We start from the raw sequence: 144,179 nt of genomic DNA on the forward strand, positions 1-144,179 counted from the left end.
TAGAGGAGATGATATTACATTATAGAGGAGGTGATATTACATTATAGAGGGGGTGATATTACATTATAGAGGGGGTGATATTACATTATAGAGGAGGTGATATTACATTATAGAGGAGGAGATATTACATTATAGAGGAGGTGATATTACATTATAGAGGAGGTGATATTACATTATAGAGGAGGTGATATTACATTATAGAGGAGGTGATATTACATTATAGAGGAGGTGATATTACATTATAGAGGAGGTGATATTACATTATAGAGGAGGTGATATTACATTATAGAGGAGGTGATATTACATTATAGAGGAGGTGATATTACATTATAGAGGAGGTGATATTACATTATAGAGGAGGTGATATTACATTATAGAGGAGGTGATATTACATTATAGAGGGGGTGATATTACATTATAGAGGAGGTGATATTACATTATAGAGGAGGTGATATTACATTATAGAGGAGGTGATGTTACATTATAGAGGAGGTGATATTACATTATAGAGGAGGCGATATTACATTATAGAGGAGGTGATATTACATTATAGAGGAGGCGATATTACATTATAGAGGTGGTGATATTACATTATAGAGGAGGTGATATTACATTATAGAGGAGGTGATGTTACATTATAGAGGGGGTGATATTACATTATAGAGGAGGTGATATTACATTATAGAGGAGGTGATATTACATTATAGAGGAGGTGATATTACATTATAGAGGAGGTGATATTACATTATAGAGGAGGTGATATTACATTATAGAGGGGGTGATATTACATTATAGAGGAGGTGATATTACATTATAGAGGAGGTGATATTACATTATAGAGGAGGTGATATTACATTATAGAGGAGGTGATATTACATTATAGAGGAGGTGATATTACATTATAGAGGAGGTGATATTACATTATAGAGGAGGTGATATTACATTATAGAGGAGGTGATATTACATTATAGAGGGGGTGATATTACATTATAGAGGGGGTGATATTACATTATAGAGGAGGTGATATTACATTATAGAGGGGGTGATATTACATTATAGAGGAGGTGATATTACATTATAGAGGAGGCGATATTACATTATAGAGGAGGCGATATTACATTATAGAGGAGGCGATATTACATTATAGAGGAGGCGATATTACATTATAGAGGAGGCGATATTACATTATAGAGGGGGCGATATTACATTATAGAGGAGGTGATATTACATTATAGAGGAGGTGATATTACATTATAGAGGGGGTGATATTACATTATAGAGGAGGTGATATTACATTATAGAGGAGGCGATATTACATTATAGAGGAGGCGATATTACATTATAGAGGAGGTGATATTACATTATAGAGGAGGTGATATTACATTATAGAGGGGGTGATATTACATTATAGAGGAGGTGATATTACATTATAGAGGAGGTGATATTACATTATAGAGGAGGTGATATTACATTATAGAGGAGGTGATATTACATTATAGAGGAGGTGATATTACATTATAGAGGGGGTGATGTTACATTATAGAGGGGGTGATGTTACATTATAGAGGGGGTGATGTTACATTATAGAGGAGGTGATATTACATTATAGAGGAGGTGATATTACATTATAGAGGAGGAGATATTACATTATAGAGGAGGAGATATTACATTATAGAGGAGGTGATGTTACATTATAGAGGGGGTGATATTACATTATAGAGGAGGTGATATTACATTATAGAGGGGGTGATATTACATTATAGAGGAGGTGATATTACATTATAGAGGAGGTGATATTACATTATAGAGGAGGTGATATTACATTATAGAGGGGGTGATGTTACATTATAGAGGTGGTGATGTTACATTATAGAGGTGGTGATGTTACATTATAGAGGGGGTGATGTTACATTATAGAGGGGGTGATGTTACATTATAGAGGGGGTGATGTTACATTATAGAGGAGGTGATATTATAGAGGAGGTGATATTACATTATAGAGGAGGTGATATTACATTATAGAGGAGGTGATATTACATTATAGAGGAGGTGATATTACATTATAGAGGAGGTGATATTACATTATAGAGGAGGTGATATTACATTATAGAGGGGGTGATGTTACATTATAGAGGGGGTGATGTTACATTATAGAGGAGGTGATATTATAGAGGAGGTGATATTACATTATAGAGGAGGTGATATTACATTATAGAGGGGGTGATATTACATTATAGAGGGGGTGATGTTACATTATAGAGGTGGTGATGTTACATTATAGAGGAGGTGACATTATAGAGGAGGTGATGTTACATTATAGAGGAGGTGATGTTACATTATAGAGGAGGTGATATTACATTATAGAGGAGGTGATATTACATTATAGAGGAGGAGATATTACATTATAGAGGAGGTGATATTACATTATAGAGGAGGAGATATTACATTATAGAGGAGGTGATATTACATTATAGAGGAGTTGATATTACATTATAGAGGGGGTGATATTACATTATAGAGGAGGAGATATTACATTATAGAGGAGGTGATATTACATTATAGAGGAGGAGATATTACATTATAGAGGAGGAGATATTACATTATAGAGGAGGAGATATTACATTATAGAGGAGGTGATATTACATTATAGAGGAGGAGATATTACATTATAGAGGAGGTGATATTACATTATAGAGGAGGTGATATTACATTATAGAGGGGGTGATGTTACATTATAGAGGAGATGATATTACATTATAGAGGAGGTGATATTACATTATAGAGGAGGTGATATTACATTATAGAGGAGGTGATATTACATTATAGAGGGGGTGATATTACATTATAGAGGGGGTGATATTACATTATAGAGGAGGAGATATTACATTATAGAGGAGGTGATATTACATTATAGAGGAGGTGATATTACATTATAGAGGAGGAGATATTACATTATAGAGGGGGTGATATTACATTATAGAGGAGGTGATATTACATTATAGAGGAGGAGATATTACATTATAGAGGAGGTGATATTACATTATAGAGGAGTTGATATTACATTATAGAGGGGGTGATATTACATTATAGAGGAGGAGATATTACATTATAGAGGAGGTGATATTACATTATAGAGGAGGAGATATTACATTATAGAGGAGGAGATATTACATTATAGAGGAGGTGATATTACATTATAGAGGAGGAGATATTACATTATAGAGGAGGTGATATTACATTATAGAGGAGGTGATATTACATTATAGAGGGGGTGATGTTACATTATAGAGGAGATGATATTACATTATAGAGGAGGTGATATTACATTATAGAGGAGGTGATATTACATTATAGAGGAGGTGATATTACATTATAGAGGGGGTGATATTACATTATAGAGGAGGAGATATTACATTATAGAGGAGGAGATATTACATTATAGAGGGGGTGATATTACATTATAGAGGAGGAGATATTACATTATAGAGGAGGAGATATTACATTATAGAGGAGGTGATATTACATTATAGAGGAGGAGATATTACATTATAGAGGGGGTGATATTACATTATAGAGGGGGTGATATTACATTATAGAGGAGGTGATATTACATTATAGAGGGGGTGATATTACATTATAGAGGAGGTGATATTACATTATAGAGGAGGTGATATTACATTATAGAGGGGGTGATATTACATTATAGAGGAGGTGATATTACATTATAGAGGAGGTGATATTACATTATAGAGGAGGTGATATTACATTATAGAGGAGGTGATATTACATTATAGAGGGGGTGATATTACATTATAGAGGAGGTGATATTACATTATAGAGGGGGTGATATTACATTATAGAGGAGGTGATATTACATTATAGAGGAGGTGATATTACATTATAGAGGGGGTGATATTACATTATAGAGGGGGTGATGTTACATTATAGAGGAGGTGATATTACATTATAGAGGAGGTGATATTACATTATAGAGGAGGTGATATTACATTATAGAGGAGGTGATATTACATTATAGAGGAGGTGATGTTACATTATAGAGGAGGTGATATTATAAAGGAGGTGATATTACATTATAGAGGAGGTGATATTACATTATAGAGGAGGTGATATTACATTATAGAGGAGGTGATATTACATTATAGAGGGGGTGATATTACATTATAGAGGGGGTGATATTACATTATAGAGGGGGTGATATTACATTATAGAGGAGGTGATATTACATTATAGAGGAGGTGATATTATAAAGGAGGTGATATTACATTATAGAGGAGGTGATATTACATTATAGAGGAGGTGATGTTACATTATAGAGGAGGTGATATTACATTATAGAGGAGGTGATATTACATTATAGAGGAGGTGATATTACATTATAGAGGAGGTGATATTACATTATAGAGGAGGCGATATTACATTATAGAGGAGGCGATATTACATTATAGAGGAGGCGATATTACATTATAGAGGAGGTGATGTTACATTATAGAGGAGGTGATATTACATTATAGAGGAGGGGATATTACATTATAGAGGGGGTGATATTACATTATAGAGGAGGTGATATTACATTATAGAGGAGGTGATATTACATTATAGAGGAGGTGATATTACATTATAGAGGAGGTGATATTACATTATAGAGGAGGTGATATTACATTATAGAGGAGGTGATATTACATTATAGAGGAGGTGATATTACATTATAGAGGAGGTGATATTACATTATAGAGGAGGTGATATTACATTATAGAGGAGGTGATATTACATTATAGAGGAGGTGATATTACATTATAGAGGGGGTGATATTACATTATAGAGGAGGTGATATTACATTATAGAGGAGGTGATATTACATTATAGAGGAGGTGATATTACATTATAGAGGAGGTGATATTACATTATAGAGGAGGTGATATTACATTATAGAGGAGGTGATATTACATTATAGAGGGGGTGATATTACATTATAGAGGAGGTGATATTACATTATAGAGGAGGTGATATTACATTATAGAGGAGGTGATATTACATTATAGAGGAGGTGATATTACATTATAGGGGAGGTGATATTACATTATAGAGGAGGTGATATTACATTATAGGGGAGGTGATATTACATTATAGAGGAGGTGATATTACATTATAGAGGAGGTGATATTACATTATAGAGGAGGTGATATTACATTATAGAGGAGGTGATATTACATTATAGAGGGGGTGATATTACATTATAGGGGAGGTGATATTACATTATAGAGGAGGTGATATTACATTATAGAGGAGGTGATATTACATTATAGAGGGGGTGATATTACATTATAGAGGAGGTGATATTACATTATAGAGGAGGTGATATTACATTATAGAGGAGGTGATATTACATTATAGAGGAGGTGATATTACATTATAGAGGAGGTGATATTACATTATAGAGGAGGTGATATTACATTATAGAGGAGGTGATGTTACATTATAGAGGAGGTGATATTACATTATAGAGGAGGTGATATTACATTATAGAGGGGGTGATATTACATTATAGAGGAGGTGATATTACATTATAGAGGAGGTGATATTACATTATAGAGGAGGTGATGTTACATTATAGAGGAGGTGATATTACATTATAGAGGAGGGGATATTACATTATAGAGGAGGTGATATTACATTATAGAGGAGGTGATATTACATTATAGAGGAGGTGACATTACATTATAGAGGGGGTGATATTACATTATAGAGGAGGTGATATTACATTATAGAGGAGGTGATATTACATTATAGAGGAGGGGATATTACATTATAGAGGAGGTGATATTACATTATAGAGGAGGTGATATTACATTATAGAGGAGGTGACATTACATTATAGAGGGGGTGACATTACATTATAGAGAAGGTGATATTACATTATAGAGGAGGTGATGTTACATTATAGAGGGGTGATATTACATTATAGAGGAGGTGATATTACATTATAGAGGAGGTGATATTACATTATAGAGGGGGTGATATTACATTATAGAGGAGGTGATATTACATTATAGAGGAGGTGATATTACATTATAGAGGAGGTGATATTACATTATAGAGGGGGTGACATTACATTATAGAGAAGGTGATATTACATTATAGAGGAGGTGATATTACATTATAGAGGAGGTGATATTACATTATAGAGGAGGTGATGTTACATTATAGAGGAGGTGATATTACATTATAGAGGAGGTGATATTACATTATAGAGGGGGTGATATTATAGAGGAGGTGATATTACATTATAGAGGAGGTGATATTACATTATAGAGGAGGTGATATTACATTATAGAGGAGGTGATATTACATTATAGAGGAGGGGATATTACATTATAGAGGAGGTGATATTACATTATAGAGGAGGGGATATTACATTATAGAGGAGGTGATATTACATTATAGAGGAGGTGATATTACATTATAGAGGAGGTGATATTACATTATAGAGGAGGTGATGTTACATTATAGAGGAGGAGATATTACATTATAGAGGAGGAGATATTACATTATAGAGGGGGTGATATTACATTATAGAGGAGGTGATGTTACATTATAGAGGAGGTGATATTACATTATAGAGGAGGTGATATTACATTATAGAGGAGGTGATATTACATTATAGAGGGGGTGATATTACATTATAGGGGAGGTGATATTACATTATAGAGGAGGTGATATTACATTATAGAGGGGGTGATATTACATTATAGAGGAGGTGATATTACATTATAGAGGAGGTGATGTTACATTATAGAGGAGGTGATATTACATTATAGAGGAGGTGATATTACATTATAGAGGGGGTGATATTACATTATAGAGGAGGTGATGTTACATTATAGAGGAGGTGATATTACATTATAGAGGAGGTGATATTACATTATAGAGGGGGTGATATTACATTATAGAGGAGGTGATATTACATTATAGAGGAGGTGATATTACATTATAGAGGAGGTGATATTACATTATAGAGGAGGTGATATTACATTATAGAGGAGGTGATATTACATTATAGAGGAGGAGATGTTACATTATAGAGGAGGTGATATTACATTATAGAGGAGGTGATATTACATTATAGAGGGGGTGATATTACATTATAGAGGAAGTGATATTATAGAGGAGGTGATATTACATTATAGAGGAGGTGATATTACATTATAGAGGAGGTGATATTACATTATAGAGGAGGCGATATTACATTATAGAGGAGGTGATATTACATTATAGAGGAGGTGATATTACATTATAGAGGGGGTGATATTACATTATAGAGGAGGTGATATTACATTATAGAGGAGGTGATATTACATTATAGAGGGGGTGATATTACATTATAGAGGGGGTGATATTACATTATAGAGGAGGTGATATTACATTATAGAGGAGGAGATATTACATTATAGAGGAGGCGATATTACATTATAATCACATGTTTAGATCTTTTTCTACACCCTAAAATCCCACTTGCTGTTGCAGCTGCTGCTTGACATTGAATGTGTCGTTAGGACTTCTGGATTTCAGTGAGGGGGGGGGGGGTATTTGTTCCCTGAGCCAGAGCTGCTGAGGCCCTGTTCACATCACGTTACTTTCCTTGCATTGGAGGTATACGTTACCTGGTGCTGAGCCTGGGGAAGTCCGTGATGTGACTAGATGTATATGGACTGTGATGGTCAGGGAATTTCAACTAGAGTCCCCAGCTACTTTAGGGACTTAAATACAGGAATCCCTGGCTAGAGGATCGGCGACACTCGTCCGGGGATTCCGCTCCTAGAGGGAGCCCCTGACGTCACGGTCTATATATGGACGCAGGTTAAAGCCTCTGACATTCATGTACTTCTCAGCCAGAGCATCGACAGCCCTCTGGCCAGGGACTGGAGGAGCCCCTGATGTCGCTGTTATACAAGGATAGTGATGTAGGGTGCTTCTCCAGACCCAGAGTCCCCGGCCAGAGTTATACCGCATCTCTGGCCGGGGACTCAATAGTTAAAAGCCCCGACATCTCTGTCCATACATGGACAGTGACATCACGACTTGTGCTTCCTGGTGTTTTCCCGGGGGTTCCAGCCTTAGGAAAGCTCCCCAAAGTGTACATTAAAGGTATATCTGTGATGGCTACAATCCAGCGTCCTCTGCCACACACAGGCGGCCGCGCAGGATCATCCAGGAGGGACTGGTGTAGTCCGTTACTCCGTCCTCTAGAAAAAGGTCAACTAGCCCCATGGAGGTGTGTGTGTGTGTGTGTGTGTGTGTGTGTGTGTGTGTGTGTGTGTGTGTGTGTGTGTGTGTGTGTGTGTGTGTGTGTGTGTGTGTGTGTGTGTGTGTGTGTGTGTGTGTGTGTGTGTGTGTGTGTGTGTGTGTGTGTGTGTGTGTGTGTGTGTGTGTGTGTGTGTGTGTGTGTGTGTGTGTGTGTGTTCGTTCTATATCTTTCCCAAAGTGCTCGCTAAACGTAGGGCCAGAATGACTGTCCTGCGGATGTCCATATGAGTGTTACTGTTCCTGGTGCTGCCGCTCACCGGCGCTCAGTCCTGTCCTGCGCTGTACCCGGCACAGTCGTGATGACGTCGCTGCATAACGCAGTAAAGGAGCCGCTGCAGTGGAAAGCATGGGGGACACCAGCAGCAGATTGGGCAAAAAAAAATGATGTGAAAGATTGAGTTTGTTTTTTTTTCCCCAGAGAGAAGTGGAGATCTTGATGTTCCTCAGCGCCATAGTCATGATGAAGAACAGGCGGAGCAGTAAGTCTGACCTATGAACTGTGACTCACGAGCGCCCCCTCTATTCTACTGTTACAAATATTAGAATCCCCCATAATAAGGGCACTGCGTTCCCCGGAGGCGGCTCTCCCCAGTGTGACGGTCTTAACCCTTTCTTGTCTTTCAGTCACCATTGAACAACACGTGGGGAACATCTTCATGTTTAGTAAAGTGGCGAACACCATTCTGTTTTTTCCGCTTGGACATTCGCATGGGGCTTCTGTACGTCACCCTGTGTCTAGGTGAGTCCTGTAGTGATATACCCGGGTGTGCACCGCCATCATCAATCCTAACATCTTTCTTCTCCTCCCCAGTCTTCCTCATGACGTGTAAGCCTCCTCTGTACCTGGGCCCTGAACATATCAAGTATTTCAATGACAAAACAATCGAGGTAAATTTTCTGGGGTTATTCACTGGGGTCTTTAATCCCTTGCTGCACCATATTGACCCTGTACGTTCTGGTGCGGGGGTTAGGTGGGCTCCATGTAATACAGCCGACCCCTCATACTAACGGCCAGCAAGAGAGAACTCTGATCCCAATAGGGACCGCGGCATCTAAGCTGGGGACGGCCCCCTCTGAAACTCCTCCCACAACACGATCGCTGGGCGCTGATGGCTGTCATGGGGGCCGAGTATAGACCCCCCCCCCCCCCAGGTCTACCGTCTTTCTGATCCTGTATAAATGACCATACACTGCGATGTGTTCGTGTCTGATCGCTGAGGACCAGTTACTTATTCTTCATTAGTGAACAAAAGAGAAAATAAACAGCCCCAAGTAATGTAGAAAATAAACAGCCCCAAGTAATGTAGAAAATAAACAGCCCCAAGTAATGTAGAAAATAAACAGCCCCAAGTAATGTAGAAAATAAACAGCCCCAAGTAATGTAGAAAATAAACAGCCCCAAGTAATGTAGAAAATAAACAGCCCCAAGTAATGTAGAAAATAAACAGCCCCAAGTAATGTAGAAAATAAACAGCCCCAAGTAATGTAGAAAATAAACAGCCCCAAGTAATGTAGAAAATAAACAGCCCCAAGTAATGTAGAAAATAAACAGCCCCAAGTAATGTAGAAAATAAACAGCCCCAAGTAATGTAGAAAATAAACAGCCCCAAGTAATGTAGAAAATAAACAGCCCCAAGTAATGTAGAAAATAAACAGCCCCAAGTAATGTAGAAAATAAACAGCCCCAAGTAATGTAGAAAATAAACAGCCCCAAGTAATGTAGAAGATAAACAGCCCCAAGTAATGTAGAAAATAAACAGCCCCAAGTAATGTAGAAAATAAACAGCCCCAAGTAATGTAGAAAATAAACAGCCCCAAGTAATGTAGAAGATAAACAGCCCCAAGTAATGTAGAAGATAAACAGCCCCAAGTAATGTAGAAAATAAACAGCCCCAAGTAATGTAGAAAATAAACAGCCCCAAGTAATGTAGAAAATAAACAGCCCCAAGTAATGTAGAAAATAAACAGCCCCAAGTAATGTAGAAGATAAACAGCCCCAAGTAATGTAGAAGATAAACAGCCCCAAGTAATGTAGAAAATAAACAGCCCCAAGTAATGTAGAAGATAAACAGCCCCAAGTAATGTAGAAGATAAACAGCCCCAAGTAATGTAGAAGATAAACAGCCCCAAGTAATGTAGAAGATAAACAGCCCCAAGTAATGTAGAAAATAAACAGCCCCAAGTAATGTAGAAAATAAACAGCCCCAAGTAATGTAGAAAATAAACAGCCCCAAGTAATGTAGAAAATAAACAGCCCCAAGTAATGTAGAAAATAAACAGCCCCAAGTAATGTAGAAAATAAACAGCCCCAAGTAATGTAGAAAATAAACAGCCCCAAGTAATGTAGAAAATAAACAGCCCCAAGTAATGTAGAAAATAAACAGACATAATTGGTGTCGCCGGGTCCGTAAAAGTCTGAACTATTACAATGTGACATTCCCCCACGTGGTAAACGCCATGAAAAAAACCTACGTTTAAAAAGCCAGAATCGCTCGTCTTTGTCACTTCAGTTCTTAAAAAAATAAATAAACTTTGCGACATCAACGGAAAAATCAGAAAAGTTCTGGCTCTCGGGATTTGGCGAAACGAAACCGTTTTTCTTTAAAACCATTATTTTTTTTTCTTTGTAAAATGTATAAAGTCTATAAATTTGGTATCGCTGTAATCGTATTGACTCGCGGAATAAAGTTACCGCACGGTGAGCAGCGTCAAAATAAAACCCAAGAAACAATGGAGGAATCTGAGAAACAACAACCCGTCCCCCAGTACGTTATATGGGGCCGTGATGAACCACCGCTCATCCCGCAAAGTATAACAACCCGTCACACTGCCCCAGTGGCGGAAATATAATAAAGTGCCGAGTGGTGGAGGAACGAGGGCTCTGTCTCGTGTAGCGCACGCTCATATCCCACTGAGTGTCCGTGAGGTCAGCAGATGAGCGTCTTCCTGTCCCTAATAATGTCCATCCAATAATACAGAATTAACCAGATCCCACTAACGCCTGTTCTTAAAGGGGTTCTCCACTACCAGACAACTGATGACCTGTCCCCCCGATAGGCCATCAGTACATGATCTGTGGGGGTCAGACATCTGGACCCCACACTGATCAGCCGCTCTGGCTGTCTCCGAATGCCGCTATGTAATGTACGGAGACATCTGCTTCCGGCTCTGTACATTACATCCGGTGTACGCAGATAATCGGTGCAGGGTCCGGTGTCTGATCACCTATCCGGTAGATAGGCCATCGGTATGTCCGGTAGATAGGCCATCGGTATGTCCGGTAGATAGGCCATCGGTATGTCCGGTAGATAGGCCATCGGTATGGCCGGTAGATGCGCCATCGGTATGGCCGGTAGATGCGCCATCGGTATGGCCGGTAGATGCGCCATCGGTATGGCCGGTAGATGCGCCATCGGTATGGCCGGTAGATGCGCCATCGGTATGGCCGGTAGATGCGCCATCGGTATGGCCGGTAGATGCGCCATCGGTATGGCCGGTAGATGCGCCATCGGTATGGCCGGTAGATGGGCCATCGGTATGGCCGGTAGATGGGCCATCGGTATGGCCGGTAGATGCGCCATCGGTATGGCCGGTAGATGGGCCATCGGTATGTCCGGTAGTAAAAGACTAGCCGCTCTGCTGCCCCACAGGTACAGGGGGAGACTATATGGCAGTAATACAGGCACGGATTGAGGGAAGAACAAGGACCAGTCTGTACCTTTATGTGCAGGTGACTTTCTCACAGGGCTCTGTAGAGTAAATGGTGGGAATATCCTGTGTCTCCTGTCAGTTACAGTAGGAAGAGCAGCTCCGGAGCACAAACTGCTGCTCCAACCTGTGACATATTGTGCACGTTTATAACCCGGAGATGAATTTCTTCCACTTCTGTGATTTCCTGTTCGATCCTTCTCTTTGTAGGAGGAGATGCAGTCTGATCGTCGCGTTACGTGGATTGTAGAATATTTCGCCAATTGGTCGTCGGAATGTCAGTCGTTTGCCCCCATTTATGCAGAGCTGTCTCTGAAGTGAGTCCCCCCCCCGGCACGCTATGACGAACAGCTTTCATCTATAACTTCTCCCTATCCTGATGTATCTCTCATCCCTATGTGTAGATATAACACTGCCGGACTGAAATTTGGTAAAGTGGATATAGGCCGATACCCGGACGTCAGTACTAGGTAAGAATGGCTGTAGCCGTAAGGGCTCATTCACCTGAATAGGTGTCACATCGGCCGATTTCGCAGATCCCGCATAGACTTGAGTCTGTATGGGGAAACGGGAGAAAATAGGACGTGTGAACAGCGCCTTAGAAATACATTGCCGTTAAAATTAAAAAACCGTTTGTCACACGGCCAGTTATCCTGCTCATGTGAATAAGCCTTCACTGTCTTAGTCCCGGTCTCCCACCGTCAGTGGGTGGGGGGTCTGTTGCTGCCGTTCATGAGTGGAGCTTCACTCTGAAGGTCATTGTGTTACCTGCCCAAAATGTCCTCCGACTGACTAACAATGAATCGTCTTCTGTTCCAGGTACAACGTCAGCCCCTCTCCTCTGTCCAAACAGCTGCCCACGCTCATCTTGTTTGAAGCCGGCAAGGAGGTGCTACGGCGACCGCAGGTGGATAAAAAGGGGCGCGCTGTATCTTGGAGCTTCACTCAGGTAACGTCCGTCTCTATGGTTGCGCCTATGTAGTCTCCACAGTATACAGTATACGGTCTCCTCCGTCTGCCTTGTGTTACCGCCGCAGGTCGGTCAGTCCCATGAACCGGTCCCATTCGTTCCCTAGTTCGGGTGATGAGCGGTGTTCATGGTTTTCACACACATGGAGCTGATTATTTCAGTTCCCGGTCACATGACAGGATCGAGCTGTCAGTAAATTTACCTGGACGAGGTTAGAGCGACACTTCCATCTAAATGACGTTCTACCTCTTCTGTATCTTAGTGATATCGGTTCCTTCCTGAGGCCGCTCCGGTTGTCGTGCAGCTTTTCTCACACTGCGGGGATGTAGTGACGGGTCACGTGTGTACCCCATGGCAGTGCTAATGGCGCCATATTGGTTTCTCCCAGTTTTCATGAAGAGGCTAAATAGAAGTTTGACTACATAAAAGCGGGAACTCCATTGTAAATATGAATGTCATAGAGGGGGGAACCATCCTGAGAGAGTGGGGAGACTGCAAACCGCACCGGTCCCTGCTCTGGAGGACTCGGCCTGACCACGTATAGCAGCGGTCCCTGCTCTGGAGGACTCTGCCTGACCACGTATAGCAGCGGTCCCTGCTCTGGAGGACACTGCCTGACCACGTATAGCAGCGGTCCCTGCTCTGCAGGACTCGGCCTGACCACGTATAGCAGCGGTCCCTGCTCTGCAGGACTCGGCCTGACCACGTATAGCAGCGGTCCCTGCTCTGGAGGACTCGGCCTGACCACGTATAGCAGCGGTCCCCAACTTTTTTTTTTTTTTTAACCAAGGACCAGTTTCATGCAAGACCATTTTTCCATGGGGGGGGGGAGATTAGTTTCAGGGTGATGCGTTCACGTGATGCGTAAATACTGCAGATTTTTCACAACTAAGTGGATGAGCTGGAACAAATCTCCTCCACACGCTGCGGAAATAGTGAGCGGGAAAAAACGACCTGCGGTGCGGAGTCTCAGTCCTCAGCATGTCCCGTGTATTTGTGAAGATGCTGCTTATTTGTTGGTTTTTTTTTCCATTGAATTCACAATTCCAAATTGCAGCAAAAAACGCAACTCCGAAAGAAAAGAACGATCTTATAATTACCCAGAAGTCTGTTTTCTTCCTCCTACGATGGCGTTTCATCCCATGTGACCGCTGCAGCCTCTAGGATAAGATGTCACCCCAGGACGCCGGCCGGCTGAACGCTCAGCGGTTTTCCACATTGAATATTCTGGGCAAAAACTGCACCAAAACTTGGTGTTTTTTCACCTGGAATTCCATGTGGCCACCGGATACCGTGGCCTGGTACCGGATGAACCATGGCCTGGTATTGGCCCGCGAGCCGGTGCTTGGGGATCACTGATGTACAGCAGTCATTGAATGGCAGCCATGTAATACCATGCTTGTCCTGTAGTGGCTGCTGCAGGAGAACAGTGCAGCTTCTCCCAGTGATAACCGCTGTTAGAGAATTGGGGGTCCACATGGGACGACTCCATTAATGATCTTCTTTGTCTAATACAAAGAACTAAAAAAAAAAAATACTTTCTCCCTCGTATATTAGGAAAATGTTATCCGAGAATTCAACCTGAATGAGCTGTACCAGAAAGCAAAGAAGATCTATAAGAGCCAAGATGAAGCCGAGGCGGAGGAAAATGTCCCCATCGAGAGCAAGAAGGAGCAGTAACCCCCGGGGGCCCGTGGCCCCGCTCCCTCCATGTAAATAGAACTAGCGCTCCATCAGTGCGTCTCATTCATCCTCCATCCAGGTGGTTTTTGTTTTTTGAAATGAATGTATAATATAAGACCCTCGTCGGGCACTAGTCCTCCCCCTGCCGGCCTACTCTATTACACTGGCCGCCTCCTCATTTTCCTAGGTCTCCCCAACTTCTCCAGGTCTGAACTGTTACTTGTAAGACTCTTCTGTGGACACATCACACGTCATGGACATTGCTGAATATTACACGGCGGAGCCGACAATAAATGGTTCCACCTTCACTACTTGGAGGTCTCGTCCTCTTCTGGGCAGGTGCAGTGTTTGTAATTGTGACGTCTAGTTGTGTGTATCTCCCTGCACACCACTGATGGGCTATCTGAGATTTAGTGTGTGGGTGGGTGTGTAGAGTGTGTGGGTGGGTGTGTAGAGTGTGTGGGTGGGTGTGTAGAGTGTGTGTGGGTGGGTGTGTAGAGTGTGTGTGGGTGGGTGTGTAGAGTGTGTGTGGGTGGGTGTGTAGAGTGTGTGTGGGTGGGTGTGTAGAGTGTGTGTGGGTGGGTGTGTAGAGTGTGTGTGGGTGGGTGTGTAGAGTGTGTGTGGGTGGGTGTGTAGAGTGTGTGTGGGTGGGTGTGTAGAGTGTGTGTGGGTGGGTGTGTAGAGTGTGTGTGGGTGGGTGTGTAGAGTGTGTGTGGGTGGGTGTGTAGAGTGTGTGTGGGTGGGTGTGTAGAGTGTGTGTGGGTGGGTGTGTAGAGTGTGTGTGGGTGGGTGTGTAGAGTGTGTGTGGGTGGGTGTGTAGAGTGTGTGTGGGTGGGTGTGTAGAGTGTGTGTGGGTAGAGTGTGTAGAGTGTGTGTGTGGGTAGAGTGTGTGTGTGGGTAGAGTGTGTGGGTGGGTAGAGTGTGTGGGTGGGTAGAGTGTGTGGGTGGGTAGAGTGTGTGGGTGGGTAGAGTGTGTGGGTGGGTAGAGTGTGTGGGTGGGTAGAGTGTGTGGGTGGGTAGAGTGTGTGGGTGGGTAGAGTGTGTGGGTGGGTAGAGTGTGTGGGTGGGTAGAGTGTGTGGGTGGGTAGAGTGTGTGGGTGGGTAGAGTGTGTGGGTGGGTAGAGTGTGTGGGTGGGTAGAGTGTGTGGGTGGGTAGAGTGTGTGGGTGGGTAGAGTGTGTGGGTGGGTAGAGTGTGTGGGTGGGTAGAGTGTGTGGGTGGGTAGAGTGTGTGGGTGGGTAGAGTGTGTGGGTGGGTAGAGTGTGTGTGGGTGCGTCCACTTTTATTTGCCTGGAAATCCTCCGTTCACCGCCACTTCACAGGACGACCATTTCTCCAGTTTGTGTCGTTACAGACGGTGAATAATAATGAATATTCGGCTGTTCACGGCCGCGCCGGCGAGTTTCTTTATAATCTCCAATGTATAAACAAACGATTTGATTTCATTTTACTGAAGTAATATCTGGCGGCATCGCGGTTGTTTCTGAGAACTCTTGACCTCTGTGTTACATGGAGTCGACCACTTCTGGCCCCTCTGAGCAGGTATCCAGGCCAGGAAGATTGGACGACGTTCTGCCACATAAACCGAATTTTTTATGTCACCCCACAAGTTCTCTATGGGATTGAGGTCGGGGGATGGGGCTGCCCCTTCATTACCTCGATCCTGTAACAGAGATGTTATTCGCTTACTGAGGTGTTTTGGGCCATTGTCATGTTAACACCAATTTCAAGGTCTTTTCTTCTCTGGCATAGGGCAACATGATCTAAAGCAGGGGTCTCAAGCATGCGGGCCGCGGGACACAGTGCCGCTCGACTTTGGAATTCCCTGACATCGCTGTCCACATATGAACAGCGATGTCTGGGGCTTCCCCAGAGCCGGAGTCCCGTGCAGAGCGCTAGTACAGGCTCTGCTCCGGGACTCTGGAATTCCCTAGAGCAGGAGTCCCAGTGATGTCAAGACCACAGCTGGAGTCCTAAGAAGAGCCTACTAGTGCTCTGCCCGGGACTCCAGCTCTGGGGTTGCCCCTGACATCTCTGTCCATATATGGACAGTGATGGCAGGAGCAGAGCTGGAATCCCAGGCAGAGTGCTATAAGCGGCTCTGCTCCGGCACTCCAGCTCTGGGCAAGCCCCTGACATCACTGTGGCAGCATCCGGTGAGGGCACTGTGGCAGCATCCACTGAGGGCACTGTGGTACTATCTAAAAAGGGGCTGCCCAATCTTGACGTGTGTCTGCCAAACGCTGCAAACTGAGCCGCCGGACTGCATTTAGCGACTGGAAAACTGGATTGTTGAAATAAGCACGTGGTGAAATATCTCAAATTTTAAACCTAGCAGTATTATTCTAGTAATATAGTGTTATAGTAGTTCAAATAACTAATTTATTAACAATAATTTTGTGTTGTATCAAATTTGAAAGTAATGCGGCCCGTCAACTTCCCATTTTTTCTATATGTGGCCCACTTACCCGGCCGAGTTTGAGACCCCTGATCTAAAGTCTTTTGATATATTTAAACTGATCCATGATCCCTCGTATGCGATACATAGGCCCAGCACCGTCGTACAAGACACATCCCTAGATGGTGATTTTTGCAGCGCCTCGCTCTACTGCTTTCACACTGGCTGAATTCCGTGCTCGGGGGTCGTGTGACTTACTGTCTGCGCCCACTAGACCCAGAAAAGAACCGTTTTGCTTTCATCCCTCCACACACAACGTTGTGCCGTTTCTCTTTGGGCCAGACAGTGTTTTCTTCGGTAAGTTTTCACCTATTCAGGACACGTCTTTTCTTGCTGGTAACTTGGCTTCACCTAATCGTCTTGTGATTGGAGGAGATCACTGGTAACTTCTCATCTTTCTGGAGGTGATCATTGGCTGAGCCTTTGCCATTTTGGCTACTCGTCGATCCGTTAGATCAGTCGTTCCCCGTTTCCTTCCGCGTCTTCCAGGTTTTGGTTTCAAGGCATTTGAGATGATTTTAGCTGAGCGGCCGATAATTTGCTGCATTTCTCTACATGTTTTTCCCTCTCCAATCAACTTTTTAATTGGTCTGTTTTTCATCAGAACAATGTCTGAAACGCCCCGTTTTCACCGATATTTCAGAAGGAAATGCTCTATAACCAACGTGTGACATTTACCTTGACCCCTGTTATTCCACAGAAGGAATGACTTCACCAATGTAACTCTGCACTGCTCGTATTGTGAACATTTAATGATTCAATTACTCAGAATGAGCGGCATACATGTCCTAATCCGGGCTGGACTGAGACTAAGAAGCAGCCCCGGCACCCCATATATTATACACTGGATAAATAGCGGCATACATGTCCTAATCAGGGCCGGACTGAGACTAAGAAGCAGCCCCGGCACCCCACATATTATACACTGGATAAATAGCGGCATACATGTCCTAATCAGGGCCGGACTGAGACTAAGAAGCAGCCCCGACACCCCATATATTATACACTGGATAAATAGCGGCATACATGTCCTAATCAGGGCCGGACTGAGACTAAGAAGCAGCCCCGGCACCCCACATATTATACACTGGATAAATAGCGGCATACATGTCCTAATCAGGGCCGGACTGAGACTAAGAAGCAGCCCCGGCACCCCACATATTATACACTGGATAAATAGCGGCATACATGTCCTAATCAGGACCGGACTGTGACTAAGAAGCAGCCCCGGCACCCCATATATTATACACTGGATAAATAGCGGCATACATATCCTAATCAGGACCGGACTGAGACTAAGAAGCAGCCCCGGCACCCCACATATTATACACTGGATAAATAGCGGCATACATGTCCTAATCAGGGCCGGACTGAGACTAAGAAGCAGCCCCGGCACCCCACATATTATACACTGGATAAATAGCGGCATACATGTCCTAATCAGGACCGGACTGTGACTAAGAAGCAGCCCCGGCACCCCATATATTATACACTGGATAAATAGCGGCATACATGTCCTAATCAGGGCCGGACTGAGACTAAGAAGCAGCCCCGGCACCCCATATATTATACACTGGATAAATAGCGGCATACATGTCCTAATCAGGGCCGGACTGAGACTAAGAAGCAGCCCCGGCACCCCATATATTATACACTGGATAAATAGCGGCATACATGTCCTAATCAGTGCCGGACTGAGACTAAGAAGCAGCCCCGGCACCCCACATATTATACACTGGATAAATAGCGGCATACATGTCCTAATCAGGGCCGGACTGAGACTAAGAAGCAGCCCCGGCACCCCACATATTATACACTGGATAAATAGCGGCATACATGTCCTAATCAGGGCCGGACTGAGACTAAGAAGCAGCCCCGGCACCCCATATATTATACACTGGATAAATAGCGGCATACATGTCCTAATCAGGGCCGGACTGTGACTAAGAAGCAGCCCCGGCACCCCACATATTATACACTGGATAAATAGCGGCATACATGTCCTAATCAGGGCCGGACTGAGACTAAGAAGCAGCCCCGGCACCCCACATATTATACACTGGATAAATAGCGGCATACATGTCCTAATCAGGGCCGGACTGAGACTAAGAAGCAGCCCCGGCACCCCACATATTATACACTGGATAAATAGCGGCATACATGTCCTAATCCGGGCCGGACTGAGACTAAGAAGCAGCCCCGGCACCCCACATGTTACACACTGGATAAATAGCGGCATACATGTCCTAATCAGTGCCGGACTGAGACTAAGAAGCAGCCCCGGCACCCCACATATTATACACTGGATAAATAGCGGCATACATGTCCTAATCAGGGCCGGACTGAGACTAAGAAGCAGCCCCGGCACCCCACATATTATACACTGGATAAATAGCGGCATACATGTCCTAATCAGGGCCGGACTGAGACTAAGAAGCAGCCCCGGCACCCCACATATTATACACTGGATAAATAGCGGCATACATGTCCTAATCAGGGCCGGACTGAGACTAAGAAGCAGCCCCGGCACCCCACATATTATACACTGGATAAATAGCGGCATACATGTCCTAATCCGGGCCGGACTGAGACTAAGAAGCAGCCCCGGCACCCCACATGTTACACACTGGATAAATAGCGGCATACATGTCCTAATCAGTGCCGGACTGAGACTAAGAAGCAGCCCCGGCACCCCACATATTATACACTGGATAAATAGCGGCATACATGTCCTAATCAGGGCCGGACTGAGACTAAGAAGCAGCCCCGGCACCCCATATATTATACACTGGATAAATAGCGGCATACATGTCCTAATCAGGGCCGGACTGAGACTAAGAAGCAGCCCCGGCACCCCACATATTATACACTGGATAAATAGCGGCATACATGTCCTAATCAGGGCCGGACTGAGACTAAGAAGCAGCCCCGGCACCCCATATATTATACACTGGATAAATAGCGGCATACATGTCCTAATCAGTGCCGGACTGAGACTAAGAAGCAGCCCCGGCACCCTATATATTATACACTGGATAAATAGCGGCATACATGTCCTAATCAGGGCCGGACTGAGACTAAGAAGCAGCCCCGGCACCCCATATATTATACACTGGATAAATAGCGGCATACATGTCCTAATCCGGGCCGGACTGAGACTAAGAAGCAGCCCGGCACCCCACATATTATACACTGGATAAATAGCGGCATACATGTCCTAATCAGGGCCGGACTGAGACTAAGAAGCAGCCCCGGCACCCCACATATTATACACTGGATAAATAGCGGCATACATGTCCTAATCCGGGCCGGACTGAGACTAAGAAGCAGCCCCGGCACCCCACATATTATACACTGGATAAATAGCGGCATACATGTCCTAATCAGGGCCGGACTGAGACTAAGAAGCAGCCCCGGCACCCCATATATTATACACTGGATAAATAGCGGCATACATGTCCTAATCAGGGCCGGACTGAGACTAAGAAGCAGCCCCGGCACCCCACATATTATACACTGGATAAATAGCGGCATACATGTCCTAATCAGGGCCGGACTGAGACTAAGAAGCAGCCCGGCACCCCACATATTATACACTGGATAAATAGCGGCATACATGTCCTAATCAGGGCCGGACTGAGACTAAGAAGCAGCCCCGGCACCCCACATATTATACACTGGATAAATAGCGGCATACATGTCCTAATCAGGGCCGGACTGAGACTAAGAAGCAGCCCCGGCACCCCACATATTATACACTGGATAAATAGCGGCATACATGTCCTAATCAGGGCCGGACTGAGACTAAGAAGCAGCCCCGGCACCCCACATATTATACACTGGATAAATAGCGGCATACATGTCCTAATCAGGGCCGGACTGAGACTAAGAAGCAGCCCCGGCACCCCATATATTATACACTGGATAAATAGCGGCATACATGTCCTAATCAGGGCCGGACTGAGACTAAGAAGCAGCCCCGGCACCCCACATATTATACACTGGATAAATAGCGGCATACATGTCCTAATCAGGGCCGGACTGAGACTAAGAAGCAGCCCCGGCACCCCACATATTATACACTGGATAAATAGCGGCATACATGTCCTAATCAGGGCCGGACTGAGACTAAGAAGCAGCCCCGGCACCCCACATATTATACACTGGATAAATAGCGGCATACATGTCCTAATCAGGGCCGGACTGAGACTAAGAAGCAGCCCCGGCACCCCATATATTATACACTGGATAAATAGCGGCATACATGTCCTAATCAGGGCCGGACTGAGACTAAGAAGCAGCCCCGGCACCCCACATATTATACACTGGATAAATAGCGGCATACATGTCCTAATCAGGGCCGGACTGAGACTAAGAAGCAGCCCCGGCACCCCACATATTATACACTGGATAAATAGCGGCATACATGTCCTAATCAGGGCCGGACTGAGACTAAGAAGCAGCCCCGGCACCCCACATATTATACACTGGATAAATAGCGGCATACATGTCCTAATCAGGGCCGGACTGAGACTAAGAAGCAGCCCCGGCACCCCACATATTATACACTGGATAAATAGCGGCATACATGTCCTAATCCGGGCCGGACTGAGACTAAGAAGCAGCCCCGGCACCCCACATGTTACACACTGGATAAATAGCGGCATACATGTCCTAATCAGTGCCGGACTGAGACTAAGAAGCAGCCCCGGCACCCCACATATTATACACTGGATAAATAGCGGCATACATGTCCTAATCAGGGCCGGACTGAGACTAAGAAGCAGCCCCGGCACCCCACATATTATACACTGGATAAATAGCGGCATACATGTCCTAATCAGGGCCGGACTGAGACTAAGAAGCAGCCCCGGCACCCCACATATTATACACTGGATAAATAGCGGCATACATGTCCTAATCCGGGCCGGACTGAGACTAAGAAGCAGCCCCGGCACCCCACATGTTACACACTGGATAAATAGCGGCATACATGTCCTAATCAGTGCCGGACTGAGACTAAGAAGCAGCCCCGGCACCCCACATATTATACACTGGATAAATAGCGGCATACATGTCCTAATCAGGGCCGGACTGAGACTAAGAAGCAGCCCCGGCACCCCACATATTATACACTGGATAAATAGCGGCATACATGTCCTAATCAGGGCCGGACTGAGACTAAGAAGCAGCCCCGGCACCCCATATATTATACACTGGATAAATAGCGGCATACATGTCCTAATCAGGGCCGGACTGAGACTAAGAAGCAGCCCCGGCACCCCACATATTATACACTGGATAAATAGCGGCATACATGTCCTAATCAGGGCCGGACTGAGACTAAGAAGCAGCCCCGGCACCCCATATATTATACACTGGATAAATAGCGGCATACATGTCCTAATCAGTGCCGGACTGAGACTAAGAAGCAGCCCCGGCACCCTATATATTATACACTGGATAAATAGCGGCATACATGTCCTAATCAGGGCCGGACTGAGACTAAGAAGCAGCCCCGGCACCCCATATATTATACACTGGATAAATAGCGGCATACATGTCCTAATCCGGGCCGGACTGAGACTAAGAAGCAGCCCGGCACCCCACATATTATACACTGGATAAATAGCGGCATACATGTCCTAATCAGGGCCGGACTGAGACTAAGAAGCAGCCCCGGCACCCCACATATTATACACTGGATAAATAGCGGCATACATGTCCTAATCCGGGCCGGACTGAGACTAAGAAGCAGCCCCGGCACCCCACATATTATACACTGGATAAATAGCGGCATACATGTCCTAATCAGGGCCGGACTGAGACTAAGAAGCAGCCCCGGCACCCCATATATTATACACTGGATAAATAGCGGCATACATGTCCTAATCAGGGCCGGACTGAGACTAAGAAGCAGCCCCGGCACCCCACATATTATACACTGGATAAATAGCGGCATACATGTCCTAATCAGGGCCGGACTGAGACTAAGAAGCAGCCCGGCACCCCACATATTATACACTGGATAAATAGCGGCATACATGTCCTAATCAGGGCCGGACTGAGACTAAGAAGCAGCCCCGGCACCCCACATATTATACACTGGATAAATAGCGGCATACATGTCCTAATCAGGGCCGGACTGAGACTAAGAAGCAGCCCCGGCACCCCACATATTATACACTGGATAAATAGCGGCATACATGTCCTAATCAGGGCCGGACTGAGACTAAGAAGCAGCCCCGGCACCCCACATATTATACACTGGATAAATAGCGGCATACATGTCCTAATCAGGGCCGGACTGAGACTAAGAAGCAGCCCCGGCACCCCATATATTATACACTGGATAAATAGCGGCATACATGTCCTAATCAGGGCCGGACTGAGACTAAGAAGCAGCCCCGGCACCCCACATATTATACACTGGATAAATAGCGGCATACATGTCCTAATCAGGGCCGGACTGAGACTAAGAAGCAGCCCCGGCACCCCACATATTATACACTGGATAAATAGCGGCATACATGTCCTAATCAGGGCCGGACTGAGACTAAGAAGCAGCCCCGGCACCCCACATATTATACACTGGATAAATAGCGGCATACATGTCCTAATCAGGGCCGGACTGAGACTAAGAAGCAGCCCCGGCACCCCATATATTATACACTGGATAAATAGCGGCATACATGTCCTAATCAGGGCCGGACTGAGACTAAGAAGCAGCCCCGGCACCCCACATATTATACACTGGATAAATAGCGGCATACATGTCCTAATCAGGGCCGGACTGAGACTAAGAAGCAGCCCCGGCACCCCACATATTATACACTGGATAAATAGCGGCATACATGTCCTAATCAGGGCCGGACTGAGACTAAGAAGCTGCCCCGGCACCCCATATATTATACACTGGATAAATAGCGGCATACATGTCCTAATCAGGGCCGGACTGAGACTAAGAAGCAGCCCCGGCACCCCACATATTATACACTGGATAAATAGCGGCATACATGTCCTAATCAGGGCCAGACTGAGACTAAGAAGCAGCCCCGGCACCCCACATATTATACACTGGATAAATAGCGGCATACATGTCCTAATCAGGGCCGGACTGAGACTAAGAAGCAGCCCCGGCACCCCATATATTATACACTGGATAAATAGCGGCATACATGTCCTAATCAGGGCCGGACTGAGACTAAGAAGCAGCCCCGGCACCCCATATATTATACACTGGATAAATAGCGGCATACATGTCCTAATCAGGGCCGGACTGAGACTAAGAAGCAGCCCCGGCACCCCACATATTATACACTGGATAAATAGCGGCATACATGTCCTAATCAGGGCCGGACTGAGACTAAGAAGCTGCCCCGGCACCCCATATATTATACACTGGATAAATAGCGGCATACATGTCCTAATCAGGGCCGGACTGAGACTAAGAAGCAGCCCCGGCACCCCACATATTATACACTGGATAAATAGCGGCATACATGTCCTAATCAGGGCCGGACTGAGACTAAGAAGCAGCCCCGGCACCCCACATATTATACACTGGATAAATAGCGGCATACATGTCCTAATCAGGGCCGGACTGAGACTAAGAAGCAGCCCCGGCACCCCACATATTATACACTGGATAAATAGCGGCATACATGTCCTAATCAGGGCCGGACTGAGACTAAGAAGCAGCCCCGGCACCCCACATATTATACACTGGATAAATAGCGGCATACATGTCCTAATCAGGGCCGGACTGAGACTAAGAAGCAGCCCCGGCACCCCACATATTATACACTGGATAAATAGCGGCATACATGTCCTAATCAGGGCCGGACTGAGACTAAGAAGCAGCCCCGGCACCCCACATATTATACACTGGATAAATAGCGGCATACATGTCCTAATCAGGGCCGGACTGAGACTAAGAAGCAGCCCCGGCACCCCATATATTATACACTGGATAAATAGCGGCATACATGTCCTAATCAGGGCCGGACTGAGACTAAGAAGCAGCCCCGGCACCCCACATATTATACACTGGATAAATAGCGGCATACATGTCCTAATCAGGGCCGGACTGAGACTAAGAAGCAGCCCCGGCACCCCACATATTATACACTGGATAAATAGCGGCATACATGTCCTAATCAGGGCCGGACTGAGACTAAGAAGCAGCCCCGGCACCCCACATATTATACACTGGATAAATAGCGGCATACATGTCCTAATCCGGGCCGGACTGAGACTAAGAAGCAGCCCCGGCACCCCACATATTATACACTGGATAAATAGCGGCATACATGTCCTAATCAGGGCCGGACTGAGACTAAGAAGCAGCCCCGGCACCCCACATATTATACACTGGATAAATAGCGGCATACATGTCCTAATCAGGGCCGGACTGAGACTAAGAAGCAGCCCCGGCACCCCACATATTATACACTGGATAAATAGCGGCATACATGTCCTAATCAGGGCCGGACTGAGACTAAGAAGCAGCCCCGGCACCCCACATATTATACACTGGATAAATAGCGGCATACATGTCCTAATCAGGGCCGGACTGAGACTAAGAAGCAGCCCCGGCACCCCACATATTATACACTGGATAAATAGCGGCATACATGTCCTAATCAGGGCCGGACTGAGACTAAGAAGCAGCCCCGGCACCCCATATATTATACACTGGATAAATAGCGGCATACATGTCCTAATCAGGGCCGGACTGAGACTAAGAAGCAGCCCCGGCACCCCATATATTATACACTGGATAAATAGCGGCATACATGTCCTAAACAGGGCCGGACTGAGACTAAGAAGCAGCCCCGGCACCCCACATATTATACACTGGATAAATAGCGGCATACATGTCCTAATCAGGGCCGGACTGAGACTAAGAAGCAGCCCCGGCACCCCACATATTATACACTGGATAAATAGCGGCATACATGTCCTAATCAGGGCCGGACTGAGACTAAGAAGCAGCCCCGGCACCCCACATATTATACACTGGATAAATAGCGGCATACATGTCCTAATCAGGGCCGGACTGAGACTAAGAAGCAGCCCCGGCACCCCATATATTATACACTGGATAAATAGCGGCATACATGTCCTAATCAGGGCCGGACTGAGACTAAGAAGCAGCCCCGGCACCCCACATATTATACACTGGATAAATAGCGGCATACATGTCCTAATCAGGGCCGGACTGAGACTAAGAAGCAGCCCCGGCACCCCACATATTATACACTGGATAAATAGCGGCATACATGTCCTAATCAGGGCCGGACTGAGACTAAGAAGCAGCCCCGGCACCCCATATATTATACACTGGATAAATAGCGGCATACATGTCCTAATCAGGGCCGGACTGAGACTAAGAAGCAGCCCCGGCACCCCACATATTATACACTGGATAAATAGCGGCATACATGTCCTAATCAGGGCCGGACTGAGACTAAGAAGCAGCCCCGGCACCCCACATATTATACACTGGATAAATAGCGGCATACATGTCCTAATCAGGGCCGGACTGAGACTAAGAAGCAGCCCCGGCACCCCACATATTATACACTGGATAAATAGCGGCATACATGTCCTAATCAGGGCCGGACTGAGACTAAGAAGCAGCCCCGGCACCCCACATATTATACACTGGATAAATAGCGGCATACATGTCCTAATCAGGGCCGGACTGAGACTAAGAAGCAGCCCCGGCACCCCACATATTATACACTGGATAAATAGCGGCATACATGTCCTAATCAGGGCCGGACTGAGACTAAGAAGCAGCCCCGGCACCCCACATATTATACACTGGATAAATAGCGGCATACATGTCCTAATCAGGGCCGGACTGAGACTAAGAAGCAGCCCCGGCACCCCACATATTATACACTGGATAAATAGCGGCATACATGTCCTAATCAGGGCCGGACTGAGACTAAGAAGCAGCCCCGGCACCCCATATATTATACACTGGATAAATAGCGGCATACATGTCCTAATCAGGGCCGGACTGAGACTAAGAAGCAGCCCCGGCACCCCACATATTATACACTGGATAAATAGCGGCATACATGTCCTAATCAGGGCCGGACTGAGACTAAGAAGCAGCCCCGGCACCCCACATATTATACACTGGATAAATAGCGGCATACATGTCCTAATCAGGGCCGGACTGAGACTAAGAAGCAGCCCCGGCACCCCACATATTATACACTGGATAAATAGCGGCATACATGTCCTTATCAGGGCCGGACTGAGACTAAGAAGCAGCCCCGGCACCCCACATATTATACACTGGATAAATAGCGGCATACATGTCCTAATCAGGGCCGGACTGAGACTAAGAAGCAGCCCCGGCACCCCACATATTATACACTGGATAAATAGCGGCATACATGTCCTAATCAGGGCCGGACTGAGACTAAGAAGCAGCCCCGGCACCCCACATATTATACACTGGATAAATAGCGGCATACATGTCCTAATCAGGGCCGGACTGAGACTAAGAAGCAGCCCCGGCACCCCACATATTATACACTGGATAAATAGCGGCATACATGTCCTAATCAGGGCCGGACTGAGACTAAGAAGCAGCCCCGGCACCCCATATATTATACACTGGATAAATAGCGGCATACATGTCCTAATCAGGGCCGGACTGAGACTAAGAAGCAGCCCCGGCACCCCACATATTATACACTGGATAAATAGCGGCATACATGTCCTAATCAGGGCCGGACTGAGACTAAGAAGCAGCCCCGGCACCCCATATATTATACACTGGATAAATAGCGGCATACATGTCCTAATCAGGGCCGGACTGAGACTAAGAAGCAGCCCCGGCACCCCACATATTATACACTGGATAAATAGCGGCATACATGTCCTAATCAGGGCCGGACTGAGACTAAGAAGCAGCCCCGGCACCCCACATATTATACACTGGATAAATAGCGGCATACATGTCCTAATCAGGGCCGGACTGAGACTAAGAAGCAGCCCCGGCACCCCATATATTATACACTGGATAAATAGCGGCATACATGTCCTAATCAGTGCCGGACTGAGACTAAGAAGCAGCCCCGGCACCCCACATATTATACACTGGATAAATAGCGGCATACATGTCCTAATCAGGGCCGGACTGAGACTAAGAAGCAGCCCCGGCACCCCACATATTATACACTGGATAAATAGCGGCATACATGTCCTAATCAGGGCCGGACTGAGACTAAGAAGCAGCCCCGGCACCCCACATATTATACACTGGATAAATAGCGGCATACATGTCCTAATCAGGGCCGGACTGAGACTAAGAAGCAGCCCCGGCACCCCACATATTATACACTGGATAAATAGCGGCATACATGTCCTAATCAGGGCCGGACTGAGACTAAGAAGCAGCCCCGGCACCCCATATATTATACACTGGATAAATAGCGGCATACATGTCCTAATCAGGGCCGGACTGAGACTAAGAAGCAGCCCCGGCACCCCACATATTATACACTGGATAAATAGCGGCATACATGTCCTAATCAGGGCCGGACTGAGACTAAGAAGCAGCCCCGGCACCCCACATATTATACACTGGATAAATAGCGGCATACATGTCCTAATCAGGGCCGGACTGAGACTAAGAAGCAGCCCCGGCACCCCACATATTATACACTGGATAAATAGCGGCATACATGTCCTAATCAGGGCCGGACTGAGACTAAGAAGCAGCCCCGGCACCCCACATATTATACACTGGATAAATAGCGGCATACATGTCCTAATCAGGGCCGGACTGAGACTAAGAAGCAGCCCCGGCACCCCACATATTATACACTGGATAAATAGCGGCATACATGTCCTAATCAGGGCCGGACTGAGACTAAGAAGCAGCCCCGGCACCCCACATATTATACACTGGATAAATAGCGGCATACATGTCCTAATCAGGGCCGGACTGAGACTAAGAAGCAGCCCCGGCACCCCACATATTATACACTGGATAAATAGCGGCATACATGTCCTAATCAGGGCCGGACTGAGACTAAGAAGCAGCCCCGGCACCCCACATATTATACACTGGATAAATAGCGGCATACATGTCCTAATCAGGGCCGGACTGAGACTAAGAAGCAGCCCCGGCACCCCACATATTATACACTGGATAAATAGCGGCATACATGTCCTAATCAGGGCCGGACTGAGACTAAGAAGCAGCCCCGGCACCCCACATATTATACACTGGATAAATAGCGGCATACATGTCCTAATCAGGGCCGGACTGAGACTAAGAAGCAGCCCCGGCACCCCACATATTATACACTGGATAAATAGCGGCATACATGTCCTAATCAGGGCCGGACTGAGACTAAGAAGCAGCCCCGGCACCCCATATATTATACACTGGATAAATAGCGGCATACATGTCCTAATCAGGGCCGGACTGAGACTAAGAAGCAGCCCCGGCACCCCACATATTATACACTGGATAAATAGCGGCATACATGTCCTAATCGGGGCCGGACTGAGACTAAGAAGCAGCCCCGGCACCCCACATATTATACACTGGATAAATAGCGGCATACATGTCCTAATCGGGGCCGAACTGAGACTAAGAAGCAGCCCCGGCACCCCACATATTATACACTGGATAAATAGCGGCATACATGTCCTAATCAGGGCCGGACTGAGACTAAGAAGCAGCCCCGGCACCCCACATATTATACACTGGATAAATAGCGGCATACATGTCCTAATCAGGGCCGGACTGAGACTAAGAAGCAGCCCCGGCACCCCACATATTATACACTGGATAAATAGCGGCATACATGTCCTAATCAGGGCCGGACTGAGACTAAGAAGCAGCCCCGGCACCCCATATATTATACACTGGATAAATAGCGGCATACATGTCCTAATCAGGGCCGGACTGAGACTAAGAAGCAGCCCCGGCACCCCACATATTATACACTGGATAAATAGCGGCATACATGTCCTAATCAGGGCCGGACTGAGACTAAGAAGCAGCCCCGGCACCCCACATATTATACACTGGATAAATAGCGGCATATATGTCCTAATCAGGGCCGGACTGAGACTAAGAAGCAGCCCCGGCACCCCATATATTATACACTGGATAAATAGCGGCATACATGTCCTAATCAGGGCCGGACTGAGACTAAGAAGCAGCCCCGGCACCCCACATATTATACACTGCATAAATAGCGGCATACATGTCCTAATCAGGGCCGGACTGAGACTAAGAAGCAGCCCCGGCACCCCATATATTATACACTGGATAAATAGCGGCATACATGTCCTAATCAGGGCCGGACTGAGACTAAGAAGCAGCCCCGGCACCCCACATATTATACACTGGATAAATAGCGGCATACATGTCCTAATCAGGGCCGGACTGAGACTAAGAAGCAGCCCCGGCACCCCACATATTATACACTGGATAAATAGCGGCATACATGTCCTAATCCGGGCCGGACTGAGACTAAGAAGCAGCCCCGGCACCCCATATATTATACACTGGATAAATAGCGGCATACATGTCCTAATCAGGGCCGGACTGAGACTAAGAAGCAGCCCCGGCACCCCACATATTATACACTGGATAAATAGCGGCATACATGTCCTAATCAGGGCCGGACTGAGACTAAGAAGCAGCCCCGGCACCCCACATATTATACACTGGATAAATAGCGGCATACATGTCCTAATCAGGGCCGGACTGAGACTAAGAAGCAGCCCCGGCACCCCACATATTATACACTGGATAAATAGCGGCATACATGTCCTAATCAGGGCCGGACTGAGACTAAGAAGCAGCCCCGGCACCCCACATATTATACACTGGATAAATAGCGGCATACATGTCCTAATCAGGGCCGGACTGAGACTAAGAAGCAGCCCCGGCACCCCATATATTATACACTGGATAAATAGCGGCATACATGTCCTAATCAGGGCCGGACTGAGACTAAGAAGCAGCCCCGGCACCCCACATATTATACACTGGATAAATAGCGGCATACATGTCCTAATCAGGGCCGGACTGAGACTAAGAAGCAGCCCCGGCACCCCATATATTATACACTAGATAAATAGCGGCATACATGTCCTAATCAGGGCCGGACTGAGACTAAGAAGCAGCCCCGGCACCCCACATATTATACACTGGATAAATAGCGGCATACATGTCCTAATCAGGGCCGGACTGAGACTAAGAAGCAGCCCCGGCACCCCACATATTATACACTGGATAAATAGCGGCATACATGTCCTAATCAGGGCCGGACTGAGACTAAGAAGCAGCCCCGGCACCCCACATATTATACACTGGATAAATAGCGGCATACATGTCCTAATCAGGGCCGGACTGAGACTAAGAAGCAGCCCCGGCACCCCACATATTATACACTGGATAAATAGCGGCATACATGTCCTAATCAGGGCCGGACTGAGACTAAGAAGCAGCCCCGGCACCCCACATATTATACACTGGATAAATAGCGGCATACATGTCCTAATCAGGGCCGGACTGAGACTAAGAAGCAGCCCCGGCACCCCACATATTATACACTGGATAAATAGCGGCATACATGTCCTAATCAGGGCCGGACTGAGACTAAGAAGCAGCCCCGGCACCCCACATATTATACACTGGATAAATAGCGGCATACATGTCCTAATCAGGGCCGGACTGAGACTAAGAAGCAGCCCCGGCACCCCACATATTATACACTGGATAAATAGCGGCATACATGTCCTAATCAGGGCCGGACTGAGACTAAGAAGCAGCCCCGGCACCCCACATATTATACACTGGATAAATAGCGGCATACATGTCCTAATCAGGGCCGGACTGAGACTAAGAAGCAGATTATACACTGGATAAATAGCGGCACGTTGCATATAGCTTTCCTTTTCTTTGCCAAGCCCCTTAAACCTAATCATATGATGAAGGACCGGCATCGCTTTATCAGTCAGGGACATCAGCATACGACCACTTTACAAGCCCCAATAATATACAATGACCATATAGCGCCCACTTAGCAGGTCTACGCAGGTGGTCGGCAGAGTTATATCACGCTATAGACCAGACAAGAGATTGCAATACCGATCAGACTCGTCACAAGAAGAATATATAATTATAGAGGATCTATCGGCTCTCTGGACCTGTATAAGAAAATCTGTGTATTCCCTGTGAAGTAACAATTCTGGAGCGTCTTTTCTTAGAAATCTGCGTTGTCTGTACTCCTCTGTTATTCCTCCTGGAAGTGTATGAACACATTGACAGCTGTTACTCTTCTCCATGTCCCTATACACTGTGTATCTGTGTACACTTTTGTAGCGCTACTGATAGTTAAAATCAATCAAATGACCGCTGCAGGCCACAAGATTTCATGCAACTAAATATATTGCTTTGTCCTGCCGCTGTAGCTCTATAGTTAAAATCAGTTAGTTGTGTTACAAAAAGTCTCCATGTAGGCCAGGTCTTATTTATAGATTTCCAGGAGAAATAACAGGAACGGCACAGCGAAGAGTTTTAAGATGCTCCAGAATTATCACCTCGTGTGGAATACAATAATTTACTGTAACAGACGTGTCAGGAGAGGTGACCGATCCTCTATAAATCCAGTGACTCACAGGTGATGTCTTTTCTTCTCTCTCCAGACCAACATGACTGCGGGAGACGTCTATGGTTTTAAGCTTCTGTATCCATTTCCGCCTAGTAATAGAAATAAATTCAAACCTCGAGACTAGATCCCAAAATAAGTTTATATAAAATAATAGTGCACCAGACCGTAAAAGTGTCATATTTTGTACCCTACTAGGTAATAGCGCCACATTTAGGCCACAATAGTAATGGTTCTTCTCTTAGTGTTCCCACTGTTTGTGCTCCCACACAGCAATAATGACCCCTATTTGGTAATAATGCCCACTGTTGCATCCCCAATAATGTAATAATGCCCTCTAGAAAGTAATAATGCCCCCTTCACAGTAAAAAGCCCCTTTCTGCCCCGCAAAGCTCATGATCAGACCCTACAGTAGTCAAACATTCCTACAAAGGTCATATCAGTGGCTGATATAACCTTTATAAGTGCCTATGGCCTCTGTCGGTGCTGATATGACTTCTGTAGCGGCTGATTATATCAGATTCTACAGAAGTCATGACAGCCCTGGTTATAGCCAACCCTTTCTGTACGGTAGTAAATGACTTGTATTACGGTATATTAGACCCTAGTGGGGCCCCCTACATCAGTATTCAAACCTAGTGGGATAATCTTGGCTTACTCGACAGTGCCTGCAGTAGCAGACGCTGGGCTCTGAGATAGTAGAGAGGAGAGCAAATGTTGGACACCGTCCATGTGGCAGCCTTCGGGAGTCGGCTACTTGCAGAAGAGAGGCAAGAGTAAGACAAACACCCACACACTCTCTGTCTGTGACTGAAGGGGGCAAAGAATGGCACAGGAAAGAGGGTGTTCGAACTAACCGCAGAGTTCACAACGCCGGACACCCTTCGCTCTACACAGCACTCCCTGCCAGTTTCAGGACTCTGTGTGTGCCACGGCTGTCGCACACAATGTGAACGTCCTGCTGCTGGTTGTTCCAGGCCTGGCTTTCTGAGGGCAGATTTGGGGCTAGCTGCTTCTTTGTGGGGAGTTTCAGCAATATAAGGGTCCATGAGGCTAAGCTAACAGCAGTGTCCAATAAACAAATCTATGTCTCATCTCGTATGTATATTATGTTCCACTTCACTGCACACATCAAAGCAAGTAAGACATCGTTGTTCCAATTCACAACTCACAGAATACATTTTTCAAACCAAGCTCAGTACATATATACAGCACCAAAAACAAAGCTCAGTACATATATACAGCACCAGAACAAAGCTCAGTACATATATACAGCACCAGAACAAAGCTCCAGAAATCCACTTACCCGCAGCCGTGACCGCAGGACCGCATCTTTATGTCGGCGTGTCCCTCCTCAGAGATGTCGACACACACGGCTGCAGAGCTCTCCTGTGCCCTGTCTAAAGTTTCCCAATCAACCCAGTAACACCCTGGGCCCTGGCATGGGCTAATCCTATCTGGGAACGTGAGGGTCCAGAGATTTCCAAAGCATTATCTGGATTCAGCAGGATATAGTAGATAGTCTCCAATTGCCCACGGTTCCTCTAGAAAGACCCTTGGCAGTCACCTCTGTGAATGGACAACTTCTGCCCGATCCTATATTGTTCATGACAAAACTGCTAAGATTTCAAGTCGGCATCCCCCATGTGGAACAGATTGTCTTCTTTGTCCTAAAAGAACAACCTACAAAACCTCTGACCAAAACAATGGCATAGAAAGGGGTCCCTTGATACAAGTAGACAACCTAAAGCAAACAAAAAAGGGGCATGGCCCTAAAAATAATAATAAACTATGTAATATACAAAAGTACAAAATCTTTATTAGAAATAATACAACAGATAACACGGAATATAAAAACGAATGAACCACATATGGAGATAAAGACAGTGCGGTCAGATGTAAAAGACCATAAACATAGATTCAGCCAACCAAGGGAAGCCGGGAACCGCTCATGTAACCCACAGGGAAAGAATCGTGCATATAGAATGACTATGCCCAGATGTATAGGGAAGTACTGCCTATCTACACATGCAATATGTATGAACAGGCTAGGGAAAGTCCCAACAAAATACCTGGGCAAAAATAGTCAGGCAAAGTAAGACTGTAGTGATAGATAGAAAAACAGTAAATGTGTCATACAGAAACCCAATGCCAGCACGTACCCTGAGACATAATGGAGAGCGGAACCAACGACCCAGAACGGAAGGATGAATAGCGCCTCGACGCGCGTTTCGCCAAGCAGTCCGGCTTCGTCTTGGTTGGCTGACTCTGTATGTTTATGGTCTTTTACATCTGACCGCACTGTCTTTATCTCCATATGTGGTTCATTCGTTTTTATATTCCGTGTTATCTGTTGTATTATTTCTAATAAAGATTTTGTATATTACATAGTTTATTATTATTTTTAGGGCCATGTCCCTTTTTTGTTCGCTTTAGGTTGTCTATTTGTCTTCTTTGTCCTGCCTAAACCTGTCAATCTTATTTTGCTGGGCCTGCCTTGGATTCGTTTACATGCTCTTGTTCTTGACTGGCACTCCGGAGAGGTCCTCCAATGGGGCCCCAAGTGTCCCCACCGCTGCCTACCACATGTTCGTCCAATCCAGTCTCCTCTGCCTCATTCGCTCTCTGGACTACCCACACACAATGCTGGCTTTGCGGACGTCTTCAGTAAAAAGGAAGCAGAGGTCCTTCCTCCTCATTGTCCCTACTATTGCCCTATAGAACTGCTCCCAGACGCCTCACCTTCTCGTGAACGGGTATATCTTCTCTCCTTGCCAGAGACCCAGGCCATGTCGTTCTATGTCAAGGAGAACCTTAAGAGGGGGTTTATTCGGAAGTCTTCATTTCCGGGCGGGAGCCGGGTTCTTTTTTGTGGAAAAAAAAAAGAAGGATCTCTTTGACTCTGTATTGATTACCGTGGTCTTAACAAAATCATGGTTAAGAACAAGTATCCCTTGCCGCTAATCACGGAGCTCTTTAAGCGGATTCATGGGGCCAAGGGTTTTACCAGGCTGGACTTACGTGGGGCTTACAGCTTGATCTGGATCTGTCAGGGTGTCGAGTGGAAGACCGCATTCAACACTCGAGGTGGACACTACGAGTACCTTGATTCCTGATGGACCTTGGCAACACATTGCCATGGATTTTATTACCGACCTTCCTCCTTCTGCAGATTGTACTACTGTCTGGGTCGTGGTGGATCGCTTCTCTAAGATGGCACATTTCATTACTCTGACTGGCCTTCCCTCTGCTCCCTCATTTGGCAAATTTATTTAGACATCATATCTTTCGTTTGCACGGACTGCCCCTCCATATTGTGTCTGATCGGGGTGTGCAATTTACTTTTAAATTCTGGAGAGCCCTATGTAAGCTCTAGATGTAAGATTGGACTTTTCCTCCGTTTATCACCCACAATCTAATGGCCAAGTTGAAAGGGTCAGTCAAATACTGGAGAATTATCTTCGTCACTTTGTTTCTGCTCAGCACGACAATTGGGTGCAGCTCATTCCTTGGGCCGAATTTTCCTACAACAACCAAACGAGTTAATCTACTGCTTCTCCGTTCTTCATTTTATACAGCCAATATCCACTTTTTCCTCTTCCAGGACCGGCTACATCCTAAGTGCCTGCAGATAATTCTTCATTTGGAGACTTTCTTCATATCTGGCTGCGAACCAAGTCTTCTATCCTACAGGCTGTGGACCGCATGAGGAGAAATGGTGATAAGAAAAAGCCCTCCTCAGTTTCTTTCCGTAGCCAAAGTCTGCTTATCGTCAAGGAATATTAATTTGAAAATCCCGTCTTGCAAATTTGCCCCCAACTTTCTTGGTCCTTTTGAAGTTCTGCAAAAATAAACCCTGTGTCCTATAAGCTTCGGCTACCCATCAAAATCCCCAAATTAAGCCTGTGGTCCTAAACCGATTCAGCAAATCCTTTGGTTCTATAGTTGCCCCCTGCGGTTCTTCTGACCTCTTTGAAGTAAGAGATCCTGGATTACAAGAGGGTAGGAGGGAGGACCTTCTACCTCGTGGACTGGAAAGGGTTTGGTCCTGAAGAAAGGTCGTGGGAGCCTGAAGAAAATGTGGATGCTCCAGCTCTCATCAGGAAATTCCTCTTACGCTCTGCACCTAAGAAGAGGGGGCGTAAGTGGAGGTGTTATGTAATGCCTTCAGTCGCGGACCGTCGGCATGTGAGCTCGTGCAGGCGTCTCCCCCCTCTCAGATGTTGACACACAAGACATCTGTGTCGGCTGTGTCGGCTGCACCTCTGCATAGGGTGGCTTAAAGGGCCAGCGTGCACACCTAGAAAATCTCAACCCATCCTATCCCAGCATACCAGGAACTATAAAAAGAACTCTGCCCTATTCCGCCTTGCCTGAGCATTGCGGTCTGCCCATGTTCGTTATTGCAAATGGTTCCTTAGTTGTATCCTGTGTTCCCGTTCCCCGTATCCAGTCATTGTGTTTGTACCATTGTGAAGCAAAGTGTCATCAGTGCCTAGTGTCATCAGTGCCACATGTCTGCTACGCCAAGTGTCTGCCACCGCAAGTGTCTGTCAAATCATCTATCCAGGTACTCTTGTCCTAGAGACTATTATTGACTATTGTTTGGCCAGCTGCTACTCCGCTACGGCGGATCGGCCTAGTGGGTCCACATACCCCAGAGTGTGTGACACTGGCCAATTATCCCAATAATTGCCCTGTGTAAACAGGCAGCGATCAGCAGAGTTTGCTCGTTCCTCAGCTGATCGTATAGTTTTAAATTGTGAAAAATATTATCGTTGTCGGCAGCACATCTTGGTGTATAAACAGGGAAACGCGCTGCCGACATGATACAAATGTATGCAGAGTAACGAACGCTCCTCCCCATACATAGCTCGTTGTGAGATGAGCAAACGAGCGCCGATCAACAAACTATCTCCTACATATGCTTCCAATTTATTGAACACCAACAGATGAAAAACTGATCAATTTCTTTTATAGGACATTTGTATTGGGGGGGGGGGGGGGGAGTTGCATATATCTTACCATATTTTACAGCAGCCGAGGGGTAATGGGGGGATTAATTCACGTCTTCTCCTCTTGACTCTAGTCTATTCCCAGGTCAGGCACTTACAGCTCTCCTACACCTTCCTTTTAACCAGTTATCGATAGAAACATGAAGCAACCCTTTACTTTTTAACACCTGGCGGGCATGGCAAAAATTCAGAACTAATTTTCAGCTTTCCCCTTTTCTGTCTCTCCACCTGCCATTGATATGTAGCCCTAACTTCCAGGGCGGTAACCCTCATGGCTTCATTTGTAGAGGGCATGCTATGGGACTAACCTCCTCAAAGTGCTTTGTTCATATGTTATGAAAAGATGCTCACGGTGTCTGAACTACGGTTGAAATTTCCAAACATACCAATAGACCCCTTCCATTATTTGCAGGCCAGAAGCTATATCACATCTGTCTTAACGCAATTTCCTGGATCGGGAATGGAACCCGTGTCTTTTCCAATGCTTCTTTAGACAAAACATACCTAAAGGTCAAATAAAAAGGAAGTATCAGTTCCTACACCTGCCACTGGACTAGGCGATAACTCAAACGCCATTGACAAAATGGCAGATCGATGATCGATCGCTTACTTACCAGGTCATTTTGAAAGTTTTGGAACAAGCTCATAAATTTCTTGCCTTGGCTCGATTTTTAGAAATGAGACTCAAAATAGCACACAGATCTTATTTAACTCCTCTTGTAGGCCACAGAATAGGTTTATCCAGTAGGTGGGAAAAGGGAAAAGGGGACGGAAAAATCGAAGGGCGCAGCCGTGTAGGAAATAAGGTTTAATTGTACATAAAACAACAACAATATATGTATTTCGAAGCCGTACCGGCCCCTTCGTTGGGTCTAGTACAAGTAATTAGTCCAAAGAAGTTTCTCTGCTTATATAGCCAATTTTCAAAGTCAGTAGCCCAAATGACTACCGGGTTAGGTTATAGGTCAAACGGAGGACAGGTTACGGCAGAAAATGTTCTACATAAGAAACACAAATAACACATAAAAATCACATAGAACACACTATTTTGTCCATAATATAAAAGACCATAAAAAAGGATGTTACTCAGATACTGCAACAAACCATTAATGATCAAAAAACTGGAAAAGGACCCCAAGAACATGCGAATATGACTAAAAATTTTGGATTCAATTTTATTACACAGTACATCATATAAAAGAATAGGAGACATACTCAGCAGACATTGGCTTGTACCCCAAACCGATCCTCCAAAAAATTCTACCTCTCAATCCGACAATTACGTTCAAAAGGGCTGGAACTATCAAAAATATTCTGGCCCCAAGTCGGGTGAATTTTTCTGCACTAAAGGGCAATTCGGGACATGAGATGCAACCACGTAACCCTTTGCCCACAGTGGGGAGCTTTAAATGTGGGCTAAATAGGTGTCTATGTTGTAAATCTATCACGGATAAAACCTATACATCCCGGTCACGACAAACTGAAAAAATATTTCATATCCAGGCAAATTTAAACTGCTAATGAATTGTATATGTGGAGTCCAGTATGTAGGGAGGACAATTGCAGACTGTGAAGAGAATCCCCCTCCGCAGCGTTTCTAGACCTTGCACTGTGCCACATGAGGGTCATTTTCCATGTTTTACCCCAATTGACCGAATCCAAGAAAATCATCCAGATCGCTTTAATACTCTCTGTAAAAGAGAAATCTTTTGGATTTATAAGTTAAAATCACTAAAACCGATCGGTCTGAACGAACTCAATGAGACCATCGTTTGAATCTACTTTTCATGAATACTTTTTTAGTATAGCGGAATAAGGTCCGTTTTTCTCTGCAGATGGAAATGAAGATCCATACATGTAAAAATACTCCCTGGTGTTAACATGGGCAGCTCCCGTCCTCAGCGATGTTTCTTACCCTTCTAGTGGATGAAGGTCACGTTACTATGACAACCCTGAACACCTTTAAATAAAAGTTTTTCACCTAATAAAATATATATAAAAACATTTAACATTACATTCAGCTTTTTGTGGAAAAATGAGTTGAACAAACATATAAAGGTACTAGATAGGATTTTTATCTTAATATTTTTAACTAACTTTATTTTATCAATTTCTGGAGAAATTTTATGTGTATATACAAAAATATATTTAGAATTTTCGATATCCACACTCATCTTATATTTATAACCTTTTTATCCTTCCAGCGGGCAATACCACATGAGCATCTTTTTTTACGGTCTTATAGAGCGTCCTGTTCCTATGACAACAAAGCGCCCAACTGATGGCTTTATATTTAGAATATGCACTACTCGACTAAACGAAACATTTTAGAGTTAATGAATATATATGTGCGTCTGTATTTGTGTATGTATGTATGTATGCATGTATGTATGTGCGTATGTATGTATGTATGTATGTATGTATGTGCGTGTGTATGTATGTATGTATGTATGTGCGTGTGTGTGTATATATGTATGTATGTATGTGCGTATGTATGTGCGTGTGTATGTATGTATGTATGTATGTATGTGTGTGTGTGTATGTATGTATGTATGTGCGTGTGTATGTATGTATGTGCGTGTGTGTGTATGTATGTATGTGCGTGTGTGTATGTATGTGTGTGTGTATGTATGTATGTGTGTGTATGTATGTATGTGTGTGTGTATGTATGTATGTATGTATGTGCGTGTGTATGTATGTATGTGCGTGTGTATGTATGTGCGTGTGTATGTATGTATGTGCGTGTGTGTATGTATGTGTGTATGTATGTGTGTGTATGTATGTGTGTGTGTGTGTATGTATGTATGTGTGTGTATGTATGTGTGTGTATGTATGTATGTATGTATGTGCGTGTGTATGTATGTATGTGCGTGTGTATGTATGTATGTGCGTGTGTGTGTATGTATGTATGTGCGTGTGTATGTATGTGCGTGTGTGTGTGTGTATGTATGTATGTGCGTGTGTATGTATGTATGTGCGTGTGTATGTATGTGTGTGTGTGTATGTATGTGTGTGTGTGTGTGTGTGTATGTATGTGCGTGTGTGTATGTATGTGCGTGTATGTATGTGCGTGTGTATGTATGTGCGTGTGTGTGTGTGTATGTATGTATGTATGTATGTACTTATATATGTATTTATATGGTTTTTCATTCGTTTCATTTTCTGTTTCCACTGTTTTTAATCATCTTCAAATTGCATTATCTGAGTAACATCCTTTTTTATGGTCTTTTATATTATGGACAAAATAGTGTGTTCTATGTGATTTTTATGTGTTATTTGTGTTTCTTGTGTACAAAATTTTCTGCCGTAACCTGTCCTCCGTTTGACCTATAACCTAACCCGGTAGTCATTTGGGCTACTGACTTTGAAAATTGGCTATATAAGCAGAGAAACTTCTTTGGACTAATTACTTGTACTAGACCTGACGAAGGGGCCGGTACGGCTTCGAAACGCATATATTGTTGTTGTTTTATGTACAATTAAACCTTATTTCCTACACGGCTGCACCCTTGGATTTTTCCGTCCCCTTTTCCCTTTTTCTACCTACTGGATTTGCATAGCGGAGTTTGTTCCAAAACCTCCGGATCGGAAATTGGGCTGCAACCGGCTTTTACAAGGGCTACTTGGATATGTATTTTTGGATGTTATGCTCCCAGCCTAACACTATCGGGTCAGCACAATTGACCATCTTTTTCTTCCCCGTGATTACGCAGGTTCATGCACGATGTGCGCTTTGTTTTTATCTTTCTCCATAGCGTGACAGAATAGGTTTATATCCCACCTCCCAATGTTTCAAATGTCACCCTTTGGAAGCTAACCTTCATCATTGTCTTTGGGCCTGCCATAATATTCAGATCTTTTGGTCCCGTATTCGATCCCACGCGACTCAAAACCTAACTAACCACACTCCTGGCACGGCACTGTGGGCAAGTTTTGGTTACTTAGACCCAGACACACATAGATGTTCCCATGGGGCATATAAGCTACTACATTATGTGGCAGTGGCGGGTGTGAAGGCCATTTTACAAACCCGGCTACACGACCGGGCCCCACCCTTTTAAATTCTTTCTCGACAAACGCTAATATTTATTTAAGATGGATTGGATGGAGATGTCCCTTCATAAAGAACTCCAAGTTGAGCGCTTTTTTGCCACATGGGAAACCTTTATGTCACTGCTTCCTCATAGAGTTAGGACAGATATTAGGAGCTGCTTCCAACACACTGTCTGGTTTCAGGAACAGATACTCCGGGTGTACAGGATTCTGGATTAGCTTGGGTGTCGGTGGGAGTCGTTGGAGACTCAGTCTGCGTGTTCTCTCGGACGTCCTTGCAGCTTTTACGATGGCATGGACGGAGCTGGGCGGTTGGCTGGCCCCCATCCCACCTCTTTGTCCGTGGGTGTGTTAAGCATTGGCTGAGAGGAGGGGAAGCAGGCTCTCTACTTTTGAACGTTGTTGCTGAGGCAGGAGATGTGGTTCTGAGGACCGGATAACTTGTTCATGTTTGTTCCCTCCCTCTCCTTCCCCTTCTCCCCTGGAAGATGATGCAAGATATATTGATTTATTGATGTGCTCTCTGTAAGAGCCGCAATCTAGTTGTGATCACAACATGTCTCTGGGGATCCCTCCCCGCTTTTATTTGTTTATTTTATTATTTTTTATTCCCCTTTTTGTTTTTAATTCCTGTAACCCGTATTTGAAAAAGTTTAAAAACATAATTGGGAGAAAAATAAAAAAACCGTCACCTCTCCTTCAGCAACCTTCTCATTACACTGCCTCCCTACAGCAAAGTACCTTTCGGTGCATGGAAAAGGGTATAAAAAAGAGGGAGAAAGGGCGCTCCTCGGGGGTGATGTTCTATTTGCTTTTAAAATATCTTTTTACGGTGAAGTTGTAATCGACTCACCTGGTTGGATCATCAGCACAACTTGACTTAATTGCTCGTCTGGTAAACTTTCCGGTACACTGTGCAAGCCTCGGGAGCGGACCCACGGTGGATGCCTTCAAGCCTGGAGTTTCCTCTATGTGGTCTTTTGATTTGTTTTTAGGGATCTAGAAAAAAAGCTCCTTGGGTCGGGCGCTTCCACACAAGGAGCTTTTTTTCTAGATCCCGAAAAATAAAGTACCTTTCGGAGAAGGCCACACACACGAGGACTTGAACCAGGGTCTGTACAGAAACCACTTACTGTTTATACACTACTTAAGCCCCAGACCACCAGCTGAGGTTGATGGCTGAGTTTTCTTATTGTCCCCATAAGACCAAATGTAAACGTTCCTTCCAGCAGGAACAACTCATCTTTGGAAGAATTTGTGGCCAGCTCCTCAACAGCAGAGGTAGCGCACTGGTAAAGTTCTCTGCTGATGAATTAGAGGAGTCCGGAACGTATGGGATCTATCCCCAGGATCTCCTTCTTGTGTGTCCAAAGCACTTAAAGGAGTTGTCCTGTCCCTAAAAATTTATGGCCTCAGGATTGCTTGGCGTCTGACCCCTGGGACTCCTGCCAATCAGCTGTTTTAAAGGGGCTGCAGCGCTCATCTCGGAGCTTATGTGTTTATACACAACAGTAAATGGCACTAGCACCTTGAAGTGAATTGGAGAAGGCTGTAATACTGTGAACCGCCGTGTCAGTGATTGACAGTGTGAGAATGAAAGGGAAGCAGCGCGCATACAAGCACTGCGACCCCCTCAAAACAGCTGATTGGCGGGGGTCCTGGCAGTCAAGCCCCATGCAATCAGCTATTGATTACCTATCCTGAGGAAAGGCCATCAATCTTTAGGGACTGGAGAACCCTTTTAAACCCCAAACCACTGCGCTGTCATGCCCCAATGTGATCTAAAGCTTCTCTTGTTGAAAGTCTGATTATCCCTTTTATTTTTTTTATTTTTTTATAAAGAAGTGAAAAATGTATTCCAGTAAAGCTGCTGTCCAGTTGGCTCACAGCTTGTTGATCTGAGTTGAGTGCAGCGATTGCTTCTGTGCAATGTGGGTTCTAATCCACCCAATTCACAAGGCGAGGGATTATTTTACAAGAGAAATGCATTTCCCTGTTGAGCGTCAGCGGCTTGACAAAATTGTTGGAAAAAGATTGTCACCTTTAAACACAGGCAGTAAGATTATATAAGTGAGGAGAACGACATCCACCACACAAGCCTCGAACCCAGGAACGTGGGATAACTCCATAGCAAACCTGATCTAAGCACTTAAGCCCCAAGCCACGGCACTGTCTCACCTCAATGTGATCTAAAGTTTCTCTTGTTGAAAGTTTGAAACCCCATTTTATTATATTAAAGAGGTGATAAATGTGTTGTTGTGCATCTGCTGTCCAGCTGGCTCACTGCTTGTGTGATCTGAGTTGGGTGCAGGAATCACTGCTATACAATGTGGGTTCTAATCCCCATGTTGTCCTCCTGGTGACCTTGGGGTGCTTCCCCCTTTCCCAAGGTGCCACCTATGGAGTAATGGTTATGATACCTGGTTGAGTGATGAGAAGATTAATGAATTTTTCGGCTAAGTACAGCATTCCCCAAAAAAATACAGCTGTACAATTAACATTCTTCATATAAGTAACTTTCTTATGCAGCTATGTTCTTATTGCACTGCCTCCACACCACTGTAACGACAACCCAGTAAGGCACACTTTTGGAGTAGTGATCCAGCTGCAACAACACATCCATGTACCCTTTTGGAGAAGACCATACATCAGGATTTGAACCAGGGTCTACACAGAAGACTCTCACTGTTTAAACACTACTTAAGCCCCAGACCACCAGCTTGATCTCTGAGATTTCTAACCATCTCCCATAAGACCAAATGTCAATGTCACTTCCAGCAGGAATAAGAACAGGTCATCTTTGGAAGAGTTTTTGGCTGGCTCTTGATAGCAGAGGTAGCGCACTGGTAAAGTTCACGGCTGATAAATTAGAGTTATGAACATATGGGTTCTATCCCCAGGGTCTCCTCCTTGTGTCTCCAGCCTTTCATCAGTGCAGGTTCACAAGGTGAGGGATTCTTTTACAATAGAAATGCATTGCCCTGTTGAGCATCAGCTGCTTGACAAAATTGTTGGAAAAATTTTGTCACCTTTAATCACAGGCAGCAAGATCACATAAGTGAGGAGAATGCCATCTATCACACAGGTGGCATGAGGCAAGACTTGAACCCAGGCATGTGGGCTGACTCCATAGCAAACCTGGTCTAGGCACTTAAGCCCCAAGCCACAGCTCTGACATTTCCCCCATGTGATCTAAAGTTTCTCTTGATCAAAGTTAGGAAACCCCTTTTTATTATATTAAAGAGGTGATAAATGTGTTGTTCTGTATCTGCTGTCCAGCCGGCTCACAGCTTGTGTGATCTGAGTTGGGTGCAGGAATCATTGCTATACAATGTGGGTTCTAATCCCCATGTTGTCCTCCTGGTGACCTTGGGGTGCTTCCACCTTTCCCAAGGTGCCACCTATGGAGTAATGGTTATGAGACCTGGTTGAGTGATGAGAAGACCAATGAATTTTTTGGCTAAGTACAGCTTTCCCAAAAAAAGGTACAACTAACATTCTTCATATAAATAACTTTCTTACGCAGCAATGTTCTTATTGCACTGCCTCCACAACCCAATAAGGAGCACTTTTGGAGTAGTGAGCCACCTGCAACAACAGAGCCACATACCCTTTTGGAGAAGGTCACACATCAGGATTTGAACCAGGGTCTACACAGAAGACTCACTGTTTAAACACTACTTAAGCCCCAGACCACTAGCTCAGGTTGATCTCTGAGATTTCTTACCATCCCCATAAGACCAAATGTCAATGTCACTTCCAGCAGGAATAAGAACAGGTCATCTTTGGAAGAGTTTTCGGCCAGCTCTTGATAGCAGAGGTAGCGCACTGGTAAAGTTTACTGCTGATAAATTAGAGTCATGAACATATGGGTTCTATCCCCAGGGTTGCCTCTTTATGTCTCCAGCCTTTCATCAGTGCAGGTTCACAAGGTGAGGGATTCTTTTACAAGAGAAATGCATTGCCCTGTTGAGCGTCAGCTGCTTGACAAAATTATTGGAAAAACATTGTCACCTTTAATCACAGGCAGCAAGATTGTATCAGAAAGGAAAGTATCATCCACCACGCAGCAAGACTCGAACCCAGGCATGTGGGCTTAATCCATAGCAAACCTGATCTGAGCACTTAATCCCCAAGCCACGGCGCTGTCACACCACAATGTGATCTAAAGTTTCTCTTGTTGAAAGTTCGAAACTCCTTTTTATTATATTAAAGAGGTGATAAATGTGTTGTTGTGTATCTGCTGTCCAGCTGGCTCACTGCGTGTGTGATCTGAGTTGGGTGCAGGAATCACTGCTATACAATGTGGGTTCTAATACCCATGTTGTCCTCCTGGTGACCTTGGGGTGCTTCCCCCTTTCCCAAGGTGCAACCTATTTAGTAATGAGTTATGATACCTGGTTGAGTGATGAGAATATAGTTGAAACATGTTGGTTAAGTACAGCTTTCTCAAAAAAAGAGACTGCTGTACAACTAACATTCTTCATATAAGTAACTTGCAGCAATGTTCTTATTGCACTGCCTCCACACCACTGTAAGGACAACCCAGTAAGGCACACTTTTGGAGTAGTGATCCAGCTGCAACAACACAGCCATGTACCCTTTTAGAGAAGGTCACACATCAGGATTTGAACCAGGGTCTACACAGAAGACTCTCACTGTTTAGACACTACTTAAGCCCCAGACCACCAGCTCAGGTTGATCTCTGAGATATCTTACCATCCCCATAAGACCAAATGTCAATGTCACTTCCAGCAGGAATAAGAACAGGTCATCTTTGGAAGAGTTTTTGGCCGGCTCTTGATATCAGAGGTAGCGCACTGGTAAAGTTCACTGCTGATAAATTAGAGTCATGAATATATGGGTTCTATCCCTGGGGTCTCCTCCTCATGTCGCCTCCTTGTGTCTCCAGCCTTTCCTCAGTGCAGGTTCACAAGGTGAGGGATTCTTTTACAAGAGAAATGCATTGCCCTGTTGAGCATCAGCTGCTTGACAAAATTGTTCGGAAAAACATTGTCGCCATTAATCACAGGCAGCAAGATCGCATAAGTGAGAAGAATGCCATCTACCACACAAGCGGCACGCAGCAAGACTCAAACCCAGGAACATGGGCTAACTCCATAGCAAACCTGGTCTAAGCCCCAATCCACAGCTCTGACATTGCCCCCATGTGATCTAAAGTTTCTCTTGTTGAAAGTTTGAAAAAAAAATCCCTTTTTATTTTTTTTAAAGAGGTGATAAATGTGCACTCACGTAGCTGCTGTCCAGCTGGCTCACTGCTTGTTTGATCTGAGTTGGGTGCAGGGATCACTTCTGTATGATGTGGGTTCTAATCCCCATGTTGTCCTCCTGGTGACTTGGGCTGCTTCCTATGGAGTAATGGATTATGGTACCTGTTTGAGTGATGAGTATATTGCTATAATCTGCTATATAAATACCACTGTCTAGAAAGAAAGCTGCATAAGTAACTTTCTTATTATTTCATTGCACCAAACACAACATTGGACCACACAGCATAGTACCTTTTTGGACAGAAATTGAACCAGGGCCTGGACAGAAGACACTCACGGTTTAGACTCTGCTTAAGCCCCAGACCACCAGCTCAGGCTGATCTTTGAGATTTCTTATTGTCCCCACTTCCAGCAGGAATAAGAACAGGTCATCTTCAAGACTTCTGCAATTCTCCCTGGCATGCTGAATATCAGCTCCTGGGCCAAATCCTGATTGATGACCCATTCTTACTTGATCAGTGTGATCAATTTCTGTGTTTTTGTTTGTTCACCCACTTTTTTACGATTGACTACAGGTTCTCTATGGGATTGAGATCTCGGCCATGGACCCAAAATTTAAATTTCAATGTTTTGTTCACCGAGCCACTTAGTTCTCACTTCTGGTGATTGGGAGACGTTGCTCCCGGAGGTTTGGGAGAAGTTGCTCCTGGAGGATTGGGTTAGTTGGGAGAAGTTGCTCCCGGAGGGTTGGGAGACGTTGCTCCCGGAGGATTGGGAGAAGTTGCTCAGGGAGGATTGGGAGAAGTTGCTCCTGGAGGATTGGGAGAAGTTGCTCCTGGAGGATTGGGTTAGTTGGGAGAAGTTGCTCCCGGAGGGTTGGGAGACGTTGCTCCTGGAGGATTGGGAGAAGTTGCTCCTGGAGGATTGGGAGAAGTTGCTCCTGGAGGATTGGGAGAAGTTGCTCCCGGAGGGTTGGGAGAAGTTGATGTCTAGAACCCATTCTTTGATCATGGAAGTGTTCTTAGGTGTAATTGTGAGTGACCCACTCCCCTGGATGAAGATCACCCCCACACATGAGTGGTCTCAGGATGCTTTACTGGCGGCATGACACAGGACTCATGGTAGTGCTCACCTTTTCTTATCAGGACAATCATTCTTCTAGATGTCCCAATCAACCTGAAGGGGCTTCATCAGAGGAAATAACTTGACTTAAAGAGGCTCTGTCACCAGATTTTGCAGCCCCTATCTGCTATTGCAGCAGATCGGTGCTGCAATGTAGATTACAGTAACGTTTTTATTTGAAAAAAACGAGCATTTTTGGCCAAGTTATGACCATTTTTGTATTTATGCAAATGAGGCTTGCAAAAGTACAACTGGGCGTGTTGAAAGTAAAAGTACATCTGGGCGTGTATTATGTGCGTACATCGGGGCGTTTTTACTTCTTTTACTAGCTGGGCGTTCTGACGAGAAGTATCATCCACTTCTCTTCAGAACGCCCGGCTTCTGGCAGATCACGCTGTGACGTCACTCACAGGTCCTGCATCGTGTCGGACGAGCGAGGACACATCGGCACCAGAGGCTACAGATGATTCTGCAGATAGGGGTTGCAAAATCTGGTGACAGAGCCTCTTTAAGGTATGTTTGATGCCTTTGCTATCTATGACCTCCCCCCACCAGTAACCAATAAGAGACCACAACTTGAAATTGGTGTAAAGGCCACAGCAGCCATTTATTAAATACACAACTTTATGCAATCAAATAGCATAACCCTAACATATCAGAAAAACACTCCATACATTATCATCCTTCTCTATTCCTCAAACTTTCTCCAGTTACAGGATCCTGGAAGGCACTTCAGCTATTATATTTAACTCCATCCTTTCCTTGTCAGGTCCGGAACTTATTGCCCTACAGCCGTACTGCACCTGACCCGAGGGCACCAACCATCTCCAAGACCTCCCTTCCTGGGGACCCTGCCCATCAGGAATGTATTAAAAACCAGCTGGGTAACCACTCCCCAGCCCCTCCAATATTACTGTCACGGAGCGGGGTGTGGACCCACTGGGCCATACCGCGTAGCGGGGTAACAGCTGGCCAACAAGGTACAAAGCAATGTCTATAGTTCAGAACGGGTACCTGAGGCAATGTAGACCAGTAGCGGGGGCACGACTTGACTTTCACAGCAGGTGACACCGTGGATGCAGCGGAAGACACGACTTGACTGTATCAGCAGGTGGGACCGTGGGTGCAGCCGAAGGCACGACTTGACTTTCACTTGTAGATACGATAGCACGGGATACAGGGTACAGGCAGCAGGAATGGGTAACACTGGGAACTAGGAAACACTGGGAGACCATTTGCAAGACAAACTTAGGTATACAACAACGCTCAGGCAAGGAACCAGTGGGCAGAGCCCCTTTTTATAGTCCAGCAGCCATTTGGGCTAATAATTGATGGGTGACAGCTGGACGTGTACTGGCCCCTTAAGGCCGTGGGCGCGCGCACCCTGCGGAAATCAGTACGAGGACCCGGAAGTGAGTGCCGGCGTCTCCCTGGAGGGAGCAGACGCCGTGAAGAGAGATGTCCATGGCCGGGGCCGTCAAGAGGTAAGTCTGAACGACGACCCCCGGCCATAGACGTTACAGTATCCCCCCTGTTACGCCCCCCTCTTCTTGGGACCGGGGCGGGAAAGAAATTTCTTCACGAGGACAGGAGCATCGATGTTCTCCTCTGGCTCCCAAGAACTCTCCTCTGGACCAAATCCCCTCCAATCCACCAAATAGAACGTCCTTCCTCCTACTTTCTTGGTGGCCAGGTTCTCCCTCACTTCGAAAGTTCCGGATGAACCGCCAGGAGCCACTGCGGAACTAGGAGTCCTGGAGTAGCGGTTCAGAACCACGGGTTTTAGCAAGGAGACGTGGAAGGAGTTCGGGATCTTGAGGGAAGGAGGCAGTCGAAGCTTGTACGACACAGGATTGATCTGTAGTAGAATCTCGAAGGGTCCAAGGAACCTGGGATCAAACTTGCAAGATTGCACCCTCAGCCGGATATTCCTGGAATATCTATAGACAAGGAGAGAAAAACAAAAAACACCAGGCACACATCGTGCATCATCTCTTGTTTAAAGTGATAAGGGGTCGGGGGTTAGCGGTTGTGCTAGGAGCACAACACCCAGAAGTGCCTGTATGGTCTCAAAGGACTGCAGCTGGTAAATCCATGCAGGGGCTGTCAGGGCTCCCTCAGTAGATCCAGATAAATGGAGAAAAAAAAAAGGAGGATAAAATTCTCCAGTGCTGTCCAAATGTTGTGGAATTGAAGGATTCAATCCAAGGCAAGAAGTTTAAAAGAATGCTACGCGTTATGAGATTAGACCGATCTCTTCATCAGGCAAGAAACATACATGTTGCTGGAGGACCCAGCAGGGTTTAAATAGCTTACAAAGACCGCCAAAAAGAACGTTGCTGGGGTCAAAGGCCAAAAAAAATAATTACCATCCATGGAACCACCTCCCATCAATTTGGTCCTCAGCCCCTCCCCAACCATACCGATCCTCCTTGACAACACCATTGGCGATCAACCACATATAGTTCCATTTCTTACCCCACTCCTCTACTCCCTATTCCCACAAGCGCCGATCACATCATGTACAAGATAGTGCACTTATAATGTGGTGACAGAGCCTCTTTATTACTAGGACCACTGTTATCTACATTACAGCGCTGATCACATTATGTAGGCGACAGGACACTTATAATGTGGTGACCGCCTCTTTATTACTAGGACCACTGTTATCTACATTACAGCGCTGATTATATTATGTAGGAGACAGGGCACTTATAATGTGGTGACAGCCTCTTTATTACTAGGACCACTGTTCTCTACATTACAGTGCTGATCACATTATGTAGGAGATAGGACACTTATAATGTGGTGACAGCGTCTTTATTACTAGGACCACTGTTATCTACATTACAGCACTGATCACATCATGTACAAGATAGTGCACTTATAATGTGGTGACAGAGCCTCTTTATTACTAGGACCACTGTTATCTACATTACAGCGCTGATCACATTATGTAGACGACAGGACACTTATAATGTGGTGACCGCCTCTTTATTACTAGGACCACTGTTATCTACATTACAGCGCTGATCACATTATGTAGGAGACAGGGCACTTATAATGTGGTGACAGCCTCTTTATTACTAGGACCACTGTTCTCTACATTACAGTGCTGATCACATTATGTAGGAGATAGGACACTTATAATGTGGTGACAGCCTCTTTATTACTAGGACCAGTGTTATCTACATTACAGCGCCGATCACATCATGTAGAAGATAGTGCACTTATAAAGTGGTGACAGAGCCTCCTTATTACTAGGACCACTGTTATCTACATTATAGCGCCGATCTCCTTATATAGGAGACAGGACACTTATAATCTGGTGACAGCCTCTTTATTACTAGGACCACGGTTATCTACATTATAGCGCCGATCTCCTTATATAGGAGACAGGACACTTATAATCTGGTGACAGCCTCTTTATTACTAGGACCACTGTTATCTACATTACAGCGCCGATCAGATTATGTAGGAGACAGGGCACTTATAATATGGTGACAGAGCCTCTTTAACCCTTTAAATCCCTGTACTCTTAGCCTCACACTTCTAGCCTATACCCAAACCACCTTGTCATGCTCTCTCTTCATTACTTCCTATCTGTGCATTATCCCTGTACTGTGACATCACTGTGTGCACTGTTCCTTTACTGTGACATTAATGTATCCATTATTCCATACTGTGTGCATTATCCTTTAGTTCTGACATCACTGTATTCTCCCTATTCCGTGGCAGCTTTTTGGCGGTCAAAAGCTGCAAATGCAACAAGTCGCAATTTCCACCAAAAAACTCAGACTTTTGATGCATGTACGCCGTCCACGGAACTTTCTCGAAAAGTGGCTGGGGCTTAGTGAATGGGGGCGTTCTTGTTGCAGCCCAACAATTGACTATAATTTATCCCAGAAATGAGAGCGGAATTGTACGGCAGCTTGTAATTTACCTTTCGGGTGCACGGACTGCCAGGTGTGCGCCTCTTATTAAATTAGGCGCATCTTAGTCCATCTTTATATTAAGGGGCAGATTTATTAGGGCTGGTGTTTCGTCCGCTGTCTTACGGAGGCATTAGACAAGTTTGGCCACAATCAGACAAACACTTTTATTTTCTTTAGTCCGCATGCAGGTACGGATATTTTCATATACATTAAATTGGATCTGTCACCCAGGACATTACTTTCTGGTAGGTCCCTGGTTTCGGGAGCAGAATGCGCAACACAATTTGAGGTCTCCAGCGGTAGTGGGGTTTTGAAGAACTTCCTATTTGACGTAAATATAAGTCATAATGTCCTATATACAATGCAAATAAAGAAAGAACAGATCCCTCTAATTCATTATTCCTACTGGTCTGGAAATTTAGGAGTCTGAAGAAATTCCCGACATGTTTCCACCAGGGCGGCGCCGGTCATCAGCAGGTCAAAGATGATCAGCTTGAAGATGACGATCTTCATGGCCAGTAGGAGGACGACATTCTGCATCAGATGGTGACCTAAGTGTGAGAAAGTATGTGCAATGTTATATGGACACGTCTTCTGTATTTCCATTGGGGCATTCTCCATGCGATTTAGGTTTTTTGTTACAATTTTATACACTTCATAGATTAAAAAAAAGAACAAAAAAAACAAACTGTAAAAACAGTCACAAACTCTCTGTCACAAGGCACAAAAATGACATTTCAAAGTGTCAATCCAGTTATTTTCTGCCTCCCGGATGAGACGCTCGTGCCGGTTCGGCGCTGCAGTTCTTATGGCAAGCGTATGATGCCTGAAGAGAATTGTGCAGGGGTCCAACTCTGTATCACCGGTGTGCGGGAGCGTCTCTCTACGCCCGATGTAAGTTCAAAGTGTTTGGAAATTAAATTGAAATACATGTGCGGCATTACCACTCCCGACGGCACCGGGCTCGAGCGGAGCCCCAACAGCAAGCTGAACGGTGGAAAACTCCTAATCATTGTGGCGACTGTTGAGCAACAATCCAAGCAGCCGAGCCCCATCCGGCACGGAGACCCCGGAGAAACAATATCGTGGGGTTTCTACACTCATACCAACCTCTTAGTGTATATAATGTAGAGGTGCAGCGGTGATGTCTCTGGTGTGTGAGGAGAATATAATAATATAATGTAGAGGTGCAGCGGTGATGTCTGTCTCTGGTGTGAGGAGAATATAATAATATAATGTAGAGGTGCAGCGGTGGTGTCTGTCTCTGGTGTGTGAGGAGAATATAATAATATAATGTAGAGGTGCAGCGGTGATGTCTGTCTCTGGTGTGTGAGGAGAATATAATAATATAATGTAGAGGTGCAGCGGTGATGTCTGTCTCTGGTGTGTGAGGAGAATATAATAATATAATGTAGAGGTGCAGCGGTGATGTCTGTCTCTGGTGTGTGAGGAGGATATAATAATATAATGTAGAGGTGCAGCGGTGATGTCTGTCTCTGGTGTGAGGAGAATATAATAATATAATGTAGAGGTGCAGCGGTGGTGTCTGTCTCTGGTGTGTGAGGAGAATATAATAATATAATGTAGAGGTGCAGCGGTGATGTCTGTCTCTGATGTGTGAGGAGAATATAATAATATAATGTAGAGGTGCAGCGGTGATGTCTGTCTCTGGTGTGTGAGGAGAATATAATAATATAATGTAGAGGTGCAGCGGTGATGTCTGTCTCTGGTGTGTGAGGAGAATATAATAATATAATGTAGAGGTGCAGTGGTGATGTCTGTCTCTGGTGTGTGAGGAGAATATAATAATATAATGTAGAGGTGCAGCGGTGATGTCTGTCTCTGGTGTGTGAGGGGGATATAATAATATAATGTAGAGGTGCAGCGGTGATGTCTGTCTCTGGTGTGTGAGGAGAATATAATAATATAATGTAGAGGTGCAGCGGTGGTGTCTGTCTCTGGTGTGTGAGGAGAATATAATAATATAATGTAGAGGTGCAGCGGTGATGTCTGTCTCTGGTGTGTGAGGAGAATATAATAATATAATGTAGAGGTGCAGCGGTGATGTCTGTCTCTGGTGTGTGAGGAGAATATAATAATATAATGTAGAGGTGCAGCGGTGATGTCTGTCTCTGGTGTGTGAGGAGAATATAATAATATAATGTAGAGGTGCAGCGGTGATGTCTGTCTCTGGTGTGTGAGGAATATAATAATATAATGTAGAGGTGCAGCGGTGGTGTCTGTCTCTGGTGTGTGAGGAGAATATAATAATATAATGTAGAGGTGCAGCGGTGATGTCTGTCTCTGGTGTGTGAGGAGAATATAATAATATAATGTAGAGGTGCAGCGGTGATGTCTGTCTCTGGTGTGTGAGGAGAATATAATAATATAATGTAGAGGTGCAGCGGTGATGTCTGTCTCTGGTGTGTGAGGAGAATATAATAATATAATGTAGAGGTGCAGCGGTGATATCTGTCTCTGGTGTGTGAGGAATATAATAATATAATGTAGAGGTGCAGCGGTGATGTCTGTCTCTGGTGTGTGAGGAGAATATAATAATATAATGTAGAGGTGCAGCGGTGATGTCTGTCTCTGGTGTGAGGAGAATATAATAATATAATGTAGAGGTGCAGCGGTGATGTCTGTCTCTGGTGTGTGAGGAATATAATAATATAATGTAGAGGTGCAGCGGTGATGTCTGTCTCTGGTGTGTGAGGAATATAATAATATAATGTAGAGGTGCAGCGGTGATGTCTGTCTCTGGTGTGTGAGGGGAATATAATAATATAATGTAGAGGTGCAGCGGTGATGTCTGTCTCTGGTGTGTGAGGAGAATATAATAATATAATGTAGAGGTGCAGCGGTGATGTCTGTCTCTGGTGTGTGAGGAGAATATAATAATATAATGTAGAGGTGCAGCGGTGATGTCTGTCTCTGGTGTGTGAGAATATAATAATATAATGTAGGGGTGCAGCGGTGATGTCTGTCTCTGGTGTGTGAGGAGAATATAATAATATAATGTAGAGGTGCAGCGGTGATGTCTGTCTCTGGTGTGTGAGGAATATAATAATATAATGTAGAGGTGCAGCGGTGATGTCTGTCTCTGGTGTGTGAGGAGAATATAATAATATAATGTAGAGGTGCAGCGGTGATGTCTGTCTCTGGTGTGTGAGGAGAATATAATAATATAATGTAGAGGTGCAGCGGTGATGTCTGTCTCTGGTGTGTGAGGAGAATATAATAATATAATGTAGAGGAGCAGCGGTGATGTCTGTCTCTGGTGTGTGAGGAGAATATAATAATATAATGTAGAGGTGCAGCGGTGATGTCTGTCTCTGGTGTGTGAGGAGAATATAATAATATAATGTAGAGGTGCAGCGGTGATGTCTGTCTCTGGTGTGTGAGGAGAATATAATAATATAATGTAGAGGTGCAGCGGTGATGTCTGTCTCTGGTGTGTGAGGAGGATATAATAATATAATGTAGAGGTGCAGCGGTGATATCTGTCTCTGGTGTGTGAGGAATATAATAATATAATGTAGAGGTGCAGCGGTGATGTCTGTCTCTGGTGTGTGAGGAGAATATAATAATATAATGTAGAGGTGCAGCGGTGATGTCTGTCTCTGGTGTGTGAGGAATATAATAATATAATGTAGAGGTGCAGCGGTGATGTCTGTCTCTGGTGTGTGAGGAGAATATAATAATATAATGTAGAGGTGCAGCGGTGATGTCTGTCTCTGGTGTGTGAGGAATATAATAATATAATGTAGAGGTGCAGCGGTGATGTCTGTCTCTGGTGTGTGAGGAGAATATAATAATATAATGTAGGGGTGCAGCGGTGATGTCTGTCTCTGGTGTGTGAGGAGAATATAATAATATAATGTAGAGGTGCAGCGGTGATGTCTGTCTCTGGTGTGTGAGGAGAATATAATAATATAATGTAGAGGTGCAGCGGTGGTGTCTGTCTCTGGTGTGTGAGGGGAATATAATAATATAATGTAGAGGTGCAGCGGTGATGTCTGTCTCTGGTGTGAGGGGAATATAATAATATAATGTAGAGGTGCAGCGGTGGTGTCTGTCTCTGGTGTGTGAGGAGAATATAATAATATAATGTAGAGGTGCAGCGGTGGTGTCTGTCTCTGGTGTGTGAGGGGAATATAATAATATAATGTAGAGGTGCAGCGGTGATGTCTGTCTCTGGTGTGTGAGGAGAATATAATAATATAATGTAGGGGTGCAGCGGTGATGTCTGTCTCTGGTGTGTGAGGAATATAATAATATAATGTAGAGGTGCAGCGGTGATGTCTGTCTCTGGTGTGTGAGGAATATAATAATATAATGTAGAGGTGCAGCGGTGATGTCTGTCTCTGGTGTGTGAGGAGAATATAATAATATAATGTAGAGGTGCAGCGGTGATGTCTGTCTCTGGTGTGTGAGGAATATAATAATATAATGTAGAGGTGCAGCGGTGATGTCTGTCTCTGGTGTGTGAGGAGAATATAATAATATAATGTAGAGGTGCAGCGGTGATGTCTGTCTCTGGTGTGAGGAGAATATAATAATATAATGTAGAGGTGCAGCGGTGATGTCTGTCTCTGGTGTGTGAGGAATATAATAATATAATGTAGAGGTGCAGCGGTGGTGTCTGTCTCTGGTGTGTGAGGAATATAATAATATAATGTAGAGGTGCAGCGGTGATGTCTCTGGTGTGTGAGGAGAATATAATAATATAATGTAGAGGTGCAGCGGTGGTGTCTGTCTCTGGTGTGTGAGGAGAATATAATAATATAATGTAGAGATGCAGCGGTGATGTCTGTCTCTGGTGTGTGAGGAATATAATAATATAATGTAGAGGTGCAGCGGTGGTGTCTGTCTCTGGTGTGTGAGGAATATAATAATATAATGTAGAGGTGCAGCGGTGGTGTCTCTGGTGTGTGAGGAGAATATAATAATATAATGTAGAGGTGCAGCGGTGATGTCTGTCTCTGGTGTGTGAGGAGAATATAATAATATAATGTAGAGGTGCAGCGGTGATGTCTGTCTCTGGTGTGTGAGGAGAATATAATAATATAATGTAGAGGTGCAGCGGTGATGTCTGTCTCTGGTGTGTGAGGAGAATATAATAATATAATGTAGAGGTGCAGCGGTGATGTCTGTCTCTGGTGTGTGAGGAGAATATAATAATATAATGTAGAGGTGCAGCGGTGATGTCTGTCTCTGGTGTGTGAGGAGAATATAATAATATAATGTAGAGGTGCAGCGGTGATGTCTGTCTCTGGTGTGAGGAGAATATAATAATATAATGTAGAGGTGCAGCGGTGATGTCTGTCTCTGGTGTGAGGAGAATATAATAATATAATGTAGAGGTGCAGCGGTGATGTCTGTCTCTGGTGTGTGAGGAGAATATAATAATATAATGTAGAGGTGCAGCGGTGATGTCTGTCTCTGGTGTGAGGAGAATATAATAATATAATGTAGAGGTGCAGCGGTGATGTCTGTCTCTGGTGTGTGAGGAATATAATAATATAATGTAGAGGTGCAGCGGTGATGTCTGTCTCTGGTGTGTGAGGAGAATATAATAATATAATGTAGAGGTGCAGCGGTGATGTCTGTCTCTGGTGTGTGAGGAGAATATAATAATATAATGTAGAGGTGCAGCGGTGATGTCTGTCTCTGGTGTGTGAGGAGAATATAATAATATAATGTAGAGGTGCAGCGGTGATGTCTGTCTCTGGTGTGTGAGGAGAATATAATAATATAATGTAGAGGTGCAGCGGTGATGTCTGTCTCTGGTGTGTGAGGAGAATATAATAATATAATGTAGAGGTGCAGCGGTGGTGTCTGTCTCTGGTGTGTGAGGAGAATATAATAATATAATGTAGAGGTGCAGCGGTGATGTCTGTCTCTGGTGTGTGAGGAATATAATAATATAATGTAGAGGTGCAGCGGTGATGTCTGTCTCTGGTGTGTGAGGAATATAATAATATAATGTAGAGGTGCAGCGGTGATGTCTGTCTCTGGTGTGTGAGGAGAATATAATAATATAATGTAGAGGTGCAGCGGTGATGTCTGTCTCTGGTGTGTGAGGAGAATATAATAATATAATGTAGAGGTGCAGCGGTGATGTCTGTCTCTGGTGTGTGAGGAATATAATAATATAATGTAGAGGTGCAGCGGTGATGTCTCTGGTGTGTGAGGAGAATATAATAATATAATGTAGAGGTGCAGCGGTGATGTCTGTCTCTGGTGTGAGGAGAATATAATAATATAATGTAGAGGTGCAGCGGTGATGTCTGTCTCTGGTGTGTGAGGAGAATATAATAATATAATGTAGAGGTGCAGCGGTGATGTCTGTCTCTGGTGTGTGAGGAGAATATAATAATATAATGTAGAGGTGCAGCGGTGATGTCTGTCTCTGGTGTGTGAGGATAATATAATAATATAATGTAGAGGTGCAGCGGTGATGTCTGTCTCTGGTGTGTGAGGAGAATATAATAATATAATGTAGGGGTGCAGCGGTGATGTCTGTCTCTGGTGTGTGAGGAGAATATAATAATATAATGTAGAGGTGCAGCGGTGATGTCTGTCTCTGGTGTGTGAGGAGAATATAATAATATAATGTAGAGGTGCAGCGGTGATGTCTGTCTCTGGTGTGTGAGGAGAATATAATAATATAATGTAGAGGTGCAGCGGTGATGTCTGTCTCTGGTGTGTGAGGAGAATATAATAATATAATGTAGAGGTGCAGCGGTGATGTCTGTCTCTGGTGTGTGAGGGGAATATAATAATATAATGTAGAGGTGCAGCGGTGATGTCTGTCTCTGGTGTGTGAGGAATATAATAATATAATGTAGAGGTGCAGCGGTGATGTCTCTGGTGTGTGAGGAGAATATAATAATATAATGTAGAGGTGCAGCGGTGATGTCTGTCTCTGGTGTGTGAGGAGAATATAATAATATAATGTAGAGGTGCAGCGGTGGTGTCTGTCTCTGGTGTGAGGAGAATATAATAATATAATGTAGAGGTGCAGCGGTGATGTCTCTGGTGTGTGAGGAGAATATAATAATATAATGTAGAGGTGCAGCGGTGATGTCTGTCTCTGGTGTGTGAGGAGAATATAATAATATAATGTAGAGGTGCAGCGGTGATGTCTGTCTCTGGTGTGTGAGGAGAATATAATAATATAATGTAGAGGTGCAGCGGTGATGTCTGTCTCTGGTGTGAGGAGAATATAATAATATAATGTAGAGGTGCAGCGGTGATGTCTGTCTCTGGTGTGTGAGGAGAATATAATAATATAATGTAGAGGTGCAGCGGTGGTGTCTGTCTCTGGTGTGTGAGGAGAATATAATAATATAATGTAGAGGTGCAGCGGTGATGTCTGTCTCTGGTGTGAGGAGAATATAATAATATAATGTAGAGGTGCAGCGGTGATGTCTGTCTCTGGTGTGTGAGGAATATAATAATATAATGTAGAGGTGCAGCGGTGATGTCTGTCTCTGGTGTGTGAGGAGAATATAATAATATAATGTAGAGGTGCAGCGGTGATGTCTGTCTCTGGTGTGTGAGGGGAATATAATAATATAATGTAGAGGTGCAGCGGTGATGTCTGTCTCTGGTGTGAGGAGAATATAATAATATAATGTAGAGGTGCAGCGGTGATGTCTGTCTCTGGTGTGAGGAGAATATAATAATATAATGTAGAGGTGCAGCGGTGATGTCTGTCTCTGGTGTGTGAGGAGAATATAATAATATAATGTAGAGGTGCAGCGGTGATGTCTGTCTCTGGTGTGTGAGGAGAATATAATAATATAATGTAGAGGTGCAGCGGTGATGTCTGTCTCTGGTGTGTGAGGAGAATATAATAATATAATGTAGAGGTGCAGCGGTGATGTCTGTCTCTGGTGTGTGAGGGGGATATAATAATATAATGTAGAGGTGCAGCGGTGATGTCTGTCTCTGGTGTGTGAGGGGAATATAATAATATAATGTAGAGGTGCAGCGGTGATGTCTGTCTCTGGTGTGTGAGGAATATAATAATATAATGTAGAGGTGCAGCGGTGATGTCTGTCTCTGGTGTGTGAGGAGAATATAATAATATAATGTAGAGGTGCAGCGGTGATGTCTGTCTCTGGTGTGTGAGGAGAATATAATAATATAATGTAGAGGTGCAGCGGTGATGTCTGTCTCTGGTGTGTGAGGAGAATATAATAATATAATGTAGAGGTGCAGCGGTGATGTCTGTCTCTGGTGTGTGAGGAGAATATAATAATATAATGTAGGGGTGCAGCGGTGATGTCTGTCTCTGGTGTGTGAGGAGAATATAATAATATAATGTAGAGGTGCAGCGGTGATGTCTGTCTCTGGTGTGTGAGGAATATAATAATATAATGTAGAGGTGCAGCGGTGGTGTCTGTCTCTGGTGTGTGAGGAATATAATAATATAATGTAGAGGTGCAGCGGTGATGTCTGTCTCTGGTGTGTGAGGAGAATATAATAATATAATGTAGAGGTGCAGCGGTGATGTCTGTCTCTGGTGTGTGAGGAGAATATAATAATATAATGTAGAGGTGCAGCGGTGATGTCTGTCTCTGGTGTGTGAGGAATATAATAATATAATGTAGAGGTGCAGCGGTGATGTCTGTCTCTGGTGTGTGAGGAGAATATAATAATATAATGTAGAGGTGCAGCGGTGATGTCTGTCTCTGGTGTGAGGAATATAATAATATAATGTAGAGGTGCAGCGGTGATGTCTGTCTCTGGTGTGAGGAGAATATAATAATATAATGTAGAGGTGCAGCGGTGATGTCTGTCTCTGGTGTGTGAGGAGAATATAATAATATAATGTAGGGGTGCAGCGGTGATGTCTGTCTCTGGTGTGTGAGGAGAATATAATAATATAATGTAGAGGTGCAGCGGTGATGTCTGTCTCTGGTGTGAGGAATATAATAATATAATGTAGAGGTGCAGCGGTGATGTCTGTCTCTGGTGTGAGGAGAATATAATAATATAATGTAGAGGTGCAGCGGTGATGTCTGTCTCTGGTGTGAGGAATATAATAATATAATGTAGAGGTGCAGCGGTGATGTCTGTCTCTGGTGTGAGGAGAATATAATAATATAATGTAGAGGTGCAGCGGTGATGTCTGTCTCTGGTGTGTGAGGAGAATATAATAATATAATGTAGAGGTGCAGCGGTGATGTCTGTCTCTGGTGTGTGAGGAGAATATAATAATATAATGTAGAGGTGCAGCGGTGATGTCTGTCTCTGGTGTGTGAGGAATATAATAATATAATGTAGAGGTGCAGCGGTGATGTCTGTCTCTGGTGTGAGGAGAATATAATAATATAATGTAGAGGTGCAGCGGTGATGTCTGTCTCTGGTGTGTGAGGAGAATATAATAATATAATGTAGAGGTGCAGCGGTGGTGTCTGTCTCTGGTGTGTGAGGAGAATATAATAATATAATGTAGAGGTGCAGCGGTGATGTCTGTCTCTGGTGTGAGGAGAATATAATAATATAATGTAGAGGTGCAGCGGTGATGTCTGTCTCTGGTGTGTGAGGAATATAATAATATAATGTAGAGGTGCAGCGGTGATGTCTGTCTCTGGTGTGTGAGGAGAATATAATAATATAATGTAGAGGTGCAGCGGTGATGTCTGTCTCTGGTGTGTGAGGGGAATATAATAATATAATGTAGAGGTGCAGCGGTGATGTCTGTCTCTGGTGTGAGGAGAATATAATAATATAATGTAGAGGTGCAGCGGTGATGTCTGTCTCTGGTGTGAGGAGAATATAATAATATAATGTAGAGGTGCAGCGGTGATGTCTGTCTCTGGTGTGTGAGGAGAATATAATAATATAATGTAGAGGTGCAGCGGTGATGTCTGTCTCTGGTGTGTGAGGAGAATATAATAATATAATGTAGAGGTGCAGCGGTGATGTCTGTCTCTGGTGTGTGAGGAGAATATAATAATATAATGTAGAGGTGCAGCGGTGATGTCTGTCTCTGGTGTGTGAGGGGGATATAATAATATAATGTAGAGGTGCAGCGGTGATGTCTGTCTCTGGTGTGTGAGGGGAATATAATAATATAATGTAGAGGTGCAGCGGTGATGTCTGTCTCTGGTGTGTGAGGAATATAATAATATAATGTAGAGGTGCAGCGGTGATGTCTGTCTCTGGTGTGTGAGGAGAATATAATAATATAATGTAGAGGTGCAGCGGTGATGTCTGTCTCTGGTGTGTGAGGAGAATATAATAATATAATGTAGAGGTGCAGCGGTGATGTCTGTCTCTGGTGTGTGAGGAGAATATAATAATATAATGTAGAGGTGCAGCGGTGATGTCTGTCTCTGGTGTGTGAGGAGAATATAATAATATAATGTAGGGGTGCAGCGGTGATGTCTGTCTCTGGTGTGTGAGGAGAATATAATAATATAATGTAGAGGTGCAGCGGTGATGTCTGTCTCTGGTGTGTGAGGAATATAATAATATAATGTAGAGGTGCAGCGGTGGTGTCTGTCTCTGGTGTGTGAGGAATATAATAATATAATGTAGAGGTGCAGCGGTGATGTCTGTCTCTGGTGTGTGAGGAGAATATAATAATATAATGTAGAGGTGCAGCGGTGATGTCTGTCTCTGGTGTGTGAGGAGAATATAATAATATAATGTAGAGGTGCAGCGGTGATGTCTGTCTCTGGTGTGTGAGGAATATAATAATATAATGTAGAGGTGCAGCGGTGATGTCTGTCTCTGGTGTGTGAGGAGAATATAATAATATAATGTAGAGGTGCAGCGGTGATGTCTGTCTCTGGTGTGAGGAATATAATAATATAATGTAGAGGTGCAGCGGTGATGTCTGTCTCTGGTGTGAGGAGAATATAATAATATAATGTAGAGGTGCAGCGGTGATGTCTGTCTCTGGTGTGTGAGGAGAATATAATAATATAATGTAGGGGTGCAGCGGTGATGTCTGTCTCTGGTGTGTGAGGAGAATATAATAATATAATGTAGAGGTGCAGCGGTGATGTCTGTCTCTGGTGTGAGGAATATAATAATATAATGTAGAGGTGCAGCGGTGATGTCTGTCTCTGGTGTGAGGAGAATATAATAATATAATGTAGAGGTGCAGCGGTGATGTCTGTCTCTGGTGTGAGGAATATAATAATATAATGTAGAGGTGCAGCGGTGATGTCTGTCTCTGGTGTGAGGAGAATATAATAATATAATGTAGAGGTGCAGCGGTGATGTCTGTCTCTGGTGTGTGAGGAGAATATAATAATATAATGTAGAGGTGCAGCGGTGATGTCTGTCTCTGGTGTGAGGAGAATATAATAATATAATGTAGAGGTGCAGCGGTGATGTCTGTCTCTGGTGTGTGAGGAGAATATAATAATATAATGTAGAGGTGCAGCGGTGATGTCTGTCTCTGGTGTGTGAGGAGAATATAATAATATAATGTAGAGGTGCAGCGGTGATGTCTGTCTCTGGTGTGTGAGGAGAATATAATAATATAATGTAGAGGTGCAGCGGTGATGTCTGTCTCTGGTGTGTGAGGAGAATATAATAATATAATGTAGAGGTGCAGCGGTGATGTCTGTCTCTGGTGTGTGAGGAGGATATAATAATATAATGTAGAGGTGCAGCGGTGATGTCTGTCTCTGGTGTGTGAGGAGAATATAATAATATAATGTAGAGGTGCAGCGGTGATGTCTGTCTCTGGTGTGTGAGGAGAATATAATAATATAATGTAGAGGTGCAGCGGTGATGTCTGTCTCTGGTGTGTGAGGAATATAATAATATAATGTAGAGGTGCAGCGGTGATGTCTGTCTCTGGTGTGAGGAGAATATAATAATATAATGTAGAGGTGCAGCGGTGATGTCTGTCTCTGGTGTGTGAGGAGAATATAATAATATAATGTAGAGGTGCAGCGGTGATGTCTGTCTCTGGTGTGTGAGGAGAATATAATAATATAATGTAGAGGTGCAGCGGTGATGTCTGTCTCTGGTGTGTGAGGAATATAATAATATAATGTAGAGGTGCAGCGGTGATGTCTGTCTCTGGTGTGTGAGGAGAATATAATAATATAATGTAGAGGTGCAGCGGTGATGTCTGTCTCTGGTGTGTGAGGAATATAATAATATAATGTAGAGGTGCAGCGGTGATGTCTGTCTCTGGTGTGTGAGGAGAATATAATAATATAATGTAGAGGTGCAGCGGTGATGTCTGTCTCTGGTGTGTGAGGAGAATATAATAATATAATGTAGAGGTGCAGCGGTGATGTCTGTCTCTGGTGTGTGAGGGGAATATAATAATATAATGTAGAGGTGCAGCGGTGATGTCTGTCTCTGGTGTGTGAGGGGAATATAATAATATAATGTAGAGGTGCAGCGGTGGTGTCTGTCTCTGGTGTGTGAGGAGAATATAATAATATAATGTAGAGGTGCAGCGGTGATGTCTGTCTCTGGTGTGTGAGGAGAATATAATAATATAATGTAGAGGTGCAGCGGTGATGTCTGTCTCTGGTGTGTGAGGAGAATATAATAATATAATGTAGAGGTGCAGCGGTGATGTCTGTCTCTGGTGTGTGAGGAATATAATAATATAATGTAGAGGTGCAGCGGTGATGTCTGTCTCTGGTGTGAGGAGAATATAATAATATAATGTAGAGGTGCAGCGGTGATGTCTGTCTCTGGTGTGTGAGGAGAATATAATAATATAATGTAGAGGTGCAGCGGTGATGTCTGTCTCTGGTGTGTGAGGAGAATATAATAATATAATGTAGAGGTGCAGCGGTGATGTCTGTCTCTGGTGTGTGAGGAGAATATAATAATATAATGTAGAGGTGCAGCGGTGATGTCTGTCTCTGGTGTGTGAGGAGAATATAATAATATAATGTAGGGGTGCAGCGGTGATGTCTGTCTCTGGTGTGTGAGGAGAATATAATAATATAATGTAGAGGTGCAGCGGTGATGTCTGTCTCTGGTGTGTGAGGAATATAATAATATAATGTAGAGGTGCAGCGGTGATGTCTGTCTCTGGTGTGAGGAGAATATAATAATATAATGTAGGGGTGCAGCGGTGGTGTCTGTCTCTGGTGTGTGAGGAGAATATAATAATATAATGTAGAGGTGCAGCGGTGATGTCTGTCTCTGGTGTGTGAGGAATATAATAATATAATGTAGAGGTGCAGCGGTGATGTCTGTCTCTGGTGTGTGAGGAATATAATAATATAATGTAGAGGTGCAGCGGTGATGTCTGTCTCTGGTGTGAGGAGAATATAATAATATAATGTAGAGGTGCAGCGGTGATGTCTGTCTCTGGTGTGTGAGGAATATAATAATATAATGTAGAGGTGCAGCGGTGGTGTCTGTCTCTGGTGTGTGAGGAATATAATAATATAATGTAGAGGTGCAGCGGTGATGTCTGTCTCTGGTGTGTGAGGGGAATATAATAATATAATGTAGATGTGCAGCGGTGATGTCTGTCTCTGGTGTGTGAGGAATATAATAATATAATGTAGAGGTGCAGCGGTGATGTCTGTCTCTGGTGTGAGGAATATAATAATATAATGTAGAGGTGCAGCGGTGATGTCTGTCTCTGGTGTGTGAGGAGAATATAATAATATAATGTAGAGGTGCAGCGGTGATGTCTGTCTCTGGTGTGTGAGGAGAATATAATAATATAATGTAGAGGTGCAGCGGTGATGTCTGTCTCTGGTGTGTGAGGAGAATATAATAATATAATGTAGAGGTGCAGTGGTGATGTCTGTCTCTGGTGTGTGAGGAATATAATAATATAATGTAGAGGTGCAGCGGTGATGTCTGTCTCTGGTGTGTGAGGAGAATATAATAATATAATGTAGAGGTGCAGCGGTGATGTCTGTCTCTGGTGTGTGAGGAGAATATAATAATATAATGTAGAGGTGCAGCGGTGATGTCTGTCTCTGGTGTGTGAGGAGAATATAATAATATAATGTAGAGGTGCAGCGGTGATGTCTGTCTCTGGTGTGAGGAGAATATAATAATATAATGTAGAGGTGCAGCGGTGGTGTCTGTCTCTGGTGTGTGAGGAGAATATAATAATATAATGTAGAGGTGCAGCGGTGATGTCTGTCTCTGGTGTGTGAGGAGAATATAATAATATAATGTAGAGGTGCAGCGGTGATGTCTGTCTCTGGTGTGTGAGGAGAATATAATAATATAATGTAGAGGTGCAGCGGTGATGTCTGTCTCTGGTGTGTGAGGAATATAATAATATAATGTAGAGGTGCAGCGGTGGTGTCTGTCTCTGGTGTGTGAGGAGAATATAATAATATAATGTAGAGGTGCAGCGGTGATGTCTGTCTCTGGTGTGAGGAGAATATAATAATATAATGTAGAGGTGCAGCGGTGATGTCTCTGGTGTGTGAGGAGAATATAATAATATAATGTAGAGGTGCAGCGGTGATGTCTGTCTCTGGTGTGAGGAGAATATAATAATATAATGTAGAGGTGCAGCGGTGATGTCTGTCTCTGGTGTGTGAGGAGAATATAATAATATAATGTAGAGGTGCAGCGGTGATGTCTGTCTCTGGTGTGTGAGGAGAATATAATAATATAATGTAGAGGTGCAGCGGTGATGTCTGTCTCTGGTGTGAGGAGAATATAATAATATAATGTAGAGGTGCAGCGGTGATGTCTGTCTCTGGTGTGAGGAGAATATAATAATATAATGTAGAGGTGCAGCGGTGATGTCTGTCTCTGGTGTGTGAGGAATATAATAATATAATGTAGAGGTGCAGCGGTGATGTCTGTCTCTGGTGTGTGAGGAGAATATAATAATATAATGTAGAGGTGCAGCGGTGATGTCTGTCTCTGGTGTGAGGAGAATATAATAATATAATGTAGAGGTGCAGCGGTGGTGTCTGTCTCTGGTGTGTGAGGAGAATATAATAATATAATGTAGAGGTGCAGCGGTGGTGTCTGTCTCTGGTGTGTGAGGGGAATATAATAATATAATGTAGAGGTGCAGCGGTGATGTCTGTCTCTGGTGTGTGAGGAATATAATAATATAATGTAGAGGTGCAGCGGTGATGTCTGTCTCTGGTGTGTGAGGAATATAATAATATAATGTAGAGGTGCAGCGGTGATGTCTGTCTCTGGTGTGTGAGGAGAATATAATAATATAATGTAGAGGTGCAGCGGTGATGTCTGTCTCTGGTGTGTGAGGAGAATATAATAATATAATGTAGAGGTGCAGCGGTGATGTCTGTCTCTGGTGTGTGAGGAATATAATAATCTAATGTAGAGGTGCAGCGGTGATGTCTGTCTCTGGTGTGTGAGGAATATAATAATATAATGTAGAGGTGCAGCGGTGATGTCTGTCTCTGGTGTGTGAGGAGAATATAATAATATAATGTAGAGGTGCAGCGGTGATGTCAGTCTCTGGTGTGTGAGGAGAATATAATAATATAATGTAGAGGTGCAGCGGTGATGTCTGTCTCTGGTGTGTGAGGAGAATATAATAATATAATGTAGAGGTGCAGCGGTGATGTCTGTCTCTGGTGTGTGAGGAGAATATAATAATATAATGTAGAGGTGCAGCGGTGATGTCTGTCTCTGGTGTGTGAGGAGAATATAATAATATAATGTAGAGGTGCAGCGGTGATGTCTGTCTCTGGTGTGTGAGGAGAATATAATAATATAATGTAGAGGTGCAGCGGTGATGTCTGTCTCTGGTGTGTGAGGAGAATATAATAATATAATGTAGATGTGCAGCGGTGATGTCTGTCTCTGGTGTGTGAGGAGAATATAATAATATAATGTAGAGGTGCAGCGGTGATGTCTGTCTCTGGTGTGTGAGGGGAATATAATATAATGTAGAGGTGCAGCGGTGATGTCTGTCTCTGGTGTGTGAGGAGAATATAATAATATAATGTAGAGGTGCAGCGGTGATGTCTGTCTCTGGTGTGAGGAATATAATAATATAATGTAGGGGTGCAGCGGTGATGTCTGTCTCTGGTGTGTGAGGAGAATATAATAATATAATGTAGAGGTGCAGCGGTGATGTCTGTCTCTGGTGTGAGGAATATAATAATATAATGTAGGGGTGCAGCGGTGATGTCTGTCTCTGGTGTGTGAGGAGAATATAATAATATAATGTAGAGGTGCAGCGGTGATGTCTGTCTCTGGTGTGTGAGGAGAATATAATAATATAATGTAGAGGTGCAGCGGTGATGTCTGTCTCTGGTGTGTGAGGAATATAATAATATAATGTAGGGGTGCAGCGGTGATGTCTGTCTCTGGTGTGTGAGGAGAATATAATAATATAATGTAGAGGTGCAGCGGTGATGTCTGTCTCTGGTGTGTGAGGAGAATATAATAATATAATGTAGAGGTGCAGCGGTGATGTCTGTCTCTGGTGTGTGAGGAGAATATAATAATATAATGTAGAGGTGCAGCGGTGATGTCTGTCTCTGGTGTGTGAGGGGAATATAATAATATAATGTAGAGGTGCAGCGGTGATGTCTGTCTCTGGTGTGTGAGGAGAATATAATAATATAATGTAGAGGTGCAGCGGTGATGTCTGTCTCTGGTGTGAGGAGAATATAATAATATAATGTAGAGGTGCAGCGGTGATGTCTGTCTCTGGTGTGTGAGGAGAATATAATAATATAATGTAGAGGTGCAGCGGTGATGTCTGTCTCTGGTGTGTGAGGAGAATATAATAATATAATGTAGAGGTGCAGCGGTGATGTCTGTCTCTGGTGTGTGAGGAGAATATAATAATATAATGTAGAGGTGCAGCGGTGATGTCTGTCTCTGGTGTGTGAGGAGAATATAATAATATAATGTAGAGGTGCAGCGGTGGTGTCTGTCTCTGGTGTGTGAGGAATATAATAATATAATGTAGAGGTGCAGCGGTGATGTCTGTCTCTGGTGTGTGAGGAGAATATAATAATATAATGTAGAGGTGCAGCGGTGATGTCTGTCTCTGGTGTGTGAGGAGAATATAATAATATAATGTAGAGGTGCAGCGGTGGTGTCTGTCTCTGGTGTGTGAGGAGAATATAATAATATAATGTAGAGGTGCAGCGGTGATGTCTGTCTCTGGTGTGTGAGGAGAATATAATAATATAATGTAGAGGTGCAGCGGTGATGTCTGTCTCTGGTGTGTGAGGAATATAATAATATAATGTAGAGATGCAGCGGTGATGTCTGTCTCTGGTGTGTGAGGAGAATATAATAATATAATGTAGAGGTGCAGCGGTGATGTCTGTCTCTGGTGTGTGAGGAATATAATAATATAATGTAGAGGTGCAGCGGTGATGTCTGTCTCTGGTGTGTGAGGAGGATATAATAATATAATGTAGAGGTGCAGCGGTGATGTCTGTCTCTGGTGTGTGAGGAGAATATAATAATATAATGTAGAGGTGCAGCGGTGATGTCTCTGGTGTGTGAGGAGAATATAATAATATAATGTAGAGGTGCAGCGGTGGTGTCTGTCTCTGGTGTGTGAGGAGGATATAATAATATAATGTAGAGGTGCAGCGGTGATGTCTGTCTCTGGTGTGTGAGGAGAATATAATAATATAATGTAGAGGTGCAGCGGTGATGTCTGTCTCTGGTGTGTGAGGAGAATATAATAATATAATGTAGAGGTGCAGCGGTGATGTCTGTCTCTGGTGTGTGAGGAATATAATAATATAATGTAGAGGTGCAGCGGTGATGTCTGACTCTGGTGTGTGAGGAGAATATAATAATATAATGTAGGGGTGCAGCGGTGATGTCTGTCTCTGGTGTGTGAGGAGAATATAATAATATAATGTAGAGGTGCAGCGGTGATGTCTGTCTCTGGTGTGTGAGGAGAATATAATAATATAATGTAGGGGTGCAGCGGTGATGTCTGTCTCTGGTGTGTGAGGAGAATATAATAATATAATGTAGAGGTGCAGCGGTGATGTCTGTCTCTGGTGTGTGAGGAGAATATAATAATATAATGTAGAGGTGCAGCGGTGATGTCTGTCTCTGGTGTGTGAGGAGAATATAATAATATAATGTAGAGGTGCAGCGGTGATGTCTGTCTCTGGTGTGTGAGGAATATAATAATATAATGTAGAGGTGCAGCGGTGATGTCTGTCTCTGGTGTGTGAGGGGAATATAATAATATAATGTAGAGGTGCAGCGGTGATGTCTGTCTCTGGTGTGTGAGGAATATAATAATATAATGTAGAGGTGCAGCGGTGATGTCTGTCTCTGGTGTGTGAGGAGAATATAATAATATAATGTAGAGGTGCAGCGGTGATGTCTGTCTCTGGTGTGTGAGGAGAATATAATAATATAATGTAGAGGTGCAGCGGTGATGTCTGTCTCTGGTGTGTGAGGAGAATATAATAATATAATGTAGAGGTGCAGCGGTGATGTCTGTCTCTGGTGTGTGAGGAGAATATAATAATATAATGTAGAGGTGCAGCGGTGGTGTCTGTCTCTGGTGTGTGAGGAGAATATAATAATATAATGTAGAGGTGCAGCGGTGATGTCTGTCTCTGGTGTGTGAGGAGAATATAATAATATAATGTAGAGGTGCAGCGGTGATGTCTGTCTCTGGTGTGTGAGGGGAATATAATAATATAATGTAGAGGTGCAGCGGTGATGTCTGTCTCTGGTGTGTGAGGAGAATATAATAATATAATGTAGAGGTGCAGCGGTGATGTCTGTCTCTGGTGTGTGAGGAGAATATAATAATATAATGTAGAGGTGCAGCGGTGATGTCTGTCTCTGGTGTGTGAGGAGAATATAATAATATAATGTAGAGGTGCAGCGGTGGTGTCTGTCTCTGGTGTGTGAGGAGAATATAATAATATAATGTAGAGGTGCAGCGGTGATGTCTGTCTCTGGTGTGTGAGGAATATAATAATATAATGTAGAGGTGCAGCGGTGATGTCTGTCTCTGGTGTGTGAGGAATATAATAATATAATGTAGAGGTGCAGCGGTGATGTCTGTCTCTGGTGTGAGGAGAATATAATAATATAATGTAGAGGTGCAGCGGTGATGTCTGTCTCTGGTGTGTGAGGAATATAATAATATAATGTAGAGGTGCAGCGGTGATGTCTGTCTCTGGTGTGTGAGGGGAATATAATAATATAATGTAGAGGTGCAGCGGTGATGTCTGTCTCTGGTGTGTGAGGAGAATATAATAATATAATGTAGAGGTGCAGCGGTGATGTCTGTCTCTGGTGTGTGAGGAGAATATAATAATATAATGTAGAGGTGCAGCGGTGATGTCTGTCTCTGGTGTGTGAGGAATATAATAATATAATGTAGAGGTGCAGCGGTGATGTCTGTCTCTGGTGTGTGAGGAATATAATAATATAATGTAGAGGTGCAGCGGTGATGTCTGTCTCTGGTGTGAGGAGAATATAATAATATAATGTAGAGGTGCAGCGGTGATGTCTGTCTCTGGTGTGTGAGGGGAATATAATAATATAATGTAGAGGTGCAGCGGTGATGTCTGTCTCTGGTGTGTGAGGAGAATATAATAATATAATGTAGAGGTGCAGCGGTGATGTCTGTCTCTGGTGTGTGAGGAATATAATAATATAATGTAGGGGTGCAGCGGTGATGTCTGTCTCTGGTGTGTGAGGAATATAATAATATAATGTAGAGGTGCAGCGGTGATGTCTGTCTCTGGTGTGTGAGGAATATAATAATATAATGTAGAGGTGCAGCGGTGATGTCTGTCTCTGGTGTGTGAGGAGAATATAATAATATAATGTAGAGGTGCAGCGGTGATGTCTGTCTCTGGTGTGTGAGGAGAATATAATAATATAATGTAGAGGTGCAGCGGTGATGTCTGTCTCTGGTGTGTGAGGGGAATATAATAATATAATGTAGAGGTGCAGCGGTGATGTCTGTCTCTGGTGTGTGAGGAGAATATAATAATATAATGTAGAGGTGCAGCGGTGATGTCTGTCTCTGGTGTGTGAGGAGAATATAATAATATAATGTAGAGGTGCAGCGGTGATGTCTGTCTCTGGTGTGTGAGGGGAATATAATAATATAATGTAGAGGTGCAGCGGTGATGTCTGTCTCTGGTGTGTGAGGAGAATATAATAATATAATGTAGAGGTGCAGCGGTGATGTCTGTCTCTGGTGTGAGGAATATAATAATATAATGTAGAGGTGCAGCGGTGATGTCTGTCTCTGGTGTGTGAGGAGAATATAATAATATAATGTAGAGGTGCAGCGGTGATGTCTGTCTCTGGTGTGTGAGGAGAATATAATAATATAATGTAGAGGTGCAGCGGTGATGTCTGTCTCTGGTGTGTGAGGAGAATATAATAATATAATGTAGAGGTGCAGCGGTGATGTCTGTCTCTGGTGTGAGGAGAATATAATAATATAATGTAGAGGTGCAGCGGTGATGTCTGTCTCTGGTGTGTGAGGAGAATATAATAATATAATGTAGAGGTGCAGCGGTGATGTCTGTCTCTGGTGTGTGAGGGGAATATAATAATATAATGTAGAGGTGCAGCGGTGATGTCTGTCTCTGGTGTGTGAGGAGAATATAATAATATAATGTAGAGGTGCAGCGGTGATGTCTCTGGTGTGTGAGGAGGATATAATAATATAATGTAGAGGTGCAGCGGTGATGTCTGTCTCTGGTGTGAGGAGAATATAATAATATAATGTAGAGGTGCAGCGGTGATGTCTCTGGTGTGTGAGGAGGATATAATAATATAATGTAGAGGTGCAGCGGTGATGTCTGTCTGTGGTGTGTGAGGAGAATATAATAATATAATGTAGAGGTGCAGCGGTGATGTCTGTCTCTGGTGTGTGAGGAGAATATAATAATATAATGTAGAGGTGCAGCGGTGATGTCTGTCTCTGGTGTGTGAGGAGAATATAATAATATAATGTAGAGGTGCAGCGGTGATGTCTGTCTCTGGTGTGTGAGGAGAATATAATAATATAATGTAGAGGTGCAGCGGTGATGTCTGTCTCTGGTGTATGAGGAGAATATAATAATATAATGTAGAGGAGCAGCGGTGATGTCTGTCTCTGGTGTGTGAGAATATAATAATATAATGTAGGGGTGCAGCGGTGATGTCTGTCTCTGGTGTGTGAGGAGAATATAATAATATAATGTAGAGGTGCAGCGGTGATGTCTCTGGTGTGTGAGGAGAATATAATAATATAATGTAGAGGTGCAGCGGTGGTGTCTGTCTCTGGTGTGTGAGGAGAATATAATAATATAATGTAGAGGTGCAGCGGTGATGTCTGTCTCTGGTGTGTGAGGGGAATATAATAATATAATGTAGGGGTGCAGCGGTGATGTCTGTCTCTGGTGTGAGGAGAATATAATAATATAATGTAGAGGTGCAGCGGTGATGTCTGTCTCTGGTGTGTGAGGAGAATATAATAATATAATGTAGAGGTGCAGCGGTGATGTCTGTCTCTGGTGTGTGAGGAGAATATAATAATATAATGTAGAGGTGCAGCGGTGATGTCTGTCTCTGGTGTGTGAGGAATATAATAATATAATGTAGAGGTGCAGCGGTGATGTCTGTCTCTGGTGTGTGAGGAGAATATAATAATATAATGTAGAGGTGCAGCGGTGATGTCTGTCTCTGGTGTGTGAGGAGAATATAATAATATAATGTAGAGGTGCAGCGGTGATGTCTGTCTCTGGTGTGTGAGGAGAATATAATAATATAATGTAGAGGAGCAGCGGTGATGTCTGTCTCTGGTGTGTGAGGAGAATATAATAATATAATGTAGAGGTGCAGCGGTGATGTCTGTCTCTGGTGTGAGGAGAATATAATAATATAATGTAGAGGTGCAGCGGTGATGTCTGTCTCTGGTGTGTGAGGAGAATATAATAATATAATGTAGAGGTGCAGCGGTGATGTCTGTCTCTGGTGTGTGAGGGGAATATAATAATATAATGTAGAGGTGCAGCGGTGATGTCTGTCTCTGGTGTGAGGAGAATATAATAATATAATGTAGAGGTGCAGCGGTGATGTCTGTCTCTGGTGTGTGAGGAGAATATAATAATATAATGTAGAGGTGCAGCGGTGATGTCTGTCTCTGGTGTGAGGAGAATATAATAATATAATGTAGAGGTGCAGCGGTGATGTCTGTCTCTGGTGTGTGAGGAGAATATAATAATATAATGTAGAGGTGCAGCGGTGATGTCTGTCTCTGGTGTGAGGAGAATATAATAATATAATGTAGAGGTGCAGCGGTGGTGTCTGTCTCTGGTGTGTGAGGGGAATATAATAATATAATGTAGAGGTGCAGCGGTGATGTCTGTCTCTGGTGTGTGAGGAGAATATAATAATATAATGTAGAGGTGCAGCGGTGATGTCTGTCTCTGGTGTGTGAGGAGAATATAATAATATAATGTAGAGGTGCAGCGGTGGTGTCTGTCTCTGGTGTGTGAGGAGAATATAATAATATAATGTAGAGGTGCAGCGGTGATGTCTCTGGTGTGAGGAGAATATAATAATATAATGTAGAGGTGCAGCGGTGATGTCTGTCTCTGGTGTGTGAGGAGAATATAATAATATAATGTAGAGGTGCAGCGGTGATGTCTGTCTCTGGTGTGTGAGGAGAATATAATAATATAATGTAGAGGTGCAGCGGTGATGTCTGTCTCTGGTGTGTGAGGAGAATATAATAATATAATGTAGAGGTGCAGCGGTGATGTCTGTCTCTGGTGTGTGAGGAATATAATAATATAATGTAGAGGTGCAGCGGTGATGTCTGTCTCTGGTGTGTGAGGGGAATATAATAATATAATGTAGAGGTGCAGCGGTGATGTCTGTCTCTGGTGTGTGAGGAGAATATAATAATATAATGTAGAGGTGCAGTGGTGATGTCTGTCTCTGGTGTGTGAGGAGAATATAATAATATAATGTAGAGGTGCAGCGGTGGTGTCTGTCTCTGGTGTGTGAGGAGAATATAATAATATAATGTAGAGGTGCAGCGGTGATGTCTGTCTCTGGTGTGTGAGGAGAATATAATAATATAATGTAGAGGTGCAGCGGTGATGTCTGTCTCTGGTGTGTGAGGAGAATATAATAATATAATGTAGAGGTGCAGCGGTGGTGTCTGTCTCTGGTGTGTGAGGAGAATATAATAATATAATGTAGAAGTGCAGCGGTGATGTCAGTCTCTGGTGTGTGAGGAATATAATAATATAATGTAGAGGTGCAGCGGTGATGTCAGTCTCTGGTGTGTGAGGAATATAATAATATAATGTAGAGGTGCAGCGGTGATGTCTGTCTCTGGTGTGTGAGGAGAATATAATAATATAATGTAGAGGTGCAGCGGTGATGTCTGTCTCTGGTGTGTGAGGAGAATATAATAATATAATGTAGAGGTGCAGCGGTGATGTCTGTCTCTGGTGTGTGAGGAGAATATAATAATATAATGTAGAGGTGCAGCGGTGATGTCTGTCTCTGGTGTGTGAGGAGAATATAATAATATAATGTAGAGGTGCAGCGGTGATGTCTGTCTCTGGTGTGTGAGGAGAATATAATAATATAATGTAGAGGTGCAGCGGTGATGTCTGTCTCTGGTGTGAGGGGAATATAATAATATAATGTAGAGGTGCAGCGGTGATGTCTGTCTCTGGTGTGAGGAGAATATAATAATATAATGTAGAGGTGCAGCGGTGATGTCTGTCTCTGGTGTGAGGAGAATATAATAATATAATGTAGAGGTGCAGCGGTGATGTCTGTCTCTGGTGTGTGAGGAGAATATAATAATATAATGTAGAGGTGCAGCGGTGATGTCTGTCTCTGGTGTGTGAGGAGAATATAATAATATAATGTAGAGGTGCAGCGGTGATGTCTGTCTCTGGTGTGAGGAGAATATAATAATATAATGTAGAGGTGCAGCGGTGATGTCTGTCTCTGGTGTGTGAGGAGAATATAATAATATAATGTAGAGGTGCAGCGGTGATGTCTGTCTCTAGTGTGAGGAGAATATAATAATATAATGTAGAGGTGCAGCGGTGATGTCTGTCTCTGGTGTGTGAGGAGAATATAATAATATAATGTAGAGGTGCAGCGGTGATGTCTGTCTCTGGTGTGTGAGGAGAATATAATAATATAATGTAGAGGTGCAGCGGTGATGTCTGTCTCTGGTGTGTGAGGAATATAATAATATAATGTAGAGGTGCAGCGGTGATGTCTGTCTCTGGTGTGTGATGAGAATATAATAATATAATGTAGAGGTGCAGCGGTGATGTCTGTCTCTGGTGTGTGAGGAGAATATAATAATATAATGTAGAGGTGCAGCGGTGATGTCTGTCTCTGGTGTGTGAGGAGAATATAATAATATAATGTAGAGGTGCAGCGGTGATGTCTGTCTCTGGTGTGTGAGGAGAATATAATAATATAATGTAGAGGTGCAGCGGTGATGTCTGTCTCTGGTGTGTGAGGAATATAATAATATAATGTAGAGGTGCAGCGGTGGTGTCTGTCTCTGGTGTGTGAGGAGAATATAATAATATAATGTAGAGGTGCAGCGGTGATGTCTGTCTCTGGTGTGTGAGGAGAATATAATAATATAATGTAGAGGTGCAGCGGTGATGTCTGTCTCTGGTGTGTGAGGAGAATATAATAATATAATGTAGAGGTGCAGCGGTGATGTCTGTCTCTGGTGTGTGAGGAGAATATAATAATATAATGTAGAGGTGCAGCGGTGATGTCTGTCTCTGGTGTGAGGAGAATATAATAATATAATGTAGAGGTGCAGCGGTGATGTCTGTCTCTGGTGTGTGAGGAATATAATAATATAATGTAGAGGTGCAGCGGTGATGTCTGTCTCTGGTGTGTGAGGAGAATATAATAATATAATGTAGAGGTGCAGCGGTGATGTCTGTCTCTGGTGTGTGAGGAGAATATAATAATATAATGTAGAGGTGCAGCGGTGATGTCTGTCTCTGGTGTGTGAGGAGAATATAATAATATAATGTAGAGGTGCAGCGGTGATGTCTGTCTCTGGTGTGAGGAGAATATAATAATATAATGTAGGGGTGCAGCGGTGATGTCTGTCTCTGGTGTGTGAGGAGAATATAATAATATAATGTAGAGGTGCAGCGGTGATGTCTGTCTCTGGTGTGTGAGGAGAATATAATAATATAATGTAGAGGTGCAGCGGTGATGTCTGTCTCTGGTGTGTGAGGAGAATATAATAATATAATGTAGAGGTGCAGCGGTGATGTCTGTCTCTGGTGTGTGAGAATATAATAATATAATGTAGAGGTGCAGCGGTGATGTCTGTCTCTGGTGTGTGAGGAGAATATAATAATATAATGTAGAGGTGCAGCGGTGGTGTCTGTCTCTGGTGTGTGAGGAGAATATAATAATATAATGTAGAGGTGCAGCGGTGATGTCTGTCTCTGGTGTGTGAGGGGGATATAATAATATAATGTAGAGGTGCAGCGGTGATGTCTGTCTCTGGTGTGAGGAGAATATAATAATATAATGTAGAGGTGCAGCGGTGATGTCTCTGGTGTGTGAGGAGAATATAATAATATAATGTAGAGGTGCAGCGGTGATGTCTGTCTCTGGTGTGTGAGGAGAATATAATAATATAATGTAGAGGTGCAGCGGTGATGTCTGTCTCTGGTGTGTGAGGAGAATATAATAATATAATGTAGAGGTGCAGCGGTGATGTCTGTCTCTGGTGTGTGAGGAGAATATAATAATATAATGTAGAGGTGCAGCGGTGATGTCTGTCTCTGGTGTGAGGAGGATATAATAATATAATGTAGAGGTGCAGCGGTGATGTCTGTCTCTGGTGTGTGAGGAGAATATAATAATATAATGTAGAGGTGCAGCGGTGATGTCTGTCTCTGGTGTGTGAGGAGAATATAATAATATAATGTAGAGGTGCAGCGGTGATGTCTGTCTCTGGTGTGAGGAGGATATAATAATATAATGTAGAGGTGCAGCGGTGATGTCTGTCTCTGGTGTGTGAGGAGAATATAATAATATAATGTAGGGGTGCAGCGGTGATGTCTGTCTCTGGTGTGTGAGGAGAATATAATAATATAATGTAGAGGTGCAGCGGTGATATCTGTCTCTGGTGTGTGAGGAGAATATAATAATATAATGTAGGGGTGCAGCGGTGATGTCTGTCTCTGGTGTGTGAGGAGAATATAATAATATAATGTAGAGGTGCAGCGGTGATGTCTGTCTCTGGTGTGTGAGGAGGATATAATAATATAATGTAGAGGTGCAGCGGTGATGTCTGTCTCTGGTGTGTGAGGAGAATATAATAATATAATGTAGAGGTGCAGCGGTGATGTCTGTCTCTGGTGTGTGAGGAGAATATAATAATATAATGTAGGGGTGCAGCGGTGATGTCTGTCTCTGGTGTGTGAGGAGAATATAATAATATAATGTAGAGGTGCAGCGGTGATGTCTGTCTCTGGTGTGAGGAGAATATAATAATATAATGTAGAGGTGCAGCGGTGATGTCTGTCTCTGGTGTGTGAGGAATATAATAATATAATGTAGAGGTGCAGCGGTGATGTCTGTCTCTGGTGTGTGAGGAGAATATAATAATATAATGTAGAGGTGCAGCGGTGATGTCTGTCTCTGGTGTGTGAGGAGAATATAATAATATAATGTAGAGGTGCAGCGGTGATGTCTGTCTCTGGTGTGTGAGGAGAATATAATAATATAATGTAGAGGTGCAGCGGTGATGTCTGTCTCTGGTGTGAGGAGAATATAATAATATAATGTAGGGGTGCAGCGGTGATGTCTGTCTCTGGTGTGTGAGGAGAATATAATAATATAATGTAGAGGTGCAGCGGTGATGTCTGTCTCTGGTGTGTGAGGAGAATATAATAATATAATGTAGAGGTGCAGCGGTGATGTCTGTCTCTGGTGTGTGAGGAGAATATAATAATATAATGTAGAGGTGCAGCGGTGATGTCTGTCTCTGGTGTGTGAGGAGAATATAATAATATAATGTAGATGTGCAGCGGTGATGTCTGTCTCTGGTGTGTGAGGAGAATATAATAATATAATGTAGAGGTGCAGCGGTGATGTCTGTCTCTGGTGTGAGGAGAATATAATAATATAATGTAGAGGTGCAGCGGTGATGTCTGTCTCTGGTGTGTGAGGAGAATATAATAATATAATGTAGAGGTGCAGCGGTGATGTCTGTCTCTGGTGTGTGAGGAGAATATAATAATATAATGTAGAGGTGCAGCGGTGATGTCTGTCTCTGGTGTGTGAGGAGAATATAATAATATAATGTAGAGGTGCAGCGGTGATGTCTGTCTCTGGTGTGTGAGGAGAATATAATAATATAATGTAGAGGTGCAGCGGTGATGTCTGTCTCTGGTGTGTGAGGAGAATATAATAATATAATGTAGGGGTGCAGCGGTGATGTCTGTCTCTGGTGTGTGAGGAGAATATAATAATATAATGTAGGGGTGCAGCGGTGGTGTCTGTCTCTGGTGTGTGAGGAGAATATAATAATATAATGTAGAGGTGCAGCGGTGGTGTCTGTCTCTGGTGTGTGAGGGGAATATAATAATATAATGTAGAGGTGCAGCGGTGATGTCTGTCTCTGGTGTGTGAGGAGAATATAATAATATAATGTAGAGGTGCAGCGGTGATGTCTGTCTCTGGTGTGTGAGGAGAATATAATAATATAATGTAGAGGTGCAGCGGTGATGTCTGTCTCTGGTGTGTGAGAATATAATAATATAATGTAGAGGTGCAGCGGTGATGTCTGTCTCTGGTGTGTGAGGAGAATATAATAATATAATGTAGAGGTGCAGCGGTGGTGTCTGTCTCTGGTGTGTGAGGAGAATATAATAATATAATGTAGAGGTGCAGCGGTGATGTCTGTCTCTGGTGTGTGAGGAGAATATAATAATATAATGTAGAGGTGCAGCGGTGATGTCTGTCTCTGGTGTGAGGAGAATATAATAATATAATGTAGAGGTGCAGCGGTGATGTCTCTGGTGTGTGAGGAGAATATAATAATATAATGTAGAGGTGCAGCGGTGATGTCTGTCTCTGGTGTGTGAGGAGAATATAATAATATAATGTAGAGGTGCAGCGGTGATGTCTGTCTCTGGTGTGTGAGGAGAATATAATAATATAATGTAGAGGTGCAGCGGTGATGTCTGTCTCTGGTGTGAGGAGGATATAATAATATAATGTAGAGGTGCAGCGGTGATGTCTGTCTCTGGTGTGTGAGGAGAATATAATAATATAATGTAGAGGTGCAGCGGTGATGTCTGTCTCTGGTGTGTGAGGAGAATATAATAATATAATGTAGAGGTGCAGCGGTGATGTCTGTCTCTAGTGTGTGAGGAGAATATAATAATATAATGTAGAGGTGCAGCGGTGATGTCTGTCTCTGGTGTGTGAGGGGGATATAATAATATAATGTAGAGGTGCAGCGGTGATGTCTGTCTCTGGTGTGTGAGGGGGATATAATAATATAATGTAGAGGTGCAGCGGTGATGTCTGTCTCTGGTGTGTGAGGAATATAATAATATAATGTAGAGGTGCAGCGGTGATGTCTGTCTCTGGTGTGTGAGGAGAATATAATAATATAATGTAGAGGTGCAGCGGTGATGTCTGTCTCTGGTGTGTGAGGAGAATATAATAATATAATGTAGAGGTGCAGCGGTGATGTCTGTCTGGTGTGTGAGGAATATAATAATATAATGTAGAGGTGCAGCGGTGATGTCTGTCTCTGGTGTGTGAGGAATATAATAATATAATGTAGAGGTGCAGCGGTGATGTCTGTCTCTGGTGTGTGAGGAGAATATAATAATATAATGTAGAGGTGCAGCGGTGGTGTCTGTCTCTGGTGTGTGAGGAGAATATAATAATATAATGTAGAGGTGCAGCGGTGATGTCTGTCTCTGGTGTGTGAGGGGAATATAATAATATAATGTAGAGGTGCAGCGGTGATGTCTGTCTCTGGTGTGTGAGGAGAATATAATAATATAATGTAGAGGTGCAGCGGTGATGTCTGTCTCTGGTGTGTGAGGAGAATATAATAATATAATGTAGAGGTGCAGCGGTGATGTCTGTCTCTGGTGTGAGGAGGATATAATAATATAATGTAGAGGTGCAGCGGTGATGTCTGTCTCTGGTGTGTGAGGAGAATATAATAATATAATGTAGAGGTGCAGCGGTGATGTCTGTCTCTGGTGTGTGAGGAGAATATAATAATATAATGTAGAGGTGCAGCGGTGATGTCTGTCTCTGGTGTGTGAGGAGAATATAATAATATAATGTAGAGGTGCAGCGGTGATGTCTGTCTCTGGTGTGTGAGGAGAATATAATAATATAATGTAGAGGTGCAGCGGTGATGTCTGTCTCTGGTGTGTGAGGAGAATATAATAATATAATGTAGAGGTGCAGCGGTGATGTCTGTCTCTGGTGTGTGAGGAGAATATAATAATATAATGTAGAGGTGCAGCGGTGATGTCTGTCTCTGGTGTGTGAGGAGAATATAATAATATAATGTAGAGGTGCAGCGGTGGTGTCTGTCTCTGGTGTGTGAGGAGAATATAATAATATAATGTAGAAGTGCAGCGGTGATGTCAGTCTCTGGTGTGTGAGGAATATAATAATATAATGTAGAGGTGCAGCGGTGATGTCAGTCTCTGGTGTGTGAGGAATATAATAATATAATGTAGAGGTGCAGCGGTGATGTCTGTCTCTGGTGTGTGAGGAGAATATAATAATATAATGTAGAGGTGCAGCGGTGATGTCTGTCTCTGGTGTGTGAGGAGAATATAATAATATAATGTAGAGGTGCAGCGGTGATGTCTGTCTCTGGTGTGAGGAGAATATAATAATATAATGTAGAGGTGCAGCGGTGATGTCTGTCTCTGGTGTGTGAGGAGAATATAATAATATAATGTAGAGGTGCAGCGGTGATGTCTGTCTCTGGTGTGTGAGGAGAATATAATAATATAATGTAGAGGTGCAGCGGTGATGTCTGTCTCTGGTGTGTGAGGAGAATATAATAATATAATGTAGAGGTGCAGCGGTGATGTCTGTCTCTGGTGTGTGAGGAGAATATAATAATATAATGTAGAGGTGCAGCGGTGATGTCTGTCTCTGGTGTGTGAGGAATATAATAATATAATGTAGAGGTGCAGCGGTGATGTCTGTCTCTGGTGTGAGGAGAATATAATAATATAATGTAGGGGTGCAGCGGTGATGTCTGTCTCTGGTGTGTGATGAGAATATAATAATATAATGTAGAGGTGCAGCGGTGATGTCTGTCTCTGGTGTGTGAGGAATATAATAATATAATGTAGGGGTGCAGCGGTGATGTCTGTCTCTGGTGTGTGAGGAGAATATAATAATATAATGTAGAGGTGCAGCGGTGATGTCTGTCTCTGGTGTGTGATGAGAATATAATAATATAATGTAGAGGTGCAGCGGTGATGTCTGTCTCTGGTGTGTGAGGAGAATATAATAATATAATGTAGAGGTGCAGCGGTGATGTCTGTCTCTGGTGTGTGAGGAGAATATAATAATATAATGTAGAGGTGCAGCGGTGATGTCTGTCTCTGGTGTGTGAGGAGAATATAATAATATAATGTAGAGGTGCAGCGGTGATGTCTGTCTCTGGTGTGTGAGGAGAATATAATAATATAATGTAGAGGTGCAGCGGTGATGTCTGTCTCTGGTGTGTGAGGAGAATATAATAATATAATGTAGAGGTGCAGCGGTGATGTCTGTCTCTGGTGTGAGGAGAATATAATAATATAATGTAGAGGTGCAGCGGTGATGTCTGTCTCTGGTGTGTGAGGAATATAATAATATAATGTAGAGGTGCAGCGGTGATGTCTGTCTCTGGTGTGTGAGGAGAATATAATAATATAATGTAGAGGTGCAGCGGTGATGTCTGTCTCTGGTGTGTGAGGAGAATATAATAATATAATGTAGAGGTGCAGCGGTGATGTCTGTCTCTGGTGTGTGAGGAGAATATAATAATATAATGTAGAGGTGCAGCGGTGATGTCTGTCTCTGGTGTGTGAGGAGAATATAATAATATAATGTAGAGGTGCAGCGGTGATGTCTGTCTCTGGTGTGTGAGAATATAATAATATAATGTAGAGGTGCAGCGGTGATGTCTGTCTCTGGTGTGTGAGGAGAATATAATAATATAATGTAGAGGTGCAGCGGTGGTGTCTGTCTCTGGTGTGTGAGGAGAATATAATAATATAATGTAGAGGTGCAGCGGTGATGTCTGTCTCTGGTGTGTGAGGAGAATATAATAATATAATGTAGAGGTGCAGCGGTGATGTCTGTCTCTGGTGTGAGGAGAATATAATAATATAATGTAGAGGTGCAGCGGTGATGTCTCTGGTGTGTGAGGAGAATATAATAATATAATGTAGAGGTGCAGCGGTGATGTCTGTCTCTGGTGTGTGAGGAATATAATAATATAATGTAGAGGTGCAGCGGTGATGTCTGTCTCTGGTGTGTGAGGAGAATATAATAATATAATGTAGAGGTGCAGCGGTGATGTCTGTCTCTGGTGTGTGAGGAGAATATAATAATATAATGTAGAGGTGCAGCGGTGATGTCTGTCTCTGGTGTGTGATGAGAATATAATAATATAATGTAGAGGTGCAGCGGTGATGTCTGTCTCTGGTGTGTGAGGAGAATATAATAATATAATGTAGAGGTGCAGCGGTGATGTCTGTCTCTGGTGTGTGAGGAGAATATAATAATATAATGTAGAGGTGCAGCGGTGATGTCTGTCTCTGGTGTGTGAGGAGAATATAATAATATAATGTAGAGGTGCAGCGGTGATGTCTGTCTCTGGTGTGTGAGGAGAATATAATAATATAATGTAGAGGTGCAGCGGTGATGTCTGTCTCTGGTGTGTGAGGAGAATATAATAATATAATGTAGAGGTGCAGCGGTGATGTCTGTCTCTGGTGTGAGGAGAATATAATAATATAATGTAGAGGTGCAGCGGTGATGTCTGTCTCTGGTGTGTGAGGAATATAATAATATAATGTAGAGGTGCAGCGGTGATGTCTGTCTCTGGTGTGTGAGGAGAATATAATAATATAATGTAGAGGTGCAGCGGTGATGTCTGTCTCTGGTGTGTGAGGAGAATATAATAATATAATGTAGAGGTGCAGCGGTGATGTCTGTCTCTGGTGTGTGAGGAGAATATAATAATATAATGTAGAGGTGCAGCGGTGATGTCTGTCTCTGGTGTGTGAGGAGAATATAATAATATAATGTAGAGGTGCAGCGGTGATGTCTGTCTCTGGTGTGTGAGAATATAATAATATAATGTAGAGGTGCAGCGGTGATGTCTGTCTCTGGTGTGTGAGGAGAATATAATAATATAATGTAGAGGTGCAGCGGTGGTGTCTGTCTCTGGTGTGTGAGGAGAATATAATAATATAATGTAGAGGTGCAGCGGTGATGTCTGTCTCTGGTGTGTGAGGAGAATATAATAATATAATGTAGAGGTGCAGCGGTGATGTCTGTCTCTGGTGTGAGGAGAATATAATAATATAATGTAGAGGTGCAGCGGTGATGTCTCTGGTGTGTGAGGAGAATATAATAATATAATGTAGAGGTGCAGCGGTGATGTCTGTCTCTGGTGTGTGAGGAATATAATAATATAATGTAGAGGTGCAGCGGTGATGTCTGTCTCTGGTGTGTGAGGAGAATATAATAATATAATGTAGAGGTGCAGCGGTGATGTCTGTCTCTGGTGTGTGAGGAGAATATAATAATATAATGTAGAGGTGCAGCGGTGATGTCTCTGGTGTGTGAGGAGAATATAATAATATAATGTAGAGGTGCAGCGGTGATGTCTGTCTCTGGTGTGTGAGGAGAATATAATAATATAATGTAGAGGTGCAGCGGTGATGTCTGTCTCTGGTGTGTGAGGAATATAATAATATAATGTAGAGGTGCAGCGGTGATGTCTGTCTCTGGTGTGTGAGGAGAATATAATAATATAATGTAGAGGTGCAGCGGTGATGTCTCTGGTGTGTGAGGAGAATATAATAATATAATGTAGAGGTGCAGCGGTGATGTCTGTCTCTGGTGTGTGAGGAGAATATAATAATATAATGTAGAGGTGCAGCGGTGATGTCTGTCTCTGGTGTGTGAGGAATATAATAATATAATGTAGAGGTGCAGCGGTGGTGTCTGTCTCTGGTGTGTGAGGAGAATATAATAATATAATGTAGAGGTGCAGCGGTGATGTCTGTCTCTGGTGTGTGAGGAGAATATAATAATATAATGTAGGGGTGCAGCGGTGATGTCTGTCTCTGGTGTGTGAGGAGAATATAATAATATAATGTAGAGGTGCAGCGGTGATGTCTGTCTCTGGTGTGTGAGGGGAATATAATAATATAATGTAGAGGTGCAGCGGTGATGTCTGTCTCTGGTGTGTGAGGAGAATATAATAATATAATGTAGAGGTGCAGCGGTGATGTCTGTCTCTGGTGTGAGGAGAATATAATAATATAATGTAGAGGTGCAGCGGTGATGTCTGTCTCTGGTGTGAGGGGAATATAATAATATAATGTAGAGGTGCAGCGGTGATGTCTGTCTCTGGTGTGTGAGGAGAATATAATAATATAATGTAGAGGAGCAGCGGTGATGTCTGTCTCTGGTGTGTGAGGAATATAATAATATAATGTAGAGGTGCAGCGGTGATGTCTGTCTCTGGTGTGTGAGGAGAATATAATAATATAATGTAGGGGTGCAGCGGTGATGTCTGTCTCTGGTGTGTGAGGAGAATATAATAATATAATGTAGAGGTGCAGCGGTGATGTCTGTCTCTGGTGTGTGAGGAGAATATAATAATATAATGTAGAGGAGCAGCGGTGATGTCTGTCTCTGGTGTGTGAGGAATATAATAATATAATGTAGAGGTGCAGCGGTGATGTCTGTCTCTGGTGTGAGGAGAATATAATAATATAATGTAGAGGTGCAGCGGTGATGTCTGTCTCTGGTGTGTGAGGAATATAATAATATAATGTAGAGGTGCAGCGGTGATGTCTGTCTCTGGTGTGTGAGGAGAATATAATAATATAATGTAGGGGTGCAGCGGTGATGTCTGTCTCTGGTGTGTGAGGAGAATATAATAATATAATGTAGAGGTGCAGCGGTGATGTCTGTCTCTGGTGTGTGAGGAATATAATAATATAATGTAGAGGTGCAGCGGTGATGTCTGTCTCTGGTGTGTGAGGAGAATATAATAATATAATGTAGAGGTGCAGCGGTGATGTCTGTCTCTGGTGTGTGAGGAGAATATAATAATATAATGTAGAGGTGCAGCGGTGATGTCTGTCTCTGGTGTGTGAGGAGAATATAATAATATAATGTAGAGGTGCAGCGGTGATGTCTGTCTCTGGTGTGAGGAGAATATAATAATATAATGTAGAGGTGCAGCGGTGATGTCTGTCTCTGGTGTGTGAGGAGAATATAATAATATAATGTAGAGGTGCAGCGGTGATGTCTGTCTCTGGTGTGAGGAGAATATAATAATATAATGTAGAGGTGCAGCGGTGATGTCTGTCTCTGGTGTGTGAGGAGAATATAATAATATAATGTAGAGGTGCAGCGGTGATGTCTGTCTCTGGTGTGAGGAATATAATAATATAATGTAGAGGTGCAGCGGTGATGTCTGTCTCTGGTGTGTGAGGAGAATATAATAATATAATGTAGAGGTGCAGCGGTGATGTCTCTGGTGTGTGAGGAGAATATAATAATATAATGTAGAGGTGCAGCGGTGATGTCTGTCTCTGGTGTGTGAGGAGAATATAATAATATAATGTAGAGGTGCAGCGGTGATGTCTGTCTCTGGTGTGTGAGGAGAATATAATAATATAATGTAGAGGTGCAGCGGTGATGTCTGTCTCTGGTGTGAGGAGAATATAATAATATAATGTAGAGGTGCAGCGGTGATGTCTGTCTCTGGTGTGTGAGGAATATAATAATATAATGTAGAGGTGCAGCGGTGATATCTGTCTCTGGTGTGTGAGGAGAATATAATAATATAATGTAGAGGTGCAGCGGTGATGTCTGTCTCTGGTGTGTGAGGAGAATATAATAATATAATGTAGAGGTGCAGCGGTGATGTCTGTCTCTGGTGTGTGAGGGGAATATAATAATATAATGTAGAGGTGCAGCGGTGGTGTCTGTCTCTGGTGTGTGAGGAGAATATAATAATATAATGTAGAGGTGCAGCGGTGATGTCTGTCTCTGGTGTGAGGAGAATATAATAATATAATGTAGAGGTGCAGCGGTGATGTCTGTCTCTGGTGTGTGAGGAGAATATAATAATATAATGTAGAGGTGCAGCGGTGATGTCTGTCTCTGGTGTGTGAGGAGAATATAATAATATAATGTAGAGGTGCAGCGGTGATGTCTGTCTCTGGTGTGTGAGGAATATAATAATATAATGTAGAGGTGCAGCGGTGATGTCTGTCTCTGGTGTGTGAGGGGAATATAATAATATAATGTAGGGGTGCAGCGGTGATGTCTGTCTCTGGTGTGTGAGGAGAATATAATAATATAATGTAGAGGTGCAGCGGTGATGTCTGTCTCTGGTGTGTGAGGAGAATATAATAATATAATGTAGAGGTGCAGCGGTGATGTCTGTCTCTGGTGTGTGAGGAGAATATAATAATATAATGTAGAGGAGCAGCGGTGATGTCTGTCTCTGGTGTGTGAGGAGAATATAATAATATAATGTAGAGGTGCAGCGGTGATGTCTGTCTCTGGTGTGAGGGGAATATAATAATATAATGTAGAGGTGCAGCGGTGATGTCTGTCTCTGGTGTGTGAGGAATATAATAATATAATGTAGAGGTGCAGCGGTGATGTCTGTCTCTGGTGTGTGAGGAGGATATAATAATATAATGTAGAGGTGCAGCGGTGATGTCTGTCTCTGGTGTGTGAGGAGAATATAATAATATAATGTAGAGGTGCAGCGGTGATGTCTGTCTCTGGTGTGTGAGGAGAATATAATAATATAATGTAGAGGTGCAGCGGTGATGTCTGTCTCTGGTGTGTGAGGAATATAATAATATAATGTAGAGGTGCAGCGGTGATGTCTGTCTCTGGTGTGAGGAGAATATAATAATATAATGTAGAGGTGCAGCGGTGATGTCTGTCTCTGGTGTGTGAGGAGAATATAATAATATAATGTAGAGGTGCAGCGGTGATGTCTGTCTCTGGTGTGTGAGGAGAATATAATAATATAATGTAGAGGTGCAGCGGTGATGTCTGTCTCTGGTGTGTGAGGAGAATATAATAATATAATGTAGAGGTGCAGCGGTGATGTCTGTCTCTGGTGTGTGAGGAGAATATAATAATATAATGTAGAGGTGCAGCGGTGGTGTCTGTCTCTGGTGTGTGAGGAATATAATAATATAATGTAGAGGTGCAGCGGTGATGTCTGTCTCTGGTGTGTGAGGAGAATATAATAATATAATGTAGAGGTGCAGCGGTGGTGTCTGTCTCTGGTGTGTGAGGAATATAATAATATAATGTAGAGGTGCAGCGGTGATGTCTGTCTCTGGTGTGAGGAGAATATAATAATATAATGTAGAGGTGCAGCGGTGATGTCTGTCTCTGGTGTGTGAGGAGAATATAATAATATAATGTAGAGGTGCAGCGGTGATGTCTGTCTCTGGTGTGTGAGGAGAATATAATTATATAATGTAGAGGTGCAGCGGTGATGTCTGTCTCTGGTGTGTGAGGAGAATATAATTATATAATGTAGAGGTGCAGCGGTGATGTCTGTCTCTGGTGTGAGGAGAATATAATAATATAATGTAGAGGTGCAGCGGTGATGTCTGTCTCTGGTGTGTGAGGAGAATATAATAATATAATGTAGAGGTGCAGCGGTGGTGTCTGTCTCTGGTGTGTGAGGAATATAATAATATAATGTAGAGGTGCAGCGGTGATGTCTGTCTCTGGTGTGTGAGGAGAATATAATAATATAATGTAGAGGTGCAGCGGTGATGTCTGTCTCTGGTGTGTGAGGAATATAATAATATAATGTAGAGGTGCAGCGGTGATGTCTGTCTCTGGTGTGTGAGGAGAATATAATAATATAATGTAGAGGTGCAGCGGTGATGTCTGTCTCTGGTGTGAGGAGGATATAATAATATAATGTAGAGGTGCAGCGGTGATGTCTGTCTCTGGTGTGTGAGGGGAATATAATAATATAATGTAGAGGTGCAGCGGTGATGTCTGTCTCTGGTGTGTGAGGAATATAATAATATAATGTAGAGGTGCAGCGGTGATGTCTCTGGTGTGTGAGGAGAATATAATAATATAATGTAGAGGTGCAGCGGTGATGTCTGTCTCTGGTGTGTGAGGAGAATATAATAATATAATGTAGAGGTGCAGCGGTGATGTCTGTCTCTGGTGTGTGAGGAATATAATAATATAATGTAGAGGTGCAGCGGTGATGTCTGTCTCTGGTGTGTGAGGAGAATATAATAATATAATGTAGAGGTGCAGCGGTGATGTCTGTCTCTGGTGTGTGAGGAGAATATAATAATATAATGTAGAGGTGCAGCGGTGATGTCTGTCTCTGGTGTGTGAGGGGAATATAATAATATAATGTAGAGGTGCAGCGGTGATGTCTGTCTCTGGTGTGAGGAGAATATAATAATATAATGTAGAGGAGCAGCGGTGATGTCTGTCTCTGGTGTGTGAGGAGAATATAATAATATAATGTAGAGGTGCAGCGGTGATGTCTGTCTCTGGTGTGTGAGGAGAATATAATAATATAATGTAGAGGTGCAGCGGTGATGTCTGTCTCTGGTGTGTGAGGAATATAATAATATAATGTAGAGGTGCAGCGGTGATGTCTGTCTCTGGTGTGTGAGGAATATAATAATATAATGTAGAGGTGCAGCGGTGATGTCTGTCTCTGGTGTGTGAGGAGAATATAATAATATAATGTAGAGGTGCAGCGGTGATGTCTGTCTCTGGTGTGTGAGGGGAATATAATAATATAATGTAGAGGTGCAGCGGTGATGTCTGTCTCTGGTGTGTGAGGAGAATATAATAATATAATGTAGAGGTGCAGCGGTGATGTCTGTCTCTGGTGTGTGAGGAGGATATAATAATATAATGTAGAGGTGCAGCGGTGATGTCTGTCTCTGGTGTGTGAGGAGAATATAATAATATAATGTAGAGGTGCAGCGGTGATGTCTGTCTCTGGTGTGTGAGGGGAATATAATAATATAATGTAGAGGTGCAGCGGTGATGTCTGTCTCTGGTGTGTGAGGAATATAATAATATAATGTAGAGGTGCAGCGGTGATGTCTGTCTCTGGTGTGAGGAATATAATAATATAATGTAGAGGTGCAGCGGTGATGTCTGTCTCTGGTGTGTGAGGAATATAATAATATAATGTAGAGGTGCAGCGGTGATGTCTGTCTCTGGTGTGTGAGGAGAATATAATAATATAATGTAGAGGTGCAGCGGTGATGTCTGTCTCTGGTGTGTGAGGGGAATATAATAATATAATGTAGAGGTGCAGCGGTGATGTCTGTCTCTGGTGTGTGAGGAGAATATAATAATATAATGTAGAGGTGCAGCGGTGATGTCTGTCTCTGGTGTGTGAGGAGGATATAATAATATAATGTAGAGGTGCAGCGGTGATGTCTGTCTCTGGTGTGTGAGGAGAATATAATAATATAATGTAGAGGTGCAGCGGTGATGTCTGTCTCTGGTGTGTGAGGGGAATATAATAATATAATGTAGAGGTGCAGCGGTGATGTCTGTCTCTGGTGTGTGAGGAATATAATAATATAATGTAGAGGTGCAGCGGTGATGTCTGTCTCTGGTGTGAGGAATATAATAATATAATGTAGAGGTGCAGCGGTGATGTCTGTCTCTGGTGTGAGGAGAATATAATAATATAATGTAGAGGTGCAGCGGTGGTGTCTGTCTCTGGTGTGTGAGGAGAATATAATAATATAATGTAGAGGTGCAGCGGTGATGTCTGTCTCTGGTGTGTGAGGAGAATATAATAATATAATGTAGAGGTGCAGCGGTGATGTCTGTCTCTGGTGTGTGAGGAGAATATAATAATATAATGTAGAGGTGCAGCGGTGATGTCTGTCTCTGGTGTGTGAGGAGAATATAATAATATAATGTAGAGGTGCAGCGGTGATGTCTGTCTCTGGTGTGAGGAATATAATAATATAATGTAGAGGAGCAGCGGTGATGTCTGTCTCTGGTGTGTGAGGAGAATATAATAATATAATGTAGAGGTGCAGCGGTGATGTCTGTCTCTGGTGTGAGGAATATAATAATATAATGTAGAGGTGCAGCGGTGATGTCTGTCTCTGGTGTGTGAGGAGAATATAATAATATAATGTAGAGGTGCAGCGGTGATGTCTGTCTCTGGTGTGTGAGGAGAATATAATAATATAATGTAGAGGTGCAGCGGTGGTGTCTGTCTCTGGTGTGAGGAGAATATAATAATATAATGTAGAGGTGCAGCGGTGATGTCTGTCTCTGGTGTGTGAGGAGAATATAATAATATAATGTAGAGGTGCAGCGGTGATGTCTGTCTCTGGTGTGTGAGGAGAATATAATAATATAATGTAGAGGTGCAGCGGTGATGTCTGTCTCTGGTGTGTGAGGAGAATATAATAATATAATGTAGAGGTGCAGCGGTGATGTCTGTCTCTGGTGTGTGAGGAGAATATAATAATATAATGTAGAGGTGCAGCGGTGATGTCTGTCTCTGGTGTGAGGAGAATATAATAATATAATGTAGAGGTGCAGCGGTGATGTCTGTCTCTGGTGTGTGAGGAGAATATAATAATATAATGTAGAGGTGCAGCGGTGATGTCTCTGGTGTGTGAGGAGAATATAATAATATAATGTAGAGGTGCAGCGGTGATGTCTGTCTCTGGTGTGAGGAGAATATAATAATATAATGTAGAGGTGCAGCGGTGATGTCTGTCTCTGGTGTGTGAGGGGAATATAATAATATAATGTAGAGGTGCAGCGGTGATGTCTGTCTCTGGTGTGTGAGGAGAATATAATAATATAATGTAGAGGTGCAGCGGTGATGTCTGTCTCTGGTGTGTGAGGAGAATATAATAATATAATGTAGAGGTGCAGTGGTGATGTCTGTCTCTGGTGTGTGAGGAGAATATAATAATATAATGTAGAGGTGCAGCGGTGATGTCTGTCTCTGGTGTGTGAGGAGAATATAATAATATAATGTAGAGGTGCAGCGGTGATGTCTGTCTCTGGTGTGAGGAGAATATAATAATATAATGTAGAGGTGCAGCGGTGATGTCTGTCTCTGGTGTGAGGAGAATATAATAATATAATGTAGAGGTGCAGCGGTGATGTCTGTCTCTGGTGTGTGAGGAGAATATAATAATATAATGTAGAGGTGCAGCGGTGATGTCTGTCTCTGGTGTGTGAGGAGAATATAATAATATAATGTAGAGGTGCAGCGGTGATGTCTGTCTCTGGTGTGTGAGGAGGATATAATAATATAATGTAGAGGTGCAGCGGTGATGTCTGTCTCTGGTGTGTGAGGAGAATATAATAATATAATGTAGAGGTGCAGCGGTGATGTCTGTCTCTGGTGTGTGAGGAGAATATAATAATATAATGTAGAGGTGCAGCGGTGATGTCTGTCTCTGGTGTGTGAGGAGAATATAATAATATAATGTAGAGGTGCAGCGGTGATGTCTGTCTCTGGTGTGTGAGGAGAATATAATAATATAATGTAGAGGTGCAGCGGTGATGTCTGTCTCTGGTGTGTGAGGAGAATATAATAATATAATGTAGAGGTGCAGCGGTGATGTCTGTCTCTGGTGTGTGAGGAATATAATAATATAATGTAGAGGTGCAGCGGTGATGTCTGTCTCTGGTGTGTGAGGAGAATATAATAATATAATGTAGAGGTGCAGCGGTGATGTCTGTCTCTGGTGTGTGAGGAGAATATAATAATATAATGTAGAGGTGCAGCGGTGATGTCTGTCTCTGGTGTGTGAGGAATATAATAATATAATGTAGAGGTGCAGCGGTGATGTCTGTCTCTGGTGTGTGAGGAATATAATAATATAATGTAGAGGTGCAGCGGTGATGTCTGTCTCTGGTGTGTGAGGAGAATATAATAATATAATGTAGAGGTGCAGCGGTGATGTCTGTCTCTGGTGTGAGGAGAATATAATAATATAATGTAGAGGTGCAGCGGTGATGTCTGTCTCTGGTGTGAGGAGAATATAATAATATAATGTAGAGGTGCAGCGGTGATGTCTGTCTCTGGTGTGTGAGGAGAATATAATAATATAATGTAGAGGTGCAGCGGTGATGTCTGTCTCTGGTGTGTGAGGAGAATATAATAATATAATGTAGGGGTGCAGCGGTGATGTCTGTCTCTGGTGTGTGAGGAGGATATAATAATATAATGTAGAGGAGCAGCGGTGATGTCTGTCTCTGGTGTGTGAGGAATATAATAATATAATGTAGAGGAGCAGCGGTGGTGTCTGTCTCTGGTGTGTGAGGGATATAATAATATAATGTAGAGGTGCAGCGGTGATGTCTGTCTCTGGTGTGTGAGGAGAATATAATAATATAATGTAGAGGTGCAGCGGTGGTGTCTGTCTCTGGTGTGTGAGGGGGATATAATAATATAATGTAGAGGTGCAGCGGTGATGTCTGTCTCTGGTGTGTGAGGAGAATATAATAATATAATGTAGAGGTGCAGCGGTGATGTCTGTCTCTGGTGTGTGAGGAGAATATAATAATATAATGTAGAGGTGCAGCGGTGATGTCTGTCTCTGGTGTGTGAGGAATATAATAATATAATGTAGAGGTGCAGCGGTGATGTCTGTCTCTGGTGTGAGGAGAATATAATAATATAATGTAGAGGTGCAGCGGTGGTGTCTGTCTCTGGTGTGAGGAGAATATAATAATATAATGTAGAGGTGCAGCGGTGATGTCTGTCTCTGGTGTGTGAGGAATATAATAATATAATGTAGAGGTGCAGCGGTGATGTCTGTCTCTGGTGTGTGAGGAGAATATAATAATATAATGTAGAGGTGCAGCGGTGATGTCTGTCTCTGGTGTGTGAGGAGAATATAATAATATAATGTAGAGGTGCAGCGGTGATGTCTGTCTCTGGTGTGTGAGGAGAATATAATAATATAATGTAGAGGTGCAGCGGTGATGTCTGTCTCTGGTGTGTGAGGAGAATATAATAATATAATGTAGAGGTGCAGCGGTGATATCTGTCTCTGGTGTGTGAGGGGAATATAATAATATAATGTAGAGGTGCAGCGGTGATGTCTGTCTCTGGTGTGTGAGGGGAATATAATAATATAATGTAGAGGTGCAGCGGTGATGTCTGTCTCTGGTGTGTGAGGGGAATATAATAATATAATGTAGAGGTGCAGCGGTGATGTCTGTCTCTGGTGTGTGAGGGGAATATAATAATATAATGTAGAGGTGCAGCGGTGATGCCTGTCTCTGGTGTGTGAGGAGAATCTAATAATATAATGTAGAGGTGCAGCGGTGATGTCTGTCTCTGGTGTGAGGAGAATATAATAATATAATGTAGAGGTGCAGCGGTGGTGTCTGTCTCTGGTGTGTGAGGAATATAATAATATAATGTAGAGGTGCAGCGGTGATGTCTGTCTCTGGTGTGTGAGGAGAATATAATAATATAATGTAGAGGTGCAGCGGTGATGTCTGTCTCTGGTGTGTGAGGAGAATATAATAATATAATGTAGAGGTGCAGCGGTGATGTCTGTCTCTGGTGTGTGAGGAGAATATAATAATATAATGTAGAGGTGCAGCGGTGATGTCTGTCTCTGGTGTGTGAGGAGAATATAATAATATAATGTAGAGGTGCAGCGGTGATGTCTGTCTCTGGTGTGTGAGGAGAATATAATAATATAATGTAGAGGTGCAGCGGTGATGTCTGTCTCTGGTGTGTGAGGAATATAATAATATAATGTAGAGGTGCAGCGGTGATGTCTGTCTCTGGTGTGTGAGGAATATAATAATATAATGTAGAGATGCAGCGGTGATGTCTGTCTCTGGTGTGTGAGGGGAATATAATAATATAATGTAGAGGTGCAGCGGTGATGTCTGTCTCTGGTGTGTGAGGAGAATATAATAATATAATGTAGAGGTGCAGCGGTGATGTCTGTCTCTGGTGTGTGAGGAATATAATAATATAATGTAGAGGTGCAGCGGTGATGTCTGTCTCTGGTGTGTGAGGAGAATATAATAATATAATGTAGAGGTGCAGCGGTGATGTCTGTCTCTGGTGTGAGGAGAATATAATAATATAATGTAGAGGTGCAGCGGTGATGTCTGTCTCTGGTGTGTGAGGAGAATATAATAATATAATGTAGAGGTGCAGCGGTGATGTCTGTCTCTGGTGTGTGAGGAATATAATAATATAATGTAGAGGTGCAGCGGTGATGTCTGTCTCTGGTGTGTGAGGAATATAATAATATAATGTAGAGATGCAGCGGTGATGTCTGTCTCTGGTGTGTGAGGGGAATATAATAATATAATGTAGAGGTGCAGCGGTGATGTCTGTCTCTGGTGTGTGAGGAATATAATAATATAATGTAGAGGTGCAGCGGTGATGTCTGTCTCTGGTGTGAGGAGAATATAATAATATAATGTAGAGGTGCAGCGGTGATGTCTGTCTCTGGTGTGTGAGGAGAATATAATAATATAATGTAGAGGTGCAGCGGTGATGTCTGTCTCTGGTGTGTGAGGAGAATATAATAATATAATGTAGAGGTGCAGCGGTGATGTCTGTCTCTGGTGTGTGAGGAGAATATAATAATATAATGTAGAGGTGCAGCGGTGATGTCTGTCTCTGGTGTGTGAGGAGAATATAATAATATAATGTAGAGGTGCAGCGGTGATGTCTGTCTCTGGTGTGTGAGGAGAATATAATAATATAATGTAGAGATGCAGCGGTGATGTCTGTCTCTGGTGTGTGAGGAGAATATAATAATATAATGTAGAGGTGCAGCGGTGATGTCTGTCTCTGGTGTGTGAGGAATATAATAATATAATGTAGAGGTGCAGCGGTGATGTCTGTCTCTGGTGTGAGGAGAATATAATAATATAATGTAGAGGTGCAGCGGTGATGTCTGTCTCTGGTGTGTGAGGAGAATATAATAATATAATGTAGAGGTGCAGCGGTGATGTCTGTCTCTGGTGTGTGAGGAGAATATAATAATATAATGTAGAGGTGCAGCGGTGATGTCTGTCTCTGGTGTGTGAGGAATATAATAATATAATGTAGAGGTGCAGCGGTGGTGTCTGTCTCTGGTGTGTGAGGAGAATATAATAATATAATGTAGAGGTGCAGCGGTGATGTCTGTCTCTGGTGTGTGAGGAGAATATAATAATATAATGTAGAGGTGCAGCGGTGATGTCTGTCTCTGGTGTGTGAGGAGAATATAATAATATAATGTAGAGGTGCAGCGGTGGTGTCTGTCTCTGGTGTGTGAGGAGAATATAATAATATAATGTAGAGGTGCAGCGGTGATGTCTGTCTCTGGTGTGTGAGGAGAATATAATAATATAATGTAGAGGTGCAGCGGTGATGTCTGTCTCTGGTGTGTGAGGGGAATATAATAATATAATGTAGAGGTGCAGCGGTGATGTCTGTCTCTGGTGTGTGAGGAGAATATAATAATATAATGTAGAGGTGCAGCGGTGATGTCTGTCTCTGGTGTGTGAGGGGAATATAATAATATAATGTAGAGGTGCAGCGGTGATGTCTGTCTCTGGTGTGTGAGGAGAATATAATAATATAATGTAGAGGTGCAGCGGTGATGTCTGTCTCTGGTGTGTGAGGAGAATATAATAATATAATGTAGAGGTGCAGCGGTGATGTCTGTCTCTGGTGTGAGGAGAATATAATAATATAATGTAGAGGTGCAGCGGTGATGTCTGTCTCTGGTGTGAGGGGAATATAATAATATAATGTAGAGGTGCAGCGGTGATGTCTGTCTCTGGTGTGAGGGGAATATAATAATATAATGTAGAGGTGCAGCGGTGATGTCTGTCTCTGGTGTGTGAGGAGAATATAATAATATAATGTAGAGGTGCAGCGGTGATGTCTGTCTCTGGTGTGTGAGGAGAATATAATAATATAATGTAGAGGTGCAGCGGTGATGTCTGTCTCTGGTGTGTGAGGGGAATATAATAATATAATGTAGAGGTGCAGCGGTGATGTCTGTCTCTGGTGTGTGAGGAGAATATAATAATATAATGTAGAGGTGCAGCGGTGATGTCTGTCTCTGGTGTGTGAGGAATATAATAATATAATGTAGAGGTGCAGCGGTGATGTCTGTCTCTGGTGTGTGAGGAATATAATAATATAATGTAGAGGTGCAGCGGTGATGTCTGTCTCTGGTGTGTGAGGAGAATATAATAATATAATGTAGAGGTGCAGCGGTGATGTCTGTCTCTGGTGTGTGAGGAGAATATAATAATATAATGTAGAGGTGCAGCGGTGATGTCTGTCTCTGGTGTGTGAGGAGAATATAATAATATAATGTAGAGGTGCAGCGGTGATGTCTGTCTCTGGTGTGTGAGGAGAATATAATAATATAATGTAGAGGTGCAGCGGTGATGTCTGTCTCTGGTGTGTGAGGAGAATATAATAATATAATGTAGAGGTGCAGCGGTGATGTCTGTCTCTGGTGTGTGAGGAGGATATAATAATATAATGTAGAGGTGCAGCGGTGGTGTCTGTCTCTGGTGTGAGGAGAATATAATAATATAATGTAGAGGTGCAGCGGTGATGTCTGTCTCTGGTGTGTGAGGAGAATATAATAATATAATGTAGAGGTGCAGCGGTGATGTCTGTCTCTGGTGTGTGAGGAGAATATAATAATATAATGTAGAGGTGCAGCGGTGATGTCTGTCTCTGGTGTGTGAGGAGAATATAATAATATAATGTAGAGGTGCAGCGGTGATGTCTGTCTCTGGTGTGAGGAGAATATAATAATATAATGTAGAGGGGCAGCGGTGATGTCTGTCTCTGGTGTGTGAGGAGAATATAATAATATAATGTAGAGGTGCAGCGGTGATGTCTGTCTCTGGTGTGTGAGGAATATAATAATATAATGTAGAGGTGCAGCGGTGATGTCTGTCTCTGGTGTGTGAGGAGAATATAATAATATAATGTAGAGGTGCAGCGGTGATGTCTGTCTCTGGTGTGTGAGGAGAATATAATAATATAATGTAGAGGTGCAGCGGTGATGTCTGTCTCTGGTGTGTGAGGAGAATATAATAATATAATGTAGAGGTGCAGCGGTGATGTCTGTCTCTGGTGTGAGGAGAATATAATAATATAATGTAGAGGTGCAGCGGTGGTGTCTGTCTCTGGTGTGTGAGGAATATAATAATATAATGTAGAGGTGCAGCGGTGATGTCTGTCTCTGGTGTGTGAGGAATATAATAATATAATGTAGAGGTGCAGCGGTGATGTCTGTCTCTGGTGTGTGAGGAGGATATAATAATATAATGTAGAGGTGCAGCGGTGATGTCTGTCTCTGGTGTGTGAGGAGAATATAATAATATAATGTAGAGGTGCAGCGGTGATGTCTGTCTCTGGTGTGTGAGGAGAATATAATAATATAATGTAGAGGTGCAGCGGTGATGTCTGTCTCTGGTGTGAGGAGAATATAATAATATAATGTAGAGGGGCAGCGGTGATGTCTGTCTCTGGTGTGTGAGGAGAATATAATAATATAATGTAGAGGTGCAGCGGTGATGTCTGTCTCTGGTGTGTGAGGAATATAATAATATAATGTAGAGGTGCAGCGGTGATGTCTGTCTCTGGTGTGTGAGGAGAATATAATAATATAATGTAGAGGTGCAGCGGTGATGTCTGTCTCTGGTGTGTGAGGAGAATATAATAATATAATGTAGAGGTGCAGCGGTGATGTCTGTCTCTGGTGTGTGAGGAGAATATAATAATATAATGTAGAGGTGCAGCGGTGATGTCTGTCTCTGGTGTGAGGAGAATATAATAATATAATGTAGAGGTGCAGCGGTGGTGTCTGTCTCTGGTGTGTGAGGAGAATATAATAATATAATGTAGAGGTGCAGCGGTGATGTCTCTGGTGTGTGAGGAGAATATAATAATATAATGTAGAGATGCAGCGGTGATGTCTGTCTCTGGTGTGTGAGGAGAATATAATAATATAATGTAGGGGTGCAGCGGTGATGTCTGTCTCTGGTGTGTGAGGAGAATATAATAATATAATGTAGAGGTGCAGCGGTGATGTCTGTCTCTGGTGTGTGAGGAGAATATAATAATATAATGTAGAGGTGCAGCGGTGATGTCTGTCTCTGGTGTGTGAGGAGAATATAATAATATAATGTAGAGGTGCAGCGGTGATGTCTGTCTCTGGTGTGTGAGGAGAATATAATAATATAATGTAGAGGTGCAGCGGTGATGTCTGTCTCTGGTGTGTGAGGAGAATATAATAATATAATGTAGAGGTGCAGCGGTGATGTCTGTCTCTGGTGTGTGAGGAGAATATAATAATATAATGTAGAGGTGCAGCGGTGATGTCTGTCTCTGGTGTGAGGAGAATATAATAATATAATGTAGAGGTGCAGCGGTGATGTCTGTCTCTGGTGTGTGAGGAGAATATAATAATATAATGTAGAGGTGCAGCGGTGATGTCTGTCTCTGGTGTGTGAGGAGAATATAATAATATAATGTAGAGGTGCAGCGGTGATGTCTGTCTCTGGTGTGTGAGGAGAATATAATAATATAATGTAGGGGTGCAGCGGTGATGTCTGTCTCTGGTGTGTGAGGAGAATATAATAATATAATGTAGAGGTGCAGCGGTGATGTCTGTCTCTGGTGTGTGAGGAATATAATAATATAATGTAGAGGTGCAGCGGTGATGTCTGTCTCTGGTGTGTGAGGAGAATATAATAATATAATGTAGAGGTGCAGCGGTGGTGTCTGTCTCTGGTGTGTGAGGAGAATATAATAATATAATGTAGAGGTGCAGCGGTGATGTCTGTCTCTGGTGTGTGAGGAGAATATAATAATATAATGTAGAGGTGCAGCGGTGATGTCTGTCTCTGGTGTGTGAGGAGAATATAATAATATAATGTAGAGGTGCAGCGGTGATGTCTGTCTCTGGTGTGTGAGGAGAATATAATAATATAATGTAGAGGTGCAGCGGTGATGTCTGTCTCTGGTGTGTGAGGAGAATATAATAATATAATGTAGAGGTGCAGCGGTGATGTCTGTCTCTGGTGTGTGAGGAGAATATAATAATATAATGTAGAGGTGCAGCGGTGATGTCTGTCTCTGGTGTGTGAGGGGAATATAATAATATAATGTAGAGGTGCAGCGGTGATGTCTGTCTCTGGTGTGAGGAGAATATAATAATATAATGTAGAGGTGCAGCGGTGATGTCTGTCTCTGGTGTGTGAGGAGAATATAATAATATAATGTAGAGGTGCAGCGGTGATGTCTGTCTCTGGTGTGTGAGGAGAATATAATAATATAATGTAGAGGTGCAGCGGTGATGTCTGTCTCTGGTGTGTGAGGAGAATATAATAATATAATGTAGAGGTGCAGCGGTGATGTCTGTCTCTGGTGTGTGAGGAGAATATAATAATATAATGTAGAGGTGCAGCGGTGATGTCTGTCTCTGGTGTGAGGAGAATATAATAATATAATGTAGAGGTGCAGCGGTGATGTCTGTCTCTGGTGTGTGAGGAGAATATAATAATATAATGTAGAGGTGCAGCGGTGATGTCTGTCTCTGGTGTGTGAGGAATATAATAATATAATGTAGAGGTGCAGCGGTGGTGTCTGTCTCTGGTGTGTGAGGAATATAATAATATAATGTAGAGGTGCAGCGGTGATGTCTGTCTCTGGTGTGTGAGGAGAATATAATAATATAATGTAGAGGTGCAGCGGTGATGTCTGTCTCTGGTGTGTGAGGAGAATATAATAATATAATGTAGAGGTGCAGCGGTGATGTCTGTCTCTGGTGTGAGGAGAATATAATAATATAATGTAGAGGTGCAGCGGTGATGTCTGTCTCTGGTGTGTGAGGAGAATATAATAATATAATGTAGAGGTGCAGCGGTGATGTCTGTCTCTGGTGTGTGAGGAGAATATAATAATATAATGTAGAGGTGCAGCGGTGATGTCTGTCTCTGGTGTGAGGAGAATATAATAATATAATGTAGAGGTGCAGCGGTGATGTCTGTCTCTGGTGTGTGAGGAATATAATAATATAATGTAGAGGTGCAGCGGTGATGTCTGTCTCTGGTGTGTGAGGAGAATATAATAATATAATGTAGAGGTGCAGCGGTGATGTCTGTCTCTGGTGTGTGAGGGGAATATAATAATATAATGTAGAGGTGCAGCAGTGATGTCTGTCTCTGGTGTGAGGAGAATATAATAATATAATGTAGAGGTGCAGCGGTGATGTCTGTCTCTGGTGTGTGAGGGGAATATAATAATATAATGTAGAGGTGCAGCGGTGATGTCTGTCTCTGGTGTGTGAGGAATATAATAATATAATGTAGAGGTGCAGCGGTGATGTCTGTCTCTGGTGTGAGGAGAATATAATAATATAATGTAGAGGTGCAGCGGTGATGTCTGTCTCTGGTGTGAGGGGAATATAATAATATAATGTAGAGGTGCAGCGGTGATGTCTGTCTCTGGTGTGTGAGGAGAATATAATAATATAATGTAGAGGTGCAGCGGTGATGTCTGTCTCTGGTGTGTGAGGGGAATATAATAATATAATGTAGAGGTGCAGCGGTGATGTCTGTCTCTGGTGTGTGAGGAGAATATAATAATATAATGTAGAGGTGCAGCGGTGATGTCTGTCTCTGGTGTGTGAGGAGAATATAATAATATAATGTAGGGGTGCAGCGGTGATGTCTGTCTCTGGTGTGTGAGGAGAATATAATAATATAATGTAGAGGTGCAGCGGTGATGTCTGTCTCTGGTGTGTGAGGAATATAATAATATAATGTAGAGGTGCAGCGGTGATGTCTGTCTCTGGTGTGTGAGGAGAATATAATAATATAATGTAGAGGTGCAGCGGTGATGTCTGTCTCTGGTGTGTGAGGAGAATATAATAATATAATGTAGAGGTGCAGCGGTGATGTCTGTCTCTGGTGTGTGAGGAGAATATAATAATATAATGTAGAGGTGCAGCGGTGATGTCTGTCTCTGGTGTGTGAGGAATATAATAATATAATGTAGAGGTGCAGCGGTGATGACTGTCTCTGGTGTGTGAGGAGAATATAATAATATAATGTAGAGGTGCAGCGGTGATGTCTGTCTCTGGTGTGTGAGGAGAATATAATAATATAATGTAGGGGTGCAGCGGTGATGTCTGTCTCTGGTGTGTGAGGAGAATATAATAATATAATGTAGAGGTGCAGCGGTGATGTCTGTCTCTGGTGTGTGAGGAGAATATAATAATATAATGTAGAGGTGCAGCGGTGATGTCTGTCTCTGGTGTGTGAGGAGAATATAATAATATAATGTAGAGGTGCAGCGGTGATGTCTGTCTCTGGTGTGTGAGGAATATAATAATATAATGTAGAGGTGCAGCGGTGATGTCTGTCTCTGGTGTGTGAGGAGAATATAATAATATAATGTAGAGGTGCAGCGGTGATGTCTGTCTCTGGTGTGTGAGGAGAATATAATAATATAATGTAGAGGTGCAGCGGTGATGTCTGTCTCTGGTGTGTGAGGAGAATATAATAATATAATGTAGAGGTGCAGCGGTGATGTCTCTGGTGTGAGGAGAATATAATAATATAATGTAGAGGTGCAGCGGTGATGTCTGTCTCTGGTGTGTGAGGAGAATATAATAATATAATGTAGAGGTGCAGCGGTGATGTCTGTCTCTGGTGTGTGAGGAGAATATAATAATATAATGTAGAGGTGCAGCGGTGATGTCTGTCTCTGGTGTGTGAGGAGAATATAATAATATAATGTAGAGGTGCAGCGGTGATGTCTGTCTCTGGTGTGTGAGGAGAATATAATAATATAATGTAGAGGTGCAGCGGTGATGTCTGTCTCTGGTGTGTGAGGAGAATATAATAATATAATGTAGAGGTGCAGCGGTGATGTCTGTCTCTGGTGTGTGAGGAGAATATAATAATATAATGTAGAGGTGCAGCGGTGATGTCTGTCTCTGGTGTGTGAGGAATATAATAATATAATGTAGAGGTGCAGCGGTGATGTCTGTCTCTGGTGTGTGAGGAGAATATAATAATATAATGTAGAGGTGCAGCGGTGATGTCTGTCTCTGGTGTGTGAGGAGAATATAATAATATAATGTAGAGGTGCAGCGGTGATGTCTGTCTCTGGTGTGTGAGGAATATAATAATATAATGTAGAGGTGCAGCGGTGATGTCTGTCTCTGGTGTGTGAGGAGAATATAATAATATAATGTAGAGGTGCAGCGGTGATGTCTGTCTCTGGTGTGTGAGGAATATAATAATATAATGTAGAGGTGCAGCGGTGGTGTCTGTCTCTGGTGTGTGAGGAATATAATAATATAATGTAGAGGAGCAGCGGTGATGTCTGTCTCTGGTGTGTGAGGAGAATATAATAATATAATGTAGAGGTGCAGCGGTGATGTCTGTCTCTGGTGTGTGAGGAGAATATAATAATATAATGTAGAGGTGCAGCGGTGATGTCTGTCTCTGGTGTGTGAGGAATATAATAATATAATGTAGAGGTGCAGCGGTGATGTCTGTCTCTGGTGTGTGAGGAGAATATAATAATATAATGTAGAGGTGCAGCGGTGATGTCTGTCTCTGGTGTGTGAGGAGAATATAATAATATAATGTAGAGGTGCAGCGGTGATGTCTGTCTCTGGTGTGAGGAGAATATAATAATATAATGTAGAGGTGCAGCGGTGATGTCTGTCTCTGGTGTGTGAAGAGAATATAATAATATAATGTAGAGGTGCAGCGGTGATGTCTGTCTCTGGTGTGTGAGGAGAATATAATAATATAATGTAGAGGTGCAGCGGTGATGTCTGTCTCTGGTGTGTGAGGGGAATATAATAATATAATGTAGGGGTGCAGCGGTGATGTCTGTCTCTGGTGTGTGAGGAGAATATAATAATATAATGTAGAGGTGCAGCGGTGATGTCTCTGGTGTGTGAGGAGAATATAATAATATAATGTAGAGGTGCAGCGGTGATGTCTCTGGTGTGTGAGGAGAATATAATAATATAATGTAGGGGTGCAGCGGTGATGTCTGTCTCTGGTGTGTGAGGAGAATATAATAATATAATGTAGAGGTGCAGCGGTGATGTCAGTCTCTGGTGTGTGAGGAGAATATAATAATATAATGTAGAGGTGCAGCGGTGATGTCTGTCTCTGGTGTGTGAGGAGAATATAATAATATAATGTAGAGGTGCAGCGGTGATGTCTGTCTCTGGTGTGAGGAGAATATAATAATATAATGTAGAGGTGCAGCGGTGGTGTCTGTCTCTGGTGTGTGAGGAATATAATAATATAATGTAGAGGTGCAGCGGTGGTGTCTCTGGTGTGTGAGGAGAATATAATAATATAATGTAGAGGTGCAGCGGTGATGTCTGTCTCTGGTGTGTGAGGAGAATATAATAATATAATGTAGAGGTGCAGCGGTGATGTCTGTCTCTGGTGTGTGAGGAGAATATAATAATATAATGTAGAGGTGCAGCGGTGATGTCTGTCTCTGGTGTGTGAGGAGAATATAATAATATAATGTAGAGGTGCAGCGGTGATGTCTGTCTCTGGTGTGTGAGGAGAATATAATAATATAATGTAGAGGTGCAGCGGTGATGTCTGTCTCTGGTGTGTGAGGAATATAATAATATAATGTAGAGGTGCAGCGGTGATGTCTGTCTCTGGTGTGTGAGGAGAATATAATAATATAATGTAGAGGTGCAGCGGTGATGTCTGTCTCTGGTGTGTGAGGAGAATATAATAATATAATGTAGAGGTGCAGCGGTGATGTCTGTCTCTGGTGTGTGAGGAGAATATAATAATATAATGTAGAGGTGCAGCGGTGGTGTCTCTGGTGTGTGAGGAATATAATAATATAATGTAGAGGTGCAGCGGTGATGTCTGTCTCTGGTGTGTGAGGAGAATATAATAATATAATGTAGAGGTGCAGCGGTGATGTCTGTCTCTGGTGTGTGAGGAGAATATAATAATATAATGTAGAGGTGCAGCGGTGATGTCTGTCTCTGGTGTGTGAGGAGAATATAATAATATAATGTAGAGGTGCAGCGGTGGTGTCTCTGGTGTGTGAGGAATATAATAATATAATGTAGAGGTGCAGCGGTGATGTCTGTCTCTGGTGTGAGGAGAATATAATAATATAATGTAGGGGTGCAGCGGTGATGTCTGTCTCTGGTGTGTGAGGAGAATATAATAATATAATGTAGAGGTGCAGCGGTGATGTCTCTGGTGTGTGAGGAGAATATAATAATATAATGTAGAGGTGCAGCGGTGATGTCTGTCTCTGGTGTGTGAGGAGAATATAATAATATAATGTAGAGGTGCAGCGGTGATGTCTGTCTCTGGTGTGTGAGGAGAATATAATAATATAATGTAGAGGAGCAGCGGTGATGTCTGTCTCTGGTGTGTGAGGAATATAATAATATAATGTAGGGGTGCAGCGGTGATGTCTGTCTCTGGTGTGTGAGGGGAATATAATAATATAATGTAGGGGTGCAGCGGTGATGTCTGTCTCTGGTGTGTGAGGAGAATATAATAATATAATGTAGAGGTGCAGCGGTGATGTCTGTCTCTGGTGTGTGAGGAGAATATAATAATATAATGTAGAGGTGCAGCGGTGATGTCTGTCTCTGGTGTGTGAGGAGAATATAATAATATAATGTAGAGGTGCAGCGGTGATGTCTGTCTCTGGTGTGTGAGGAATATAATAATATAATGTAGAGGTGCAGCGGTGATGTCTGTCTCTGGTGTGTGAGGAGAATATAATAATATAATGTAGAGGAGCAGCGGTGATGTCTGTCTCTGGTGTGAGGAGAATATAATAATATAATGTAGAGGTGCAGCGGTGATATCTGTCTCTGGTGTGTGAGGAGAATATAATAATATAATGTAGAGGTGCAGCGGTGATGTCTGTCTCTGGTGTGTGAGGAGAATATAATAATATAATGTAGAGGTGCAGCGGTGGTGTCTGTCTCTGGTGTGTGAGGAGAATATAATAATATAATGTAGAGGTGCAGCGGTGATGTCTGTCTCTGGTGTGAGGAATATAATAATATAATGTAGAGGTGCAGCGGTGATGTCTGTCTCTGGTGTGAGGAGAATATAATAATATAATGTAGAGGTGCAGCGGTGGTGTCTGTCTCTGGTGTGTGAGGAGAATATAATAATATAATGTAGAGGTGCAGCGGTGATGTCTGTCTCTGGTGTGTGAGGAGAATATAATAATATAATGTAGAGGTGCAGCGGTGATGTCTGTCTCTGGTGTGAGGAGAATATAATAATATAATGTAGAGGTGCAGCGGTGATGTCTGTCTCTGGTGTGTGAGGAGAATATAATAATATAATGTAGAGGTGCAGCGGTGATGTCTGTCTCTGGTGTGTGAGGAGAATATAATAATATAATGTAGAGGTGCAGCGGTGATGTCTGTCTCTGGTGTGTGAGGAGAATATAATAATATAATGTAGAGGTGCAGCGGTGATGTCTGTCTCTGGTGTGTGAGGAGAATATAATAATATAATGTAGAGGTGCAGCGGTGATGTCTGTCTCTGGTGTGTGAGGAGAATATAATAATATAATGTAGAGGTGCAGCGGTGATGTCTGTCTCTGGTGTGTGAGGAGAATATAATAATATAATGTAGAGGTGCAGCGGTGATGTCTGTCTCTGGTGTGTGAGGAGAATATAATAATATAATGTAGAGGTGCAGCGGTGATGTCTGTCTCTGGTGTGTGAGGAGAATATAATAATATAATGTAGAGGTGCAGCGGTGATGTCTGTCTCTGGTGTGTGAGGAGAATATAATAATATAATGTAGAGGTGCAGCGGTGATGTCTGTCTCTGGTGTGTGAGGAGAATATAATAATATAATGTAGAGGTGCAGCGGTGATGTCTGTCTCTGGTGTGTGAGGAATATAATAATATAATGTAGAGGTGCAGCGGTGATGTCTGTCTCTGGTGTGTGAGGAATATAATAATATAATGTAGAGGTGCAGCGGTGATGTCTGTCTCTGGTGTGAGGAGAATATAATAATATAATGTAGAGGAGCAGCGGTGATGTCTGTCTCTGGTGTGTGAGGAGAATATAATAATATAATGTAGAGGTGCAGCGGTGATGTCTGTCTCTGGTGTGTGAGGAGAATATAATAATATAATGTAGAGGTGCAGCGGTGATGTCTGTCTCTGGTGTGTGAGGGGAATATAATAATATAATGTAGAGGTGCAGCGGTGATGTCTGTCTCTGGTGTGTGAGGAGAATATAATAATATAATGTAGAGGTGCAGCGGTGATGTCTGTCTCTGGTGTGTGAGGATAATATAATAATATAATGTAGAGGTGCAGCGGTGATAACTGTCTCTGGTGTGTGAGGAGAATATAATAATATAATGTAGAGGTGCAGCGGTGATGTCTGTCTCTGGTGTGTGAGGAATATAATAATATAATGTAGAGGTGCAGCGGTGATGTCTGTCTCTGGTGTGTGAGGAGAATATAATAATATAATGTAGAGGTGCAGCGGTGATGTCTGTCTCTGGTGTGTGAGGAATATAATAATATAATGTAGAGGAGCAGCGGTGATGTCTGTCTCTGGTGTGTGAGGAGAATATAATAATATAATGTAGAGGTGCAGCGGTGATGTCTGTCTCTGGTGTGTGAGGGGAATATAATAATATAATGTAGAGGTGCAGCGGTGATGTCTGTCTCTGGTGTGTGAGGGGAATATAATAATATAATGTAGAGGTGCAGCGGTGATGTCTGTCTCTGGTGTGTGAGGAGAATATAATAATATAATGTAGAGGTGCAGCGGTGATGTCTGTCTCTGGTGTGTGAGGAGAATATAATAATATAATGTAGAGGTGCAGCGGTGATGTCTGTCTCTGGTGTGTGAGGAGAATATAATAATATAATGTAGAGGTGCAGCGGTGATGTCTCTGGTGTGTGAGGAGAATATAATAATATAATGTAGAGGTGCAGCGGTGATGTCTGTCTCTGGTGTGTGAGGAGAATATAATAATATAATGTAGAGGTGCAGCGGTGATGTCTGTCTCTGGTGTGTGAGGAGAATATAATAATATAATGTAGGGGTGCAGCGGTGATGTCTGTCTCTGGTGTGTGAGGAGAATATAATAATATAATGTAGAGGTGCAGCGGTGATGTCTGTCTCTGGTGTGTGAGGAATATAATAATATAATGTAGAGGTGCAGCGGTGATGTCTGTCTCTGGTGTGTGAGGAGAATATAATAATATAATGTAGAGGTGCAGCGGTGATGTCTGTCTCTGGTGTGTGAGGGGAATATAATAATATAATGTAGAGGTGCAGCGGTGATGTCTGTCTCTGGTGTGTGAGGAATATAATAATATAATGTAGAGGTGCAGCGGTGATGTCTGTCTCTGGTGTGTGAGGAGAATATAATAATATAATGTAGAGGTGCAGCGGTGATGTCTGTCTCTGGTGTGAGGAGAATATAATAATATAATGTAGAGGTGCAGCGGTGATGTCTGTCTCTGGTGTGTGAGGAATATAATAATATAATGTAGGGGTGCAGCGGTGATGTCTCTGGTGTGTGAGGAGAATATAATAATATAATGTAGAGGTGCAGCGGTGGTGTCTGTCTCTGGTGTGTGAGGAATATAATAATATAATGTAGAGGTGCAGCGGTGATGTCTGTCTCTGGTGTGTGAGGAATATAATAATATAATGTAGAGGTGCAGCGGTGATGTCTGTCTCTGGTGTGTGAGGAGAATATAATAATATAATGTAGAGGTGCAGCGGTGATGTCTGTCTCTGGTGTGAGGAGAATATAATAATATAATGTAGAGGTGCAGCGGTGATGTCTGTCTCTGGTGTGTGAGGAGAATATAATAATATAATGTAGAGGTGCAGCGGTGATGTCTGTCTCTGGTGTGTGAGGAGAATATAATAATATAATGTAGAGGTGCAGCGGTGATGTCTGTCTCTGGTGTGTGAGGAATATAATAATATAATGTAGAGATGCAGCGGTGATGTCTGTCTCTGGTGTGAGGAGAATATAATAATATAATGTAGAGGTGCAGCGGTGATGTCTGTCTCTGGTGTGTGAGGAGAATATAATAATATAATGTAGAGGTGCAGCGGTGATGTCTGTCTCTGGTGTGAGGAGAATATAATAATATAATGTAGAGGTGCAGCGGTGATGTCTGTCTCTGGTGTGTGAGGAGAATATAATAATATAATGTAGAGGTGCAGCGGTGATGTCTGTCTCTGGTGTGTGAGGGGAATATAATAATATAATGTAGAGGTGCAGCGGTGATGTCTGTCTCTGGTGTGAGGAGAATATAATAATATAATGTAGAGGTGCAGCGGTGATGTCTGTCTCTGGTGTGTGAGGAGAATATAATAATATAATGTAGAGGTGCAGCGGTGATGTCTGTCTCTGGTGTGAGGAGAATATAATAATATAATGTAGAGGTGCAGCGGTGATGTCTGTCTCTGGTGTGAGGAGAATATAATAATATAATGTAGAGGTGCAGCGGTGATGTCTGTCTCTGGTGTGAGGAGAATATAATAATATAATGTAGAGGTGCAGCGGTGATGTCTGTCTCTGGTGTGTGAGGAGGATATAATAATATAATGTAGAGGTGCAGCGGTGATGTCTGTCTCTGGTGTGTGAGGAGAATATAATAATATAATGTAGAGGTGCAGCGGTGATGTCTGTCTCTGGTGTGTGAGGAGAATATAATAATATAATGTAGAGGTGCAGCGGTGATGTCTGTCTCTGGTGTGTGAGGAGAATATAATAATATAATGTAGAGGTGCAGCGGTGATGTCTGTCTCTGGTGTGTGAGGAGAATATAATAATATAATGTAGAGGTGCAGCGGTGATGTCTGTCTCTGGTGTGTGAGGAGAATATAATAATATAATGTAGGGGTGCAGCGGTGATGTCTGTCTCTGGTGTGTGAGGAGAATATAATAATATAATGTAGAGGTGCAGCGGTGATGTCTGTCTCTGGTGTGTGAGGAGAATATAATAATATAATGTAGGGGTGCAGCGGTGATGTCTGTCTCTGGTGTGTGAGGAGAATATAATAATATAATGTAGAGGTGCAGCGGTGATGTCTGTCTCTGGTGTGTGAGGAGAATATAATAATATAATGTAGAGGTGCAGCGGTGATGTCTGTCTCTGGTGTGTGAGGAGAATATAATAATATAATGTAGAGGTGCAGCGGTGATGTCTGTCTCTGGTGTGTGAGGAGAATATAATAATATAATGTAGAGGTGCAGCGGTGATGTCTGTCTCTGGTGTGTGAGGAGAATATAATAATATAATGTAGAGGTGCAGCGGTGATGTCTGTCTCTGGTGTGTGAGGAATATAATAATATAATGTAGAGGTGCAGCGGTGATGTCTGTCTCTGGTGTGTGAGGAGAATATAATAATATAATGTAGAGGTGCAGCGGTGATGTCTGTCTCTGGTGTGTGAGGAGAATATAATAATATAATGTAGAGGTGCAGCGGTGATGTCTGTCTCTGGTGTGTGAGGAGAATATAATAATATAATGTAGAGGTGCAGCGGTGATGTCTGTCTCTGGTGTGTGAGGAGAATATAATAATATAATGTAGAGGTGCAGCGGTGATGTCTGTCTCTGGTGTGTGAGGAGAATATAATAATATAATGTAGAGGTGCAGCGGTGATGTCTGTCTCTGGTGTGTGAGGAGAATATAATAATATAATGTAGAGGTGCAGCGGTGATGTCTGTCTCTGGTGTGTGAGGAGAATATAATAATATAATGTAGAGGTGCAGCGGTGATGTCTGTCTCTGGTGTGTGAGGAGAATATAATAATATAATGTAGAGGAGCAGCGGTGATGTCTGTCTCTGGTGTGTGAGGAGAATATAATAATATAATGTAGAGGTGCAGCGGTGATGTCTGTCTCTGGTGTGTGAGGAGAATATAATAATATAATGTAGGGGTGCAGCGGTGATGTCTGTCTCTGGTGTGTGAGGAGAATATAATAATATAATGTAGAGGAGCAGCGGTGATGTCTGTCTCTGGTGTGAGGAGAATATAATAATATAATGTAGAGGTGCAGCGGTGATGTCTGTCTCTGGTGTGTGAGGAATATAATAATATAATGTAGAGGTGCAGCGGTGATGTCTGTCTCTGGTGTGTGAGGAGAATATAATAATATAATGTAGAGGTGCAGCGGTGATGTCTGTCTCTGGTGTGAGGAGAATATAATAATATAATGTAGGGGTGCAGCGGTGATGTCTGTCTCTGGTGTGTGAGGAGGATATAATAATATAATGTAGAGGTGCAGCGGTGATGTCTGTCTCTGGTGTGTGAGGAGAATATAATAATATAATGTAGAGGTGCAGCGGTGATGTCTGTCTCTGGTGTGTGAGGAGAATATAATAATATAATGTAGAGGAGCAGCGGTGATGTCTGTCTCTGGTGTGTGAGGAGAATATAATAATATAATGTAGAGGTGCAGCGGTGATGTCTGTCTCTGGTGTGTGAGGAGAATATAATAATATAATGTAGAGGTGCAGCGGTGATGTCTGTCTCTGGTGTGTGAGGAGAATATAATAATATAATGTAGAGGTGCAGCGGTGATGTCTGTCTCTGGTGTGTGAGGAGAATATAATAATATAATGTAGAGGTGCAGCGGTGATGTCTGTCTCTGGTGTGTGAGGAATATAATAATATAATGTAGAGGTGCAGCGGTGATGTCTGTCTCTGGTGTGTGAGGAGAATATAATAATATAATGTAGAGGTGCAGCGGTGATGTCTGTCTCTGGTGTGAGGAGAATATAATAATATAATGTAGAGGTGCAGCGGTGGTGTCTGTCTCTGGTGTGAGGGGAATATAATAATATAATGTAGAGGTGCAGCGGTGATGTCTGTCTCTGGTGTGTGAGGGGAATATAATAATATAATGTAGAGGTGCAGCGGTGATGTCTGTCTCTGGTGTGTGAGGAGAATATAATAATATAATGTAGAGGTGCAGCGGTGATGTCTGTCTCTGGTGTGTGAGGAGAATATAATAATATAATGTAGAGGTGCAGCGGTGATGTCTGTCTCTGGTGTGTGAGGAGAATATAATAATATAATGTAGAGGTGCAGCGGTGATGTCTGTCTCTGGTGTGTGAGGAGAATATAATAATATAATGTAGAGGTGCAGCGGTGATGTCTGTCTCTGGTGTGTGAGGAGAATATAATAATATAATGTAGAGGTGCAGCGGTGATGTCTGTCTCTGGTGTGTGAGGAGAATATAATAATATAATGTAGAGGTGCAGCGGTGATGTCTGTCTCTGGTGTGTGAGGAGAATATAATAATATAATGTAGAGGTGCAGCGGTGATGTCTGTCTCTGGTGTGTGAGGAGAATATAATAATATAATGTAGAGGTGCAGCGGTGGTGTCTGTCTCTGGTGTGTGAGGAATATAATAATATAATGTAGAGGTGCAGCGGTGATGTCTGTCTCTGGTGTGTGAGGAGAATATAATAATATAATGTAGAGGTGCAGCGGTGATGTCTGTCTCTGGTGTGTGAGGAGAATATAATAATATAATGTAGAGGTGCAGCGGTGATGTCTGTCTCTGGTGTGTGAGGAGAATATAATAATATAATGTAGAGGTGCAGCGGTGATGTCTCTGGTGTGTGAGGAGAATATAATAATATAATGTAGAGGTGCAGCGGTGATGTCTGTCTCTGGTGTGTGAGGAGAATATAATAATATAATGTAGAGGTGCAGCGGTGATGTCTGTCTCTGGTGTGAGGAATATAATAATATAATGTAGAGGTGCAGCGGTGATGTCTGTCTCTGGTGTGTGAGGAATATAATAATATAATGTAGAGGTGCAGCGGTGATGTCTGTCTCTGGTGTGAGGAGGATATAATAATATAATGTAGAGGTGCAGCGGTGATGTCTGTCTCTGGTGTGTGAGGAATATAATAATATAATGTAGAGGTGCAGCGGTGATGTCTGTCTCTGGTGTGTGAGGAGAATATAATAATATAATGTAGAGGTGCAGCGGTGATGCCTGTCTCTGGTGTGTGAGGAGAATATAATAATATAATGTAGAGGTGCAGCGGTGATGTCTGTCTCTGGTGTGTGAGGAGAATATAATAATATAATGTAGGGGTGCAGCGGTGATGCCTGTCTCTGGTGTGTGAGGAGAATATAATAATATAATGTAGAGGTGCAGCGGTGATGTCTGTCTCTGGTGTGTGAGGAGAATATAATAATATAATGTAGAGGTGCAGCGGTGATGTCTGTCTCTGGTGTGTGAGGAATATAATAATATAATGTAGAGGTGCAGCGGTGATGTCTGTCTCTGGTGTGTGAGGAGGATATAATAATATAATGTAGAGGTGCAGCGGTGGTGTCTGTCTCTGGTGTGTGAGGAGAATATAATAATATAATGTAGAGGTGCAGCGGTGATGTCTGTCTCTGGTGTGTGAGGAATATAATAATATAATGTAGAGGTGCAGCGGTGATGTCTGTCTCTGGTGTGTGAGGAGAATATAATAATATAATGTAGAGGTGCAGCGGTGATGTCTGTCTCTGGTGTGTGAGGAATATAATAATATAATGTAGAGGTGCAGCGGTGATGTCTGTCTCTGGTGTGTGAGGAGAATATAATAATATAATGTAGAGGTGCAGCGGTGATGTCTGTCTCTGGTGTGTGAGGAGAATATAATAATATAATGTAGAGGTGCAGCGGTGATGTCTGTCTCTGGTGTGTGAGGAGAATATAATAATATAATGTAGAGGAGCAGCGGTGATGTCTGTCTCTGGTGTGTGAGGAGAATATAATAATATAATGTAGAGGTGCAGCGGTGATGTCTGTCTCTGGTGTGTGAGGAATATAATAATATAATGTAGAGGTGCAGCGGTGATGTCTGTCTCTGGTGTGTGAGGAGAATATAATAATATAATGTAGAGGTGCAGCGGTGATGTCTGTCTCTGGTGTGTGAGGGGAATATAATAATATAATGTAGAGGTGCAGCGGTGATGTCTGTCTCTGGTGTGTGAGGAGAATATAATAATATAATGTAGAGGTGCAGCGGTGATGTCTGTCTCTGGTGTGAGGAGAATATAATAATATAATGTAGAGGTGCAGCGGTGATGTCTGTCTCTGGTGTGTGAGGAGAATATAATAATATAATGTAGAGGTGCAGCGGTGATGTCTGTCTCTGGTGTGAGGAGAATATAATAATATAATGTAGAGGTGCAGCGGTGATGTCTGTCTCTGGTGTGAGGAGAATATAATAATATAATGTAGAGGTGCAGCGGTGATGTCTGTCTCTGGTGTGTGAGGAGAATATAATAATATAATGTAGAGGTGCAGCGGTGATGTCTGTCTCTGGTGTGAGGGGAATATAATAATATAATGTAGAGGTGCAGCGGTGATGTCTGTCTCTGGTGTGTGAGGAGAATATAATAATATAATGTAGAGGTGCAGCGGTGATGTCTGTCTCTGGTGTGTGAGGAGAATATAATAATATAATGTAGAGGTGCAGCGGTGATGTCTGTCTCTGGTGTGTGAGGAATATAATAATATAATGTAGAGGTGCAGCGGTGATGTCTGTCTCTGGTGTGAGGGGAATATAATAATATAATGTAGAGGTGCAGCGGTGATGTCTCTGGTGTGTGAGGAGAATATAATAATATAATGTAGAGGTGCAGCGGTGATGTCTGTCTCTGGTGTGTGAGGAGAATATAATAATATAATGTAGAGGTGCAGCGGTGATGTCTGTCTCTGGTGTGTGAGGGGAATATAATAATATAATGTAGAGGTGCAGCGGTGATGTCTGTCTCTGGTGTGTGAGGAGAATATAATAATATAATGTAGAGGTGCAGCGGTGATGTCTGTCTCTGGTGTGTGAGGAGAATATAATAATATAATGTAGAGGTGCAGCGGTGATGTCTGTCTCTGGTGTGTGAGGAGAATATAATAATATAATGTAGAGGTGCAGCGGTGATGTCTGTCTCTGGTGTGAGGAGAATATAATAATATAATGTAGAGGTGCAGCGGTGATGTCTGTCTCTGGTGTGTGAGAATATAATAATATAATGTAGAGGTGCAGCGGTGATGTCTCTGGTGTGTGAGGGGAATATAATAATATAATGTAGAGGTGCAGCGGTGATGTCTGTCTCTGGTGTGTGAGGGGAATATAATAATATAATGTAGAGGTGCAGCGGTGATGTCTGTCTCTGGTGTGTGAGGAGAATATAATAATATAATGTAGAGGTGCAGCGGTGATGTCTGTCTCTGGTGTGTGAGGAGAATATAATAATATAATGTAGAGGTGCAGCGGTGGTGTCTGTCTCTGGTGTGAGGAATATAATAATATAATGTAGAGGTGCAGCGGTGATGTCTGTCTCTGGTGTGTGAGGAGAATATAATAATATAATGTAGAGGTGCAGCGGTGGTGTCTGTGGTGTGTGAGGAGAATATAATAATATAATGTAGAGGTGCAGCGGTGATGTCTGTCTCTGGTGTGTGAGGAGAATATAATAATATAATGTAGAGGTGCAGCGGTGATGTCTGTCTCTGGTGTGTGAGGAGAATATAATAATATAATGTAGAGGTGCAGCGGTGATGTCTGTCTCTGGTGTGAGGAGAATATAATAATATAATGTAGAGGTGCAGCGGTGATGTCTGTCTCTGGTGTGAGGAGAATATAATAATATAATGTAGAGGTGCAGCGGTGATGTCTGTCTCTGGTGTGTGAGGAGAATATAATAATATAATGTAGAGGTGCAGCGGTGATGTCTGTCTCTGGTGTGTGAGGAGAATATAATAATATAATGTAGAGGTGCAGCGGTGGTGTCTGTCTCTGGTGTGTGAGGAGAATATAATAATATAATGTAGGGGTGCAGCGGTGATGTCTGTCTCTGGTGTGTGAGGAGAATATAATAATATAATGTAGAGGTGCAGCGGTGGTGTCTGTCTCTGGTGTGAGGAGAATATAATAATATAATGTAGAGGTGCAGCGGTGATGTCTGTCTCTGGTGTGTGAGGAGAATATAATAATATAATGTAGAGGTGCAGCGGTGATGTCTGTCTCTGGTGTGTGAGGAGAATATAATAATATAATGTAGAGGTGCAGCGGTGATGTCTGTCTCTGGTGTGTGAGGAGAATATAATAATATAATGTAGAGGTGCAGCGGTGATGTCTGTCTCTGGTGTGTGAGGGGAATATAATAATATAATGTAGAGGTGCAGCGGTGATGTCTGTCTCTGGTGTGTGAGGAGAATATAATAATATAATGTAGAGGTGCAGCGGTGATGTCTGTCTCTGGTGTGAGGAGAATATAATAATATAATGTAGAGGTGCAGCGGTGATGTCTGTCTCTGGTGTGTGAGGAGAATATAATAATATAATGTAGAGGTGCAGCGGTGATGTCTCTGGTGTGTGAGGAGAATATAATAATATAATGTAGAGGTGCAGCGGTGATGTCTGTCTCTGGTGTGTGAGGAGGATATAATAATATAATGTAGAGGTGCAGCGGTGATGTCTGTCTCTGGTGTGTGAGGAGAATATAATAATATAATGTAGAGGGGCAGCGGTGATGTCTGTCTCTGGTGTGAGGAGAATATAATAATATAATGTAGAGGGGCAGCGGTGATGTCTGTCTCTGGTGTGAGGAGAATATAATAATATAATGTAGAGGTGCAGCGGTGATGTCTGTCTCTGGTGTGTGAGGAGAATATAATAATATAATGTAGAGGTGCAGCGGTGATGTCTGTCTCTGGTGTGTGAGGAATATAATAATATAATGTAGAGGTGCAGCGGTGATGTCTGTCTCTGGTGTGTGAGGAGAATATAATAATATAATGTAGAGGTGCAGCGGTGATGTCTGTCTCTGGTGTGTGAGGAGAATATAATAATATAATGTAGAGGTGCAGCGGTGATGTCTGTCTCTGGTGTGTGAGGAGAATATAATAATATAATGTAGAGGTGCAGCGGTGATATCTGTCTCTGGTGTGTGAGGAATATAATAATATAATGTAGAGGTGCAGCGGTGATGTCTGTCTCTGGTGTGTGAGGAGAATATAATAATATAATGTAGAGGTGCAGCGGTGATGTCTGTCTCTGGTGTGTGAGGAGAATATAATAATATAATGTAGAGGTGCAGCGGTGATGTCTGTCTCTGGTGTGTGAGGAATATAATAATATAATGTAGGGGTGCAGCGGTGATGTCTGTCTCTGGTGTGTGAGGAGAATATAATAATATAATGTAGGGGTGCAGCGGTGGCGTCAGTCCCTGGTTCTTGAGGAGGCCTCTCTGCCACATAAGAAGGTACCAGTGTCATGGTCACAGATTGTGCATCGGGCCCCCGGAGCTTCACTTTACGCCTCTGATTGTGGTGATGTCATTTATTGGGGGATAAAACACATACAAAAAAATGTCACACTTTGAAGAATAAAGACCCTGAAGCCACAGCAATAGTGGTGCCGTTCTGAACCCCCACTCTCCCCGGACTCTCCCCGGACTCTCCCCGGACTCGCCATGTGTGAAGCCCATCTTAATCCGATACAAAATGTACAAAATAAAGTTTTACCTACCCAGCTCCACGGGAAGTTTCTGTTCATCACAAGGTCGATCACGCTCCCCTACAATGAATAAATCAGAATGTTTATCACTATTTGGGACGTGCCGTAGTAATCGGCTTAATTCTTTCGTTTCAGGGGGTGCCCTAGGTGTAGGGGGGCCCGGGAGATTCTCACAAAAAGTTGAGACCTCCCAGACTCCTGGCTTCCATGGCAGCAGCCCACATTAAATGGGTTTTCCAGTCCCTAGAAATTGATGGCCTATCCTCAGGATAGGCCATCAACAGCTGATTGGTTGGGGTCCAACTTCCGGGACCCCTGACGATTAGCCGTTTTAAATGGGGTGCAGCACATACGAGTGCTGCTTCCTTTTCATTTTTACTTTCTCACTGTGAATCTTGGACACGCATTTCGCGGCGGTTTACAGTATTGCAGCCGCCTTCTCCCATTGAAGTGAAGAGAAACGAAGGGGGTGCAGCGCTCCTACGAGCACTGCTCCGCCTTCAAAACAGCTGATTGGTCGGGGTCTGACTCCCGGGACCCCCGCCGATCAGCTATTGATGGCCTATACTGAGGACAGTCCATCAATTTTTAGTTACTGGAAAACCCCCTTTTATGGCCCATTATGTAATGCAGATGGACGTCTTCCCAGGTCCTGTCACCTCCCTCCAATTTTGGCGGCCACCCACCTGTGCCAAGCACAGCAGCTAAACCGGCCTCGTCTCTCTCCTGGCCGCAATTTTCTGGCAGTCAACTCTGCAGTTTTCCGGAGACCAGCGCACTACTGTGAGGTCAGGACAGTCCCTGCACCACCAAGGAGGACCGGACAAAGAACTGAGTGAATGGATGCGGAGCCTGACTGAGTCGGATTTAATTTTGGAGTCTAGAGTCTGCATTACAGGGGTTTCCTCATCAGACTCATCTCACACAAACCCTTTCAGACTAAGAACGCTGAGAATTTTTTAGGCAATCACAAAAGATTCAGGCAGTGACAATCCAGCAATTTCTGGCTGATCGGGCGATCGCTGAACATGTTCACACTAGCCAATAATGGTAAACTTTTTCTGACCTTACGATACTTTACACGATAATCTTACCATATAAAAAGTCCTTAGCAGTCTGAATTAGGTCCCACCTTGAAGCGATATCCGCAACTAATTTAAAGGGTATGTCCGCCTTAACCCCTAACGACCTATGACAAATATATACCTCACGATTGGGTGCTAGCCCCTGCATCGTGACGTCATGGTGATTTGGCGGGTGCTGTCCTGTGAGATCAGCGGCAGTAGTGGGGCTGTGTTACACAAGCCTGCTCCTGCCGCAACTCTTGAGATCAGAGATCGCTCCAATCCAAGCAGGGAATGCTGGGAGATTTCAGCTCTGAAGCCTGCAGAATTGTGAGTGCAGCTCTGAAGTATAACACAGGCATATTATAAACACAATGTATTTCAACGTTACAAATCTTTTTTTTGTAGATTAATCCTATTTGTAAGCTGTAAATTGATGTTTAATAGGTTCACATCTGGGTTTTCCGGGAATGGCCTATCCCTTTGTTGGGGGTCCCACTTGAATGGGTTGAGCGGCAGTGCCAGAGACAGCCATATATGTATGGACGTTGCGGTGTCAGGTATAGCAGGGAAAGGGACATGGCACTCGAGCCCGATCACCCGGGACCCCAAACAATCATACACTGATGGACCAAAAATGGAAGTAGTTGATCTCTCGAGCACTGATTGAACTAAAAATGGGATTACCTGAGATGATTTCCTGATTTTCCAACACCTCATCATGTCCAGTCTTGGCTACAAAGCACGTCGCAATGTCTGGAAACTTGTTAGTATGTGGAGATGATAAGGCAGAGAAATGGAGAGTCTCGGGAGACACAACGTGACTTATTTGTGCACCAACATCTTGTACACGTAATGAAGGAAGAACTAGAGGATTGATGTTCTCACTCATAAATGGTGGAGTATTGGGAGGATCCAGATCTCCATTTACTAATGCAGGAATGAAAGCACTTGATGGCGTGGAGAACTCCCAAGACCTGAGAAGTGCAGTCGCTGGAGAAGGCCAGTAGATACTTGTGGGACTAGATGAATGAGTTTCCAAGTTTTCGGAGGAAGGAGATGAGCGAGGACTCGTCTTAGATATTGGTACAATGATATGAGGTCTACGAAGTCCATACTGAAGAAGATACTGCTGGTTGCCGATGATCCTCACCGTAGCTGCATTCAAGGTATGGAACATTCCAGGGCGACTTTGATTACTATTTAAGAACCACAAAGTTACAGCCAAGTTATATACTCCGGGCACCAGACAAAGAAAACGGCTCTGATTCTGGCCATCATACTCCACACTCCACACCAAGGTTAAAGACGATGGTAGAGGAAACGACCAACACCCTGCAAGAGAAGAGACGCTCAGAAAATCTGCACACAAAGGCCGGACTGATTGTATTATCCGCAATCTAATCCAGTATTGGAGAAAACCATTTCATATTGCCCATAATATGGGGTTCTATTGCGGGGGACGTTTCCGTGTACTGGCAACAAGACGCTCTGCCTTGGACTGGGTATTAAGACACAGGGCTAGGGCAGTGCTTTGAATCTTTGCCCTGGATGAAGGGGAGCCAAGCTAGAACTCTGGCGCTACCAACTCCTGATGATGACATCACTAAGTAGTACAATGATCGTATATGAGTGTAACGTCTATGGCCGCGGACCGTCGTCCTCATTTAACCTCTGATGGTCTCGGCCATGGACGAGTGAGTTCCCGGCGGCATCTCTCTCCTGGGAGACGCCGGCACTCACTTCCTGGTCCGGACACTGTCTCCCGCAGGGCGTGCACACCTGCGCGTTCATGGCCTTAAAGGGCCAGTACGCACACATTTGCAAAATTATGAAGGGAGAGCCTCCAATTTTATTTCTTAGTTTAAAAATGATGATGACCTTTCATGCTCTGGTGTACACCACCTATTTATTCATAGAATTTATAGGTATGGGGAGAGAGGGAAAAGTAGAGCAAAAATGGTCAATATCGCCTTCAATTATAAGTTGATAGCGACTGGTATAGTAGGTGAAGAAACTTGGCTTAGGCAATGTCCCCTTTATTTTGCATTCACTTGGTAACTATATTTGTATTATTTCATATTTTTATTCATTTGTTCTATTTTTGATTTTATTTTTCATATCCCATTGATTAGGAGACCGTTCTGTGGTTATTCCTCGTCAATGGGAAGGAGGAGGGAGCGCTCCAAAGATGATTATTGTAATTGTGACTTGTTCATTGATGTGCGCACCACAAAGGTATCAGCTGCGGCTTGCGGTAAACAGGCAGCGCATAGAGGGTGTTCTCTAGCTGTAATACTCTGTGGTCAGCTGGAAACCGCTCTGGGAGGGATTGAATCTCCCAGTGTATCCCAAGTATTGCTGGTGACAGCGCTGATGGGCGGCAGCGCTGGGATGGCAGCTTGCACAGCACTGGGGCAGATACACTCCCCGTTCGCAGTCGCCCACTACTAACCCGTGGGATTGGGATTCCAGGCTGTGTTGTGCCAGTTCAGAGTAACAGCCGTGAGTGCCGCGACGTCATCAGCACTCGACGGCTGGGACCAAGGGCTGGTAATTTAGATGGAATGCTACTGCAGGAGGAGGCACGATGGATTCATCGGTTGCATTCTCTCAGCCCCTCGGGCCTTAATGAAGGATTTACGGCTTTTCTTTGAGAATAGTAGATATATCTAGCTCAGTACCACTACTGGAGTGATACATGCTCATAACATAACCTCTTTCTTTTCTATAGTGACATAATGAAGAACTACAGACACTGTCCAACTATTGAGATCTGGCGGCCCCAGACTCTCTCTGGTTTTCTTTTGGTATCCCTATTCTTTGTGACTCTAATTAGGACCACTTCCATTAGTGGTTCAAACATCCAGTCATGCACTAATTAATCATTTGATACGTTCTATACAGATTCCCCTTCTTACTTTGACAAATGTACTAAATGTGCCTATTTAGAACTAGCCCACATACTAATGCAATGTCTGCACCGTTGGTGCCTTTGTAAACGATATTACTACCCCTCTGTAGCTTCATTCTTTTTGTATTAGTATTTTGCAGTGATATGGACATACATTCTATTGATTGGCCGTCTATGCCCCTGCACTTTCTTCTTGTCTATCGGCAGTAGCATCTGCCGTCATATCACGTAGATATATTCTTTAAAAGTCAGCAGCTGTTATACCATGCGGCTCACATATTATTGACACGGTATTGGCTATCTCCGGTAGCACAGTGGATCGTTAGCACAGTTATCTGAATAGTAGCACTCACTTACATATCTGTTCATCCTTACGAGTGATCCAAAAGTAAAAGTGCAGAATAAGCTCATGTGCGCATGTGCGGTCATTCCTATCTGGATGCTCGGCCCGTTTACTACTCCATTGGCAGCTTAACCTGCCACTCGAGTGGGGGACTGTGGTTCCCGCCCATCCTCGTTACCATTGGTCCTATCTATGCACACACCCTCTGATTCGTCACAGAGGATCCCCATAACAGTGAGAGTTTCCTGGCGCGCCGCCAGTAGCCCCATGAACCCCTGAGGACGCTACATACGTAGCGAAACATGTCGGGGGGGCTCTCCCTATAATTTTAACACATGCTGGTATTAGGGCATCTCCAGTTTATAATTTAACAATCTAACTACTTAGGAGTTCTCTGCTTACATCGGTGACCTCCTGAATCTGCCTGTCTGCAGTCACAACACGTTTACATTGTTACAGCCACTAACGGCCACTGCCCCTATCCATGCATTGGAAATTGTAACTATTCATGTTGGTTTGTCTGTATGTCTGTTTGCTACAATAGCATAATAAAGATTATAATTTAAAAATTCAAAAATGTAATCAATCGAATGGTAGCTGGGAAATAAGGCATCCTTGCCTCTGGCATTTGTTTCTCAATTGTTGTATTAGGCCTGCCAACTACCAAGGGTCCTAACTCCTTCTATCTCGACGGCTGGGCGGCTCGGACAGTCGCGTCGCCACTAAACTCATACGGTCCCGCTGTGTTAGGAGCGTTGCTTTGGATGTGGTAAGATTAGTTTTGTTTTATCCTTCTAATCTCTCCCCCAGTATTCCTTCCCCTATATTGTCCCGACGTCCGTTTTACTGATCAGAGTCGGCTTCTTCCGGGGCGGGAGCGCTTTGTTTCTGCTGCTTCTTATAGGTCAGACTAGAAGGTAACTTATTTTGACGTTTCGCTTATTGAGGATACAATAGTGCGAGTGTTTGTTGCGGGATTTCACCATCAGGTTCTCTCACACTGGATCGTGTCCGGCAGCATGTTGTAATTGATTCGGTTTCATCATCACTTGTAGTGTTTTCAAATGGACACATATATTGGATAAAAAGATATTTTATTCATCTAATATGTATTTACTCCTTATTAATTGTTCGATCTACTCGTCAGTCTTTATTAGTTTTGTTTTTATAATTTGATTATTAGTTTATTTTTAATTTTTATTATTGTTATTTTTATTGATTTAGTTGATTTTTATCATTTTTAAAGAAATGTTTCTAAGATTTTTCACGACAAAGTCATGTATATATATATATATAATGTCATGAGGAGGGACGCCATCATGGACAATAAAGTCGGAGATCTTCCTTGCGAAGATGCACATTTGTTTTGTACGGGATATTTTGTGGATATAAATAAGACTGTTGGTTGTAGATAAACCATATGGTTCTTGTTCTTTTTTTCTATTTAGCTAGTCCTTAAAGCTGCAAATAGCCCAGAATGCCTCTGGACTATAAAAGGGGCTCTGCCCTCTCGATCCTTGCCTGAGCGTTGTTGTGTTACCTTTGTCCTAGTGGTTTCCAGTTCCCAGTGTTTCCCGTTCCTGCTGCCTGTATCCCGTGCCCCTGTGCCTTCAAGAGTTGGAGTCGTGTAGTGCCCTCCGCTGCATCTATTGTGTCGCACCCCACCGCTACTGTCTACATTGCCTCAGGTGCTGTTATGGCAGGAAGGAGGTGAAGGGAACAAGTGAGCACTAATCTACCCACCGCCCTGTCCCTGCCTACTTGCAACGACCCGCCCTAGGCGACGGGGTACAACTTGGCGGCGGTCCCTACGCTGACTAAGTGCACGAGACAAACAGGGAACAAGCAAGGGAAGGGGCAGTAGCCCACGGAACACCGTGAGGAAACGGAGTGGTGAACGAGCCAGTCAGGATCAGGATGTAGTGGAGTATACAAATGCAGAGCACGGAGCAGGAAGCAAGCCAAGGGCAGAGCGAAGCAGGATAAGCGGAACTGAAGCAAGGCAGAAGCACGGCAGAAGCAGGCTGGAGCAAGGCAGCAGTGGGGCCAGGAATCCAAGAGAATAACAAGCAAGGAGGAAGAGAAAACGGCAGGTATAAATGGACAGGGGGCGGAGCTAACTCCGACTGACCAGGCCGCAATAGGCTCTCCCACTCCTGAGCCTGCCACCCTGATTGGTGGGAGCCGGTGTCAGTCTAAGAGGTCTGGCCTCAGGTGTCGACTGATTAATCCTGGGAGTATACACAGACGTAGTGCCTGGCAGATCCTTTACAGGTGCCCTTCTGAACTATAGACATTGCATATAAACCGGTTTGGCCAGCTGCTATCCCGCTACGTGGTACGGCCCAGTGAGTCCACACCCCGTGTTGTGACAATGAGGTACCTAAAAAACAGCCCTTCCGGTCGAAAACCCACCGCCTCTCTCACGGAGCGCATGACATGTTTGTAGGGGACCCGGCGCTAAATCATTTGTGAAGCTCCCGGGTTTAATGTGTAACAGAGCAGCTTATCCATTGGGTCGCGCTTTTGTCCAAAAAAAACTCCCTCCCTCCGGCCAACCAGGCGTCCAAGGGGCGAGTATTGTCAGATTCACTCTGAAAACCCCCTACCCCATCCAGAGAAGAGTGGATAAAACCACTCAGGGGAGCACAGTGCTACCTCCCTACTGCTTCGCCTTTCCTCCATAACCAAAAAATAATACAATTTCTTTGAAGAAAGACTCATCTGGGCAATAGTTTAGGGGTGCTTGAAAAAGTTTGTGGGGAGACATGTCAGTAAGTGTTTAATTTCCCTGCAGCGCCACCACAGGGGCTGTCCCACAAAACACATGTATCCCCTATCCACAGGATAGGGGATACCTGTGTGATCAATCAGGGTACGACTACTGGGACCCCCAGCCATAAGGAGAACGGGGGACCAAAAGTCTCCCGAAGTGCTCCATGTGAAGCTCGTGTGTCCGGCAGCTCCATAGAAATGAACGGAGTGCTGGTCACGCATACGCACAAGCCCATCCGACTGTCGCCCCCCCCCCCCCCCCCCCCCCGCTGATCAGCTGATTGAAGAGGCTGTGGTGATCGTACGAGCGACGCAGCCTCATTATTGTTTGCACGGTTCTCCTCTCTGTTCAGACTTGTACACGCCGTTACATTTACAGCGGCCATGCAATGTATTTCACCACGGTCCCGTTCAAGTGTTTAACCCCTTAACGCACTGGGTCATAAATGTGCAAAAAGGGCAGCTGAGCCTTAAAGGGGTATTCCCATCTTAAACAATTATGGCATATCCACAGTATATGTCAAAAATGGCTGATAGGTTAGAGTTCCAGAGGTGGAACCCACACCTATTGGTCGAATGGGGGTCCGCTAACCTGCGACTGCTACAGTCTGCATATAGTTCAATGGAGAGGTGGGAGTTACAGAAACGGCTGAGCAGTCTATGGAGGCAACAAACTGGACCCCCATTCTCCAGATAGGCGATGGCTGACATAAAAGAAAACGCCAATTCTGCCCATTTCAATGGCCCCGTCACCATCGCTGGTCTAAAAACATTCTTGATAGGACGCACCTTAGTGTCATTCTCTATGCACGGACTATAATACACTGGAATACACAGGTAATGGATTATAATAATAATAATTAGAAGTGAAAGTCCCACCAATCAGGCTATGAATCGTGGCACATCAGTGTGGCCTTGTGGTACTGCGGGCGGTACACGTGTCCACCCCCCTCCCCCTCCCTCTTCCCTCCCCCTCCCCCTTCTTTATGTGTTACACGTCCTATGAACATTGATACTCTTTCTTCTTCTCCTTGTTTTTGGGGTAAAATCTCTCGCACCGCTCTAACGAGGATCCTCTGTAATAATTTATATGACTTGTAGGATATATTTTCTACAATGTATGGATATCAGTGTGGAACTGCGGGGGGTACACGTGTCCACCCCCCTCCCCCTCCCTCTTCTCTCCCCCTTCTTTATGTGTTACACGTCCTATGAACATTGATACTCTTTCTTTTTTCTCCTTGTTTTTGGGGTAAAATCTCTCGCACCGCTCTAACGAGGCTCCTCTGTAATAATTTATATGACTTGTAGGATATATTTTCTACAATGTATGGATATCAGTGTGGCCTTGTGGTACTGCGGGGGGTACACGTGTCCACCCCCCCTCCCCCTCCCTCTTCTCTTCCCCTCCCCCTTCTTTATGTGTTACACGTCCTATGAACATTGATACTCTTTCTTTTCTCTCCTTGTTTTTGGGGTAAAATCTCTCGCACCGCTCTAACGAGGATCCTCTGTAATAATTTATGACTTGTAGGATATATTTTCTACAATGTATGGACATCAGTGTGGCCTTGTGGTACTGCGGGGGGTACTCGTGTCCACCCCCCTCCCCCTCCCTCTTCCCTCCCCTCCCCCTTCTTTATGTTACACGTCCTATGAACATTGATACTCTTTCTTTTTTCTCCTTGTTTTTGGGGTAAAATCTCTCGCACCGCTCTAACGAGGATCCTCTGTAATAATTTATATGACTTGTAGGATATATTTTCTATAAAGTATGGATATCAGTGTGGCCTTGTGGTACTGCGGGGGGTACACGTGTCCATCCCCCTCCCCCTCCCTCCCCCTCCCCCTTCTTTATGTGTTACACGTCCTATGAACATTGATACTCTTTCTTTTTTCTCCTTGTTTTTGGGGTAAAATCTCTCGCACCGCTCTAACGAGGATCCTCTGTAATAATTTATATGACTTGTAGGATATATTTTCTACAATGTATGGACATCAGTGTGGCCTTGTGGTACTGCGGGGGGTACACGTGTCCACCCCCCTCCCCCTCCCCCTTCTTTATGTGTTACACGTCCTATGAACATTGATACTCCTTTTCTTCTCCTTGTTTTTGGGGTAAAATCTCTCGCACCGCTCTAACGAGGATCCTCTGTAATAATTTATATGACTTGTAGGATATATTTTCTGCAACGTATGGATATCAGTGTGGCCTTGTGGTACTGCGGGGGGTACACGTGTCCATCCCCCCTCCCCCTCCCTCTTCTCTCCCCCTCCCCCTTCTTTATGTGTTACACGTCCTATGAACATTGATACTCTTTCTTCTTCTCCTTGTTTTTGGGGTAAAATCTCTCGTACCGCTCTAACGAGGATCCTCTGTAATAATTTATGACTTGTAGGATATATTTTCTACAATGTATGGACATCAGTGTGGCCTTGTGGTACTGCGGGGGTACACGTGTCCACCCCCCTCCCCCTCCCCCTTCTCTCCCCCTCCCACTTCTTTATGTGTTACACGTCCTATGAACATTGATACTCTTTCTTCTTCTCCTTGTTTTTGGGGTAAAATCTCTCGCACTGCTCTAACGAGGATCCTCTGTAATAATTTATATGACTTGTAGGATATATTTTCTACAATGTATGGATATCAGTGTGGCCTTGTGGTACTGCGGGGGGTACACGTGTCCACCCCCCTCCCCCTCCCTCTTCTCTCCCCCTCCCCCTCCTTTATGTGTTACACGTCCTATGAACATTGATACTCTTTCTTCTTCTCCTTGTTTTTGGGGTAAAATCTCTCGTACCGCTCTAACGAGGATCCTCTGTAATAATTTATATGACTTGTAGGATATATTTTCTACAATGTATGGACATCAGTGTGGCCTTGTGGTACTGCGGGGGTACACGTGTCCACCCCCCCTCCCCCTCCCTCTTCTCTCCTCCCCCTCCCCCTTCTTTATGTGTTACACGTCCTATGAACATTGATACTCTTTCTTTTTTCTCCTTGTTTTTGGGGTAAAATCTCTCGCACCGCTCTAACGAGGATCCTCTGTAATAATTTATATGACTTGTAGGATATATTTTCTACAATGTATGGATATCAGTGTGGCCTTGTGGTACTGCGGTGGGTACACGTGTCCACCCCCTCCCCCTCCCTCTTCCCTCCCCTCCCCCTTCTTTATGTGTTACACGTCCTATGAACATTGATACTCTTTCTTTTTTCTCCTTGTTTTTGGGGTAAAATCTCTCGCACCGCTCTAACGAGGATCCTCTGTAATAATTTATATGACTTGTAGGATATATTTTCTACAATGTATGGATATCAGTGTGGCCTTGTGGTACTGCGGGGGGTACACGTGTCCACCCCCCTCCCCCTCCCTCTTCCCTCCCCCTCCCCCTTCTTTATGTGTTACACGTCCTATGAACATTGATACTCTTTCTTTTTTCTCCTTGTTTTTGGGGTAAAATCTCTCGCACCGCTCTAACGAGGATCCTCTGTAATAATTGATATGACTTGTAGGATATATTTTCCACAATGTATGGACATCAGTGTGGCCTTGTGGTACTGCGGGGGGTACACGTGTCCACTCCCCTCCCCCTCCCTCTTCTCTCCTTCCCTCCCCCTTCTTTATGTGTTACACGTCCTATGAACATTGATACTCTTTCTTTTTTCTCCTTGTTTTTGGGGTAAAATCTCTCGCACCGCTCTAACGAGGATCCTCTGTAATAATTTATGACTTGTAGGATATATTTTCTACAATGTATGGACATCAGTGTGGCCTTGTGGTACTGCGGGGGGTACTCGTGTCCACCCCCCTCCCCCTCCCTCTTCCCTCCCCTCCCCCTTCTTTATGTTACACGTCCTATGAACATTGATACTCTTTCTTTTTTCTCCTTGTTTTTGGGGTAAAATCTCTCGTACCGCTCTAACGAGGATCCTCTGTAATAATTTATATGACTTGTAGGATATATTTTCTACAATGTATGGATATCAGTGTGGCCTTGTGGTACTGCGGGGGGTACACGTGTCCATCCCCCCTCCCCCTCCCTCTTCCCTTCCCTCCCCCTTCTTTATGTGTTACACGTCCTATGAACATTGATACTCTTTCTTTTTTCTCCTTGTTTTTGGGGTAAAATCTCTCGTACCGCTCTAACGAGGATCCTCTGTAATAATTTATATGACTTGTAGGATATATTTTCTACAATGTATGGACATCAGTGTGGCCTTGTGGTACTGCGGGGGGTACACGTGTCCATCCCCCTCCCTCTTCCCTCCCCCTCCCCCATGTGTTACACGTCCTATGAACATTGATACTCTTTCTTCTTCTCCTTGTTTTTGGGGTAAAATCTCTCGCACCGCTCTAACGAGGATCCTCTGTAATAATTTATATGACTTGTAGGATATATTTTCTACAATGTATGGATATCAGTGTGGCCTTGTGGTACTGCGGGGGGTACACGTGTCCATCCCCCTCCCCCTCCCTCTTCTCTCCCCCTCCCCCTTCTTTATGTGTTACACGTCCTATGAACATTGATACTCTTTCTTCTTCTCCTTGTTTTTGGGGTAAAATCTCTCGCACCGCTCTAACGAGGATCCTCTGTAATAATTTATATGACTTGTAGGATATATTTTCTGCAATGTATGGATATCAGTGTGGCCTTGTGGTACTGCGGGGGGTACACGTGTCCACCCCCCCTCCCCCTCCCTCTTCCCTCCCCCTCCCCCTTCTTTATGTGTTACACGTCCTATGAACATTGATACTCCTCTTCTTCTCCTTGTTTTTGGGGTAAAATCTCTCGCACCGCTCTAACGAGGATCCTCTGTAATAATTTATATGACTTGTAGGATATATTTTCTACTATGTATGGATATCAGTGTGGCCTTGTGGTACTGCGGGGGGTACACGTGTCCATCCCCCTCCCCCTCCCTCCCCCTCCCCCTTCTTTATGTGTTACACGTCCTATGAACATTGATACTCTTTCTTTTTTCTCCTTGTTTTTGGGGTAAAATCTCTCGTACCGCTCTAACGAGGATCCTCTGTAATAATTTATATGACTTGTAGGATATATTTTCTACAATGTATGGATATCAGTGTGGCCTTGTGGTACTGCGGGGGGTACACGTGTCCACCCCCCTCCCCCTCCCTCTTCTCTCCCCCTCCCCCTTCTTTATGTGTTACACGTCCTATGAACATTGATACTCTTTCTTCTTCTCCTTGTTTTTGGGATAAAATCTCTCGCACCGCTCTAACGAGGATCCTTTGTAATAATTTATATGACTTGTAGGATATATTTTCTACAATGTATGGATATCAGTGTGGCCTTGTGGTACTGCGGGGGGTACACGTGTCCACCCCCCTCCCCCTCCCTCTTCCCTCCCCCTTCTTTATGTGTTACACGTCCTATGAACATTGATACTCTTTCTTCTTCTCCTTGTTTTTGGGGTAAAATCTCTCGTACCGCTCTAACAAGGATCCTCTGTAATAATTTATATGACTTGTAGGATATATTTTCTACAATGTATGGATATCAGTGTGGCCTTGTGGTACTGCGGGGGGTACACGTGTCCACCCCCCCTCCCCCTCCCTCTTCTCTCCCCCTCCCCCTTCTTTATGTGTTACACGTCCTATGAACATTGATACTCTTTCTTTCTTTTTTCTCCTTGTTTTTGGGGTAAAATCTCTCGCACCGCTCTAACGAGGATCCTCTGTAATAATTTATATGACTTGTAGGATATATTTTCTATAATGTATGGATATCAGTGTGGCCTTGTGGTACTGCGGGGGGTACACGTGTCCATCCCCCTCCCCCTCCCTCTTCCCTCCCCCTCCCCCTTCTTTATGTGTTACACGTCCTATGAACATTGATACTCTTTCTTCTTCTCCTTGTTTTTGGGGTAAAATCTCTCGCACCGCTCTAACGAGGATCCTCTGTAATAATTGATATGACTTGTAGGATATATTTTCTGCAATGTATGGATATCAGTGTGGCCTTGTGGTACTGCGGGGGGTACACGTGTCCATCCCCCTCCCCCTCCCTCTTCCCTCCCCCTCCTTTATGTGTTACACGTCCTATGAACATTGATACTCTTTCTTCTCCTTGTTTTTGGGGTAAAATCTCTCGCACCGCTCTAACGAGGATCCTCTGTAATAATTTATATGACTTGTAGGATATATTTTCTACAATGTATGGATATCAGTGGGGCCTTGTGGTACTGCGGGGGGTACACGTGTCCACCCCCCTCCCCCTCCCTCTTCCCTCCCCCTCCCCCTTCTTTATGTGTTACACGTCCTATGAACATTGATACTCTTTCTTCTTCTCCTTGTTTTTGGGGTAAAATCTCTCGCACCGCTCTAACGAGGATCCTCTGTAATAATTTATATGACTTGTAGGATATATTTTCTGCAATGTATGGATATCAGTGTGGCCTTGTGGTACTGCGGGGGGTACACGTGTCCATCCCCCTCCCCCTCCCTCTTCTCTTCCCTCCCCCTTCTTTATGTGTTACACGTCCTATGAACATTGATACTCTTTCTTCTTCTCCTTGTTTTTGGGGTAAAATCTCTCGCACCGCTCTAACGAGGATCCTCTGTAATAATTTATATGACTTGTAGGATATATTTTCTACAATGTATGGATATCAGTGTGGCCTTGTGGTACTGCGGGGGGTACACGTGTCCACCCCCCTCCCCCTCCCTCTTCCCTCCCCCTTCTTTATGTGTTACACGTCCTATGAACATTGATACTCTTTCTTTTTTCTCCTTGTTTTTGGGGTAAAATCTCTCGCACCGCTCTAACGAGGATCCTCTGTAATAATTTATATGACTTGTAGGATATATTTTCTGCAATGTATGGATATCAGTGTGGCCTTGTGGTACTGCGGGGGGTACACGTGTCCACCCCCCTCCCCCTCCCTCTTCTCTCCCCCTCCCCTTCTTTATGTGTTACACGTCCTATGAACATTGATACTCTTTCTTCTTCTCCTTGTTTTTGGGGTAAAATCTCTCGCACCGCTCTAACGAGGATCCTCTGTAATAATTTATATGACTTGTAGGATATATTTTCTGCAATGTATGGATATCAGTGTGGCCTTGTGGTACTGCGGGGGGTACACGTGTCCATCCCCCTCCCCCTCCCTCTTCTCTTCCCTCCCCCTTCTTTATGTGTTACACGTCCTATGAACATTGATACTCTTTCTTCTTCTCCTTGTTTTTGGGGTAAAATCTCTCGCACCGCTCTAACGAGGATCCTCTGTAATAATTTATATGACTTGTAGGATATATTTTCTACAATGTATGGATATCAGTGTGGCCTTGTGGTACTGCGGGGGGTACACGTGTCCACCCCCCTCCCCCTCCCTCTTCCCTCCCCCTTCTTTATGTGTTACACGTCCTATGAACATTGATACTCTTTCTTTTTTCTCCTTGTTTTTGGGGTAAAATCTCTCGCACCGCTCTAACGAGGATCCTCTGTAATAATTTATATGACTTGTAGGATATATTTTCTGCAATGTATGGATATCAGTGTGGCCTTGTGGTACTGCGGGGGGTACACGTGTCCACCCCCCTCCCCCTCCCTCTTCTCTCCCCCTCCCCTTCTTTATGTGTTACACGTCCTATGAACATTGATACTCTTTCTTCTTCTCCTTGTTTTTGGGGTAAAATCTCTCGCACCGCTCTAACGAGGATCCTCTGTAATAATTGATATGACTTGTAGGATATATTTTCTACAATGTATGGATATCAGTGTGGCCTTGTGGTACTGCGGGGGGTACACGTGTCCATCCCCCTCCCCCTCCCTCTTCCCTCCCCCTCCCCCTCCCCTATGTGTTACACGTCCTATGAACATTGATACTCTTTCTTTTTTCTCCTTGTTTTTGGGGTAAAATCTCTCGCACCGCTCTAACGAGGATCCTCTGTAATCATTTATATGACTTGTAGGATATATTTTCTACAATGTATGGATATCAGTGTGGCCTTGTGGTACTGCGGGGGGTACACGTGTCCACCCCCCCTCCCCCTCCCTCTTCTCTTCCCCTCCCCCTTCTTTATGTGTTACACGTCCTATGAACATTGATACTCTTTCTTTTCTCTCCTTGTTTTTGGGGTAAAATCTCTCGCACCGCTCTAACGAGGATCCTCTGTAATAATTTATGACTTGTTGGATATATTTTCTACAATGTATGGACATCAGTGTGGCCTTGTGGTACTGCGGGGGGTACTCGTGTCCACCCCCCTCCCCCTCCCTCTTCCCTCCCCTCCCCCTTCTTTATGTTACACGTTCTTTATGATACTCTTTCTTTTTTCTCCTTGTTTTTGGGGTAAAATCTCTCGCACCGCTCTAACGAGGATCCTCTGTAATAATTTATATGACTTGTAGGATATATTTTCTATAAAGTATGGATATCAGTGTGGCCTTGTGGTACTGCGGGGGGTACACGTGTCCATCCCCCTCCCCCTCCCTCCCCCTCCCCCTTCTTTATGTGTTACACGTCCTATGAACATTGATACTCTTTCTTTTTTCTCCTTGTTTTTGGGGTAAAATCTCTCGCACCGCTCTAACGAGGATCCTCTGTAATAATTTATATGACTTGTAGGATATATTTTCTACAATGTATGGACATCAGTGTGGCCTTGTGGTACTGCGGGGGGTACACGTGTCCACCCCCCTCCCCCTCCCCCTTCTTTATGTGTTACACGTCCTATGAACATTGATACTCCTTTTCTTCTCCTTGTTTTTGGGGTAAAATCTCTCGCACCGCTCTAACGAGGATCCTCTGTAATAATTTATATGACTTGTAGGATATATTTTCTGCAACGTATGGATATCAGTGTGGCCTTGTGGTACTGCGGGGGTACACGTGTCCACCCCCCTCCCCCTCCCCCTTCTCTCCCCCTCCCACTTCTTTATGTGTTACACGTCCTATGAACATTGATACTCTTTCTTTTCTCTCCTTGTTTTTGGGGTAAAATCTCTCGCACCGCTCTAACGAGGATCCTCTGTAATAATTTATGACTTGTAGGATATATTTTCTACAATGTATGGACATCAGTGTGGCCTTGTGGTACTGCGGGGGGTACACGTGTCCATCCCCCCTCCCTCTTCTCTCCCCCTCCCCCTTCTTTATGTGTTACACGTCCTATGAACATTGATACTCCTCTTCTTCTCCTTGTTTTTGGGGTAAAATCTCTCGCACCGCTCTAACGAGGATCCTCTGTAATAATTTATATGACTTGTAGGATATATTTTCTACAATGTATGGATATCAGTGTGGCCTTGTGGTACTGCGGGGGGTACACGTGTCCATCCCCCTCCCCCTCCCCCTTCTTTATGTGTTACACGTCCTATGAACATTGATACTCTTTCTTCTTCTCCTTGTTTTTGGGATAAAATCTCTCGCACCGCTCTAACGAGGATCCTCTGTAATAATTTATATGACTTGTAGGATATATTTTCTACAATGTATGGATATCAGTGTGGCCTTGTGGTACTGCGGGGGGTACACGTGTCCACCCCCCCTCCCCCTCCCTCTTCCCTCCCCCTCCCCCTCCCTCTTCCCTCCCCCTCCCCCTTCTTTATGTGTTACACGTCCTATGAACATTGATACTCTTTCTTCTTCTCCTTGTTTTTGGGGTAAAATCTCTCGTACCGCTCTAACGAGGATCCTCTGTAATAATTTATATGACTTGTAGGATATATTTTCTACAATGTATGGATATCAGTGTGGCCTTGTGGTACTGCGGGGGGTACACGTGTCCACCCCCCCTCTGCCTCCCTCTTCCCTCCCCCTCCCCCTTCTTTATGTGTTACACGTCCTATGAACATTGATACTCTTTCTTCTTCTCCTTGTTTTTGGGGTAAAATCTCTCGCACTGCTCTAACGAGGATCCTCTGTAATAATTTATATGACTTGTAGGATATATTTTCTACAATGTATGGATATCAGTGTGGCCTTGTGGTACTGCGGGGGGTACACGTGTCCACCCCCCTCCCCCTCCCTCTTCTCTCCCCCTCCCCCTCCTTTATGTGTTACACGTCCTATGAACATTGATACTCTTTCTTCTTCTCCTTGTTTTTGGGGTAAAATCTCTCGTACCGCTCTAACGAGGATCCTCTGTAATAATTTATATGACTTGTAGGATATATTTTCTACAATGTATGGACATCAGTGTGGCCTTGTGGTACACGTGTCCACCCCCCCTCCCCCTCCCTCTTCTCTCCTCCCCCTCCCCCTTCTTTATGTGTTACACGTCCTATGAACATTGATACTCTTTCTTTTTTCTCCTTGTTTTTGGGGTAAAATCTCTCGCACCGCTCTAACGAGGATCCTCTGTAATAATTTATATGACTTGTAGGATATATTTTCTACAATGTATGGATATCAGTGTGGCCTTGTGGTACTGCGGTGGGTACACGTGTCCACCCCCTCCCCCTCCCTCTTCCCTCCCCTCCCCCTTCTTTATGTGTTACACGTCCTATGAACATTGATACTCTTTCTTTTTTCTCCTTGTTTTTGGGGTAAAATCTCTCGCACCGCTCTAACGAGGCTCCTCTGTAATAATTTATATGACTTGTAGGATATATTTTCTACAATGTATGGATATCAGTGTGGCCTTGTGGTACTGCGGGGGGTACACGTGTCCACCCCCCTCCCCCTCCCTCTTCCCTCCCCCTCCCCCTTCTTTATGTGTTACACGTCCTATGAACATTGATACTCTTTCTTTTTTCTCCTTGTTTTTGGGGTAAAATCTCTCGCACCGCTCTAACGAGGATCCTCTGTAATAATTTATATGACTTGTAGGATATATTTTCTATAATGTATGGATATCAGTGTGGCCTTGAGGTACTGCGGGGGGTACACGTGTCCACCCCCCCTCCCCCTCCCTCTCCCCCTTCTTTATGTGTTACACGTCCTATGAACATTGATACTCTTTCTTTTTTCTCCTTGTTTTTGGGGTAAAATCTCTCGCACCGCTCTAACGAGGATCCTCTGTAATAATTGATATGACTTGTAGGATATATTTTCTACAATGTATGGACATCAGTGTGGCCTTGTGGTACTGCGGGGGGTACACGTGTCCACTCCCCTCCCCCTCCCTCTTCTCTCCTTCCCTCCCCCTTCTTTATGTGTTACACGTCCTATGAACATTGATACTCTTTCTTTTTTCTCCTTGTTTTTGGGGTAAAATCTCTCGCACCGCTCTAACGAGGATCCTCTGTAATAATTTATATGACTTGTAGGATATATTTTCTACAATGTATGGATATCAGTGTGGCCTTGTGGTACTGCGGGGGGTACACGTGTCCATCCCCCCTCCCCCTCCCTCTTCCCTTCCCTCCCCCTTCTTTATGTGTTACACGTCCTATGAACATTGATACTCTTTCTTTTTTCTCCTTGTTTTTGGGGTAAAATCTCTCGTACCGCTCTAACGAGGATCCTCTGTAATAATTTATATGACTTGTAGGATATATTTTCTACAATGTATGGACATCAGTGTGGCCTTGTGGTACTGCGGGGGGTACACGTGTCCATCCCCCTCCCTCTTCCCTCCCCCTCCCCCATGTGTTACACGTCCTATGAACATTGATACTCTTTCTTCTTCTCCTTGTTTTTGGGGTAAAATCTCTCGCACCGCTCTAACGAGGATCCTCTGTAATAATTTATATGACTTGTAGGATATATTTTCTGCAATGTATGGATATCAGTGTGGCCTTGTGGTACTGCGGGGGGTACACGTGTCCATCCCCCTCCCCCTCCCTCTTCTCTCCCCCTCCCCCTTCTTTATGTGTTACACGTCCTATGAACATTGATACTCTTTCTTCTTCTCCTTGTTTTTGGGGTAAAATCTCTCGCACCGCTCTAACGAGGATCCTCTGTAATAATTTATATGACTTGTAGGATATATTTTCTACAATGTATGGATATCAGTGTGGCCTTGTGGTACTGCGGGGGGGTACACGTGTCCACCCCCCTCCCCCTCCCTCTTCCCTCCCCCTTCTTTATGTGTTACACGTCCTATGAACATTGATACTCTTTCTTTTTCTCCTTGTTTTTGGGGTAAAATCTCTCGCACCGCTCTAACGAGGATCCTCTGTAATAATTTATATGACTTGTAGGATATATTTTCTACAATGTATGGATATCAGTGTGGCCTTGTGGTACTGCGGGGGGTACACGTGTCCATCCCCCTCCCCCTCCCTCTTCTCTCCCCCTCCCCCTTCTTTATGTGTTACACGTCCTATGAACATTGATACTCTTTCTTCTTCTCCTTGTTTTTGGGGTAAAATCTCTCGCACCGCTCTAACGAGGATCCTCTGTAATAATTTATATGACTTGTAGGATATATTTTCTGCAATGTATGGATATCAGTGTGGCCTTGTGGTACTGCGGGGGGTACACGTGTCCACCCCCCCTCCCCCTCCCTCTTCCCTCCCCCTCCCCCTTCTTTATGTGTTACACGTCCTATGAACATTGATACTCCTCTTCTTCTCCTTGTTTTTGGGGTAAAATCTCTCGCACCGCTCTAACGAGGATCCTCTGTAATAATTTATATGACTTGTAGGATATATTTTCTACAATGTATGGATATCAGTGTGGCCTTGTGGTACTGCGGGGGGTACACGTGTCCATCCCCCTCCCCCTCCCTCCCCCTCCCCCTTCTTTATGTGTTACACGTCCTATGAACATTGATACTCTTTCTTTTTTCTCCTTGTTTTTGGGGTAAAATCTCTCGTACCGCTCTAACGAGGATCCTCTGTAATAATTTATATGACTTGTAGGATATATTTTCTACAATGTATGGATATCAGTGTGGCCTTGTGGTACTGCGGGGGGTACACGTGTCCATCCCCCCTCCCCCTCCCTCTTCCCTCCCCCTTCTTTATGTGTTACACGTCCTATGAACATTGATACTCTTTCTTCTTCCCCTTGTTTTTGGGGTAAAATCTCTCGCACCGCTCTAACGAGGATCCTCTGTAATAATTTATATGACTTGTAGGATATATTTTCTACAATGTATGGATATCAGTGTGGCCTTGTGGTACTGCGGGGGGTACACGTGTCCACCCCCCTCCCCCTCCCTCTTCTCTCCCCCTCCCCCTTCTTTATGTGTTACACGTCCTATGAACATTGATACTCCTTTTCTTCTCCTTGTTTTTGGGGTAAAATCTCTCGCACCGCTCTAACGAGGATCCTCTGTAATAATTTATATGACTTGTAGGATATATTTTCTACAATGTATGGATATCAGTGTGGCCTTGTGGTACTGCGGGGGGTACACGTGTCCACCCCCCTCCCCCTCCCTCTTCCCTCCCCCTTCTTTATGTGTTACACGTCCTATGAACATTGATACTCTTTCTTCTTCTCCTTGTTTTTGGGGTAAAATCTCTCGTACCGCTCTAACGAGGATCCTCTGTAATAATTTATATGACTTGTAGGATATATTTTCTACAATGTATGGATATCAGTGTGGCCTTGTGGTACTGCGGGGGGTACACGTGTCCACCCCCCCTCCCCCTCCCTCTTCTCTCCCCCTCCCCCTTCTTTATGTGTTACACGTCCTATGAACATTGATACTCTTTCTTTCTTTTTTCTCCTTGTTTTTGGGGTAAAATCTCTCGCACCGCTCTAACGAGGATCCTCTGTAATAATTTATATGACTTGTAGGATATATTTTCTATAATGTATGGATATCAGTGTGGCCTTGTGGTACTGCGGGGGGTACACGTGTCCATCCCCCTCCCCCTCCCTCTTCCCTCCCCCTCCCCCTTCTTTATGTGTTACACGTCCTATGAACATTGATACTCTTTCTTCTTCTCCTTGTTTTTGGGGTAAAATCTCTCGCACCGCTCTAACGAGGATCCTCTGTAATAATTGATATGACTTGTAGGATATATTTTCTACAATGTATGGATATCAGTGTGGCCTTGTGGTACTGCGGGGGGTACACGTGTCCATCCCCCTCCCCCTCCCTCTTCCCTCCCCCTCCTTTATGTGTTACACGTCCTATGAACATTGATACTCTTTTCTTCTCCTTGTTTTTGGAGTAAAATCTCTCGTACCGCTCTAACGAGGATCCTCTGTAATAATTTATATGACTTGTAGGATATATTTTCTACAATGTATGGATATCAGTGTGGCCTTGTGGTACTGCGGGGGGGTACACGTGTCCATCCCCCCTCCCCCTCCCTCTTCTCTCCCCCTCCCCCTTCTTTATGTGTTACACGTCCTATGAACATTGATACTCTTTCTTCTTCTCCTTGTTTTTGGGGTAAAATCTCTCGCACCGCTCTAACGAGGCTCCTCTGTAATAATTTATATGACTTGTAGGATATATTTTCTATAATGTATGGATATCAGTGTGGCCTTGTGGTACTGCGGGGGGTACACGTGTCCATCCCCCCTCTCCCTCCCTCTTCTCTCCCCCTCCCCCTTCTTTATGTGTTACACGTCCTATGAACATTGATACTCTTTCTTCTTCTCCTTGTTTTTGGGGTAATATCTCTCGTACCGCTCTAACGAGGATCCTCTGTAATAATTTATATGACTTGTAGGATATATTTTCTACAATGTATGGATATCAGTGGGGCCTTGTGGTACTGCGGGGGGTACACGTGTCCACCCCCTCCCCCTCCCTCTTCCCTCCCCCTCCCCCTTCTTTATGTGTTACACGTCCTATGAACATTGATACTCTTTCTTTTTCTCCTTGTTTTTGGGGTAAAATCTCTCGTACCGCTCTAACGAGGATCCTCTGTAATAATTTATATGACTTGTAGGATATATTTTCTGCAATGTATGGATATCAGTGTGGCCTTGTGGTACTGCGGGGGGTACACGTGTCCACCCCCCTCCCCCTCCCTCTTCTCTCCCCCTCCCCTTCTTTATGTGTTACACGTCCTATGAACATTGATACTCTTTCTTCTTCTCCTTGTTTTTGGGGTAAAATCTCTCGCACCGCTCTAACGAGGATCCTCTGTAATAATTTATATGACTTGTAGGATATATTTTCTACAATGTATGGATATCAGTGTGGCCTTGTGGTACTGCGGGGGGTACACGTGTCCATCCCCCTCCCCCTCCCTCATGTGTTACACGTCCTATGAACATTGATACTCTTTCTTCTTCTCCTTGTTTTTGGGGTAAAATCTCTCGCACCGCTCTAACGAGGATCCTCTGTAATAATTTATATGACTTGTAGGATATATTTTCTACAATGTATGGATATCCGTGTTCGGAGATGTTATTGCCATGGGACACGCTGTTGAATTTTTGAAAATTTGTTTCTCTGTCTGGAATTGTTGGAAAATAAAAAATACATACTTTTAAAAAAAGAAGTAGGACAAATGAATAAAATAACAAATAAACAAAAACATTTTTGGCAAAAGTAGTAAAAGAATAAATTCGATAAACAGATTTGGTGTCCCCTTAATCGTTACAACCCGTACAATACAATGGACGCGGCTCATAATCTTCTATTATGCCGTTACATTGCGCTGGGGAAAAATGGTGTCAATAAAAGTTTGTTATTTGAACAGCACAGAGAAGAGAAACCATAACAACCGCCCCAAAAATGTCAAAAAGTTACGGGGGGAAGTAAAAAGACGCCGTCCTGAAGGCCAAAATCCGTAGCGTCCTTACAGGTTGAATTTAGCACCTGATGTAGATGAACGTGAGATACTGTTAGTGGGGAACACAACTCCAGCATCCAGACCCTCCTGTCACCCATCCAGACCCTCCTGTCACCCATCCAGACCATCCAGACCCTCCTGTCACCCATCCAGACCCATCCAGACCGTCCTGTCACCCATCCAGACCCTCCTGTCACCCATCCAGACCCATCCAGACCCTCCTGTCACCCATCCAGACCCTCCTGTCACCCATCCAGACCCTCCTGTCACCCATCCAGACCCTCCTGTCACCCATCCAGACCCATCCAGACCCTCCTGTCACCCATCCAGACCCTCCTGTCACCCATCCAGACCCATCCAGACCCTCCTGTCACCCATCCAGACCCATCCAGACCCTCCTGTCACCCATCCAGACCCTCCTGTCACCCATCCAGACCATCCAGACCCATCCAGACCCTCCTGTCACCCATCCAGACCCTCCTGTCACCCATCCAGACCCTCCTGTCACCCATCCAGACCATCCAGACCCATCCAGACCCTCCTGTCACCCATCCAGACCCTCCTGTCACCCATCCAGACCCATCCAGACCCTCCTGTCACCCATCCAGACCATCCAGACCCATCCAGACCCTCCTGTCACCCATCCAGACCCTCCTGTCACCCATCCAGACCCTCCTGTCACCCATCCAGACCCTCCTGTCACCCATCCAGACCCTCCTGTCACCCATCCAGACCCTCCTGTCACCCACCACCCCACGAAATATGATGAAAAGCCAGAACAGTTGCCCCGATGGGTTACATAAATATCTACTTACCACCTATTCCAACAATCAGGATGGGATAGAAGCAGGACATCGTCTACAGGGGGAGATCTACAGCATGTGCTGCACTTATGGACGGCTGACACTTATTTCTACAGATTATCTCTGCCGTTAACCCACACACATCTGGAGAGGAACCTGCCACTCCAACCACAACCATTGTCTGCCACATAGTAACTCCATCATCCAGATATTCAAGACAATCAACTTTCACTGTGATAAATAGAGATATATATGAGATGATAGATAGATAGATAGATAGATAGATAGATAGATAGATAGATAGATAGATAGATAGGTATGAGATAGATAGATAGATAGATAGATAGATATGAGATAGATAGATAGATAGATAGATAGATAGATAGATAGATAGATAGATAGATATGAGATAGATAGATAGATAGATAGATAGATAGATAGATAGATAGATAGATAGATAGATAGATAGATATGAGATAGATAGATAGATAGATAGATAGATAGATAGATAGATAGATAGATGGATATGAGATAGATAGATAGATAGATAGATAGATAGATAGATAGATAGATAGATAGATAGATAGATAGATAGATATGAGATAGATAGATAGATAGATAGATAGATAGATAGATAGATAGATAGATAGATAGATAGATAGATAGATATGAGATAGATAGATAGATATGAGATAGATAGATAGATAGATAGATAGATAGATAGATAGATAGATAGATAGATAGATAGATAGATAGATAGATATGAGATAGATAGATATGAGATAGATAGATAGATAGATAGATAGATAGATAGATAGATAGATAGATAGATATGAGATAGATAGATAGATAGATAGATAGATAGATAGATAGATAGATAGATAGATAGATAGATAGATAGATAGATATGAGATAGATAGATAGATAGATAGATAGATAGATAGATAGATAGATAGATAGATAGATAGATAGATAGATAGATAGATGGATATGAGATAGATAGATAGATAGATAGATAGATAGATAGATAGATAGATAGATAGATAGATAGATAGATAGATAGATAGATAGATATGAGATAGATAGATAGATAGATAGATAGATAGATAGATAGATAGATAGATAGATAGATAGATAGATAGATAGATAGATGGATATGAGATAGATAGATAGATAGATAGATAGATAGATAGATAGATAGATAGATAGATAGATAGATAGATATGAGATAGATAGATAGATAGATAGATAGATAGATAGATAGATAGATAGATAGATAGATAGATAGATAGATAGATATGAGATAGATAGATAGATAGATAGATAGATAGATAGATAGATAGATAGATAGATAGATAGATAGATAGATAGATAGATAGATAGATAGATAGACAGCACCGTCAACAAAAGCGGGAAAAAACTACTGAATCTATGTCGAAGCTTAGGACTCCACATACTGAATGGCCGCACCAAGGGAGACTCTTTAGGAAGGTATACACTAAACTCCCATGTAGGCAGCAGTGTAGTAGACTATGCCATCACGGACATGGACCCCGCAAACATTGGCGCACTCATAGTCACTCCACAAACGCACCTGTCAGATCACAACCAATTACTTCTATACATCAAATCCACAACCAAACCATCTGCACAAAAACCACATCAAACCGGCCTCTTCAACCTGCCCCCATCTTATAAATGGTCCAAAACGTCAACTATAAAATATAAAGAGACAATGAACAGACCAGAAGTGCAGGAGATGCTTCACAACCTCTACAACAAGGTGTATGAGACAAGCCCAGGAGGGGTCAATCAGGCCGTAAATGACCTCAATAATATATTCTATACCATGGCAGAGAAGTCTGACCTGAAAAGATGTGACTACAAGAGGCCACAAGAAATACATCCTAACGGTTGGTTTGACCGTGAGTGCAAAGAAGTACGGAAGACCCTAAGAAATGCCTCAAATAAGAAGCACCAAGACCCAAACAACACCGGTCTGAAGGAGGCCTACAGCAACATACAGAGGCAATACAAGACCATCCTCCGAAAGAAAAAACAAAGGCACATCTCCACCAAACTTACCCAACTCCAAGACGCCCTCCATGACAACTCGTTCTGGGAATTATGGAAACACATGGGCAAAAATTGCAAGAAAAACAACCTTCATATTCAAAATCGCAACATCTGGCTCCAATATTTCAGGGACCTCTACAAAGATATCCCGAAAGAAGAACAAAGCCAAGAACAAAAACAAATAATATCAAAACTGAAGGCGATGGAGGAAACACTTAAAGATTCTCAAAACCCCCTGGACGCACCAATAACACTGCAAGAAGTAACAGAGAGAACCTCAGACATAAGGTGTAAAAAATCCAGCGGCCTAGACAGAATCTCACCAGAAATGATAAAACACAGCCCGCCAGAAACACAGCCCGCCAGAAACACAGCCCGCCAGAAACACAGCCCGCCAGAAACACAGCCCGCCAGAAACACAGCCCGCCAGAAACACAGCCCGCCAGAAACACAGCCCGCCAGAAACACAGCCCGCCAGAAACACAGCCCGCCAGAAACACAGCCCGCCAGAAACACAGCCCGCCAGAAACACAGCCCGCCAGAAACACAGCCCGCCAGAAATACAGGCCGCAATAGTAAAACTATTTA

General features: G+C 43.7%; 2 protein-coding genes across 2 annotated transcripts in view; one reads left to right on the top strand and one right to left on the bottom strand.

Annotated features, from left to right (window-relative positions):
• The window catches only part of TMX2 (thioredoxin related transmembrane protein 2), a 21,059-nt gene extending 6,068 nt beyond the window's left edge, over positions 1-14,991 (top strand). Inside the window, 8 exon segments of the mRNA XM_075842308.1 lie at positions 8,741-8,801; positions 8,947-9,008; positions 9,010-9,061; positions 9,134-9,210; positions 12,241-12,347; positions 12,435-12,500; positions 12,850-12,979; positions 14,558-14,991. Of these exon segments, the coding sequence (XP_075698423.1) occupies positions 8,741-8,801; positions 8,947-9,008; positions 9,010-9,061; positions 9,134-9,210; positions 12,241-12,347; positions 12,435-12,500; positions 12,850-12,979; positions 14,558-14,680 (678 nt within the window). The 3' untranslated portion in view covers positions 14,681-14,991.
• A 37,575-nt stretch (positions 14,992-52,566) lies between these two features.
• On the bottom strand, positions 52,567-120,340 carry LOC142663107 (uncharacterized). The gene is made up of 3 exons (XM_075841408.1): positions 119,744-120,340; positions 118,005-118,052; positions 52,567-52,715 (listed from the first exon to the last, which is right to left on the bottom strand). Exons 1-3 carry the CDS (start codon positions 120,234-120,236, stop codon positions 52,567-52,569), a joined length of 690 nt encoding a protein of 229 aa, XP_075697523.1. The 5' UTR covers positions 120,237-120,340.
• Positions 120,341-144,179: the final 23,839 nt, after the last annotated feature.

The sequence above is a fragment of the Rhinoderma darwinii genome, chromosome 11, assembly GCF_050947455.1.
Source record: "Rhinoderma darwinii isolate aRhiDar2 chromosome 11, aRhiDar2.hap1, whole genome shotgun sequence".
Taxonomy (NCBI): domain Eukaryota; kingdom Metazoa; phylum Chordata; class Amphibia; order Anura; family Rhinodermatidae; genus Rhinoderma; species Rhinoderma darwinii.

What these genes read in the sequence shown, in the direction of transcription:
- LOC142663107 (XM_075841408.1), bottom strand. Translation starts at nt 120,236, where the DNA reads ATGTTCCATACCTTGAATGCAGCTACGGTGAGGATCATCGGCAACCAG. An exon ending in AAATCAGGAAATCATCTCAG is followed by an intron (nt 118,053 to 119,743) that starts GTAATCCCATTT and finishes TATTCATTGTAG; the next exon opens with GGGAGCGTGATCGACCTTGT. An exon ending in GAAACTTCCCGTGGAGCTGG is followed by an intron (nt 52,716 to 118,004) that starts GTAGGTAAAACT and finishes TCTCACACTTAG; the next exon opens with GTCACCATCTGATGCAGAAT.